This window comes from Rattus norvegicus, chromosome 17, assembly GCF_036323735.1.
Source record: "Rattus norvegicus strain BN/NHsdMcwi chromosome 17, GRCr8, whole genome shotgun sequence".
In the NCBI taxonomy this organism is placed as follows: Eukaryota; Metazoa; Chordata; class Mammalia; order Rodentia; family Muridae; genus Rattus; species Rattus norvegicus.
The window spans coordinates 86,705,363-86,849,541 of NC_086035.1; the positions used below are offsets into that span (position 1 = coordinate 86,705,363).

The 144,179-nt window shown below is 44.0% G+C and overlaps 2 protein-coding genes, 1 long non-coding RNA gene and 1 pseudogene across 18 annotated transcripts; 2 read left to right on the forward strand and 2 right to left on the reverse strand.

Moving 5' to 3' along the window:
- Positions 1 to 10,553: 10,553 nt before the first annotated feature.
- Positions 10,554 to 41,646, reverse strand: LOC100361451 (hypothetical). 10 transcript variants are annotated; one of them, XR_010059289.1, is made up of 9 exons: positions 41,312 to 41,646; positions 40,218 to 40,397; positions 37,105 to 37,201; positions 27,068 to 27,308; positions 16,823 to 25,353; positions 12,474 to 12,585; positions 12,341 to 12,389; positions 11,001 to 11,107; positions 10,554 to 10,706 (listed from the first exon to the last, which is right to left on the reverse strand). It is a non-coding gene; the product is annotated as a hypothetical LOC100361451 (long non-coding RNA). The 10 variants fall into 10 exon arrangements; XR_010059285.1 differs by lacking the exon at positions 12,474 to 12,585 and adding an exon at positions 16,576 to 16,674; XR_010059284.1 differs by lacking the exons at positions 12,341 to 12,389; positions 12,474 to 12,585 and adding an exon at positions 16,576 to 16,674.
- Armc3 (armadillo repeat containing 3) lies at positions 17,074 to 120,537 on the forward strand. Of its 7 annotated transcripts, none has more exons than XM_017600429.3 (19): positions 17,074 to 17,240; positions 38,358 to 38,406; positions 46,624 to 46,741; positions 49,952 to 50,077; positions 55,804 to 55,872; positions 56,324 to 56,499; positions 60,127 to 60,321; positions 63,587 to 63,770; positions 77,429 to 77,581; positions 78,036 to 78,141; positions 95,911 to 96,160; positions 98,761 to 98,897; positions 102,548 to 102,716; positions 105,351 to 105,448; positions 106,198 to 106,299; positions 106,736 to 106,843; positions 110,569 to 110,763; positions 113,773 to 113,935; positions 120,210 to 120,537. In XM_017600429.3, exons 2-19 carry the CDS (start codon positions 38,359 to 38,361, stop codon positions 120,417 to 120,419), a joined length of 2,607 nt encoding a protein of 868 aa, XP_017455918.1. In that variant the 5' UTR covers positions 17,074 to 17,240; position 38,358; the 3' UTR covers positions 120,420 to 120,537. The 7 variants fall into 7 exon arrangements, with proteins under 7 accessions (XP_017455918.1, XP_017455917.1, XP_017455919.1 ...); XM_017600428.3 differs by lacking the exon at positions 17,074 to 17,240 and adding an exon at positions 35,637 to 35,745; NM_001287020.1 differs by lacking the exon at positions 17,074 to 17,240 and adding an exon at positions 35,705 to 35,745 and having other exon boundaries at positions 106,748 to 106,843.
- LOC103694139 (heterogeneous nuclear ribonucleoprotein A3 pseudogene) lies at positions 28,320 to 29,659 on the forward strand (annotated as a pseudogene).
- Pimregl1 (PICALM interacting mitotic regulator like 1) lies at positions 68,733 to 69,731 on the reverse strand. The gene has a single exon (XM_063276966.1). It carries the CDS (start codon positions 69,464 to 69,466, stop codon positions 68,777 to 68,779), a length of 690 nt encoding a protein of 229 aa, XP_063133036.1. The 5' UTR covers positions 69,467 to 69,731; the 3' UTR covers positions 68,733 to 68,776.
- Positions 120,538 to 144,179: the final 23,642 nt, after the last annotated feature.

Below are 144,179 nucleotides of genomic sequence, written 5' to 3' on the forward strand. Positions count from 1 at the left end.
AAATTCAGTTCCAACACCCCCAGCAGCCTGCACCAGGCTGTGCACCGGTGGCCAAATCTACACGGCTCCTCCATTAGCTCACATTCTTCATCCTAGTCATTGTAGCCCAGTTAAGCTCCTCTCATGCCACAAGTCTTAGTGTGCATTAACCCATCTGCCTAGATGGCTCATCTAGGGAAACATCTCTTATTCCCAGATCTAGCAGGAACCAGCATGGGTGTCATTATTCAAATATCTCCTCTGGTTGGTAGGAGTTGTGGGAACAAGGGCTTCCCAGATGGTGCGTTGTGTGAAATATTTGAAGCTGACAGGCCTTAGAAGTCTGCAAGCAAGGGCAAGGGTCCTCAGATAATTTATCCTCATCACTTCAGTAGAGACTATAACTGCTCTCCGTCCAAGCAGAGTAAATAATCTAGGAAGGTCACCATCTCCATCTCCGTTTGCCCTGTCTCCTGTTTCAGAGGGAGAGGAAGTGTTGCTACACAGACAGGCCAGGAGGACACTGAACTGGCAAGTCTTGGAGCACAGCCTTTCATTCAATCATGTATTTATATATGGTGACTTGAAGCAGGATTTGGGTGATAGAGGTAGATGGAGAAAGGAAAGGGAAGCTCCTTCTTGTTCCCAGGAGTCTAAGAGGGGAATAGCTAGAAGGCACAAATGGGTTCTAAATAGGACTAGTAGGAGAGAGGGGAGGACCCAGCCCATAAGACACCCAAGCCAGGCTCTGTGGACATCACTCCACACTTACAAACTCTGTGAGCCTGAAGGAATAATACATACGGTCACTTTTCCTCTCCTCTGCCTTTCTCTAATATCTTCCTAAGCTTTATGACGTTTTGTTTATGCCAGGGAATAAACTCAGAAATCCCCTAGACAGTACCCCATGACATACTATCTTTTTGACAGCTGAGAAAAGGAATCATATCCTTCTAGCTCAATAGTATATGAGTGGGTATGAAATAGATACCCAGTAAATGAAAGTTTTGCTGAAGAATGAATAAATAAATGTCAACGTGGGAAAAACCAGCCAGTCATCCCAGAAGAACTGGAAGAGACCCCTAAACAAAGATGTAAGGAAAAACGGGGATTCAGGCACCAACCCAGGCTTAGGAAATCTTGAGATTAGAGACACAGATATCCAAAATGCCACCTCTGTTTAATACCTCTGACACTAAAGGCAAAGTTTTGTTGGTTTGGTTGTTGGTTTTGAAGGGGAGGGCCTCTAGGGCTACTGTCACTTTAGATAAGCTACAAATGTAAGGCACTCCACAAACTCTTTTAGAGTTGTTCATTTGCTGGGGGACAAATAGTGAACTTATAAAGGCACGGTAATTATGGTTACAGGTTTATTGTAGCAACAGACACAGACCAGAACCAGTTAATGAAAAAAGCCCATAACATCAGGGAGTGGGAGGATCTTACAAACGGAGATCCACGGGACATGGATCCTTAGGGACATGCCATCTTACCTGCCTCATGTTCATGTGTGTGTCTGTGTTCACACAAACACATACATAATACACACACACTCATACACATACATAAACACATACTCCACAGCCATGCACACACACACATGTATGTGCATACCATGGATGCTTATTTATTTATTATTTATTATTTATTTATTTACTTATTTATGTTCTATCAGCACGCTTATTTATTTGTTGGTGTGTTTGTCTTGCTTTCTGTGAACCTCGTGCTATAATTTCCTACCAAGAGTGTAAAAGGCATAGGGGGGGCGAGAGCCCATATTACCGATCATAAAAACAGAAGACAGTGCCACAACGTGAGTTTCATTCTGCCAAAGAACACAGTAGTCATCCTACTGTTCCTGAAGCTTTGCAGTTCCCAAAGTGTTAGGTGCTCCAACCCTTTGATCAAGCCATAGTACTAAAAACGTATAAATAATTCAAAACTGAGTGGCAATTAACAGAGCCAAAAAAGATTATTCAACTGGTTTTATTTAAGAATTAAATTATCCCAGAATTCATTTTTTTCCTAGCACAGCAGAGGCATGATTTACATAAAAATTGGTATGCTAATTAAGATTAATCTTGGAACTCTGCTGTGACAACGCTCTTCGTGATATTTTCTGAATTTGAAAGTTCACAATTAGATAGTATATTTTCCCCCTGATTTTCCTCCTTAAAAAAAAAATCAAACAATATGGGATGAAAAATTAAGGTGAAGACATTTGTCTCGTCAAAAGAGTGCTGTTTTCTAGTTAAACATAATGTCTCTCCATCACGGTGGTTTGGCTCTTGGTCTCCTCTGGTCAGTCCACGTGTTGTGAGGTTGGTTCTGACAGTGGTCATGCTATGAGACCCTTCCAGCTAGGGCTTAGCTGGAAGTCCTGAGATCACTGAATTCCTGACCCAGGAAAGGATTAAGACATTTTCCCTGGCAAGTTGTATTGGTTACTTTTCTATGCTGTGATAAGACACCGTGACCACAGCAAATGCTTAGAGAAGAAAGCATTTAATTGCATTTAGGTTTTCGGAGTCTTAGAGTCCATGATAGCAGAGCGAAGGTGTGGGGGCAGGAACAGGTGAGAATTAACCATAAGTAAGATGCAGGGAACACACAGGGAGTATTGTGAGTTTCTTGAAATCCCGGTGACCCACCTCCAACAAAGATCCACCTCTAATCCTTCCCAAACAGTTCTAGCAACTGAGGACCATACTCAAACACGTAGGTGCTTTTCATTCAAACTGCTATACATGCCCTTCATCATGCCCAACACAGTTGTCAAAGGAGCAAACTGCCCCCACTTTTCTCTGGACTTCTTGGTTTAGGTATGGTCGCTGTCTTGCTTGTGTTATGACTGCCTGTGCCACAGGGCTTTCACAGGGCCTGTTCTGTACTGCTCAGATTCCAAACCTCCAAAATCACGAGCCTATTAAACCTGTCTGTTACGTGAGTAGGGACCAGTGAAGCAGATAAGATGCTAAGAGCGTTTACTATTGATCCTGATGACCCAGGCTTAATCCCCACAACTACACAGTGGAAGCAGAGAGCTCCCTCCTGAGAGCTGTCTTCCGACCTACAGGCTAGTTTCCCTACATCTGTCCCACGTGGTTCATGTTTGCTCTGATGAACCAATTGCTTTTCTCCTTCTGGTTCCTTTACAATTTTTTTCCCTTGGCTTTTGGTTTAACAACAGTGCATCTTGGTAATTTTGTTCCTTATTTCCAATACTTATTGATTTGTTAAAATGTCTAATTCTACAGACTTGTAGTCTTCATGAGATTTAGCATATTTGAAGCTGTTTTCTCTTCAAATATGGTCCCATTCTCCCTGTCCCCTGGGAACTCCAGTTGCATGTGTAGGTGCCCCATGGAATATCTAAGTGGTCAACCATGACCATCCACTCTCTGTCAGCCATCTTTCTCTATTTCCTGTGCCTTACATTCACTGATCTTTTCTTCAACAAAATCAAAGCGGCTATTAATTCCACCTGACTTTTTTATGTCAGATGTATTATTTTAGCCAGAAGAATTCATCTGCAGTTTTCCTTCTTCCCTCATTGGTCTAATGCATCCTTGAAATTTTTCCTTGAGATGTTTTAACAGCAGTTTTTACAGTCCCTTTCTGCTAACTTCATTACCACTGTCATTTGAGCCCCGTTTTAGATTGACAGGCTCTTCTCTTCACCTACATTATGCACTTTCTAGCACATCTAGCAGCTATCCATTGGGTAATGGCTGCTATCAACATTATGGTGTTGGTCGTGCAGAGGTTAATGGAATTTCTGTCTTGGCCTCTGAAAGTTTGGTAGTTGGATCTGCGGCAATACAGGGACAATAGACAAATAGAAAAAAAAGGAAGAGTTCCTCTATACAACAGGACAGGGCAGGAAATGACTATACAATGATTCAACCATGTTTAGAAGCTTCTAGATCGATCCTTTCTAGAGAAAAATTGGAAGTGTAGGTGTAATTATTTTTAATGGAAAGAGTAAATGATTGAGGGGAGGGGTGCGTGAATGGGCCTATAGAGAAGATGGTAGCCTAGGACAGAGTTCATTTGGTTTCTGGCTGTGGTGTTAATTGTAGTCATCTTTCCTGTGAGCTAGATGGTCCTGTTTAATGAGATAGTGGTGGGGGTGCTCCCCCTCCCTCCCTCCTCCCTCCCTCCCTCCCTTTCCCCCTCCCTCCCTCCTCTCTCCCTCCCTCCCTTCCTCCCTCCCTCCCTCCTCCCTCCCTCCCTCCCTTTCTCCTTCCTCCTTCCTCCTTCCTTCCTTCCTTCCTTCCAACCTTTGTTTCCTTTTTTCATGCATGCTCAGTAAGTGCTCTAGCCCTGAGGTTTACCTCCCGTCTTTGAGGTATTATCCATCCCTTACACCCTAAGTCCTAAAATGTAACTGAATTTTTCCTAAACCTTCTGGATTTGGTTATGACTAACAGGCAAGGTTTTTGTGGACTAGCATGACCTGTCTGATGCTTCTTTCCAAGCTTTAGGAAGGGAGGTCTCTAGCTGCCCCTGATCCGTGCTACTTTACCATTGTCATTAACCTGGGGGCTTTGGTGATCTCTGCTGAGTGTTGCAGTGTTTTAATATGGTCCTTCTATACTAGTTAGCTTTACAAAACAAAGACAAAAGCAAACATCTCCCAGCCCTGTATGAGGATTGGTGATTTCTTTGTTCATAGAGCCCATATGTAGCTCTGCACACATTCAGCATACGGTCAAAAACTTGACAGAGCAGCCACGGCTCAAATGTCCCTTCAGAATCTCACATGGGCAGCTGATCTCCTACACACTACATTTGGAGTTGGGGTTTTGCAGGTAATGAAGATTGGGTAAGATCATTAGTGTGAGGTCTCCCATGATAAGATTCACCACGTTATCATAGGATGAAAGATCTAAGCTGCCTCATGCTTGCTCTGTCTCTTCGAGGAAGCCCTCTGTCACACTGTGGTGCCCACCTGATGCTGGGGCAGTGGCTGGCACCTTGTTTTTGGACTTCTTAGACTCTAGAACTGGGAGCTAAATCAACTGTATTCATTATAAATGACTATTTCTGATATTCTGTAATAGCCGTGGAAAATGGACTAATATAAGACTCCCATGCAATCTGTTGGGCTTGGGGGTGCTAGCTCCCTGAAGTTCATATTTCCTTCATCCTCTGACCTCCAGGGCCTACTTCCATTGCCATTTCCAAACTCCAGCTCCTGTTTCCTGAGCTCTGCTGGATCCCTTGGGTCTTACACAGTGTGGATTCTGCACAGAATCGGCGGTGGCTATCAGTTTCATCTTACTTATTGTATTTCATTTCTCTCCGATATCACAGTCCTTACTGTTTCTCCAATGCTTAAACCCTCCAGTTTCTAATATTGTCCAGTCTTCCGCTTATTCATGGCTCTGTCAGTTCCGGGTATTTGATCATAGCTGAAAGAAGTCTATGTTTCTCTAGGTCACGTTGTTGAGTCATCTGTATGGAAAATGAACAACATGAGGTCTTGGATGCATGAGCCATTTTAAGACATTATGAATTATTATGAACTAGATTTTCCCGCTACTGCTCAACAAAATGCATACATAAATACACACCATCCGAAGACCAACTCCATGGCTCAAAGTGAAAATGTATACCTACTGTCCTGCTGCAAGTTGATCTCAGCAATTCAAGCATTGCTTTAATTCAGGTCAGTTGTTCTCTGGTCACAAGGGGCAGCTACATGTGATCCAGATGTGCCCGACATGAGGGTATACGAGTACTTACTTCCCTCTGGTAACTAATTGTCTGTTAGGGGAAATTTTACTGACAAGCAAACAGAAACACTACAGCTGGTTGGGTGTTGAATTGTGTTCCCTTGAAATACATGACCGAGTTCTTACTTCTGGTGCCAACAGAGGTGATTGTGCTTGGAAATAGAGTTTTTTAAAGAGGTAATAAAGTTAAAGCCATGCGAAATTAGGATGAGACCTAATCCAATGGCTGATACCTCGGTAAGGAGAGGACATTATGAACATGAATAATGTGAAGAACTCTATAGGAAGCAGAGACAGTGGGGCAGAGAATGGGGTGATTCCTCCATAGGCAGGGGATGCCACAGTCTGTCAGCAACCACTGGATGTTAACAGAGAAAGGACTTTCTCCAGAACCTTCAAGAGGGCAGGATGCTCCAAGTGAGTTTAAGCTTCAAGCTCTCAGGACTGTGAGAGGTCTCCTGTGTCTGGGCAGCGCTCTGTTCATCTTGTTACAAAATGAATGTGCAGTGACAGTGACAGCAGAGGAGCACAGTGAAGAAGGAACTCTGGGGAGCTCGTGGAGCTTCTCCAGACTGCGGAGCACCCATTGAGACTGAGGGGAGGATCCACTCTCCAGACACCAATCTAGGAACTTCCTGCCACTCTGGAAAAGCCAGAGAGGGAGGGGCAGCAGCAAAGGATTTGAAGAAATAAAGCCAAAATTTTTTCCAAATTTGACAAAAGGGTTTTGCATATTTGGTTTTGAAAACACTAAGATGTGTTCCTCATGCGCACCAAGCCCACTGCAATTCTGGGTGACCTCTGGAACAGCTGCTATGTGGGTGACAGGTCAGCAGGATCTGCTTCAGTTTGGAAGCCAGTGTCCTCCCCACCCCTGCCTTCATAATGGCCTCATACAATACACTTATCGTCGTCACTCCAGCTCTGTCTTAATGGCAGACACAGCCCTGATTCTATTGGTCTGCTGGCTCCCCTGCTGGTTCTTACTCTTTCCCCTTTTTCATTTTATAGCGCTCCTTTCATAAAAAATTAACCTTAATTATTTCATTAGCACATATTTATTCCTATAAAAAATAAATGCATTTCATTATGACCTTGTCACAAGTCTGGATCTTTGAACATTCCCATTGCCGTCCTCCTGTCCCCATGCCCTCTTGCTGTCTCCTTCTTATTTTCAAACAGTCCTCCGTGGACTCTCATGCTTTATTTTGAGAAGTCAGATTCCATGTATGAGAGAAAACAATCAGTATTTGTCTTTCTGCCTCTAACTCACTTTGCTTTCTGCGATGAGCGCCAAGTGCATACACTTCCCTATAAGAATATAATTTTATTCTTTATAACAGAATAAAGATCCAATGAGTATATTTACTGATTTTGAAATTCACTATTTTTTTTGGTAGATACCTAGGCCAATTCCATAACTTGGCTCATGATAAATATTTTTATATTCTTAATTTTATCTACTCAACTGCATCCTGGAGGGTCGAACTTGTGACTTTCGCTCACATCACAAAAAGAATTTAAAAATCAAAGTGAAACCTTTGAGAAATCTGTCATTTGAATTGAGAATATATTTTAATGGAAACCAGTCTTGGTGAAAGCCGGTGTTCATACAGTGTGGTTTGATGGCTTGATGCAGGTGAAGACAGGCATAAGATCAGGCAAGGCCTGTGATTGGGCAGTGAAAAAGAAAGGTGGGGACAGAGTTTTTGTAAGGCAGGAGAGAAAGAAAGAAGAACCACCAAAATGGAGAAGGATGACCCAGATCTGTGTGGCCTTAAAGAGCCACAGGTAGTTATGAATATTTCATAAGGGATGGATTTTTATAGGACAATTTGTCTTAGCGAGGTGGGCAGTTTTTATCAATATTAATTGGTTCAGAGTTTGTGTGGACATTTTGTGGGGTGAGACTTTACTGATATAAATCTGATTGATAAATTACCAGCTTATTGAGTTTTGATTTTAACAGGTTACGGGGAGTTGTGACTATAATCACAGCGGACTGATGCTGGGACTGTGAACAGAGTTCACAGCAGAGAGTTGCAAGGGGGAGGCTGCTGCTGGGGCCAGAGAGTAGACGGTGACAGCGTGGGATGAAAGTTGTAAACTTAGCGAAACAGGTCAAAATGATTTGCTGATTAAGATGAAAATACCCCACAGATGCCCTGTTGCCCACTGGTGCCGGCAATAGCATGGATTTATTATATATATCTTTATTTATTTACCATAACAATACAGTACAATGATAGGTATAATTTTATAAGTTGCACGAACTAAACCATACTCACAGGAGGAATTCAATGCTCATGGTTTTCAGATCAATGCTCCCCAGAACTCTGTGATGCAGGTTGGCACAGCTAAGAGTGCTGGCCCTGCTCTGTGTTAGGCTGAAGCTCAACTGCAACTTCATGAAACTGAGAGCCACATAGTACCCGTTTTCCATTGACGTTCTTCACTTTTATCTACTGCACGTTGTTTGCTTTTATTTTTATTGTTTTTTTGTTTGTAATGATTTTCAAATATTATGTAATATATTCCACATACCATGACCTGAAATTTCCCTTTTGTCATAAATCAATAATCACCCTTTCATATATATATATATATATCTTATACTTTGCTCATTTTCATTCCCAAGTACCCCTTCATTCCTTTTCCCAGTGGTCTCCCTCCTCTTAAGATAGTTCTCCTCCTCCTCCTCTTTCTCTTCCTCCTCTTTCTCCTCCTCCTCTTTCTCCTCCTCCTCCTCTCCCTGCCTTTCCTCCTCCTCCTCTTTCTCCTCCTCCTCTCCCTGCCTTTCCTCCTCCTCCTCTTCCTCTTCCTCCTCCTCCTCCTCCTCCCCCTCCTCCTCCTCCTCCTCCTCCTCCTCCTCCTCCTCCTTCTCCTCCTCCTTCTCCTCCTCTTCCTCCTCTCACATATGATGGAAATGCCATTGAATCTGTAAATTGCTTTGGGTAATATGGCCATTTTCACAATACTAATTCTGTTAATCCATGAACACATGGGTGGTCTTTCTATCTTTCAGTGTCTTCAATTTATTCTTCATGATATTACAGTTTTTATGGTGACAGTCTTTTACCTCCTAGGTAAGGTTTGCTCCTAGGTTTATTTTTAAAGCTCTTATAAATGGGCATATTTTCCTAATTTCTTTCTCTACATATTCCCCATTGGTTTGTAGAAAAGTCATTGGGTTTTATATGTTGACTCTGTATCTTGCAACTTTGCCGAGAGTGTATGTCTATACAATTCTATCAACCAGGACAATATCCAGACCACAGAAGACTCATCTTTATTGTGGCATATAATGCTCTGAGTGCTTGTCCTATTTCTAAAACTTGATTAAATGACCCCAGTGACACACTTCCTCCAGCAAGGCTGCACCATCTATGTCTACCCAAACAATGCCCCCAATTGAGGACTGAGTATTCAAATGACTGAGACTATGGGGGTGCATTTCTCATTCAAACCACTACATCATCTCCAATTCTAATAACCCAAGGTCAGTCACTCTTCTTCTCCCCATTTGAAGATGATCTTATCTAGCCTAAGAGGAGCCTATGCTGAGCTTGAATTTTTCATAGCCTCTAGTTCTTTCTTCATGCCTAGTCTGCCCCCTTAGTATTTTTGCACTGTGCCCTGGGGTTCAGTTAAACCCTGGGCCTGAATCATTAGCAACCAAGGCTATCGTCTCCATGATAATAGTGCTCAAATTTTTAGGGGCGATGAATACGCCACCTCCTCTACATTTGCATTCCCTCCTTTTCTGAAGGGCGAGTAAATAGCAAGACAGTCTGGACAGCACTCCAATGCTCTCTGCTTGATAAATATTTACTTCTACAGGAAAAAAAATTCCTATCTGGCAATTTCCCACTAACTAACCAGCGGTTTTGAGACATAGATTTTTGCCTGAATTGGGTTTCCCAGAACAGTAAATGTCTCACATCCAAAACGGCTCAGAAGTGAAGCTGGTACCTTGCAAGCAAGTCCAAGGATTATATTGAATGTGATTTTAAAATAGAAGTAATGACTTTAATATCTGTTCTCCTTCTTCATCTACCAAAACAATTCTGTTTTTTAAATGATATACTCAGTTTATTAAACAAGCAAATTTAATCCTTGTCCTCACACAAGAACTATGACTGCAGCCTTCATTAAAACAACAATATAAGCAGAAACAAAGAGAGTTCCTGTTCAAAATATAGACAACAGAAACACAATGTAGAAATCTTCAAATGAAAGCTGCAGGCTCCCAGCAAAGAAAGCAGCAGGTTATCTGAGTTTATGGACAAAGATGTTTGTGGATAAAGAGAAAGGATTGGGGATATGATATGGTGTTTTTATTGCTTTTCTCTCTGTGGTCTTGAGTTACTTCCTTTTTAAAGTTTCAGTAATACCAGTATTCTGGAATAGATGAAGAGGCCAGTAACCCATATTTCTTAAATTACATCCAATAAGCCGGGAAAACTAATAGGGACTTGAAATTCTTGCTCAGGAAAAATTTTAGTTGCTGTGTTCTCAGCACTGTGTGCCCACTCCACAGAGAGCCACTTGTTTGTCTCTGGGTTCTTTACATACCCTGGGAATGGATAGCCTGTACTTTGATATGGATCAACAGGTTTATTCTCCACCTTCGTTCCTACCAGCGATGGTAATAATCCAAGAGCTACTAGAGTTTCTTTTTACTCAGCCACTTAAACTTTTATGTCAATGGATTCTTATTTGCCAACCAGAAATACTCACATTGGTTATTTTTCTTACGTTCGTATAAAATCTTCAAACACAAAAACCAAAGAGCTCGTCTGTTGTTTTCGAGGTATAGGAATGCCTACGCAATTAAAATATCAATGTTTTATTGAACTTGAATTTTAGGTTTTCAAGTGACTTTGTGATACAGCACAGCAGGGCTCCACCACAGAGTTTCAGCCATCAAACAGTTTTCCAATAGTCGTGGTCTTGACAAGTTGACACTCAGGCCTAAATAGCAAGCTAAGAGAAGGAGTTATTGAGCCCTTCATCTACTGTGTACCCTGTGTCCTGGTACAGCCCCACTATCTCACACCCATCATGGGTCTAATGATTCTGGTCTGGACTGCCCAGGTACAAAGGCTCCTTCCTTAAACAGGCACAGTGTACAGCTTCTGTCTACAGCCAGTCCAATGTGCAGTGACAAACTAAAGGAAGCCTTTCCTAACAAGAGGTCCTTCCTGTTGTTTACCCAGCAGTATAGGTCCCACGTCTCAGGCAGAGAGGAGGTGGGCAGAGAAATCATTGTCCTCTTACACAGAATGAGATGTCATCTTCAAGAAGAGTTGACTCAGACACGTTATTGCCCGTTTTCCTTTTAAACTTCAGCAACCCCAGTAAACGATAAGCCCACAGCGCAAATCCTAGAAGCCAAATGTAAAGTCAAAAGAACGTAAAGTTCAGCTTAAGCACCGAGTGATTGGTCCTTGTGGACTTGGTCTACCAAGTTAAGCTGACCATAAAGACTTGGAGTCAAGTCCACAATGAACATCATTTACTTTGAAGTTCTACCATTCAGGCTTCGAATAGTCTTTTTGCTGGGATGCCTGCCTCTCTTGTGGTGAGGTCTTATTTTATCCCATGGATGCTTATTTAGTACCATGACCCTTTTGAATAGCCAACAAGGCTTCCCACTGTTTCAGGACCTGCACACAGTGTTACTCTCTAGAGACTTTAATTTTTTTTTCTTCCCTGGTACAAGACAAATGAGCTGAAATTGTGCCAAGATTTCACTTCAACCATAGCACGAGATAAAGAGGATTTACAAGCAAAGAACTCTCTTGAATGGCTGCCAAGAAAGCAGATAACTTTTAAATAACACAATGTGGTAGCAGAAAATGCCTGTGGCAAAACTACTGCTGAGGGCTGAAATGTGGAATGTGTTGGCAAACTGTGTGCTTAAGCTCTGGAAAGAAGGAAAGGCCACTCCGGAGCCTCTGGGTTTCCTCACACTAAACTGGACAGTACAGAAAGCACAAGTCCTCTATTTTTATTATTGATCTTTGACCAATTTCAACTGATGTACAGCAATTAACTGGATGGACTTTAGTTCGGTATGTGCAAAGGAACTTATTCTGATTGAATTACCTAAAGTATCAATGTGTTCCTTTACTCGAATCAGATTTAGATATACCAATAGAATAGATAGAAAATTTCCTTCTTTACTGAAGATTAATTCTGATTTTAAGTTTTCTAAGAAATATAGCAGAGTGGGTACAGTAAACATAACACTTAGTTTTCACAGTCTTGGAGTGCAAGAATGTGCAAGATCAGACTTTTTGACAATCTGGGGTCTTGTCATCGCACCCAGTGACTTGAAAGGGATTTAGTGGAGTCGATGGGTGTCTTGGTGTAAAACAATGCTTAAAATGTTTTTTACATTACATATTTATAAATAGAGAATGAAAAACTAGCATCTCCTGTACGAGAATCTCTTTTTATAGTAAAAGGAGTGAGATAATATATTCAAAGGCCTGAGAAATGAAATATTAGTAAAGAATATTATATCAATAATTCTATTTCTGAATAATGGAGGAAAACATAAAGACTTTCTCAGACAACCAGGAGTGGAAAGAATTTACCATTATTAGACTAACCTTAGCTAAAACATGATGAAAGTTGTCTCCAAACAGATAGAAGAGGATGCTGGTTAGCAATATGGAGGCATAAAAAGTTACTGGTGAGATTAGGCACATTCTCAACACCTCCTCCCCCCCAGTATGTAGATACCTTCTCATCCTCTGGGAAATGCACTTAATTTCCTAGTACTAAGGTTTAATATGGAGACCGGTAAAAGCATATATAGCTACAATGATAAACATGTTATGAAGGTCTTTAAGTCCTGGAAGAATATAAACATGAGGGAAGGGGATTAGAACTGTCTTTGATACAATCAAAATTGCTGTTGGATTCAAATAGCATGGATCAGGTATTTTATATAGGTCTCAGAGTAACAACAAGAAAGGAATCCAGTGACACTGTGGCCGAAAACACAAATCCTGAAGGGAAAAAGACAGGCGGCAAGAGAGGAACAAAGGACCTACAAAACAATTGGACAACAATTAGTAAAATAGCCTTAGACCCTCTTAACACTATCAACAATTGCATGGAACCATTTACAGATGAGACTCTGAAGTTGAAAAGCATCCCAGGTAAGCAGTGTAGCATTACCTCATGGAGCAGAAACAGAACAAAGACCCAGGTGAGCAAAGGAAAGAAAAGACCAGAACAGAGACAGAGAAAATGAATTCAGATAGAGCAGAAAAGATGTTTGAAACTGAATGATAGTGTTAAACATCTGTTTACTATCCTCTCTGTGTGAGTGTTCTTTGCATATGTTTGTGCATCACATACACTCAGTGTCCATGAGGCCAAAAGAGAATGTCGGTTCTGCTGGCCCTCGAGTCACAGACAGTTGTCAGCTGTCATGTGGGTGCTGGGGATGGAACCTGGGACATTGTTCCGGCTCCCAAAGATGACTGGGAATGCTGGGACATTGTTCCAGCTCCCAAAGATGACTTTTTAAATGATCAATACACACACACACACACACACACACACACACACACACACGCGCACACACACACACACACACACACACACACACTTTGCTAGACTAAGGAGAGAGAAGAGGAAATGTTGCAATTAATAACAGTAAAACATGCACCATAAGGAGCCACCATGAGTAATTATATGGCAATAGATGGATACCCTAGAAGAAATGGTTAAACTCATGAACGTATACAACCACGCGAGACATTAAATCATTCCTTCAAGTTTCCCATAAAAACAAAGGACTAGATGGCATGGCAGTTGAAATCTATCAAAAGAAATCTAAAGAAAATTAATACTGATTTTCAAACTCTCCCAAGAATTTAAGTGCAGAGAAAACATCTAAAGTCATTTGGAAAAGGGCAGCACTACTCAAATACCAAAGCCAGACAACAAAGAGAAAAATGGGTACGAATCACTGGTGAATATAGTCACAAAACTTCTCAGCGAAATATGGGCGGCTCCCAAACTACCATTCTCTGACTTCAGATGTTGCAATTTAGAGATAGCGCGAAAGAAAAGCACATTTAGAAGAAGCTGAATTGTGGGGTGTGAATCCCAGTTTTCTTGGGTTGGTGACGTGTTTCAATGTGCTGTCATAATATTAGACAGTTGACAGCTCACGGTGGTTGTTTGTCACTGCTGTAATCACACAGATTAAAAAGAAAATACCCCAGTGTTCTACAGTGTGCTGTGTGGCTAAGCTCAGCCCTCAGTAGTTATGCATGCATAGCTTTTAATCATTCACAGTTTGCAATGGGCTAGTTAGGGTATACACCCATGCTACATCAGTGAGAATTTAGGATGGTAAATCCTACTAAGTGGTACATTAAAAAGACATTTATTATGACCAACTGGACCTTATTTATGGTATGTAAGAATCATTCAATATGGGGCTAGAGAGATGGATCAGCAGTGTAGAGCACTTGTTCTTACAGAAGATCTGGCTTTGGCACCTACAACACACCTAGCAACCATCCATAACTCTAGGCCCAGGGGATCCAATGTCTCCTTTGACCTCCTAGGTAGCCTGTGGTGGAGCATAAATACTCACATATATTAAATAAAGATCTAAAAACATTGATATATAAAAAGAGATTAATTTGATTATATTATACAACAGAAGTTATACTATATGGCTGTCTATATAAAATTATTTCATAATAAACAATGCCCTTTAGTAATAAAAACTGTCAACGAGCTAATCATAAAAGAAACATTCTTAAACACAATAAAGATACAACAAGCCCTCAGCTAATGTGACACTCTGTGGTGGAAATGGGAATCTTTCTCTTCAAGATCTAGAGTAAGATAGGCTCACACTTACTATTTCAGTTCAACATAAACCATAAATCTTAGCTACTAAGCTAAGCAACTAAGCAGGAGAAAGAAATAAAGCACATCCAAATAGGGAAGGAATAAATTATCTCTATTGATATGATCTTAGATTCAGGAAGAAACCTCTAAAGTTTTACACACACACACACACACACGCTGAAATAACAACAATAACAGAAAAAAGTCTCTTAGAACCAATAAACACAACACATACAGTACAGTTATAGATTATAAAGCCAGCATACAGAAATGAATAGCCATCTTTTATATTAATAATTCTATAACCAGATGATCCTACTTATAATAGCATCAAAAATCAATAGAATACTTAAAAGAAAATTAAGCTAATGGTGATGAGTTGGTTTGAATAGGAAGGCGTCATAGACTCGTTTGTTTAAATGCTTGGCCACAGGGAGTAGTACTATTAAGAGGTGTGGCCTTAATGGAGGAGGTGTGGTCTTGTTAGAGGAATTACATCACTGTGGAGGCGGGGCTTTGAGGTCAGATATACTCAAGGTACACCAGTGCGGCAGAAGGTCCTCCTCTGCTGCCTGTGGATCAAGAACGTAGAACTCTCAGCTCCTTCTCCAGCACCACGTTTGCCTGCACGCTGCCGTGCTTCTGCCATGATTATAATGGACTAAGCTTCTGAAAGCCAGCCCTTGTTAGGTGTTGTCCTTTATAAGAGTTGCCGAGGTCATGATGTCTTTTCTTCACAGCAATGAAACCCCAACTAAGATAGGTGTGCAAACTATGTATACTAGACACTACAGAAAAAAACAAAACAAAACAAAATAAAACAACAACGAAACCAAAACAAAACCCTATTGAAAGAGATGGAATGATACCCTATGCTTGTGGACTGGAAAGAGCAATTTGCTAGCGTCTATGTTTATCCAAACCAATCTACAGATTCAATCCAACTCAATTCATATTCATTTTCCAATGGAACTGAAAAGACTCACATCGTAAATTTTGTGTTGAACCTTGAATATATGTAGTAATCTTAACAAAGAAGAAAGGAAGGAAGAATACAGGGACGTAAGAAGGAAAGGACAAAGCCGGAGGTATCACGGTAGCAGATTTTAAAATTTCTTATGAAGCTATAATCATCAAAATAGCTTGTTTCTGCCATAGAAACCAGAATGGTAAATCGACCACTGAAAGGGATGGGAAGTCTAGATATGAATCACATCTGTACCAATAGATTAAAAGTTATTAAAAAAACCCAGAATATCCATTTGCAGAAGAAAAAAATGATAAGGACCTTTATCTGATCCCTTATATAAGAATCGGTTTAAGTTCACTTGAAGACTTGAGTGTAAGACTTAAAAAATTTTAAACTACAAGAAAAAAATACAAGGAGGAAACCCTCCATGACATGGATCTGACAGTGATTACCAGAATATTGTTTTTCTTTTTAACAAAGTCTCAATCATTCGATTTCTCCCAATGAAGACTTGGGGGTCAGATGCTGGAATGAAGGCCTGCTTGATCAGAGAGGCAGAGAAAGCACCCAGCTGACCTTCCTCCTAGGCCAACATCACAAACCGATGGATGGCCCTATCTCAAAAAAAACTCCTTCGAACTGAATGTCCCTCCCTTCTACTTCCTGTGTTTCTCTTTATCCGTCTTCCTGACTCCCTCTTATTTTCTATGTTTTTTTCCTTATTCATCCCATGTTCACTTCCTGTCAACTGCTTGCTTGCTTTGCCTCTTGACCTACGTTTGACTTTATTTAATCCTGTTTACAATATTCAAGCAGAAAGCTCTTAGATTAAAGGTGTGCGCTAAGGCTGACCCACACCACAACTAAAACCAGATTTTTCCAGTAAATAACACAATCTCAGGGGTCACAGAGTGATTAAATATCCTGTAACAGAATGTGACCCTTGAAACAAGAAGAAATTAATATGGACAAATTGCACCAAGCTGAAAATACCTGCAGAGTAAGACATCATTGATAGAGTGCGAAGGCAGCCAGAACAGGAGACAATGTCCCAAAGCCAGGTAGGAAGTAACATCCAGAACCAACGCAGAACTCAAGAAAACAAACACCATTAAAAAAGCAGTCAGAGGACCTGAGTAGATGGTTCTCAAAGGCTGTCATACAAATGACACATGAAAAAATGACCAACATTTTTAACAGAGAAACATAATTTAGGACCACAATAACGTATCACCCTTACCTATGAAGATGGCTATGGGCAAAATAATGAAAGAAGGCTGGTATGGTTACACACAGCTATCATCCTAATACTTGGGAGGCTAAAGCAGGAAGGGATAGTTCAAGGCCAGCCTGGACTACAAAGAGAGCCCTGTGTCAAACAACCAAGATAATGATGAGAAACATGTCGGTGAAGAAATGCAGAAAGAACACCTGTGTTCTACTGATGATGTCACAAATGATTTCAGCTGTTCTTGAAAATAAGGCAGAGGTTCCTTGGGAAAGGAAAAATGCAATCGCCATGTTGTACATTAGTTCTACTTCTGTGTACATATCCAGAGGAATTGAAAACTGTATGTTGCAGATATTCCCACACTCCCACGCTCATTGTGATCTTAAGAACTCATCAGGGTGTGGAATGAGAATCGGAAAGGAATAAGGTAAGTGCGATGACATAGTACTCAACATTTAAGAAGCATTGGTTTCTCTCATCTGAGACAGCATGGATGGACCTAAGTGTTATGAAGCTAAAATCGACTAGATAAAGACCAACAGCATGCAACTTCACGTGCGTGGAGTACAGTGCTAGAACTCACAGAATTATATGGGGGAAGAGTGGCTACCATAGTCTGGGGAGGAGTGTGGACGTGGAGAGGAAGGACGAGGGAACAATTGAGCTCAGGTGACCTACTGCCAACAGAGTGACTAATGTTTCAGAATAAGCGAAAGGTTCATTGTCAATGTTTTTCCTACCAAGACACAAAAAGTACCTGTAATGGACCATATGTTATTGAGCCCGACTAGATTATACCACAACGCACACAGAAATCCAAGCATCACATTGTACCTCACGATACGCATGGTTATTGTTTATCCTGTAAAAATAGAAATGTAACAAAAATTAAACACAGAGAGACCGGGAAGATGGCTTAGCAGGCAGTGAAGTCACCATGCAAATGGTAGAACATAGATAGTTCTCCAGCTCCCACAGAAATGTTAATGGGCATGGGACCCTCCCACTAACTCTGGCCTAAGGGACCGCAAAAAGGGATTCCTCAGAGAACACTGACTAACTAGACGACCTGTCTAGGTGAGTTATTGGCTCCATTGAGACTATGCCTCAGTGAGTAAGGTAGAGTGTGATCGGAGAAGAAACCCGATAACCCCAGGCCTCTGCCCGCACCTACACACACACACACACACACACACACACACACACACACACACACACACATCCGCACAGGTGCACATACCACACACATGTACAAAAGGGAAAGCGTTAATACAGAGATATCAAATTCTGAGTTTAGGGAATGTTTTTTCAATAGAATAGCTTCCTAGTCTAAGCGAGGAAGTTTGCTCTAGCACGCACAGGCTCATGCGCACGCTCAGGCACGCACACAGACTCCTGATTTACAGTTCAAAATTTCTACATGTGGATTTTGCTCAAAACCTTTCATATTCTTGATATTTACTTTGATTAGAAAGAGAGACAACCAGTGGAAGGTTCTGTTTGTCTTTGATGAATTAAAATTGTTTATTTTATTTTTTTTGTCCTGTGAGATAACTTGATCTCTAATCTTGTTAAAATTGTGTCTCGCAAATCTTTTTTTTTTTTTAAACAAAATCACGATTTTGTTTTACTTATGTAGCATTGAAGTGTTTTATGGTGACAGATGGCTTCTGAATCCTTCAGAATATTTTCATATTAAGTATTGAGAAAATGTTAACAAAAGTCTTCTTCCTGTATAGCTACAATTCCACTGCCTTTTCCAATTCCCAATAAAATGTTTTTTTTTTTCAATTTAGCTAACATCCATAATTATTTTCTTTGAGTCTGTTAATGTTGGGTCCCTTTCTTGGATTTCTTGCTATCTTTCCAACCATGGAGCATATCTAAGCATACTTAACAATTTAATGCCAACGGCTAGCCTTACAAATACATGCTTTAATTCCCCTCCTTGGCTGTGAGGAGGATTGGTCCTGGGGCCTCACAGATGCTGGGTAGTCACTCTAGCATTGAGTAATAAGTATTTCCAGTCCTCGCCTTATGAGTATTTATTTTGAGAACAAGATCTCACTGAGTTGCCTGGGCTGGCTTTGAACTCACTCTGTAGCCCAGGAAATTATGAACCTTCTGTCTCACCGACCTCGGCTTACTCAAATCCACGCCTTTCACTCAGAAACTGCAGTGGTCACTCTCTATAAAATCCTATTTTTATGGTCTTAATTATTTGAATACATCTGTACTGGTTAGAGTCACTCTTCTGATAGTATTTAATGTATAGATCCACAAAAATGGTTCATATTCTTATTTTTATGTTCTTAAGCTATTTGGTTTCTTTTGATGGTAGGGCTTTTGGAATAATATTTTTGGCATAAAGCCTTTAATGTACAAGGAAAGCATCAACAGGCTTATCTATCCTACCTGTTTTGATTTGTTCATGTTATACTTTTCATATTTTGTCTCAGGGACTTTGTTTTGGTAACTCTTTGTTTAAAAAAAGTAAAAATAAATAAAAGTCCCACCTCCTCTACTTTTCATTTTTATATAACTACCTTGTTTTGGGGCTTTGGGGGACATGAATGGTCATGTGTGTGTAGTACATGTTTGTGTAGGTAGATACACATGCACATGTGCAGAGGCCAGAGGTGAATCTCAGGTGTCATTCCTCAGGAGGTCTCTGTTTGTCTTTGAGACAGGTCTGTCAGTGGTACCTGGGTCTCACTTCTCTGGTTATGTTAGCTGCTCAGTGAGCCCCAAGAATCTACCCGGTTCACCCTCCCCGACTAGGGATCTGGCTTTTTCCATGGATGATGGGACCTGAGCTTGGGTTTTCAGGCTTGAGAATTAAGCACCTCATGGACAGAGCCATTTCTCCAGTCACACAAACCTTCTAGAATAGTGGCTGTCATGCTTCTTAATGCTGTGACCCTTTAATATAGTTCCTCATGTACTGACACCCCCAAACATAAAATTATCTTCATTGCTACTTCATAACTATAATTTTGCTGCTGTTATGAATTGTGTGGTAAATATGTGTTCTGTGGCCACTGTGAAAGGGGTCATACCCCATCTCCCTTCTGTCTTTACCTCCATCTGCATCCCTGGTGGATCAGCATGGCCCGTCCCCCAATCCACAGCCTTGTCTGTCTCTCAGGAGGACTGCTCTAATTAGGGAATCTAGGTGAGACCCACATACAATCCCCATGCTGGAACCCCATAGAGCCTAGGAAATGTGGGCTCTGTCCCACCCTGTTGGAGCCCCATTTCCCTTCCAGTTTGCACCTCCACCTGCACTCTTGACAGTTTGGCCTGCCTACCCCTCCTTCAGCTCTACCTGTCTCCCAGGAAGCCTGATCCAATTTGGGGCACTCCAACCAGCTAATACCGGAGTCATCCAGATGGTGAAAGGCAAGCACAAGAACATAATCAGCAGAAACCAGTGCGATATGGCACCATCAGAATCCAGTTCTCCTATTAGAGCAAGCCCTGGATATCCTAACACGTCTGAAGAGAAAGATTCTGACCTTAAATCCCATTTCATGATGATGATGATAGAGGTCTTTAAACAGGATATAAATAATTTCCTTAAAGAAATACAGGAAAACACAGTCAGACAGGTAGAACCCCTTAAAGAGGAAACAAATAAACCCCTGAAAGGAATACAGGAAAATAAAATCAAACAGGTAAAGGAAATGAACAAAGCAGTCCAAGACCTAAAAATGAAAATAGAAGCAATAAAAAAAATCATAAATGGAGACAACCCTGGAGATGGAAACCCTAGGAAAGAGAACAGGAACTACAGCTCAAAACACACATTTAACTCCACACAATAGTAGTGGGAGACTTCAATACCCCACTCTCACCAATGGACAGGTCATTGAAACAGAAACTAAACAGAGACACAGTGAAACTAACAGAAGTTATGAGCAAAATGGGTTTAACAGATATCTACAGAACACTTCACCTTAAAACAAGAGAATATACTTTTTTCTCAACACCTCATGGTACTTTCTCCAAAACTGAATATATAGTCAGACACAAAACAAGCCTCACCAGGTATAAGAAGATTGAATAACCCTTTGCATTCTATCAGATCACCACGGACTAAGGCAGGGCTTCAACAATAGAAACAACAGAAAGCCCACATGCTCATGGAAACTGAACAACTTTCTACCCAATAATAACTTGTCAGGGAAGAAATAAAGAAAGAAATTAAAGGATTTCTAGAATTCAATGAAAATGAAGGCTCAATATACCCAAACTGATGGGACACAATGGAAGCAGTGCTAAGAGGAAAATTCATAGCACTAAGTGCACTGATAAAGAAACTGGAGCTATCTTATACCAGCAACTTAACAGCACACCTGAGAGCTCTAGAACAAAAAGAAGCAAACTCAACCAAGAGAAGGCAGGAAATGGTCAAACTCAGGGCTGATATCAACGAATTAGAAACAAAAAGAACTATACAAAGAATCAGCAAAACTAAGAGCTGGATCTTTGAGAACATCAACAAGATAGATAAACCCTTAGCAAAACTAACTAAAAGGTCCAGAGATAGCATCCACATTATCAAAATCAGAATTGAAAAGTGATATATAACAATAGGAACTGAGGAAATTAAAAAATCATCAGGTCTTACTTCAAAAGCCTACACCCAACAAAACTGGAAAATCTAAGCAAAATTTTTGAGACTGATACCACGTACAAAAGTTAAATCAAGAACAGGTAAACTATCTAAACACTCCACAACTCCTAAAGAAATAGAAGCTATCATTAAAAAAAGTTTCACAAACAAACAGACAAACAAACAAACAAACAAACAAAAAAAGCCCAGAGCAAGATGGCTTTAGTGGAGAATTCTACTGGACTTTCAAAGAAAAGAAGAGTTAATACCAATATTCCTCAAACTATTCCACATTATCAAAACAGAAGGAATACTACCTAATTCATTATATGAGGACACACTTACCCTGACACCTAAACCATACAGTGACCTAGCAAAGAAAGAGAACTTCAGACTAATTTCCCTTATAAACATCAAAAAAAAAATATTCAATTGTTGCAAACTGAATCCAAGAACACATAAAAAACATCATTCACCACAATTAAGTTGGCTTCATCCCAGGGACACGGGGGGTGGTTCAGTATGCAAAAATTCACCAAAGTAATCCACTAGATAAAGAAACTCAAGAAAAAATTCACATAATTATCTCACTAGATGCTAAAAAAGCCTTTGACAAAATACAATATCCTTCATTTTAAAAGTCTTGGAGAGATCAGGAGTTCAAGGCCCAAACCTAAACACAGTAAAAGTAATATACAGTAAATCAATAGCCAATATCAAATTAAATGGAGAGAAACTTGAAGCAATCCCACTAAAATCAGGGACAAGACAAGGCTGCCCACTCTCTCCCTATCTATTCAATACAGTATTTGAAGTTTTAGCTAGAGCAATAAGACAACAAAAGGAAATCCAGAGGGGTGTATGAATTGGAAAGGAAGAAGTTAAGACATCATTACCTGTGGATAATATGATAGTATACTTAAGTAACCCCAAAAATTCTACCAGAGAATTCCTACAGTTGATAAACTACTTCAGCAAAGTGGCTGTATATAAAATTAACTAAAACAAACCAATTCCCTCCTTTATACAAATGATAAATGGGCTGAGAAAGAAAATAAGGAAACAACACCCTTCAGAATAGACATAAATAATATAAAATGTCTTAGTGCAATTCCAACCAAGCAAGTGAAAGAACTGTATGACAAAAATTTCAAGTCCCCAAAGAAAGAATTCAAAGAGTACCTCAGAAGATGGAAAGATCTCCATGCTCATGGATTGGTAGGATTAATCTAGTGAAAATGGCCATCTTTCTTAAAGCAATCTACAGGTTTAATGCAATTCCCACTAGAATTCCAACACAGATTTTTACAGACCTTTAAAGAGCAATTCTCAACTTCATATAGAAAACAAGAACCAGGATAGCCAAAACAATTCTGAACAAAAGAACTTCTGGAGGAATCATCATCCCTGGCCTCAAGCTGTACTACAGAGCAGTTGTGATAACAAAACCACATGATACTGATACAGAAACAGACAAGTTGATCAATGGAATAGAATAAAAAACACAGAAATCAACCCACACACTACAGACACTTGATTTTTGACAAAAAACTGAAACCATATAGTGGGAAAAAGGAATCATCTTCAACAAATGGTGCTGGTCTAACTGGATGTCTACATGTAGAAGATGCAAATAGATCCATATGTATTACTCTGCACAAAGCTCAAGTCCAAGTGGATCAAGGACTTCAACATAAAACCAGATATGCTGAATCTAATAGAAGAGAAAGTGGGAAATAGTCTTGAACACATGGGCACAGGAGAAAATTTCCTGAGCAGAACACCAATGGCTCAGGCTCTAAGATCAACAATTGATAAATAGGATCTCTTGAAACTGAAAAGCTTCTGTAAGGTAAAGGACACTGACTATAGGACAAAATGGCAGCCCACAGATTGGGAAAAGATCTTCATTAACCCTACATCTGAAAGAGGGCTAATATCCAAAATATACAAAGAACTCAAGAAGATTGACACCAAAAACCCCAAATAAACCAATTAAAAATAGCTACAGAGCTAAACAGAGAATTCTCAACAGAGGGATCTTGAATGGCCAAGAAACAAAGAAATGTTCAACATCTTTAGTCATCAGGGAAATGCAAATCAAAGCAACCCTGAGATTCCGCTTTACACCAATGAGAATGGCTAAGATCAAAAACTCAAGTGACAGCACATGACATGGAGACAGGAAAGCACTCCTCCATTGCTGGTAGGATTGCAAACTTGTCCATTCACTCTGGAAATCAACCTTGTGGTTTCTCAGAAAACTAGAAATAGTTTTACCTGAAGACCCATATACACTGTTCCTGGGCATATGTGCTCCACTATGCTTATAGCACTATTACTAAAAGCTGGAAACTAGAAGCAACCCAGATATATCACGACTGAAGAATGTTTCGTTTACACAATGGAATACTATTTAGCTATTAAAAACAAGGACCTCATGAAATTTGCAGGCAAATGGATGGAACTAAAAATATCAGACTGAGTGAGGTAACCCAGACCCCAAAGGACATGTATGGTATGTACTCACTGATAAGTGTATATTAGCCAAAAAGTATACACTACCCATGTTATACCCTACAGTCCCGATGAAGTTTTAAACAAGAGGGGAGGCCTAAGGAAGGATGCTTAATTCCCACTTAGAAGGAAGAACAAAATAGTCATGGAACACAGAGGGAGGGAGGGGTCTGGATTGGAGGGGGAGGGGGAATAGGGGTACAGGATCAAGTATGGGGAGAAACAGGAGAGGCGCCCAGAGGGCCAGGATAATGAATGTTGCCAGAGGAGGGGAATGGGAAGAATCTCTAGGGAGTCCCAGAGGCCTGGGATGTGGGAGACTCCCAGGACTCAATGTGGTTGACCTTAGCCAAAATGCCCAACAGTGGGTATATGGAGCTTGAAGAGACCACCTCCAGAAGTCAGACAGGACCTCTAGTGGAGGGATGGGGACACCAACCCACTGACAAAACTCCACCACAAATTGCTCCTGTCTAAAAGAAATGCAGGGACAAAAATAGAACAGAGATGGAGGGAATGGCTGACCAGTAGCACTTTCAACTCGGGATCCATCCTATGGGTGGACTCCAATCCCTGACACTATTGCTGATGCCACGTTGTGCTTGCAGATAGGAACCTAGCATGGCTGTCCTTTGAGAGGATTTCTGAAGCAGCTGACTGTGACAGATGCAGATACTCACAGCAAGCACTGGAAGGAGGTCAGGGACTCCTATGGAAGAGTTAGGGCAAGGACTGGAACTGAAGGGGATGGCAATCCCAAAGGAAGACTAACAGTGTCAACTAATATGGGAGCTCCCAGAGACTGAGCCACTAACCAAAGAGCACACATGGGCTGGTCGGAGGCTCCTGGCACACATGTAGCAGAGGACTGCCTTATGGCCTCAGTGGGAGAGGACGTGCCTCATCCTGTGGAGACTTGATGCCCTTGAGTAGGGGGATGCCTGGGGGGGACCAGGAAGGAGGCAGCACTTGGGATGTAAATAAATAAAATAATTAATTAATAAAAATAATTAATGCAAAAATAACAAGGGTCACAACCCACAGGTTGAGAACCACTACTCTAGATACTTTCGTTCTGACAATTTCCCTGCTATAAATGTTTCTGCTAACAGTGCTATTCATAAGTGCTCTCTTTTCTATGCCTTTTCCTTGAATTTTCAAGTATGGCTAATTTTGCACACAGGTTGTTAAATTGAGTGTTCCAACAATTATTCACAGAGCTGGCTTTGAGCTATGAATTTGAGCTTAATTTAGTACTAGTTAAACCGATTTCTCAAAATAGTCGTGTACTGAGCTTGCTTGAAGAGATTCGAGTCTTTTTTTTCTTTCAACCTCATCAGGATATGTGTTCAATGAAGTGGAGACAGCCTCATGTGCTCGCACATGGTTCTGATTCATAACTTCTCTGTGATTAAAAAAAAAAAGATTGGTCAGACTGAGGGGAGGAGCATGAAGGAAGAGGGGGTTTGTATTACTGCATTATTCCATAACAGTGGCATCAGCTCCCCGGTTCCTCAGACTCCCTGGTTGACCAGGTCTATGTTGTTTTCAGTCAGCCCTGAAAAGTGCTAGAAGCAGAGAACCTATTCCCACAGCCTTTAAATTAGCACTGCAGGTCTCTGTGTTCCCTCTGGCTAACATGGGGCTGTGTTCCAAGCTGGAATTTCAAACAATTCCTTACTCGATTTTTGACCTTGGAAGTTCAAAGGTGTAGTAAGTCTGGGCTCTCTGTCCAGTCTAGCTGGATTTAGCAAGGCTCTGTTTGCTTCAAAGCAGTGGTTCTAAGTCATCATATGTCTCTAGCCCTTTGGTACTGTTCTTCATGTTATGGTGGACCCGAACCAGAACATTATTTCGTTGCTACTTCATAACTGTAATTTTGGTATTGTTATGAGTCATAATCTAAATGTCTGATATGTAGGATATCTGATTATGCAACTCTCTAAGGGGGTAGTGTGATTGCTTTCCTTCTAGTCTAAGGGAAAGAAATATCTGTTGGAGACAATTTTGACAGACTCAGGGGCTACCACCCAAACACAGTGCAGTGAATAAAGACAGTACAAAGGTACGGGGTGGGGGACAGGGCAAGCTACCTTGAATTGTGGCTGGTATAGAAAACAACAGGCTTGCTTTGAGTTTTAAATCTCTCTCAGTGGCCAGAAAGTAGGAAGTTTTTCAGAGTGTCACACCAATACCATCCTGCCTCTTGAATCTACATCTGAGTTTCTGGCTTACGATGTTCAAGAACACAGCAGAGGCAGCAGTCACAGTAAGCCTTGAGTCTAGATTGTAACTCCTAGTTACCTTCTGTCAACTTTCGCCAACCTACACGGATCTGTCTTTGAGACCTGGGATTTGGGGACCTTAAAGAATGGGGAGGAGTACAGTCTAAGGCTGTAGACAACTTTACTTTAGCTTTTGTGTGCTTTAATATACAAATGAAATAAACAAACAAACAAAAAAGCAGTGATCCAAGTAAGGTTATTTGAGTACAGAAAACCATGTAACTAAAAGTCAGTAGGCAGGCACATAGTAAATATTGACAGAACAGCCCTTTCCCGCAGCTTTCTCAGGACAGAGCAATTTTAACACAGTTGCCTGGCACATGCTATAGATTATACCTGGGAAAGCATGAAAACCAGGCAGGAGGCCATGTCCAGGCTCAGGTACACTGAAGACTCAGTGCATCCTTTCAGATATGGGATCTATATGTTCAGACTGGGTTCTATAGCTATGTTCCGACATCTGACAGGAATAAGCATGTCTTATAAGTGAAATGTAAGTGTCTAACAGAGGAGTCATGAAATCACATCCAAGAACAACCCAGGGAAGACAACCCACTTGCGGCAAAAGCCCTCTGCCTTTCCCCTGGAGCCTCTCTCACAGTTCCTCAGGGCATTGCTCACCATGCATTATTCTTTTGACCATGCTCTGACAGTCTCTCCATTATCGAGTTTGGACTCCTTGGATTGGAGTGTGAGGACAGAAAGTATATAGAAAACATGCATGCTGTAAAACGTGAATCCTATCCGGAAGACACAGTACCTAACTTAAAGGGGCTCCCCTTGGCTGACAGGACAATTAAAGGTAAAGATGAATAGGGAGTGCAATAGACTTACCTCTGTGTAACATGTTAGGAGCCCGTGTGTTCATACTGACATTTAAACACGGCCGGAAAGCATTCGTTATCTTCGGAGGTCCAAAGACAACAACTTGTTTTGGAAAAAAAAAAAAAACCAACCAAAAACAATACTCTGTATTATTTCTCATCTGAGGCAGACTCCACTGTGTGTTTGAGGTATATTCCATAGTACTTCCTGTTTGAGGTGTACTTCACAGGGGTACTTCTTAGACTCGTAGCTAACAAATTCAAGAGAGAAAAGGGAGAGGGAAGAACAAAGGATACAAGTAGATGAATAGCTCCATATTGGAGCAGAGGAAGTAAGACATTTTCAGATTAAAAACATTCTAGTAAATTCACACACGAATCACTAGAACTAAAGGAGAGATGTTAACAAGATGTCACATCTTATAAAGGCTCATTTATTTTCCTATTTTTTTTGTAATTGCATTGAAAAGTCCTGAGAACATTTGACGGTAGCAATACAGGTATGAGGCCTGTCCATTCAGAGCCATTAATGCTCGAATGGAGAGAGAGAGACCGTGTTTGTGAGCTGGAGAACTCAGCATCATTAAGTTACTAGGTCTTTCCTGAATTTATCTATGAACTTCTTGCATTCCTAATCAATATCCCAGCAGGGTTCTTATAGAAATTGACAAGCTACTTTCAAAATGTGTAGGAAATGTAAAAGGACGTGGGGTGGCAAAAAGCCACTTGAAAAGGCTTGAGTGACTTACCGGAAAGCTAAAACAATGAAGACACCATAGTTATTACCGAGTGCTTAGAAATATCGACCAAAAATAGAAGAAAGCCCAGAAACAGACCTGCTCACAAAGAATGGTTCTCAACAATTTATTGTTGAGAAAGATGCCACCGTAATTGAATACATAAAGGAGAAAATTTTCTTCAAGCGTCCCTGGTAGAGTTGGACATTCATATGCTGACTGTGATGCTTAAATTACCCACAACGTCTACCAACATTACCAGGGCATGGACCTAAATGTAAACTAAAACTATGAGCCTTATGAACAAAATTAAAACAAACCCAACAGCAGCAGCAGCAGCAGCAACAGCAGCAACAACAACAGCAGCAGCAGCAGCAAGAACAACAGCAGCAACAACAACAACAACAGCAGCAGCAGCAACAACAGCAGCAGCAGCAGCAACAACAACAGCAGCAGCAACAACAACAACAGCAGCAATCATGGCAAGGAGGGCTCGAGAGATGGCTCAGTGGTTAGGAGCACTTGTTCATCTTGAGGAAGACCTGGGTTCAGTTCCCAGCATCTGCCTGGTGACTCCACGGTAACTCCCGTTCTAGGAAATCCAGTGCTCTCTTCTGGCCTCTGCAGGTTCTGCAATGGATGTGGTGCACAGACGTGCCAGCAACCATCCTACACATAGAATATGAATAATGTCCTTTTCTTGACATTGAATTGGAAGAGGCAAGTCCAGTCTCAAAATGGAGGCCTACGATCCAAAGGAACCAGAGCAGCTGAGGAGGCTGTTTATTGGTGGTCTGAGCTTTGAAACCATTGAGGATAGCTTAAGAGAAGGTTTTGAGAAATGGGCACACTTGCAGACTGTGTGGTAATGAGAGATCCTCAAAGAAAACGTCCCTGAGGCTTTGGTTTTGTGACCTACTCTTGTGTGGAAGAGGTGGATGCTGCAATGTGTGCTCGGCCACACAAGGTTGATGGACGTGTGGTGGAACCAAAGAGAGCTGTTTCTAGAGAGGATTCTGTAAAGCCTGGGGCCCATTTAACGGTGAAGATTTTTGTTGGTGGTATTAAAGAGGATGCAGAAGAATATAATCTGAGAGACTACTTTGAAAAATATGGCAAGATTGAAACCATAGAAGTTATGGAAGATAGGCAGAGTGGGAAAAAGAGAGGATTTGCTTTTGTAACTTTTGATGATCATGACACAGTTGATAAAATTGTTGTTCAGAAATTACCACACTATTAATGGGCATAACTGTGAAGTGAGAAAGGCCCTTTCTAAACAAGAGATGCAGTCTGCTGGATCACAGAGTGGTCATGGAGGTGGATCTGGCAATTTTATGGGACATGGAGGAAACTTTGGTGGAAGAGGAGGCTATGGTTGTGGAGATGGTGGCAGCAGAGACAGTTATGGAGGCAGCGATGGTGGATATCATGGACGTGGAGGAGGCGATGGTGGCAGCTATGGTGGTGGTCCTGGTTACAGTAGTAGAAGAGGAAACCAAGGTGGTGGATTTAATGGTGAAGGAGGAGGATTGATGGTTACAATGAAGGAGGAAATTTTGGTGGAGATAACTACAGTTGGGGCGGGAACCATACTGACTTTGGCTATTACAGTGGACAGCAGCAATCAAATTGTTGACCCACGAAAGGGGCAGCTTTGGTGGAAGAAGCCCAGGCAGTCCCTGTGGTGGCGGCTATGGATCTGGAGGTGGCAGTGGTGGGTATGATAGCAGAAAGTTTTAAAATAAAACAGAGACAAACAGCTACAGTTCTTAGCAGGAGAGAGAGAGGAGTCATCAGGAAAGCTGCAGGTTACTTTGAGACAGTCATCCTGAACGCATTAGCGGAACTGTAAAAATCTGCCACAGAAGGAACGATGAACCATAGTCAGAAAAGTCGCTGCGGCTTAAACAGGAAGCCCCTCTTGTTCAGGATGTTCACAACCACAGTTTGCAAACAGTGCAGATATTGATTAATGCAATGCAGGGGTCAGTCAGATGCACATTCCTGAGGTCTTAGCTGTTGTAGCTTTTCCCTTTTCGTTTCCTTCTCATTAAGTCAGACACATTGCCCTATACATTGTGGCAGTGATACTAGAAATGAAACATTAAGGAATTTTTAACTTTTCAAAAAGAGATACTTTTCTTTAAGTAACAAAGAAACCTTTTGTTTTAGAGTAACCTAAAATGTATGAAGAAAAGTCTAAACTTTAAAGCTTCTGGCCTTTGAGAGACGCATGTAAGAGGTGGAGGTAGAAGGCTGGAGAGATGGTTCTGTGGTTAGAGCTCTTCCAGACGCCCCAGGTTGAATTCTACCATTTACAGGACAGCTTGTAGCTGGCCGTAACTCCAGCTCCAGAGGATCTGGCGCTCTCTTCTGGCCATGTCAGGTATTGCACACACATGGTACATAGACACATAAGCAGACAAAACACCTACGCACATAATAAAATTTTAAATTTATAAACGAAATGAGGATGGACCATATATTGGTGGGAGATAGTTCTAAATTGCATTTCTGATAGATTACTGATATATAGAACAATTCTTACAGTTTAATAAGACAACACAGGAGATCATCATCACTCTGCAAGAGACAAATATAAATTAAAAACCCATAGAAGAGGGCCAGCAAGAGGGCTCAACAGGTAAAGGAGCTTGCTGCACAAGCCTGGAGACCTGAGTTCAGTCCCCAGAACCCGCGCGGGAGAGGAGAGGACTGACTCCCACATGCTGTCCTTTGACCTCCACAGAAACACCATAGCACATATTCCATCGCCTCGTAAAATGAAGAAAAAAACTAAACAAAGCCTAGAAGAGACACCACGTTTACCCTCTGGAATGGACAACCGTTGGAAGGACTGACAACATCAAGTCCTGCAGAGCCCACCGGCCTATTTACCGTTATGTGGGAGGTGTGGAAAGTAATCAGCTCACCAACTGTGTGCTTCAAATAGACATGACCCTATCCCCCCAAAAAAACTGAACACAAGACATACTGAGTCAAGAAAAGGTCCATGAAAAGTCAAAACAGACATTCAAATTATTTCACAAAAATAACACTGTAGTAGTGCGGGCCATGCCTACGAAAGCCAAACAAACCTCACTTTAAGTCTGCTTTGCCATCTACCGGATGAACGACTTTATGCTGACTATTTATCCCAGACCTCATAAGACCAGGGTGGGGCTTAGATGACATCATACGACTCATGCTACGCAGCTCGTACCTCTGTGACTCAAGATAAGTGTTTGCCAAATGTCTGTTTAGAAATGGCCTAGGTGAGAGAGCACGCGTGCTTGTGCATAGACAAACATACACCCACACGCGCACATGTGCTCGCACAGCTAACGTTACAGGAGAACACTGGAACTAGTACGTGTGTAAGGTAAAGAGCAATGGTGTAAGTGAGAAATGCTTGGAAGAGCCGGACACGATTTCTGGAGGAAATCATGGCAACAGATATGAAAAACGAGCAATGATTTTTGGGCCAATTAAGGGAGCGAAGGGAAGAAGATGTCACCGTGTGCTTGGGAATGACGAGTAGTTCGCTATTTCTTGGAGCGAAGAGAACCTAATACAGAAGGGAGGAGCCAGTCCGAATGCCAGCCATGTTGCAGCCCGTCCTGCGGTGGAGCAAGAGGGACCGGGCAAAGACAAAGAAAGGCTCATTAGTCTCACATCTTACAGGGGTGACTTTAATCATCCTGGAAAAGGGCAGCTAAAGGGAGAGCGAGGTCACAGGACTCAGATATATCGAGAGGCTTGTAGAGCAACCCAGGGAAAGGACGGTGGTACTGTGAACGCGGGCCACGGGAGAGACAAGGTAAATCTGCGAAACCTAGAATCTGAGAACTGAGCACGAAGGAGAATGAGTGTCAGGCTTCACTTAGGAGCAGAGTTAGGAGGGCGCAAGCGCCCCTAGAGAAGTGGTTCTCAACCTTCCTCATACCGCAATGCTTCAATACAGCTCGCTTCTCATGCTATGCTCAACCTGACCGTAAGAATATTTTTGTTGCCACGTAATAACTGTAATTTTGCTACTGTTTATGAATTGCAATATAAATATCTGACATGTGGACTACCCCTGTGAAAGTGTCATTCGGCCCCACAAAGGGGTTATGACTGTAGGTCACTGCCCTTGTCAAGAGGAACATGTCTGTACTAGGAAAACCATGCCTTTAGGTGAACCACGCTGATGCTTAAGGTGTGTGTGAATATTAGGTGGAACTATCCAACGAGGGCAAGGTCATCTGAACCTGAGTCCATTATCAGAGTTAGATGGGAGCTATGGAAAGAGATAGCAATTGAAGTCACAGACAGAGGCAAGATCGCCCCAGAAAAGCATAGTGTGAGAGAAAGCCAGGAACCTATTACTTAAAAAAAAAAAAGCAACATTTATGGGGGGTATAGAAAAAACCTTCAGTATTGGTTCTGGCTAGGAGAAGGACCGAGGGACAGCACAGGGAGCAGGAGCTGCTGAGACTGTCATGTGCACAGCGGTATCAGGAAAGACAGAGACCAGGGAACGTCCTACAGATCTAGGCAGTGCTAGTGCATGGTGCCAGGGTGACATGCTATTGGAGGGTCTCGTAGACCTTTTGGAGGCAGACATTAGTGGAACCACAGCCAACTTCAGCCTGGCTTTCGGCTCCTAACTTGTGAAGTGAGTGTCCTTTTCTTCATGTATGCCTCCATGATGTATTTACTGTCCCTGGCCATAGGACGGCATCTCCAAAACCATGAGTCAAGATAAATCTGCCTTATTAAAGTTTAGAGAGAGGGGGAGAAGCCGTGGCAGGACAAGATGGCAGGTGATGTTAAGATTCTGCTCTGTGTATTTACAGAGTTGTATTTTACAGAGTGTGCCTACTTGGAATCCTGGTCTCAAGGACTTTCAGCTGGGTCCAGTCAGGACACATCCTGCTACAGCATTTGCTTCATTCTTCCTACCCCCTACCCCTAAGGATATCTCAACGCCCATGTACAGCTTGAAGAAGTTATGGAGGAGTCGTCACTCCAATTCCCTGGAGTTTGGGGGGCTGAAAGTGGTTATTCTAAAATTGTTTTTATGAGGTACTTAAAATTGGTTGTAATTTAACAGGGAGGAATTAGCTAGATTGAGTTGTACAGTCATAATCTCATTTGGTAACTAAGCTTAAATCATATCTTTATTTAGGTATAGAATTTATTTGTTAAAAGAGTTTAAAAGTACAGGGTTTAGAGCCAGTTCTTCTATTGATGTCATCACAAACTTCTGAGTTGATTACACATGTGAGTTAAGATTCAAATAGCAAACATATTGCTGACGTTGTGAGGGTGCTTTCAAGATATTATTAGGCTATAAAGACAACAGTACAAATTGTCTTATATAGGTAGATGGTTTTCAAAAACGTCAGAAATCCACAAAATTTGAGATTTAAAGTTATTTATCTTTTGTTGAGACATATCTGCTCCTAACAGTTCCCCTTTGGTGGATTTAATGAAGAATGTGAACATCTCTACATCCAGGTGAGGCAATCCTTTGTGTCTAGGCAGCCACTACACAAAACTGCCTGTTTCATTTGCAGACTAATACTGTCCAGAAAAGGACAAATTATGCAGAAGAGTTGGCTGACAAACCCTGCCAAGACAGAGTGATCAGCCCTTCAAAATCTGCATTTCAAGAGTCTGTCAGTTGATTTTGGGCCAGAAGACTGAAGACTTGAGCTCACATGTTGCTAACAGAGGACTGTGCTAGTGGAGATTTGTCTCTACCACCTCTCAGTTCTGGAAGCCGTGTTAGGTTTCCTTTGTGTATAGATATTTGTTCATTCCCAGATTTCTGACGGGGTTGAAGACGTTAAATAGCCTATCAGGCTGTTTAACTCTAAATATACATATTTTATTGGATAGTTATCAGGTAGTATACAAGCTAGCCAAGATATAATACAGATTTTAAGCCTTTCTTAAGCTGGAATGGAAAGTTCTGTTTAACTGATATAGTGATGGACTGGGTGTTGAGTATATCATATGCTTTATAAATTGTAAAATGGTAATTGTACTCAATATATAAGTGAAAAGGCTTTTTAACTGGACAAAAAGGGTGAAATGTTGTGGTTTGCCCTGAAGTTATCTGTATTTTGATGCTAATTCCCCAAGGACAGCTGCCTAGTCACATACTCAGGACTCAGGTGACTTCACCAGAACCACTTCTCCATTGAATTTGTAAAGTACAGGTGAGGGGCAGGTACAGGATAGAAGGTGGCCTGTCATTGGAGGAGAAGGAAGGATGGGCTGGAGAGAAGTTTGAAGGAAGAGGAGGAGACTAGGGGAAAGACAGGAGGGGGGGGGGGGGAGAAGCCATGGCAGGACAAGATGGCAGATGATGTTAAGATTCTGCTCTGTGTATTTACAGGTTGTTATTAATGTTCTCAAGGGATGGATGGTACCGGGCTTTGTATGTTTAAGTGGGCAATTATATCCTACCAATTGGGTCAAAAAAAAAGTTTATTGCCTCAGGTATTTTGCTATAGTAATGGAAAACTGGGCAATGGCGATATGACGATGAAGGAAGCTTTCCAATTTTTATTAGTTGTTCGCTCCCTCTTTCCTTCCCTCCCTCCTTCCGTGTGTGTGTGTGTGTGTGTGTGTGTGTGTGTGTGTGTGATGTGTGTACCACAGCATATATATGGAGGTCAGATACAAACTTTATGAAGTTGGTCCCTTTCCTCCATATTTATTTAGATTCCAAGGAACAAACGCAGGTCTCCAGGCTTGCAAAGCAAACCTCTGCCTGTTGGGCCATTTTGCCAGACCATAAGGGGAATTTTGGGTTTGTTTTTATTTCTTGTGAGACATAGGAGAAATCATATTTATAGACATATAGGGGACTGGAAGAAAGAAAGATAATGAATTATACTAGTTAAGGTATTAGTCAAAGTTTGAGCAAAATATAGAAATCATGTGAGATATTTGACCAAAAATACTTTAACAGAGATATTTGTTAAATATGAAAAGAATCTTCCTGTTAGGCGATTAAACTGGCCGGAAGAGAGTCAGAAATAGCAAAAGTCGCAACTGTGAGATGCATCTACCCCTCTGAGGGCCAAGAACAAGGAGAGCAGCGGGGAGACGGAGTCCGCAGAGTGTAAGGGGTGGGGAGATGGACTCCTAAAGGCAGCTAAAGAATCCTTTCTGGTGACTGCACCAGCCCAGGTCGGTAAGTAGAAAAGAAGAAGAGTCGACCCGGCAAATGAGGAGTGCTTAGGAGAGTATTTCTGAGAAAGAAAATGAGGAAATGGAATGAGAAGCTAGAGGAATAAGTATGGGGCAACTGAGGGTGGGGGGCAGCAGAGATCGGAAATAAGGCTGCGGGGATGGGACCAAACAGGCAACCAGTTTGGGGACAATGTCTTTTCCTAAGAAAGCAGTAGACAGTGGAGAAATGGAGGGTCAAAACCAGAACAATGATTTCCGGGGGCTAGGGAGCCGGGGCTGGGGTTGGGGCGCAGTACATCTATGGTGTGAAGGAAAAACTGGGAGAGAAAACTAGAGTCATTAGCGGAGAAGGTCTGGAATGTAGTGGTAGTAAGGACAAGAGAAAGAACTAGTAAGGGAAGGAGCCAATTAACCGATGGCCTCTTTGCAGTCTGTGGCTAGGGGACAGAGGGCGAGAGAGCAAACAGGGTCGTCTTTATTTGGGTCATTGGAAAGAATATCTGAAGATGAGAACTGGAGGGAGAGGAGGAGATTTTGAGCCTTGTTAGGCTTGCGGTGGCACGGTTATGGCTCCCGCAGGATTGATCGTCTTGGAGCTGGACAAAGGGAGCCTTGGAACTAAGAACCAATTCGGGGCAGAGCACGCAGGCGCAGCCCAGCGTCGCCTAGCAACAAGCATCAACACTGATCCTCAGAGGCCAGTGCAGTTTGTCACGTGTAAGGAGCCACTGCTTAGGGACTTGACTCCGCGCAGGTAAGGGGCAGGCACAGCTGCACACCTGCCCCCAGGGTTGGAGAGGCCAAGGACTAGAGGACAGGGCAAACTGCACGGGTGGGAACCGCTGGGACAAAGGGACAGTGCACCCAACGAACTGTCCCAGACAGCACTCGCAGTTACAAGCGCACTTAACGGGGCAAACCTGGAGCTCTAAGAGGGACTCGAGGGGCTAAGATCCTGTCACTTAACCTTAAGCGACTCTTGAAGTAGGACCCTACCCACTTCAGCCCTCCTCTGAAGCTTTAGGTCTGCTTAAAGCCAGCCTCTGTCTTAGTGAACATCTGAAGCGCAGAGACTGAGGGAGCGGCAGGAGAGAATGGGGAAACAAATCACAAATAGGGCGGTGATGTGGCCATGAAAAGTGTGAATTTAAGCCAAATCCATTGACATAATCAGTATAATGATCCTGATAGTTCTTCACCACGCTGTCTTCCAGCTGTTTAAGAAATGGGAGGTGGGTGAATTACACACACACACACACACACACACACACACACTACCAACACCACCAACACACACACACACACACACACACACACACTACTACCACCACCACACCACACACACACAATATATATATATATACAAATATATATATATATATATATATATTTGTATCTCCAAAGATGTTCGTTGCAGCCTTAAGTCCAGACAATTGAAAATGGAGGCTAGATGAGTAATAGATTTGAAAGCATTATTTAAATGATATGCTAGCCCACTGGAGACACTGGGAGGATAGAATGGAGATGCAAGTGCTTTGAACTTGCCCTTCCTTTCTTAGGAAAATGGTCTCATGTAAGGAAATTGACAATAGGCAATAGAATTCAGTCAAGATGTCAAAGCAAAATCAAGAACAAACCAAACAAAAACAATAGCAAAAGACCCCCCCCACTTGGGGTAAAATTCCTTTTGTTCGTTGTGTTATTCTTTATTTTCTAAATTCTCTACAGTGAAATGCCTAGTTTTTAGGGGGGAAAAAGTGTCTATGACAAATTGCTCCCACGTATTCCCGAGGTTGACCTCTGGACCCATGAACAGCCGTCCTATACCCAATATAGTGATAAAATCCAGCCACCTCTAACCTCAGGGCAATACTCAGGGCCCCTTCCAGGACTGCAAAGCCTCGGGTCTTTATCCTCTGGGCCCTTCATTATTCTACTGGTCAAAGCGTTATCTGGAATGGAAGATACTAGTCTGAGGGCAACTGACACAGCCTCGCACAGTTCTGTGTGGGCGTAACTGGTCTCCTGAATGTTCTTCAGGAGGAGTTGCTATAAGTCAGTTGCTGGTCTAGCTCAGAGTAGCTTATGAACTTATTTTGACCTATGAACTTACCCCCGTGCCTGTGATAGCGTCTCCTTGTTCTGGAATAGTTTCTGCGTGTCTGTGAATGAAACAGGCTCAAAACCAGGCACCTGTGTACTTTTCAAGCCTGCATGAATATTTGAGAAAAAAAAATGTTGGCGCTAATATATAAAAAGAAAATTGAAAATCGGTATTTTAATATTTTACTGATATTACATTTCCACACATTTTAAGGTAGTTTTCTCATTTTGTAAGATGTATCCAAACTACTAGTTGCCCAGTGATTTCAAAAGCAATCCTGATGAAAACTTGGAAACGAGGGAGATGGCTCAGTGGTTAAGAACATTTGCTATTCTTGCAGAGGACTGTGTTTGGTTCCCATCACCCACGTTCAGGCTCACAAGTCTATAACTTCAGTTTCAGGGGGTCTAACACCCTCTTCTGGCCTCCTCAGACACCCGGAATGCACATAGTGCACATATATGAAAGAAAAACACCCATACACATAAAATTTATGCAAAATTACATTTAATGGAGGCTATGTTTTTTTTTAATATTTTGGTGTACCGGATAAGGCATGAGGTAGCCTGGTATAGAATAAGCCTGCTGAGTTCCTCACTGACCTTATCATTCAAAGGCTTGAAGTCAGTTGCATGGAATCGATATCTTCCAAAAGCCTTTGAGTTACTGTGATCATGGGGTCTTTTACTGTGTAAACACATTCCACCCAGTGTCTGTAAAGCCAGGTGCTGCTTCTGACTTCTGACAAGCAGTTTGAACTATTCCTGACACTGAAGGGCCCTATCCTGGGACATTGTCCATCCAAAGGTTTCTCGTGGGACTCTGATAACTTCCTCTTCTTTTCACCAAAGCATTACTCATGGGAAAATAGAGTTAACGCTTTAATACTGAATTCACATCATGGGCTGGATACTGGCAAGTGTGCAACACAGTTGCATAAAACAAACAACCAACCACACAAGTTGTAAGTCAGCGTCCTGTGATTTTTCTCCTTTAATCAGAAGTTAGGTCACAAATATAATCTCTCTAACACCAGTGTTCAACAATCCTGCCAATAAGTTCCTTGAAAATCGAAGCTTCCAAATGGGACGTACATAAGACAGTTCACACCTATGCTATAATTCCTACACCAATTGCATACTTTAGTTGGTAAAATATGAAGAAGAAATGATGCTCCTCCCAAGAACACGGTTAACTGAGATCATGGAAGATGTACCAATTTATGATGTACAAATCTTATTTTTTGCATCTTTTTTTTCTAGGATGGGTAAAAAAATAAAGAAGGAAGTTGAACCTCCCCCGAAGGATGTGGTAAGTTTCTGGTGCAAATATCAGCAACAATTTAACCACCAGTTTTAAAAATAAATTGTTCCAACAGTTTGGCATGTCCCATGGTATACATGAATACATGGTGGCAGACGTCCAAAGTCTGACTAACGTTATTAGTCAGAGAAACCTAACAGTAGATAAACAAACATTTACACCATTGTCATTACATAATTAGCACAATTAGACAGCGATTATCAGCTCTTCTAGTGTGTAGATAGCGTGTTTACAGTCTGGTTACTGGATACATAGTTTCATTGTGTTCTTTTAAATACTGCAAGTTTCTATTCTCTGGCCTCTAGTTGATATGAATCATCCAAGGGAATTTTCAAAAATAGTAAGTCATGCTACATCTCCCACAAATCGTGTATGGTGTTTGCTGATAGTTTTGGACATGAGATGGCTTGCATTGTATTTTCCAGCTGGAAAGTAGTCTGGGGTCACCAACTCCTTCTCTTTCAAATACTAATAAGCATAAACAGAGCCTCTTACAGAATGCCCTTTTCTCCTAAATGCGTGGTTTATCAGTTGACTTGAATAAATACTCAAAGACTGTGTTTCAGGGGAAAACGATTGTTGATGAATTTGACTTTGGAGTCTTATTTCAAAACACACGTCTGGTGAGTTTGTCATCGAACAGAATGCATATGGAAACGAGGGGTTTCCAAGTTTGCAGAAAACGGAAAGTGTGCAGAAAGTTACCCTCCGGATCAGAGTGTTACAGTCAAGGTCAGAAGCTTTGTCTCAGTACGGTTCCTCATGGACTGTGTGAATCACTTTGACCAAGTTGACAAATTTAGCCAAACTATTTCAGTTTTCTTTATCTTTAAAAAGGAAATAGCACCCTCCAACTCATTTGGAATATTACTAAGCCAAAATAAATTACATGAAGTTCTCAGTGTTTGACATATAATTCAGCAAATAATATGTTAGTGCCGGGGCTTTCCTCTCCACCATCCCCCATACACACAGGTGACTACTAAGGTATTTGATACTTTATGATACAGTTATGGCAAAAGCTATAGAAGTTTTTGTCTGCCTTAATCCAGGAAACCTTTGCAGAGGCAGTCAGTGTGCGTTTGTGACAGTTCCCTCATTTTTCTCATTCAGGCTGTTTCCTCTGGACATACTTCTAGCATGTGTCAGATCCTCTTAACTCGTTAAATCATAAGGTTCTTCTTACCCCCATATATCACTGCTGGTGCCTTTAAGGGAATTGAGGAACACAGTACTTAGTAACAGACATAATCAAAATTAGAATCAAAGGACTAGCAATCAAGAGAGCTATCTGTTTGGCACACTTCCTACAATGTTAATAAAGGGTCTGTCTAATAAGTGTCCTACAAGGTTACAAGGCCTGCCTGACACTGTGCTCTGTGCTCCAAGTGTTGTAGATACATGGAGGACTTAAGAAAGGCAGCCCGAGGGCTCTAAAATCAAATGCATGTAGGTCTTCCTGTCTTAGTTCACACTAAGCTTAGAGTCCACTGAAGACACCTAACACAGTCACCAATGGTCCTCATCTCTTACCGTTCCCCCAGGGATTTCATGTCAATAAAACTATCCCCAGCCCTCCTCCTTAAAAGGTTTATCTTGTTTATGTGTGTGAGTTTCTGCATCATGCACATGCAGGAACTTGTAAGGACACCACAGCATGTTGGACTCCCTGCACTACAGGCAGTTGAGAGCTACCTGATGTGATTGCTGGGAACTGAGCTCAGCTCCTCTACCACAGAAATAAGGACTCTCCGTGTAGCACTGAGCCATCTTTCCAGCCCCTCCAATCCTTGTCTTACCTGATAACTTCTAGAACTTCAAAAGGTTTATCGCAATTCAAGTATCCTAACTTTGGGCTAATTTTACGGTCTACCTCTTCAAAGCCTGTAAAACGTTTGTTAGGGGGCCAGTGAGATAGCTCAACAGGTAAAGATGCTTGCCTCCAACTCTCAGGGTCATGGTTGATACAAAGAATCACACTGTGAAAGGAGAGAACAGATATTTACTGACTCCTGCAAATCACCCTCTAACCTACATATATACACATTGTGTCATGAACCCCCGAAACATACAATAATCAAATGCAATAAAAATCCTTTTAAAGTTTGTTCTATAAATTGCAAGCAATAACCAAGTATCAAAGAGAGACAGATACAAAGAGAGATCAAACAGAGTCAAACTTCTCTCAGTTTACTAATGGTAATTTGCTTGGCGTATATTCCTTAGAAACAGCCAGCAAGGACTTTTTTTCCTTCACCGTTGATCTATTAATTAAAGTTGGTTAATAGAGGCAGCAGGAGTATTGATATGGTTAAAATAGAATCTCCCCATTTTCCTAACTTCTCCTTGGTATGGGATATATTGATATATGCAGACATAGTCTGTAGATCTACATTCTTTTCTCATGAAGGAGACAGCATCGGAGAAAGTTGTCTTGAATGACCAATCCAACTGTCTTCTTCCTCAAATGTGGCTAAATGGCTGATTGTGGTACTTTAAGGAAATGCTGAGTCCCTGTGAAATGATTGGGTGAATGAATACCTAACAGGAAGTGCCCTCTAAGTATAAAGCAGATAAGCCTGACGGAGACTATAGGCTGTGAAACCACATTGCCTGGGTTTGAATTCCCACTGCAGCACCCACTTATGCGCATTTGTGCATTGGGTACATCCCAGACATCAATGCGGCACTGGGAGGATGTGATTACCCACCTCGGGGCAATTCCCATTCTCAACAATGAGCATTAGACAGCTTCAGGTGCCTAGAACAGCACCGAGTGCAAGGCTGCACTCCAAGTACGCCCAGAGCCACATGTGAATCAGGAATCTGGTGGATTCCTAAGACGTCAGCCCTCCAGAGCCTGAGGGAAGCGACTCATTACTTTAAGGCTAACCTGCGCTCCACAGTGAGACCCTAAAGCCAAGGAAGCAAGCTTGGCGGCGCGCGCCGTGTAGGAAAGGCAGAAGCAGGAACATTACAGTCTCTGAGGTTCTGACAGACGGTGGTTTCTCGTGGTCGTGTTTCCTTCACAGAGATTGGAGACTGTCTCTGTAAGCCTCTGGTCTCTCAGCAGACTGGTCTTTCAAAGTAGATCTCAGCCAGGATGCTTCTCCTTGCTTTGGTTCTGTCTGCAGTCTTGGCGCACCGTTCATTTTGCACAGAGCGTGACATTGTGATTTCACAACAAGCTTGCCGCTGACTGACGTCCTCGTGGGGAAGCAGATGGGCCGCGTGATTACAACTCGGCGTTATTTATTTAGTAGTGTGGCATTCTGTTACAGTCACCGCTTTATTCTCAGCACCTTTTTAAATAAAAATTGCTATAATGCTGTAGGCCCTGCAGGAGAAACAAATGCCCCGCCAAGTGCCTCTGCTGTCTGCCAAACACTGGCGTGTCTACAGCAGAACCGCTCTTGCCAGTGTAGCTCTCACGACTCCATCTCCCTTTATGCTTCCCATAATCTATACTGCCTGGTTCCTAATGATGACTGGAAGGCACAGTCTCATATCAGAATGCTGACTAAACCTCCAGGAGAGAGTAAATCGTGTTTATTTATCACTCTGGTTCCAGCCGATCTTCATGTAATCTACCTCTTCGAAGACCGAAGTTACAGTAACGTTCTCACAAGTCAGTCACGCCTTTACAAGACGAGCTTTAAAATACTCAATTACTAATTTAGATTTAGTGCCGTGCAGTCTGACTTAGCTACTTCAGCAACCGAAGGAGAAGGATTGCTTGAGTTTGGGAGTTCAAGGCCAATCTGGACAACACTGTGGAATCTACTATTCAAAAAAAAAAAGTGGGGGGGGGGAACTGGAGAGATGACAGATGACTAAGTATTCGATGGCTCACAAGCATGAGGACCTGAGTTCAGAGTCTCAGAACCCACATAAGTGTTGGACATGGCAACTCTCATATATAACTCCAGTACTGGGTTGGAGGCAGACACTGGAGGAGGGGGAGACAGGTAGATCAATGGCTGGCCAGTCTAGTCCAACAGGTGAACTTCAGGCATAAGAAGAGACCTACTTCAAAAAAATAAGAGAGGGGAAAAAAGAGGAAACAAAGGTAGAAATGATCAATAATGATTAGTGAAAGACATTTAATGTCAACCCTTGGACCCACGCTAATGAATACATACCTCCAAGATAGAAGGGGGAGGAGGAAGGGGAGGAGGAGGGGAAGGGGGAGAGGAGAAGGGGGAGGGGAAGGGAGGAAGAGGGAAGAAAAAGAGAGAAGAGGAAGACTTGTACTAGGAAATTAAAGCTCTGAAGTAGGGGTTAAGTTCGTTCTACGTGTAGAATGGTAGGAAGAATTAAGCAGCTGGAATGTTATGATGGAAACTTCTTGAAGTCTCAGGATGTCTAAAGCTGTGATTCTCAGACAATGATAGGCAGTAAGGCAGCCTTGGAAAGGTGGGACAGATACTCAGGACCCCTTTTCCTGCGGTTTCAGTAGCAGAATGCACCTCCTGAAGCCAGTTGAGGGATTAGGTTTCCTTATTTCAGAAGACAGGGCCCAGATAAGTCACCTTAACTCCGCAGACTGAACTCAGGAGGCCCCCAAAACACGGAGTCCCATAGCTTTGACGTTATTAAGGAGAGAAGTGAAATAAAATGATCAAGAAATGGTGGATGGCAGGTGGTGTGGTGGTCACTGTGGTAGCCTTAGAAGTGGTTATCTGAGGGTTGAGCTTGGATATATGCAGCCAGTAGAAAAGAGGGGGAAGGTAACATTTCATCATGGCGTTGCTACAAAAGAGAAGGAAGCACAGAGGGTGACCAGGATCCAGAGAAAGCCTGGCTTTTGTTTCAAAAGAAGAGAGATTTGGTTGCAAGCTTCTCACTGGCAGCTATAGCTCAGAGAAAGGCCAATGGCAGAGAAGTCTAGTTAGTGGTCCCTGGAGACTACGTCCTCAGCTGTCTGGGTGGAATCCTATACCACAGACAGCATAGGCCAACTATGAAAAAGCTATGGATGGATTGGCTTTTCAAGCCCACACAAGTTTGGGAGTCATGATTGTGATAAGAGAGTTTTATTGAATTTCTGGGACAATATTAGGTAGAACTTCCAGAAGTGTGTGCCTTTCTACTATGTCTAGCTTTTCCCTGTGGTAAAGGTGCTACTGGATTTGTCTTAGCAAGGTTTAGAACAGGGTTTGAAGTTGACAAAGTTGATTCAGATGGGGGATAAGCACTTGACAGAGCAAAATCCAATATTCTTTAAGGCCCTCCATCCCAATAACCAAGGAAAAAAAATCTATGCAATCAACTATACAGTTTTCATGATGTTAATGTAGTCAATAAAACTAATTAAAGATGCAAAATATAAAAGAGGTATATGTGACTCATATCAGGAAAAAAATCAATAAGCCATTAGAGGAAATAAAATAGGAAGCTAAAAAAAATCAGTTACCAAAAAAAGGAGGGAAAAGAACAGACTAGGGAGAATAGAGATAGATAGCAAGATGGTCAATAAATCTCAACCATATCAATAATTGTACTAGATTTATTAATAGAGAAGGTCAAATCTAAAGAAAAGACTCAAGAAACCTTTAAGGATAACACAGGTAAAGAGTAAAGACAGACATACGTATCATGCAAACAGTAATTGTAAGAAAGAGCCTAGGCACTGAACAAATGTAGTTATAGGACAAACACTTATCAAGGGAGAACATGGAGATTTCATAATTATAAAAAAATTCATTTTTAAAGAGAATGGTGTTCAATGCTATTCACTTAACACAAAATTTTACAAATATGAAGAAATGAGGTTATTCCATTGCATAAAGAGAAAATACATAAACATAATAATTTTACCAAAAATCAATAGCCTCAGAAGCATTGCAGAGACGAATTAAGAAAAGCCCAACAAAGCAGATACACTGTGCTGCATACAGTAGAACTACTTTGGGAAAACATGGCATTTTCTTGTGATGTTAAACACACACTTGCCATCAAGTCATAAGTTTGTGTGTTCGTGTGTGTGTGTGTGTGTGTGTGTGTGTGTGTGTGTGTCCTGATGACTGACTATGTGCTGTTCATGCATTTGGCAGCCAGAAGGCAACACCAGGTGTTTTCCCAATCACCCTTCACCTTTATCTTTTGAGATGGGTCTGTCACTGAGCCTGTAGGGCATTGATTTGGCAAGAAGTCCCCAGGGGTCCTCCTGTGTCTGCCTACCCAGACCTGGTCATTACACTCTGTCACTTCTGTACTAATATTTTTTTACATGGGTGTTCAGATCCAGAAGCTCTGGACCAAGGTTGAGACACTATTGTCCTATAAAAAAGGTAAAAGTGCATGCCACCAAGCACCCAGGACCCACAAGACAGAAGAAGAAAGCCCACTCCTGTGAGTTGTCCTTTGACCTCCCATGTATGTGCATGTGTACCTGCGCACATGTGCATGTACGTGCACACCCATGTGAGTGTGCACATATACAGACAATTAAGAATATGATATTTGATATTTTTAAAAAATTCAACAGACTTTTCTCCTCTCTGGGATTTTTTTCTTTTTAATTCCAGCTACATCCTTCTAGGCGATTGACTACATCTGTCGTCCATCTTCCTCTCTCTTTTCTAGCCTTCCAGTTTCACACAGTGATGCCATCCTCTATTCCCAACTGTAACGAGATGTACTATAGGGAATGTCAACCCAAAGAACCAGATAACTCCCGGATATCCATTTGCCTTTATCATGAACAAGAACTCCTTCCTTCACTTGTCTCTGGAAATGAAAGGGAACAGTGATGTGTTTGCTCCTGCCCTCAGAAAGCCCTGGTGCTGTGAGTTTGGTCTATCTTGTTTTAGCTACAAAAAAAAAAAAAAAAAAAATTTCCCAGACTCAGCATGATGCAGGCCTCAGAGTCCTACACATTTCCACCACGCTATGCCACTATTGTCCTTTTCTGGAACCTACTCAAGGCTGTAGTTGTTATATACACTTTTCTGTTCTCTCATCTTTGTTCTCGTTTTGCATACGTAATTCTGACTGTCCCATAAGAGCCCAATCATTGGAATGGAGATATTCACTGTTGGGACAGAGCACCAGATGTGCCCAAATTCTTGTGCGTTGACTTAGAATGACAATAATATATTTATTTTAGTGAGCATCCGGGATGTGCTAGATACTGGGTTAAGAGCTGTGACTTGTAATATCACACAACCCACTCCGTCGCCGGTGGGCACCAGCCAGTGGTCCTGGTCTGTTCCCAACCTGGCACATATTCCCTCTTGCCAAAGCCTGTCCCACCAAAGCTGGCTCTGTCTCTCCAGAGCTCCAAAATTACTCTCAGCTGAATCACCCCGAGATGGAAAACACCAGACAATCTTAGTTTAGAACCAACAGATAACAATCACTGGGCTTGGAATCTAGAATCCTAAATTCACCAACTGTTCTATGTTAGAAATCTGGTGGCGGATCTCGGTGAATTCTGCCACCTGAGCTAACCACCCTACATCATGTCTGCCTTGCTCCCTGTCCAAAAAGACCTTCCTTTCTCCTGGCTCCCCTCTTCTTCTCCCAGACCTGGAAGGCCTGCCTCCTTCTCCCCCAGTGATTGGCTTCCTGTCTTTATTAGTTAATCAATGAGGGGGAAAATTCTGCTACAAAGTGCTTCACCATTACCCCGGCTCGACCATTTCAGATCTGTACTCTTCGCTAGACACAGAACAAGAAATTGGCCTTCTGGAGGCTTCCACAACTTGTCTGAGACAAATTGAGAAACTGGATCTGTAAATAAAAACCTTTGTTCCCCTTCCACTCTTTTCTAAGAATCAGAGGGCTGTCAGTGCTGAACGTTGTTCCTCTGTCCGTGGATTTTAAGACTTTTTCTTCAGATTTACCTCATGTGTATAGGTGTTTTACCTACATGTCCGTCTGCACCACAAACACGCAGCGCCCCCAGAGGCCAGAAGAAAACATCAGATGCCCTGAAAACTGGAGTTAAAGACGCTGTAAGCCACTATGAGGGCGCTGGAAACTGAGCCCAGGTCCTCTGGAAGAGCAGCCAGGCCATTAACCACTGAGCCATCTCTCCATCCCCGGTGATTTCTTTTTCAAATAGGAACTTTGCAGTGCACCTACTGGGCAGCGACCACATCCTTTTGCAAGATTGTGGCCTCCTTAAAATGTAAGCCAGTGTTCATTTTGATGTGGCATTTAGGAGAACCTGATGACTTTCCTGTTTTTATATTTCAGTTTGACCCACTCACAATTGAAAGCAAAAAGGCGGCCACTGTGGTGCTGATGCTCAAATCTCCGGAGGAAGACATCTTAGCCAAAGCCTGTGAGGCCATCTATAAGTTTGCTTTGAAAGGTTTGTTCGTTTGTTTTTTGCCATTTTCCTTTCTACCTCATTTCTACATAGTATCCCATGTACAGTATATATACAGTTTCTACATGCTACCATGTATAGAGTATATATACAGTTTCTACATAGTACCATATATAGAGTATATATACAGTTTCTACATAGTACCACATATAGTATATATACAGTTTCCACATAGTACCACATAGAGTATATACAGTTTCCACATAGTACCATATACACAGTATATATACAGTTTCTACATAGTACCATATACACAGTATATATACAGTTTCTACATAGTACCATATACACAGTATATATACAGTTTCTACATGCTACCACATGTATAGTATATATACAGTTTCTACATGCTACCACATATATAGTATATATGCCAGATGATCATTCATCCAATCCACTGATAAGAATAAATGCCGCAGAAGCAAAAGGAGCGGTTAGATGAGCTTACATTGGATCATAACCCAGAGTATTAAACAAACAGGGCACAATGTTGATATAAAAGTTAAACTGGAGGCCTCCCCACCCCTACCTCCCTGCCCCCTTCCCCGCAGGGCACTCTCACCCCCCAGTATTCTCCACTTTGTTCTATCGGCCTCCACGCCCCTCCCCTCACAGCCCCCATTGGCCCAGGTTCATTGGCCTCTCAGTTTCCTTGGCTTCACCACCTATGTTTGTGCTAATTTTGTAACTTCATCTCCCTTTACAGCCGAATAAAATTCCATTCAAATAAAATTTAAATGGTCAGCAGGGAGAGATTGTTGTGTTCAATTAAAAAGTCAAACCCAAACTGTATGCTGCCTTCAAGAAAGATCCTTAGCTTACGGTGCGGATAAAAACAAAAAACAAACAAACAAACAAACAAACAAAAAAAGTAAAAAGATATCTCACAAAAGGACCAGTCACTATAAACACGGAGTGATTATATTATATAAGAAAAATAAACAGTCAAAGGAGCCAGAGGTCATTCCATTATGATAAAGAGGTCAAATAATTTAAAGGCTGCAGAAAATCTCCCATAACCATGGACCGAACAGAGGCCGCTCCAAATGCATAAAGCTGGTATTTGGAGGAAAGATAAGCATTCGCAGCTGTCCCCCAGAGAGAGGACTCAGGAGCTTCCTCTCAATAAATGAAAGAATAGACTCTAAGTCTGAAAGTATGGAAGATTTGACCATCAATATAATAAATTTAATCTGTACTGACAGACTAAGTCTGGAGTGAACATTCTTTCTCAGGACTAACTTACAGAATGCTCACCTCCGTAAACTGCACTCTGGGGCACAAAACAACACTAAACAAATCTCAGGGGATTCTAAACTATTCAAAGTGCATCTCCATACCTCGGGGGAATTACTTAGAAGTCAATAATAGCAACTATTCTCGCACGCACGCAGCACCTCCTATGCAGCTCGTGAGTGTAAGAAAACAGGGATAAAAGTAGAAATTAACCTGTAAAACTTTGAGGAATGCTGTAAAATGAGCGTTTAGATAAAAATCTATCTCACCATGTTAGAAAGCAAGGTTTAGGTCAGGGTGGCTAAAATGCTGACCCAATTCGGATACCAAGGCTCATGTAAAAGCCACATGACTGACCTCTATCCATGAACATATTCTCTAATGCAAAACACACACACACACACACACGTGCACACACACACAGACACACACGCCCATACACACACACAGATACACACACACACACACAGACACACACGCACACACGCACATGCGTGCACACACGTAATTTTTTAAAAGTTTCAAACCAGTAGATTCAGCCTCCTTTTTAAGAAAGGGCAATGGTAAAGAAAAATCAAACCCAACGTCAGTAGTAAACATACCAATATCAGAAAAAGAAATGAAGGGAACAGAAAACAATTATAAAGAGCTAGCGGAAGCCATGAGCTGGTAAAGAGAAAGCAGCCTCCCTTCAGCTCTGTTTGCCTCTTGAGCGTGAGTATGGAATTTGTAAAGGAAGCACCAGCAAGTTAAATCCCACAACTGAGTTTCATGCCAAGACCCCGTGATTTGTTTAACTTTGAAGAATTAGTCTAGGAATCCTACCCTATGAGATAGGCAGAAATGACATCAAAAATATCGACCCGAGACCTTCAGAAACTGTAAATATATGTCATAGCCTGGCTAGGAGAAATCAGATTACAGGCATAAAAGCTGCTAATCAGCCGTCCTTGAGGTGAGATGATCTCTAGGAGAGCACAACACAGTCGGAGATCTTGATTGCTGAAAGGAGTGGGCAGGAGGCCCATCAGGAGAGATGTGGTGGGCAAACAGGCCAGAATATGTGGTTGGTGACTTTGAGGGTGGAAGATGCCCACAAGCCACGGACTGCTGAGAAGACACAGGACAGACAGAAGTACAGTTCAGTGGGTTAGCATTTGCTTAACTTTCCTGGGTTCCGTTCTCACCCCACCTCCAAGACAGGCCAAGGAGAGGAAGTGTTTCCCCTCACAGAACTCTCAGAAGAAACATAGATCCCCTTGCCATCTGCTTTGCTTTTACCTGTGGACGTCTATTTCAGACTTCTGCTGTTTCTACCCCAAGATAAAAACCTCACTGTTTTCAGACACAGACTTTGTGGAGTCAAAGTACCGTATAAGAAACTAATACATCATTCTTTAAAATGGACAGACGCATGATCTAGGGGCTAGAGAGATGGCTCAGCAGTCAAGAGCACTTGTTGCAGTTACAGAGGACCTCGGTTCACTTCCCAGCACACACATCTGGTCATTTATCACTGACTCTAACTCTAATTCCAAGGTTTGTGCCCTCTTATGTGCACACACACACACACACACACACACACACACACACACACAGAGTGCACAGACATATATGCAGCAAAACACCTATGCACATAAAATAAATTTTTTTTAAAAGTACGAATTTTACAGACAGAGAAACATAAGGGTTTCTGGGATGTCGTGACCTATTAGGACACCTTCCTGAGCTGGCCTATTGTGATTTCAGAGCTGAGGATGGGCCTGTGAACATCAGGGGAAGAGAGAGGAGTGGATACACGGGGTGCTGGAGACTGCAGGCTTTTTCTGAGGGAAAATGAAGAGGGTAAAGGGCAAACAAGAGAGCAGAGAAGCAGAGGTCAACCCCCCAACCCCGTCCTGGGGGAGGGGAGCTGGAAGGCATTCATGCAAGGTCTTGTTTTACCTGTGGTGCTAGGTGAGGAGAATAAAGCAACTCTCCTTGAACTTGGAGCTGTGGAACCTTTGACCAAACTGCTCACCCACGAAGACAAAATTGTAAGAAGAAACGCCATGATGATCTTTGGTATTCTGGCTTCTAACAGTGAGTAAAAATGTTTCGAAACAAGCAGCCTACTTCTTTCCAGTTTAAGTTTAAGGGATCTGCCTAAATTTTATTTAAGCTTACTTTAATATCAGCAAAAAGTGGCGTGTGCAGCGTAACTAATGATTTCATATTTTTAAAAAAATGTGTTTGCTGAATGTGTGTGTATCCGCATGTGAGTGCGAGTGCCCGTGAAGGCTAGGAGAGGGCGCTGGAGCTCCCGGAGCTGGAATTACAGGTGCTTGCATAGGCCCCTATACACATCAGTTAAGGCTTCATATCCATTTCCTAGTGGATGAAACCCACAGCAATGTTTTGAGAAACCGTCTTTTTATAACTGGCTCTATTAAAAAAATAGTTGTATTTACTCTTGAATCAGACCTATTATTTGATTCTAATATTTTTATATATTTAGAAGTGTGGCATTATAGTATTAGCTAAAGTGATCTTCTGGCTTTAGAACTGCAGTGTGGCGTAGCCACGTGAGCAGCGACAGTCCTGACTGTGAACAGGATGCATATGTTCAGGCATAAGTCACTCCTCTGTTTCAGGGTAGCTTTTGAATCACAAACTTTGTAACTTAGGAAAAAGCTTTGAAAATATTTTGAGCCAACCACTTTTCAACTGCAAAAAGCGTCAACGATACTCTTAAGGGAGAATGAATTGTGGAACCAGGGTAGCCAGACATACACCTGAGTCTCCCAGCTACAGAATGTGGCTGATTTCACCCCTTCGTCCGTTGCCATGGCCTCTCCAGGTACAGCATGCATTTTTCTCTTCCTGTCCCTAACCAGCAGTTTTTCTGTTATGCACAGATATTTAGATTTTTCAATGACATTTTTTGTTTTGTTTTTTATTTCTCATACTTGTTCATTCATCTATCATCCAACATATAAGGTTTCTTGAGAGATTCTCCAAACTGTTGGGGAAAATTCTTAGCTCAGGAAATATAAGTCACATTTATGGGTTTCTAGTGGGGATGGCTCAGTAGTTGAGTGCATGCAGCTCTGCAGAGGACCGGATTTGGTTTCTGGCACCCACACTAGGTGGTTCATAATGCCTTATGACTCTAGAAGAAGGAAGATCTATGGACTTGGTCCTCTCTTGTACATGGACACATAGACAGACAGACAAACAGACATACACACAATTAGAAAAAAATAAGAAATTTTAAACAAATACTTTCACTTGTGTGTGTTAGGAGAGGGGTTCTCTGGGACCTCCCTATAGGCGGGATTTGATAAGTGCTCCGAGGACACAGGATACCAATTTGATCAGTGAGGAGAGTGCTGCTGCCTTCAGGGCTCCAGTGGGGACCTGGATCTCTGCTCTAATTAATGATTAAGAATGACAGACAGATCCCGAATACATATTGGGTGTGATGACTTACGATGGTATAATGATCCCATGGATTAGATGATTTAAAAAGCCATTATTTGAATTAATTGCTTTGTTATTTGATGATGTGGCCAACACACGGCATTCCTGGCAGCTGGGCCAAGTCTCCTTTTCTTGGAAGAATCTGCATTTTCACGGCTATGACTCCACTTCCTACACGTGTCCTAGAACACTTGGATAGAGGTGAACAAGCAGCCCCTGGACCCTAAGGAGTCGCCTCCAGGCTAATCTGTAAAGGATCACACCTCCACATTGCCCAGTCACAGCATCTTCTGCATGTTCCTTAGAAACGAGAGCCTTCCTGCAGCTTTCACACTCAGGGAGCAACTGTGCTCACAGTGGATGAATTATGTTCCACCAGAATTCTGGCTGCAGGAACTTCCTGTGAGAGACAGAGTTCCTCTTCACAACCTCCTTCCCAGCCCTCCTTTTTCTGTTTCTCCTCCTCCTTCCCCTCCCCATTTCCCTTCCTCTTTTCCTTCTTTCCCTTTCCTGCCTTTTTTTTCCCTTCTTCCTTTTCCACTTCCTCCTCCTCCCCCATCCTCCTCTTCTGGAAGTTACTGAGCTGTGTGCCAAACTAAGGTGATTCAAATCGACACTGAAATTGCTTTACTGAACCTTCTTTTTCAGCCCAAACGCAGCTGTCACCCCTTCTTTGTCTTGCCAGTATATGTTTAATTCGTTGAGAGCACAGCAGATGCAGTGATCGTCATCAGCTCCAGAGCGTTCACCAGAAAGCCCACGTCAGGTGTCAGGCAACCTCAGAAACCTTCAGCACCGTGGGTCACTCAGAGCCACCCCAGATAGATGGCGCTGTAAACAGGTGGAAGGTCAAGAATGAATTAGGTGGTAAAACCAGCATATAGTGGTTGATAAAGTAGTCAAGCCTGACAGAGTGATGCCCACTTGTAATGTCAGTACAGGGGAGGCAGAGGCAGAAACATTGCAGTGAGTTTGGCCTGGCCACCGTAATGGATTCTAGCCCAACTGGGACTGCAAAGTGGGGCGCTGTCCAAAATGTTAATGCAATCAAAACAGATCTGATGAGGTTAGAACAGGTATTAAAGTCGCTGACAGATATGCCTCAACCAGAAAACGTAAGTGCCGTCCCCCTGCGCCCCTGCTTGGTCAGACATGGTTCACCCTGCCCCAGCAAGGTTAGAACTCCCATGCAGTTGCCGTAGTGGAGAAAAATGCACAGTTGAAAGAGGAGGAACAGAGACTGATACAGCCTCCTGAGCAGCTTGCCTGCTAGTTTTTGCTGATTTAACTGCAAGGGAAAAAAAAGAGAGAGAGAGTAAACACTTTTTGAACAATCCAGTGTCAAAGCAGAATAATAAATCCATCAACTAAGTCACCCGTTCACAGCGCTGAAGTGAACTAGAAGCATCCGTCAAGCAGGGGGCAGTGGGTCAGCAGTGGGAGGGACCTGCTGAGCGGTTCCTGCACAGCTCTGGTCACTTGCTCTGTATCTCTCGGCATGAGACTACCCGGTGAAGACCGATAGCTTGGTTGGACAAACTAAGGTTTGGCATCAACCTAAGGCCACAAGGAATATGCAGCTACGGGCTTTTCGTGTGACTGCCAACCACACAGAGAGAAAGCAACTGGAGAGTGTGCAGGCGCCAACAGGGCTCATCTACCACCAGGGACACCCCGAGGAGTTCTGAAGTGTGCGAATGCACAAGGATGATTTATATATATATATATGGGGAAAATGCTTGGATATCTAAAAATACCAGAAATCATAAATAGGTTTTTTTACAGCACAGAGAACTAAGGAACTTTTGGTACAGTTGTCCCAAAAACTGTTCTGAAGCATACAGACTGGCACCAGAACACTTGCCAAAGACGCATGGAATTTGGTTTCCCAAACCTTGCAGTGGTCTAAGTTCCTGCCGAGGCTGTTACCTGTCAATCAGTGGAGAAAATGCATTGTTAGAACCTGCTGTTGGCCCATAAATGACATCTTCTGCTGTATCGATCATAGCTGGGGCCCAGAAAACTGACTGAGTCTATGATGGGCTGAAGAAATGACAGACGTGGTGGTTTGAATAAAAATGCCACCTATACGCCTATAGAGAGTGGCACTTAAGGAGGTGTGGCTTGTTAAAGTAGGTGTGGTCTTACTGGAGGAAGTGTGTCACTGGGGGCTTGGAGGTCTCAGATGCTTAAGCCAGGCCTAGTGGCTGACTGTCTCTTCCTGATGCCTTCGGAACCAAATACAGAACTCTCACCCTCCTCTCTAATCCCATCTGCTTGCATGCCATCATGCTTCCTGCCATGATGATAATGCACTAAACTGTACGACAGGCCCAGTGAAATGTTTTCCTTTAAAAGAGGCACCGTGGTCATGGTGTCTCTTCACAGCAATAGAGTCCTAAGTAAGACACACATACATATAGAAAGGCTGGGATCAGGCAAGCTGTACTTCCTGCGGTGGAGGGCAGCAAATACTCCCAAGGAGTCCAGAACCTCTGTGGGTTTATTAAGTACAGCGCAGGGAGTAGGGGCAAGCCAGTTTCACAGGAGGTCTTTGTAGGGAAGCATTCGCTAGGAAGCTGCAGCCAATGCTTTCTGTAAATGCTGTCAACATTCACACATGGATGAGAGGAAGGCTTTGGCCAGTTTCCTGAGCCTGACCCAGAGGAGATTTTGTTAAGTCCCATAAGGCATTGGGGATCTTATCAATAACACACAATCATTCAGGATTTCCTCTGCTTCCCATTGCCTAGTACCTCAGGACACCGCACTTGCCTGGCCACCGACAAAGGTTACTGTCCATTTGCTGGACCTCCAGCCACTTGCAACAGAAACAGAGAAACCAGAAGTTTTGACACATTGAAGAAAAGCCACACCTCCAAATTCCGCAGGAAAAGATGCTCAGCTATTAGGAAGGATGAATTCCCCCACGCTTCAGTGACTGTTCCTCCAGTTCTAGCAGGGCTAATCTCTCCTTGCCGATGAAGGAACCAGACAGAGAAACTGCAAAACTGAAAAACAGAAACATCTTTCTTTTTCCACAAAAAGCTGGAGTTAAGTCAGCAAGAAGCAGGGAGATATCTGGCTAGCCTTAGCTTAACAGAGACCATACAGACATGAACTTCGAATGCCAATATGTTTCTAAGTACTTCTGACATCTCCTATAAACGGAATGTAAGCAATCAGAATATATCAGTTAAAATACATTAACATAATTGTTTGCATTCTGTACAAGCTAATGAAAATTAAACGCATAAACAATCTCAAAATGGAGGGGCTAAGCGGCCACTGGTGCCCATCTCTGTCTGTTACCCCCACAGCGTAGGCTACGCCTCTAGACAAACTGAGAAAGAGCCAGGGGACCAGGACACCTGTGGTAAAATACGATCTCACAGACAGGACAGCGAAGTGGCTCTGATGGAATCTCCACAATATGGCTTCCTAAACAAGACCTTGCAGAATGACAACAGTTAATGTGCCAGTGTGGACGGGGGAAATCACAGAGCTCCATCCTTAGATGGAGAGCCAAGGAGAGAGGATGAATCAGTTTTCTCCAGGGACAAGCTTGATAGTTATGCAATTCCAAGTAGTCAGCTCTAAACATGTGTGTACATGTGAGTGATGGTAAATTGTACACACAGACACACACACATAGATAGACACACACACACACACACAGACACAGCCACACACAGACACAGCCACACACAGACATAGAGACACACAGACACACACACACAGACACAGAGAGACACAGACACAGACACACAGACACACAGACACACAGACACACAGACACACACCCACACAGACACACACAGACACACAGACACACAGACACAGACACACACACACACAGACACAGACACACAGACACAGACACACACACACATACACACACACAGACACACAGACACAGACACAGACACATACACACACACACACACACATACACACACGGAGAGAGAGTGGGGATATGAGAGGAGTTGGAGAGAGAGAAAGGAAGGAAATGATGTAACATAGCACTCAGACATCAGATTTTCAAAACAATTTATATAATAATCAAGTGTAGCACATTGTAAGTCAGCCTGACTGGTGTGTTCTAGGCGTAGCTGGCACTTCTGCTGGTACCATGTTTAGTGTTCATGGAGAGGCCGAGGCTGGATGGTGTCCAAGCCGTGTAAGCCAACGAGAGTATGAAACCTGCCACCTCTTTATTGCGCGTTTAAACCTCAACATTTTTATCCATGAAGTTAGGTAGAAACATCTGTCTCCTAAGGAAATGCTTTAAAGGCATCACCATTATTACTTTAATAAACATCCATATTTTGTCTCTTCCTTTGCAGGTGATGTTAAAAAGCTACTGAGAGAGTTAGAAGTTATGAGTTCTGTGATTGCTCAGCTCTCCCCAGAAGGTAACTTTGCATCCTACGTTTATTTCCAAAATGAAACTGATTTCTTTTTACATTTTACTAAACTACACATCGGAAAGAACTTAAGAGCCATTAGCTGTGAATTGTCCTTATAATCTTACAGACCATAGCTCAGTTTGCACTTTTCCAGAAAGTGGGGTGTGAACAAGACTTTTGAACTTTGTTTTTCAACCCCCCCTTCTCTGCCTGTGTGAGCGTGCGCACACACGCACGTGTGTACGTTACTAAAATTGAGTTCAGAGATTCGCTTATGTTCAGAGAGCGCTTTCTCACTGCGCTGTATCCCACTGCACTGGAGCACGAGAACATCCTGCCCTTCCTGACAAATGGTTAGGGTCACAAGTGCATGTCACATTACACCCTTCAAAGCTGACCGTAACGTGGACCTCCTGCAAACAGCTAACTGGTTGTCTCCTTTACCTGTGACGTACAGAGGAAGTGGTCATCCATGAGTTTGCTAGTCTTTGTCTCGCGAACATGTCCGTGGAGTACACGGGGAAAGTACAGATATTTGAGCACGGCGGACTGGAGCCACTTATCAGACTGCTGAGCAGCCCAGACCCGGATGTGAAGAAGAATTCTATCGAATGCATCTACAACTTGGTACAGGTAAGGCGAACTTCTAAACCATGCTTTGATGTCACTACAACTTGGTGCTAAAGGCTGAATGCAGGAGGCTCTGAGATTTAGCCTCGACATCGTTAAGACACAATGTTTGGGCAAAAGCCAACTGTAAGGGATGGGGCTGGAGAGACGGATCTGAGGTCAAGAGCCCTGGCTTCTCTTCCAGTGGAACCAGGACCAGTTCCCAGCACCTTCATGAAGTAACCTCAGAAGCCCATTATGGAATTTACCTTCCCCTTTAAAGAGGAAGAGATTTTTAAGACTCACCAGTTGCGGCATGGTTGTTCTCAACACATTTAGTATTAGTCACTCAGAAAAAAAAAAAAAAGAAACTTCAAGTAGATGTCTTTTAATTTTCCCATTTTATAAGTAATTGTCTGCCACAGGAAAAGAAACATATTTCAGTTTGAAAAGAACAGAATGGCTTGAAAATTAAGGTGGGATTCGTCTGAATCCACTGAGCTTATTTTGAAATGGGATATGTACAATTCTTGTCAAATCTGGGAAGGAACAACACACACACACACACACACACACACACACACACACACACACACACACACAGAGAGAAAGAACATAGCTCTCACCTCAAAGGAAATGAGGAAGCATATTCCAAAACCAAACCTGAGTAACCTTGGCTTGAAAAGTAGGGAGCCCCGTATCCCCAGGTGGAAGCAGGTTCATGAGGTTTCCTAGGAAGCAGACTAAGGAAAATCTCAAACCAAAGCATGCTTAAAACACGCTGGTGGGTCAGCCATAGATGCAGTTACAGCAGGATAGGGGAAATCTCCCCTATGGATCGCAGAGGGTAACTGGGGCAGTCTTTGGGTTGGCAGGAACCTACATTATGCTAGAGTAATAGACTCCAAAATACTTTTATCTATTAGCCTGTTAGTTCTGACACAGGGGTGAGCAAGGTTCGACTGTTCAAGGGGCCTCAACCAACATAAGGTAAGGTAGTCAGGCTGTGGGCCTATAGTGTTCCAACCTCTCACATCACTGATGCCATAACACCAGAAGTTCTCATTCTCGGAAACAAGCCACCGAGGCAGTCCTGAAGGACTCAGAGAATTGGGCAGCCAATGGCCGAAGTCTCAGACCATTCACTGCTGAAACTCTAACACCTGAGTCTGCTCAGTGCAATTCATTATTCCCAGCAGCAAAGTGCCCTCTCCTCGGGATGCGTTCCTGTATAGTAGAGAGCAGCTCCTGTCCTCCCTCCTGCACCCCCATGCCGTTGCCTGTGTCCTGTCCTTACCCACAACAGGTCAGTTTAGAGCAGTGGTTCTCAACCTTCCTAATGCTGTGACCCACAATCGTAAAATTATGTCCACTGTTCCTTCATAACTTCAATTTTGCTACCGTTATGAATCATAAAGTAGATATCTGATATGCAATATGAAAGGGTTTCTTTATCCACAGAACAGAAGGTCACAACCCACAGGCGAGACTTACCAGCCATCCCTGCTGGTTTTTTTTTTTTTTCTGCTCAGGCTTCATAACAGCAGCTAGATTTGCCTGGTAAACTTTGGGTCAGCATTAGAGGAAGGGGAGATGACTGGTTGAGGGACAGTTTCTAGGCAGCGAGATGGAAAGAGGCTCAGAAAACATTCTCAGCCCCGGTGAATCCTGGCAACATGGCGTCCTCAGGCTCCTGAAACAGGCATCCTCGGAGGATGTCCAACCGCTTTCTGGTTTCTGCCATCCCTGATCCCCTAGCCTCTCCCTCACTATCCCAGCTTACTCTTCTATTGCCGTGATAAAATACCCTCACAAAAGCAATTTAAGGGAGAAAGTGTTGTTTCTGGCTCATAATTCTAGAGTATGTATTCCACCGCGGCAGGGAATTAAACAGCAGGCGCTTGTAGCTTCTGGTCACATCACATCCATAGTCAGGAAGCAGAGAGCAATGAATTCCCATGCTCAGCTAACATCCTCCATTTCGTATTGTCCAAGACCCACCATGGAGGGAGCGGTCCTGCGGACAACTCAGATGTGTGTTCTCACATCAGTTAATGCAATCGAGATAATCCCAAAGCTAACCTCAGCCCGGAGAACCTCTTGCAGATGTGCTCACAGGCTTGTCTGTTGGGTGGCTTTTTGTACTGTCTGTAGTTGTCCACTAACATCTGTCCAACTCACTCAGTGAACTTAAGACTTTCTATCCATGGATTTGTGGTTTTAATCTCATGATGCCTTGTGTTGTATTCTTCTACTTTTTCTTTCAAGTGGAGACAGGAGCATTCCCTTGCAGTTCTTCATATCAGAAGCACTGGGGACTAAGGAGATATTAGGGCCACTGGAGCTAAGTGCCACAAGGTCAGTGGCTCAAAACAAGTCACTTCTGGGTCTAGAGGCTCAAAATTTCCATGTTGTTATGACTTATCCTCCAGACTCTGGGCAGAGGCGTTCTCCATTACCAGCTTTCTCTGGTAGTCAGCACTCTAGACTCTGTTGTCTCTATCCTCATGAGGACACATCTTCTACCTCATGAGGACACCGTTAAAGGACCCACTGTACTCCAGGATGCTCCATTCTGCCAAATCATATCTGCAGTGACTCTCTTTACAAATCTGGTCCCATTCTGAGCCCCCGGGGGAAACGATTCCACTCTTTGTAAAGGTTGTCTGTAACTTCTATGCCTGAAGGACACTGAACATTTAGCTTGGGAAGAGGAAGGAAGAAAGGCTAAGGTAAATGTGGAGGCTTCCCCATTGTGTGTGTGTGTGTGTGTGTGTGTATGTGTGTATGTGTGAATTGTATGTGTGTTATACATACATGTTTAGGCGGGTACATGTGAATGCGGAGGCCAGAGATCAAAGTCCAGTCTTTAATTACTCTCCACCTTATCTTTTGGGGATTCTCACTAACCAGAGACTCTGACTGGCCACTAAGTTCCAGGAATCCACCTACTGTGTCTCCCTTGAGCTAGAATACAGGCGTGCTGCAACCCTGGCTTCTTTACGTGGCTCTGGATGTCCAGACGCATCTTCTCAGGCACAAGCGGCAAACACTCAACTGACTGAGCCACGTCCCCCTCTCCCTTTTCACCCTTAGAGCTATTTTAATTGCGTCTGAGGTTTTAAAAATCACGATGTAGTAGTAGTCAGAGTTTGGGGGGTTTTCTCCACTGCTCCATCCTTTGCCCCATGACTGCTACCAGGACTGGTTCATCACATGTAACTGCTTCTCCGAGATCATGTGTGTCTTAATCAAGGTCATGCGTTTGAGAAAACCCCACTATAAATTTGCATACACATGAACGCTACAGCTAGTTCACAAACAACCCCCAGAACATAAAGAATCCATGCCACTATTTATCAGGTACTGTTTGAAACAGTGTATCAGTGTGGAAGGAATTGTATTATGGATACATTTTAACCTAAGTCTGCCCATAGAAGTTTGCAGCAACGTAAACCCCACAGGTCATAGATGAGTTCCTGTTGATAATGTCTGCATAAATAAATCTTGTGTTGCTTTCTCTTGTCTTGCCGTTATTTTGGAATCTGGAAACAAAGCTGGGGAAGTTACAATGTAATAATAGTTGCTCTCCACTCTGGGGGCTGCGTTCAGTTGTAGGAATGACTGGTGCTCATTTGTGTTTCTTGGCAGGATTTTCAGTGTCGGACTACACTTCAAGAGCTAAATGCCATCCCTCCGATATTAGAGCTGTTGAAGTCAGAGTACCCCATTATCCAGCTGCTGGCTCTCAAAACCCTGGGTGTCATCACGTGTGATAAGGAGGCTCGGACGACACTGAAGGACAATCAAGGGCTGGACCACCTCACTAAGATCCTGGAGACCAAGGTACTCACTCTCAGTGTTCTGAGGCGTCTTCCTGCCTGGATGCTTTCAGTTTTAGTAAGCAGAGGTTACAGGAGCAAACCATTAATTGTGGTGTAAAGTCTATCAGGTCATTAAAGCAGGCTAGTTGCAGAGGCCATCTAGAACTAATAGGAAATAAGCCTTCTGGCTTCGAAGGTTTAAGATTTTTTTCTGAAACACCTAGAATCAGTCTTTTGATCGCTCTGCTCATCATGATTGTCTGAGATGAGGCAAGCAGAATGATCTACCTTCTAAATACACCGAGAAACATTGGAGGTGAAGCTGGACAGTTCCCATGGGGTTCGCAAGGAATGCCTCTCCCACTGAAGAGTCTGTGTGTGTCTCACATCTCCCGGTTACAAACACCAATCTAGCAGGTTGCTGCGGACCATGCAGCTGCATAGACTTGTCTCAGATCTATGCTGGAAGAGTCTCAGTCTTAATTCCAGAGCCAAATACTGGTATGCAGATTTCAGATCCACTGCCTCTACTCCAATACATTCTATAAGCAAACTACGCTGGGCTCCTTTCAGAAAATAAAGTGAGGCAGTCTAGGAGGTTAAAGGCTCCTTGAACACTAGTTTAATATTAAGCTTCAGGTTAACCAGTCGTTAGATTTCCTCCTAAAAAATTACAGACCTCAGAGCTTAAAATGAGAAAATAAAGCACAATTTCAAAAGGAGTCCTGCACAAGCCTGTGCCCCTGCCATGCCCTTCTGTGTCTGATTCTGTGGCATCCCATTACCATGTGTACCAGCTCTGTGTGGAGATTTCACAATTGTGGCATAGCACTATAACAGCACCACAGGCTACATACATTATTAGAACTATATGGTAGAAAGCTAACAGTACTATTGTTTTGTCCTATCAATTTGTCCTGTTATTTCAAATGGAAGATGTAAATCAGGGCGGTTACTCTGTTCTGTGAACCACAGGTATAAAGGGATTAACTGCAGAATAAATGTAGCTTTGTCTGATTTTGTCACACTCCTGTCTCCTGTCTTCTTGGGATTAAAAAAAAAAGCCCAGAAAGATCTACTCGGTCATATGTGTGTGTGGTAGGCACAAGTATTTTATGTATGTGATTTTATTACCTTCTCATTTCTTCAAAGTAGGATAAACTATAAAATAACAATAATTACATCATTATACATGATAGCTATATAATACATAATGTATCTATATGTTAGATAATACGTACATTTGTATATATTCTGTACAATGTACATCATAAAATCATCTCATCTATATTTATATCATTGTATATATAAATATATATTATATATATCACATGCAATTATTACCTAGTTAATCTCATTTAGCAGATGTGGAAAAATTGAATCTGAGAGATAAAATATACATCTGTAGTCACAGAAAATGCAAATATAGCAGAAAGTGAAAATTTTCAGAACTGATATGGATATTTTATTTGGAAAAAATTAAATTATACTAAATTACGTAGAATGAAATATAAAAACCCCTCTCCCATCCTGGGGCACCAGGCTCAAAGGGTCATTCATTATGTATCCTATGTGCTGAAACTCCTCACCGAAGAGATGGCTCAGTGGTTAAGAGCACTGGTTGCTCTTCCAGAGGTCCTGAGTTCAATTCCCAGCAACTGCATGGTGGCTCACAACCATCTGTAGTGGGATCTGATGCCCTCTTCTGGTGTGTCTGTAGACAGAGACAGTGTACTCACATATATAAAATAAATAAGTCTTTAAAAAAAGGTGACAAAAACTAACAGACTTGAAAACAGACTTCAAAGACAGAAAGCCTAAAGACAACACTCAAAAAACTGTTAAGTAGATTTCTGAAGGTTGCAGAATAAGTCAGCTCATTACAAATTATGTTTCCTTATGCTAGTAATGAGCACTTAAAAAGCAATAGAAATATAACTCAAGTTACAATATTTTCTGTGTGCATGTATGTTTACTGGTTTTGTGTGTCTGTGTGCATATGGTGGTGTCAATGGGCACATGTATGTGGAGATCAGTGTGTCTTCCTCAATTGCTTCCCCCTTTATTACCTGAGACGGTGTGTCTCACTGAATGTGGAGCTGACAAATTCAGCTAGACTGGCAGGCCAGCAAGCCCCAGGCATCCTCCTGTCTCAGCATCCCCAGCGCTGGGATCACACACGCATGTGTGCTCAGGTCCACAGACTAGCTGGAGAGTACCTCACCGACTGAGTGAGTGCCCTAGACTCCTACAGTATGTTCTTAATGCATGAACTGCGAGAAATTAAATTGTCAAACCTTGTGTAAAATCTATTATTGGAAGAAGCACAAAACAGCATTAAGGAAGACTCGCATGGAGAGCTACAGCAAGCCATGGGTTATGTAATGATTTTTAATACGACAGTTTTAACCAGTCTATGATTTGTTGACTTGGTTGTAGTTAGGCATGGAACCAATTCATTGTTTTCCACTTTTCTAGGCTGCTGCTTTGATTTGGTCCCCTCCTCTTATTTGTCCTTTCTGTCTTCCAAGATTTTAGAGATTATATTCACCTTCAGCTTCTGTCCTACTCCGAAAACTACATTCTCAAACTGGAGGTTATAGCTCAGGGGTAGAGAGTGTGTGCATGGACAAGACCCTGGCTTCATGTTGTGTAGTGTCTCCCAAGACTATACATTTTCCTGGGTGTTGATATTTGTATTTAATGGAAGATGATATAAGCACTCTCAATTCACTGTACTTACTGGCTGTTTTCTTCATTATTTTATCCATAAAACATTTTGAAATAAGAGAAACGAGAAAAGATGAGGCAAGTGGCATGGGATGCGTCGTGATAAGGACTTCTGCTTCCTTGGGCTCTGTCAACACAAAATTAAGCACACTATGTTCTGATTCTCTAGCATGACTGTGTTTGTTTGAGTGTGAAATGCGCCCCACCCCCATAGCCTCACGTGTTTAATACTTGGTCCCCCGATGGTGTAGCTGTTTGGGAAAGTCATGGAAGCTTTAGGAGTGGAACCTCGAGGGAGGAAGTACATCACTGGGGGTGGGCTTTGAGGGCCTAGAGTCTTGCTCCACTTCCTGTCCTCACACTGACTCCTGACCACCCCTGCAATGTGAGTGGCCAGCCTTTTATGTTCCGGGCCATGATGGGCTGTGTCCCCTTGGAAACTGAATCTGGAGTAAAGCCTTTCTCCTTTAAGTTGCCTTGGTCAAGTCTTTTGTCACAGCAGCCTGTGAAGCAACTGAAAGGATACTTTTCAAGCTGTGCTTGTTCTCTATGACTAGGAACTGAACGACCTGCATGTAGAAGCACTCGCAGTGATAGCCAACTGTCTGGAGGATATGGACACAATGGTGTTGATGCAGCAGTCAGGGAGCCTCAAAAAAGTCCTGTCCTTCGCAGAGAACTCCACAATTCCTGACATCCAGAAGAACGCGGCCAAAGCTATCACCAAGGCAGCTTATGACCGTATGTATTGCCTTAACACAATCTGGGCACGCACCTTCCCTTTGCATTCTTGATGTTGACCGGCATTCATAAACACTAGAGCATCTTCCTGCTTTAAAGATACCTCTCAGAGAACAACAGGACCCAAACAGCTCACTGCCAAGTTAAAGTACAGGTGCGTTGTCGGGGGCACCGCTTAACTGTAATCCCATTTTCAAAAAGCAATTCATTATGAATTTAAGCTCTCAGCTTTTATTTCACCCCAAATCAGAATACCACAGGATGCACATGGCGTTTGCGACTCGTGAGAGAGCGTTGTTTTGAGAGGTCACTCTCAGAATGACATCCGAGGACTGTCAAGTGTCAGCTGGCATTTAGCAGTGCCACGTGATACAGGCACAGAAGACAATATGCTTGTTCCTTGTGCATAATCCAGTTTTCATTTCCGCGATAAGCTGTGTTATAAGTTGGCAAAGCAAGAGAGGTTGATTACATTCCAATCACTGAAGATGCAATAATAACTTTAATATATGGGGGGGTGTGTTGTGTTAATAAAATACAGGGACTTATTTTTCTCCTTCTGCATCACTACTCTTAGAAATGTGATGGCAGCTTTGCGTGTTTCTATGACTTACATTCCAAACATATATACTCACATCCGAATATACGTCTGTGTATCTGTTGTAAAGAACATTTTTTTTCAGCCAATACTGGATTTCCCAAAGACTCAGCTTTAATGCAGCAAACACAAGCTCGCTGTGTAGCATAGAGTTAGCATAGTGGGGCGTCATGACTTATCAACACTGTCAACACCAAATCTAAAGGCAGGCTGTAAAATGCGGAATTCTTTAATATCAAAAATGTATGCGAGGGGGGCACAGTAAAGAAACTGCCGAAACAGCCCCTCCTTAATGGGAAAAACTTTTATTGAGAATAAGAGAGAGAACACCCAGAGGCGTCTGGAAGAGTCCAGAGCAGAGAGAAAGGAGGGCATAGCAGACATGGCCAGGGCTATCTGAGAGAGGCAAGAGAACAGGAGAGAACAGCAGAGATGCCGGACAAAGAGAAAGCAAGAGTGCTTGCTCTAGGGGTAGCCATTGGACCTGACAACGATCAGTCACGTGACAGAGAATGGGTGGGACTCTGGGCAGAGAGTCTGAAGGACTAGGCTCAGGACTAGTTTTAATGCTGTGGCCTCAGTGACCTGCTTCCTTGGCTGTGAGGGAACAGCAGTTCCTACAGACCTGTCCATTCGTCCAACCATTTGTGATTTTCTTTCCATAAACTGAGACAGGCAAGCAGGCCGGCACTCACAAAGACGTGTCAACCATGCTGGTGGAAAGACAGGAACTACTCAGGAAGACGGCCACTCCATGAAAACTCAGGTAGAGAAGTGTTAGGCTCCAATAAGTACTTACAACCCAGATGTGGCATGAATCGTGGAAAATTCCTGGGTAAAGAATGATCTGGGCAGGATGTTCACTGAAAGGAAAGGTGTGTGAAGGCTAAGGGATTACAGAAAGTTCCAGACCTGGAAATCTGCAGAATGCCTGGTGAATGGAATGCAACAGAACATTGAGCATGTTGGTTGAGGCTAGAGAAGCAGTGAGGAATTTAAGCCATGGTTGCTGGCATTTAGTCTAGGCTCCACCCCACAGTTACCTGGCAACAGCCAGGTATGCCTGACTCACCATAAAAGGGGCTGCTTGTCCCTCCTCACTCTCTTGCTCTCCTGCTCTGTTCTCTTGCTCCTTATCCCCTTTCCCCATTCCCCTCCCCTGTCTCTCTCCACACTCTCATGGCCAGCCTCCTCTACTCCTCTACTCCTCTTTCTCTCTCTCTCTCTCTCTCTCTCTCTCTCTCTCTCTCTCTCTTTCTCTCTCTCTGTATCTACTACCTCAACTCCCCTCTGCATACCCTGAATAAACTCTATTCTATACTATCCCATCCTGTGGCTGGTCACTCATGGGGAAGGGATGCTTCAGCACGGGCCCACAGAGGCAACCCCTTCCCCCACACCTGACTACACATCCACCAAGCATATTCCTTCTCTCTTTATTTTTATAAAACAAAATAATGTTTAACATCAAGGAAGAGGTACTGAATAGAGAGTGAAGAGGGAACATTGTGCTTTTCACTCTGTAAAGATGAGCACGCTTGCTATAAGTTTAAAAGGGTGGAAACATGTATTGCCCAACACAGAGGACCAAGAGGAAGTTGCTATGGTGATCTAGCTTACCTGGAAGGATTTGGGGGTGTAGCTGAGAGGTGTAATGCTGACTTAGCATGCATGTGGGCCAGCAATATACACGCACGCACACACACACACACATGCATGCACACAAATAGACACACACACGCATGCATGCCTGAATACACACATATGGAGGCACACATATGCATGCACACATACACACAGAGACAGACACACATAGACACACAGAGATACACATGGATGCATGCTTGCACTCATACATACACAGACACAGATACACACACACACACACACACACACACACACACGCACACACACAGAGGTCCACAGGTATTCATCCAGAAAGTAAACTGACAAAAAGATGTTTTCTCATATCTAACAGCTGTGACATTGACCCCACAGGAGTAAAGACTAGAATAGTGTTACTGGACTAGGTCTGGGAGAGGGAAGTAGAGAGGGAAGGGTTAACAGGGACAGCCCTTCTCATGTTCTCCAGCCAGTGGGATAAAATGCTCGACAATAATCATTTCAAAGCAGCCTCTAGAGATCGCTTTGAGTGTTGTGAACTCAAACAATGATAGATATCTGAGGGGATGGGTTCCAGTTAACCTGACTCCTTTACTACACGTTGGATACATGTACTAAAACAGACCCCACGGGACTCAGTGTGCAATCATTATGTAATTACCGTATGCCAATTAAAAGCAAAATATACATCAAAGATCACGTTCCACCCTCCCACATTGACAAATATGTATGCATAAAATCAAATCATTAAAAGTCTTAGGGTTTGCTGGGGGACCAGTAAGTAGCATGGCTATGGTACAAGAACGAGGGCCCGCGTTTGGATACCTAACACACACAGGTTACCTACACCTGCAGTCTCAGCACAGAAAGTCAGAGATCATGGGACTTGCTAGCCAGCCAGTCTAGCCAAACTGGTGAGCTCCAGTTCAGTGAGAGACCCAGTCTCAAAAATAACTTGGAGAGCAATAAAGAAAGATATCCACTGTTGACTTCTGGCTTCCATAAGTATAGGGCACATGTACTTCCCTGTATATGCACACACCACACACACACACACACACACACACACACACACACACACATGCACGCATATGCACACACATGCACACACACACCACACACATACACCACACACACCACACACATACACACATGCACACACACATGCACACACATGCCCACATGCATATACACACATACATGCACACACACAACACACACATGCACACATGCATGCACACACACATGCACACACATGCCCACATGCATATACACACATACATGCACACACACAACACACAAACATACACACATATACATACACCACACAAATGCATACTTATATTAAGTCATAAATGATTTTAACATGATTTGAAGTTGTTGGTTCTAGAGAGTAAACAGGCAGGCATACATACATATACACAGTCAGACAGACAGACACATGCATGTAAACACACACACACACACACACACACACACACACACACACCCTGATACATGGTGTCATGGCACAGATGCGGTGAGAATTAACCCAAGGCACTCTGCAAGTAGAAGCACCAGCCTGCCTGCCTTGGCCTGCAGAGAGGCTCTGTAAGCACTTGTGGAAACACGGGCTTAGGTGGGCAGGAGGTGGCACCCAGGATGAGGCCAGTATAGCAGGATAAAATTCACCATTGTAACCATTGCTCACACAGCTCAGTGGTGGGAAATGTGTTCGACATCTTCTGCCCTTCCCATCTGCAGAGCACCACCCAGAGTGACACAGAAGGCCACTCCACTCATTGTCTCTACCAACTACCTTTCTATGTGTCCTTACAGAGCTGGCTGCTGTGGTCTCTCTGTGCTGTGTTTGTTCCCTTGTGACTGTGTCGCACCCAGCATGCTGCCCTCGTAATGCCCCTTCATGTAATAGCATGTGTCAAGACTTCCTTGTTCTTATGGCTGAATAACACTCCTTTGTTTATACCACACTTTGATTCCCCGTGTAGCCACTGACAGACAGTTGAGTTGCCTTTTCCCTTTTAGCTACTAAGAATACAGCTGCCATTGAGGGCATATAAGCAAATGTTTCTGTGACTTTCTGCTTTCTTTTCTTTCTCTTTTTTTCCTCCCAAAAGTGAGCTTTTATTATGAAAAAAACAATGTGATCTACAAAACTGACACACTGATATTTTTTAGTGGAATGACATAGCAGATGTCTTAAATAATTTACCAAGAGAAGAAACTGCTTTGGAACAGCGTTCCCTACCGTGCCCCCTAAGGAGCTTATAAGTAGGTTCCAAGAGTTGAGACTGGCACACTCTGCAAAGATCTCTCTTCCTGTGGAGTTGTGGTGGTGGGGAGCAGAAAGTGGGTCCTCCAGAATCTCTGCCCTGGGAATACAGGGGGAGGGTTCGTGGGATGGCTCCTGCGGGATCTTGACCCTAGTTTCAAGACTCAGAACTATCTAGCATCGTCTGGTACCTTCCTAATATGGACGGACAACTGTGAGGCTGGAGAGCTGGGAGAGGGTGCCTAAGTCCAGGAGTCCCCTGGGGGAACATGGGCGGTTCCCATCACTTCTTCAAGGGCTCCCTAAGTCACTCTCAGGCTGTGGCCAGTGGTTACCAGTGGGCCCAGATATGGCTGAAGTAAAAGGGTTCTGGACCCCATATTAGTCAAGTCTTTGTTAGCAATGGCCTGGGGATGCTGAGAAACCCAGTGCTGCTCATGGGTTGGGTAGCGTGGACATCCCGGTGGTTTGGTGATTGGACAGAGCTGGCTTCCTGTAGGATGCTTGCTGTCCTCATTCACGGATAAGGGAGATGATCATGTCACTGCTCTCTTCAGCCTTGATGGCTTTGTCCAGCTTTTGAGACAGCTGAAGATGCTGGATTCCAGCTCCCATAGGCTCTAGGTCGCTGTCAGACTCACTGGGAGAGTAGAGAGGATCTGTGGAGGAACAGGGGCTCCGGAGGGCAGCCTCTCTCCTTAGCCGCTGACGGCGATGGGCATGTGGACCCATCTGGCCAGAGAGGCGAGGATGTCCTCGCTCTCTAGCATCCCGGTTGGCTCTGCATAGCTGAGTGTTCTTCTGACTCAGACTGGGTGATGGCGATCCTCTGTCTTTCTGGGCTCCTCGATTCCTCCTCACTCTCACCTGGGTCTCCATCAACCACTTGGTGTCACTTTGACAGGACTCCTGGATCCTCTGGGACATGGCACCCAAGGCGCTTTTGGCTGAGCGAGCTGCAGCCTGAAGACCTTGCTGCTCTGGCTCTGGGGTTTCCAGGCGTTTCCAGGAGGGGCCATTACCGCGGTTCATGCTGACCGATCTCAGTGGCAGCCTCCTATGGAACTGTCTGCACATGGATCCCAAGGGACCGGTCTCCAGATGACCTCCAGCAGACCGGGTCACCTCCTTCTCTAGCTGTTCCTCCTTTAGGAGTGATCGTCTGCGCACGGAGGTCCTCATGCCCTGCCACTGAGACGCCATGTGCTTGGTCCAGTTTCCTCTGCCCGATAGATCCTCCCTGCTTAATACCAGGACCCGAAAATCGACCTCTGCTTTCCTTTCTTGTGGCGTGTACTAGCCCCACATGCTAATTCTACTTTAATGTTTGAGGAACTCCGTGTTCTTCTCTCTAACAACTGCACTGTTTTGTCACCCCCAGGGACAGGGTTCAGGGTCCCAGTCTCTCCACGTGGTGGCCCACGTCTGCTACTTTGTTTGGTGATGATAACTGTCCTGCTAGGTCCACGACGACGACATCTCATCGTTGTTTTTCTTTGTATTTCCCTAGTTACAGTAATTAGCAATGTTAGCTAACTTCTTCACCTGCTTACTAATCACATGTAAATCATTATAAGAGAAACGTCTGTCTCATGTCTACAAATGGGTGCGAGCACATGTGTGTGGAGGCCGTGGAACAGCCTTGGGTATCCCTCGGCAGGCACTGTGCGCCTTCAGCTGTGGTTGTTAGGCAAGATCTCTCTCTGGCCTGGAACCTGTCGAGAAGCCTAGGCTGACCGAGTAGCTGGTTCTGTGCGTCCCTCTTCCCGTGCTGGGGCTACAGACATGAGTCAACTCTGCTCGGTTTATTTTTAACATGCGTTCTGAGGATCGAACCCAGGTCCCTGTGCTTAGCACTTTACCCAGTGAATTCTCTTCTGGGACCCCCCTTTTTTTTTTCAGAGCTGGGGACCGAACCCAGGGCCTTGCGCTTCCTAGGCAAGCGCTCTACCACTGAGCTAAATCCCCAACCCCCTGGGACCCATTTTTTACACTCTATTTTGAAACAAGGTCCCACTAAGTGACCAGACTGAACTTGAACTCACCCTGTAGGCCAATCAGGCCTTAAACTTTCAGTCGTCCTCCTCAGCCTCCCAAGTGGGTGGGGTTTCCGGCCCAGCTTTCCTTTGACATTGAATGGTAGGGGTTCTTCATGTATCCTGGATACCACCCCCTTGTCTGTGATTAGCTGGTACTTTCTCCTGCTTTTCCCTTGCCTTTTACTGTCGGTTGCGGTTTCAATGTTTTCATTTTTGTACCACCACATCAATCTCTTTTCAGACTCACGGCTAAGAGGTTTTTACCAAGTCCACTGAAAGGAAGGCTTTCCTCTATTCGAGAATTTAACGCCGTTAGCACTTGCCCTTTGGCTCCTGATATGCTTTCAGCCAAATTTTGCAATTCATTTGAGGACTTTTCCAAGTTCTCACTTCTGCACGCATATAGCCAGTTTTCCTGGTACCATTCCTTGGAGCCCACCACGCCCCCTCTATGACAACTTAATTCAGGCGCAGTCTTTGAGCTCCGTGTAGCACTTAATGTTTTCTGATTCTGCTTCCTTATGTCAGTTCTAAAATAGCTTCACTTCAGCCTCGAGTCGTGTCTCTTCAGTCTTAATTTTAGGATCTAATGACTAAATCTGTATTGACTCCATCTCTGCTTTGTCACTGTTTCGTTGCCTGAACCGGGACTTTCCTTCTGCTCAGACTCTCCCACCATGCCACATCTCGGGTCATCCCGCGATCATTCTCCTACCTCTTCAGGACTCTCCCGTGACTGTAAGACCCCTCCTCCCTGGATGCGTGTAAATTGGTATTATGAAGATGATTTTTAAAGGGTACTGACCCTTTCTATAATACAAAGATAGTCAGGTTTGGGTGATTTTAAATTTCTGTCTGAGGAAGCAATCGTTTGGTCAGACTCTTACCCACATGGACTCACGGATCTTACCCCGAGACAGTGAACTACAGTGATCCAGGCCCCTTTCCAAGTAGAGACAAAAGTTCAGAATCTTTCCTCCTAAATTGTAATTCTTTTATTTGTAGGGTTTTAAAAATTAATTATTTTGGTTTACAGTTTTTAAAATGCGAGTTTTATTAGCATGGCATTTCCTAGAATGTAGTGAGTGCGTACACGTGGTCTAGCAAACCCTAACAAGGCTATCTTGCTTATGAATGAGCAAGCATTTACTGCATGCCTACTGCATGAGATGCAAAAGTATTTTTTTTAATTAGAAAAAATATAATAAATTTTAAAAGTTACTCGAATACATTTCTGTTCCACCCCACCTCCCCTCGCACCATGCAGTAAACTTCTATTCCACTGCACTCCGTGTCTCTGCTCTGCTTAATCTTTACTTCCGCCGGAATACTTACTACTTCCTGTCTTTAAAGCATCTCTAGAGCAGCTTCCGCTGTTCCGGTGGCCATGGCAGAGCTGCAGTGTCGCTGTGGACTGCACACTGCTCTGCCCCAGCCTGGGTGTAACTAGCAGACGAGGCTCTCACAGAACCATGTTTCTCACCGCTCATGTCGGTGGAAGCCTTTGGCCCACGTTTGGATGTTAGCAGGGCATTCTTGTACTGTGATATCACACCGCCTGACTTCTGCTGCCACTGCAGACAGGTGGGGTTGATAGGAGGGGACACGTACGGTCAGCTGCAATAATATATATATATATATATATATATATATATATATATATTACCAAAAATAACTTACAGAAGTTTTTTCTCTTGCTCCTATGGCCCTTCCTTCTCCTTAGCTCTGACAGACCGGCTAAGTTTTCAGCAACTCCACATCCTCAGCTCTCTCCATTGCGAAACCCACGAGTCCAAAGCAGCCGTGTAGAATTTGACATCAACATGCTAGGCGGCTCCTTTAGACAAATATCTCCCTTCTGTCTGAGCTCTAACTCAGGGGCTGCCCGCTGCTGCCTGTCACCTCCTCCTCACACTTGCCTTCCTCTCCATTTCTAGAACTCGTCTCTCATTTTGCTCTTCTCCCAACTGTCAAACCAAAAGCCTTCACATCTCATCCGTCGTCTCCGTGCTGAGCTTGTCTTCCGACCTCATGGCTTGTTCTTTCTAAAATCTTCCAGAGAAATCTCAGTTGTGACTAACGTCTGCACCACTTCCTTCTCTGCTTTCGGGTCTTAAGTCTGTTTCTAATTCCGACATGCCTTCTGAATCTCTGCCTGTTGCTTTTGATGGCTTATAAGCACGTGCCACTACTGTGCCCAAACTGAAGCTTTAGGAGAGTCTTGACTTTGAGAATCCGATCAAAGTACCACCCTTGCCAACATCACACATGGCCATTATGCTGCATGGAATCTCAGAGACATAGTGGGTTGTCTGAAGCCATTTTTGTCTCCCAGATTATAGTGTCCAAATGAGGAAAGCACGGGTGAGCAGGATCAGGTTGACACACCTTCACTCAGTGTCCGTTCTTCATCCGATGGAGTCACACACCCTTTGTTTAGATTAGAACTTCCCCTGTGTGCATTTTGTGCTGTGTTCTGCAGGACAAGATTTGTGCGACGCTGTGATTTTGTATCTATTTCTTCTTGTTTTGGTCCTTAATCTTTGGACTTGTGGACATCTTATTTTGACTTACTGCTATCCGTGTTCATCAAATGGTTAAATTCAGAGGGAAAATCAAAATGTCTATTTCTATTGCTATTTCAAGTCGATGAAATAACTGGTTTTTCTTTCTGGACCTGTATGATTGTGTGTATGTGCACACACACATGTGTGTACCCATATGTGTGTGTTCCTCTGTGTGTATCTGTGTGTGCATACATATGTGCATGTACATGTGTATATGTGCATGTCTATATGCCTATGTGTATGTATGTGTGCATGTGTGCATGTGTGCACATGTGCATGAGTATTTATATGCATGTCTGAATACCCATGTGTATGTGTGTGCCCACATGCCTCTGTACATATATGTATGCATATTTGCACATGTTTCTGCACATATGTGTGACAGCACATGTGTGTCACAGAGCATCATGGCAGTAAAAGTGCAGATGTTAGACTTGCCTTCTCCCTCTCCTGCTGTCTGCTGCCGCAAACAGCAGGCTGTCTGTCCTGTGAGCCTGTAAGGATTCTCTCACCTTCTTTGACCATCTCCTCCTGGGCTGCAGGGACCTGCGTGACAGCGTGTGGCCTTTCTGTGTGTCTGGACACTGCACTTAGGTTTTCAGGCTTGCCTGACAAGTCCTTTACCCCCTGAGCCTCCTTCCTCACCCTGAGACTTTTTACAAACGTGCTTCAAGCTGGTAGAGCCTGATCTGCTTTATCGGTGTTCTTTGTTTCCTGCATGCAACCTTTGTAGATTGCTATCATGGTACATTTAGAAAACCTGTGCATGAAGTCAACCTCCACTGCCCATCAGAAAGCCCCTTTCTGGGCGGGTGGGGTTTCTCTCTATGCTGACATCACTCACTAGGGTATGCCTGTGTACAGTTACATCAACAGTTACCTTTCTGGTTTCAAGTCTTCCAGTCTTAGCATATGTATGTGCTGCCGGAGCGAGCACACTGGTTTCAACTCTTAAATTTGTTTTTCTTTTTTTAAAAAAATTGAAGCTCGGGGTTGGGGATTTAGCTCAGTGGTAGAGCGCTTGCCTAGCAAGCACCAGGCCCTGAGTTCGGTCCCCAGCTCTGAAAAAAAGAAAAAAGAAAAAAAAAATTGAAGCTCACCCATCTGTCTGTCTGTCCTTCTATCTTTCTAGACCAAACCAGTCTCAGAAATGTGCCAGGCTGATGTTCCAAAACTGGGCAATTCTCTCATATATATGTGTGTGTGTGTGTGTGTGTGTGTGTGTGTGTGTGTGTGTATGTATATATATGAGTATGTGTATATGTATATATACATATATACATGTTTAAATATAATTGTGTGTGTGTTTGTGTATGTATGTGTATATATACATATACATATACACATATATAAATATACGTGTGTGCACACTTATGCATTTATAATTGCACGTATCTGGCTGATCAGGTAACTTTACTTCGTCCTTTATGACACATTCTCTCTGAGTTGATTCTGCCTTCTGATGACTATGCCTCAAGAAAGGATTGATTTCACAAACACCCACAGTTTCTATTTTAACAAATCCTTAAGGGTGGACCTACTTCTGATGGGAGCCATGCGCTGTTACAAGTCACCCCGCTTCGAACTTCTTGCTTTAGCCACACTTGTTGACAGAACTGTTTAATTGAGCAGAAGTGGGTCAGGGCCAATCTTCCTCCCTGCTGAGTCATTCCCTTCTTGTCTACCTGTCATGACCCCAAATCACCTCACCTCACCTGTCTGACTGTTGACCACTCTCTTTCCACACCATACCTACAATCAGGTCTGTTTTTCATATCAATTTGTAGACAGTCTTGATGTCCGTCCACCAGATTCATTAGACATTATATTAATTACACTGGCGAAACCTGAAATTTAGCAAGGATTAACAAGTTATCTTCTAATATTTCTGTGTTGAAAGTGAATAATTAGGTAAAAGTTTAGTTTTTCTTCCCCAATTAGAAAGTGCCATAAGTTTGGACAGAAGCTAGTCTTCCTTCCATTAGTAAGAACGATGCTGCTATCAGTAATAATTTATAATGTGGCTTTCCTTTCCATCTTTCCAGTAATATTTTAGACGAGTGTGTGTGTGTGTGTGTGTGTGTGTGTGTGTGTGTGTGTGTTTTCATTGTCTGTCAAGAGCAGCTGAGACATGTAAACACACGGCCTGGGTTGAAGTTGTGCCTTGCATTCCCCACTGTGGGAAGGAAGCAGGGTCAGCATGAGTTTGACCTGGCCCCAGTGGACGGTGGGAAGGTGTTAATGACCTAGTTGCTGAGAGTTTTATGAGCTGGTGTTAACTACTCAGCAGGGACAAGGTGGCACAATGGCCAGTTCAGAGACCAGGCAAGGACAAGTGTCCCAGCTTTTGCTTTCAGCTCTGAGGCCCCTGCCTTCTTTATGTAGCACACTGGGTGCCATTTTCAAAGGGCACTGCTCTATTAGTAATGTAACCTCTGGCCGTCTTTATTATCTGCATAATTAAAGCACAAACACTTCCTGGCATAGCACTTCGGTGAAAGTACTTGGTTAATATGTTAATTCATCTTTTAAATCTATTATAGCCACACTGCAGTCAGTACTTTTGAGGTTTGGTGAACACAGCTGGATTTCGAGACCATTCCCAGCAGGGCTGAGACACTAATTGCTCGCAACATTTATTTAAATTACTTTGTAAAAATCTAGTTGCCCTCAGTATTTACTTAAACCATTTTTTAAATCTTTCCAGTCTTTACATATATATGTATATATATATTTTAATGTAACAATCATGTGCTCAAAAGTTGATCTTTTCACATTAATTGCTACTGTATCTTGTCAGATATTCCCAATAGAATCCATGCTGAGTGATCTGCTTACGATTTGATTCAGAGGCATCAGGGATAGCTTAATGATACAACCACACCAATCAATCTTTCTTTTTTCCCTCCTTTTTTCTTCCCTTCTTTCTTCCTTCCTCCTCCTCCTTCTTTTGTCATTGCCTCTGTAAAAGCCCCCAGCATTTTTTAAATTAATAAAAACTTCATAGCTTTGAAAATACCATAGAGGTCATTTCAATATGATATTAACTGCAGCTTTTTTTTTAATGACACACCTGTTCTGACCAGCTGAAGTCCGGCCAAGAAAGGAGCACAGGAGTGACAGGCTCCCAGGACGAGGCTCCTGATTGGTTACCTAGCTTGAGTCATTCAAAGCCAGACGTCTTGGTTGGGACGCATCTGGGCATGGGTGAGCCCAGGCCAGAAAGTCTTTGCAAACGTAACTGAACCCTGCCTTATGAAGAGAATCTGGGGGAATCACTGTTAGAGGGAGTGAGAAGGCAGATCTTAACTTACCAATGGAGACCCCATTAGTGTTTGTTTCTGAAGGTATTTCTGGGAAAAATAACTCAATTAAAGTATGTCTAAGTAATTAATTAGTCCCACATGCAGACTGTAACACAAGGTGCTGTGAGTGTTTGGGGGCAGCAGAAGAGCCCTTCCATATGTTAATGTCCTCAGACCGCAGAGCCAGTCTAGTACGCTGGCCACGGAAACTGACCTTGTCAAGATTACGCCTTTCGGGCTTCACAAAGATAATGACTGGAGAATCAGATCTGCAGCCAAAATGTTTAAAAGAACCAAAAGTAACTTAGAAAGGAATTATTTTTCAGCTGTTTCTTCCCTCAGCAGCCACTGAAGCCATTGACTTCAGATTTGAACACTGAGGTTTTCAGACTCCTTAAATAGTAGAAGATTTAGAATGAAACAGAATGAAAAATTTAAAATGAACAGAATGCAAAAATAACCTTAATATTCTAATGTAATGTTCTGCTTTGACACAAGGTATTTCCTTCAGTATAGTATGAGATTGGTATTTATTTAAAAAAAAAAGACAAAACAAAACAACCTAGGGCAAGATAAAAATGTCTAAAGGACAGAGACAAAAATACTGGTTTGAAATTTAATATTTTATAAGGGAGCAAATACCATGATGTGGATATAGACTCATGTTTCCAGAAAGCAAAATGATTCTAACATTATCTTACACTATGTCTACGGTAATTAAAGTGGTTTCTGTAGCCTTATCTGCTTGAGCACGTCCAATCAATTGAGGAAAAGACACTTGAAGGTTTTAATGGAAGCTGAGAAGAGTCTGACGGTACTTCAGCACTCGTTTCTCCTTCTTCCTCCCCTCCGCTGTTCTCCATCCTCCAATCTGCACATCGTAGGCACGTCTTAATATTGTGCTTTATATTTAAAATAACAGAAGGTACTGGAGCTTTTGTGCTTAGTGAGGAGAGAGCCCGTGTGAGCACGGAGAGCCGAATCAGCTCAAGACACGTCTTACGTGCTTACGATGTTTGAATGTGTGATCTTACCACACAGGGCTTCCCACCACATCTAATACACAGCCCATGTCCCAATGAGGGATAAACGTGACACCCATCATCCTTTTTGTGTCTCGGCTGTGGTCTGAAGGTTAACTAGGTACACATTTTGGTTAGTTTAGACATTGAAGTTAGCTTGTATTTCTCTCAGGTAGTAAATATGCTTTTACCAGACAACTTCTGATTTATTTTTCCTTTCTGTTTATGAAAGCTGAAAATAGAAAAGTTTTTCACGAACAAGAGGTTGAAAAATGCCTGGTGACCCTCCTGGGATCTGACAGTGATGGGACCAAGATTGCGGCTTCCCAAGCTATTTCAGCCATGTGTGAGAACTTGAGCTGTAAAGAATTTTTCAACACCCAAGGTAAGCAAAACAGAGATCGCCATTTTCTGAAGCCTTTTGGGTTGCCGCGCTCAGGCCTTGTGGATGCTGCGCTCAGGCTGTGTGGATGCTGGGCTCAGGTTGTGTGGATGCTGCGCCCAGGCTGTGTGGATGCTGCGCTCAGGCTGTGTAGATGGGGCGCCCAGGCTGTGTGGATGCTGTGCTCAGGCCTTGTGGATGCTGCGCTCAGGCTGTGTGAATGGTGCTCTCAGGCTGTGTGGATGTGGCGCTCAGGTTGTGTGGATGCTGCGCCCAGGCTGTGTGGATGCTGTGCTCAGGCTGGGTGGATGCTGCGCTCAGGCTGTGTGAATGTTGCTCTCAGGCTGTGTGGATGTGGCGCTCAGGCTGTGTGAATGCTGCGCTCAGGTTGTGTGGATGCAGCGCTCAGGCTGTGTGGATAGGCGTGGAGTAACAGCTCACACTGGTTTCTCTGCAGGGATTCCACAGATAGTTCAGTTGCTCAAAAGTGACAATGAGGAGGTGAGGGAAGCCGCTGCACTGGCCCTGGCAAACCTGACTACCAGCAGCCCGGCAAATGCCAAGTAAGTACACTAACCTCACTGGGTCCCGCTCGCTCTGATGGTGACATTTGGCATTTAAAATTATTCCATATTTTCTTAGGTAATCTGACTTTTGTGATTCTTTTGGGTCTCTTATGAAAGTAGTTATCTGATTGCTTGTCCCCCAGCCCCCAAAAAATTGACTATTGAATTTTATTGGGAAACTGTGCAAACCCTTATACCAAGATGGCAAGTGTGTGTGTGTGTGTGTGTGTGTGTGTGTGTGTGTGTGTGTATGCACGCGCATGTTTGTATGCCCATATGTACCGATAAATACAGAGTCCAGGCATCATGATCTGTCGTTGTCCACTTTTACTCAATTTTTACAATTCAATTCTATTCTTTTCAATTTTTTTTTTTTACTATTTTATGCGTATTGGTGTTTTGTGTGCTTGTATGTCTATGCACCATGCGAGAACCTGGTGCCCACAGAGGCCAGGACAGGGTGTTGGATACCCTAGAAATGAAATTACGGACACTTATGAGCAGCCGTGTAGGTGTTGGAAATCAAGCCCGGATCCCCTGGAAGAACAGCTGGTCCTCTAACCACTAAACTATGTTTCAAGCTCCTGTTCCCAGTACTGAACCCAAAGTTCTCTAATTCAGCAAATCCAGCAAGCTCATGCGTTCTAGGGGTCCCCCTGGCTCCTGCTCCCCAGTCCTAGAATTATGGGCATGTGTGGCCATACCTGGCACTTTGCATGGGTGCGGGATCCAAGCTCTGGGCCTCACTCTTGTGCAAACAAGCACTACCAACTGAACCATCTCCCTTCCCCCTTCAACTCTCAGAACGTCCATTTGCTATATGAGTGAAGGTAAGCGGGGCTGGAAATATTCTTGATAACATTAATTAAAACAATTGATAAGTTGTAACGAGTTTAAAGATCCGTTTAGAAAGGATGTAAGTGTTAGAGAAATGGGAATGTTTTAAAACTCAACTGAAGTCAGTGAACATGAAGAAAGGCTGGGGCTGGGGATTTCTCCTGATTAGGAACAGTGCTGAAATGTGTTCTGTAATCATTTTTAAAAATACTTATCGAAGTAGTCCATCACTAATGAGACCAGGACTCTGCACGCTTAGCTAACTTTCCAGGGTGCACGCATGTGCAAATAGCCGAGCTGGAGACTGAATGCAGGTCTGTCAGACTCCAAAGGGCAAGCTCCTTCCTCCACAGAAGGTAGCACAGCCTCGCTAGACAGGAATTTCCTGAACTTGGCTTTTGTAAGATAAGCCTTGGCCCTCCATGCATCTTACTCTGTATGCAAACTAAATTAACTTCTTATCTTCCTTTGCATGTGTACATGTGTGTATGTGTGTGTCCTCTTCGTCTGCTCCCACACAAACATTTTATGAGGCCTCAGGGGAATGACTAAAATCTAGCAATGCCCCTCGAAAACCTAACAGCTGAAGCATCAAAACAAAGGGTGCTCCTGTCAGAAGTCATGGGTCATCATTGCATCTAGGGAAGCAAGCGCTGACTTTTAGAGTACTTCAGACACAGGAAGCAGTGCGTGAAAACAGCAGCCATACCATTGCGAAACGTCTTATCATTGCTATTCAAACCTCCCTGTTGTCCACGTCGATTTACATACTTTTCACACGCCTGCAGAGTGGACAGGCATCTTGATAAATTAGCTCTGTATAAACCTGAAGGAGATAGGAGGGAGCTAGTCCTCTAAGTGGCTGCCTTCAGATATGCTCCAGAAACTATTTCTTTTACAGATTTTTGTGGGCTTTGTAGTTTCCATTTGAGAAATATAGAGTCAGGGCTAAAGAATGTCTCCTCTCTTTATACAACCCACTTTATCTGTGTGACTTGGTATGAGGCGAGATTCTCCTCACCTACTACGGGTGACCCCCATCCCTTCAGCCTTTTTCCATTTGTGTTTGATAAGGGGTTTCCTGGTGTTCTCTTTACTGGTGTTCTCTGATTTTTTTTTTTGAGCTAAAAATTACTTTTTGAAAAACAAATATTTAATACATTAGATTTATTTATTTTATCGTTGTATGTGTACGAGTGTTTCACCTGCAGGTATGTGTGTATAACCACATCTGTGACTGATGCCTTCGAAGGCAAAACGGGGCTTTGAATCCCCTGAGACTGGAGCTACTCATGGTTGTGAGCCTCTGTGTGGGTGCTGGGAGGCAAACCCCAGTCTCCTGCCAGAGTAACAAAGTGCTCTTAACTGCTGAGCCAACGCTCCAGCCCCACAATAAATATTTTTTAGAGTGAGTCAGAGTTAGTATATTTGTGTCTGATGCTGAAAACTGGAGTGAAAAAGGATCCCATAGTTCACCAAAGACAGGAAGACCGCCAGGCCAACATGGGGCTCATTCTAGAATGTTGTCACTTAATGTAGCAATTATAAAGTCAAATCCAACAGAAACGACAGCAAATGTGATTGGTCGGTGTTGAGAAAATATTTTCTCTTTGGACTGTTTCAGCATCAGTTAGCATAAACCTGGCTCTTCTGAGGTTCATAGAATCCATTTTGGAAGCAGGCACCCTCACTAACACTCTCCCAGCAAGAGCCACCGCACGGCTGGCGTGTCTGATTTGTTTTTCTAGTTGTTTCTGTGTGGAGGAAGCAGGCAAAGCCAGAGCTGGGTCCATGTGCATCTGAGAGCTGTTTGAACACCTACTCATTTCTAATGGTAACAACGCGTAGGTACTGTGCATGTCTCGAGGTTGCTTGTCTCCTATATTCACATCTGGACATTCCTAAAATGAATTTCTATTTTTTAAAAAATAATAAGTTTTTACTTATTCTTGAATTTTTTCATAGAATACATACAATTTAGCTTGATCATATCTGCCTCCTCTCTCTCTAATCCCTTCCAAGGCAGCATCCGCATTCATATCCTTCCCTACTTCAACTATCTATCTATCTATCTATCTATCTATCTATCTATCTATCCATCCATCATCTATGTATGTATCTGTCTATCTATCTACCCATCCATCCATCATCTATGTATGTATCTGTCTATCTCTCTACTGTGAGCCCTCAGGTACAGCAGCAGAGGACAGACTTTCCTATCCCTCTTTCCTATCCCCCCCCACTCTTCCATTTTTTTTTTTATTATGTATACAGCACCAGATCCCGTTACAGATGGTTGTGAGCCACCATGTGGTTGCTGGGATTTGAACTCAGGACCTCTGGAAGAGCAGTCAGTGTTCTTAACCACTGAGCCATCTCTCCAGCCCTGCTCTTACATTCTTTATGCGCCCTCTTATGAAATGTTTCTTGAGTCCTGGGTGAAGGGGAAGACGGAGTGGGGAGGCATAGGTATCTCCTCCAGGGCTGAGCACTCACAGCTGTTCTCACAGTGGGGACATTTTCTGGAATTAGAAGCTTATTTTGTAACCTGAGTAGTGTTTGGGCAATCAACTCAACTAAACCAAGTTAAAAAGAGAAAGAAAAGAAGAGAAAAATGGAGGAGGAGGAGGAGGATGGGGAAGAAGAAGAAGAAGAAGAAGAAGAAGAAGAAGAAGAAGAAGAAGAAGAGGAAGAGGAAGAGGAAGAGGAAGAAGAAGAGAGGAGGAGGAGGAAGAGGAAGAAGGAGAAGAAGAAGAAGAGGAAGAAGAGGAAGAAGAGGAAGAGGAAGAAGAAGAGAGGAGGAGGAGGAGGAAGAGGAAGAAGGAGAAGAAGAAGAAGAGGAAGAAGAGGAAGAGGAAGAAGAGGAAGAGGAAGAGGAAGAAGAAGAAGACACTGTCACCATACTTCGAGGTTACTTTTTTTTTTTTTTTTTTTTTGCAAAAGGGACAAATGCTTTTTCATTCCAATTTTTATGACCTAAAAATGAAATCGTATAGCCCTTCCACGAGCCAGTTTCTCATCTAGTACATCTGCTCTGGGGCCACCATGCATCCTGCTTCTCACTCAGAACATACTCACTGTAACGATAACGTGCGGACGGGAGGTTTCCTCAGCAGCATAGCAAATACCCAGTCCATCCAGCCCCTTCCGTGTCAGGTTTTCCAGGTTTAAAGTCATTTGATCACATCTCCATCTTTCCTGTGAATGTGGCTTTTCTTCACAGAGGAACACTTGAAACAGTTTGTAATGAGTTTGAATGAAAGGATTCTAAATCCCTTCGTTCCACCCTTCTGCGTGCTTGCCCTGCCCCTGAGGCTGTGGTGTGGTGGGGAGATGGGATAGGGAGTCGGGGGTGAAGGTCAGAGCCAGGGTTGAACCTGTGTCTGCAGAGTTCTCAGTAGTGCTTTTCTGAGGAAACTTCAGGGAGCATGGGGCCTCTCTGCCGCCATGAATGCAGACTGTGGAGGGACAGTCCCCTGGAGTTCCAAGGATCCTCTGGACCTTTTATTGGCAGGTTGTACTCATTTACCTTCACTTCCGGCTGGCTGACTCCTTAGCTTTCCTTGCCAAAATTCCCTCGAAATCCCTGCCTTTCGGTGACTCAGAAGCCCTGGTGCCAGGCAACTAGCCATGTCCAATTTTATATGAAAGCCACAAGATAGGGGATGCTTCCCAAGTACATGTTCCAGTCTCTCAGAGGCCATTTCTAGCCAGCCTGCCAAGTTCTCTCAATGAGACTGTAGCTTACTCCATTAACAGACAAATTAGCATTGCTGGAGAAAAACATCCAAGAGTAAAACAGGCTATAGAATATGTTCTAGAGGTCCTTTCCAATTCCAGAAGTATCTTGCCCAAGGCGTTTTGAACTGACAATCCTCTTGCCTAGAATGTTTTTCGAGAAATCCAAGCCACTTGGGAAAGCATCACTACTGTGTTGAAATCTGCCCTAGCTTACACGGCTGGGTTTCCCCCTCCTGCCCTGGTCCAGCCCTCGCGCGTTCTCTTGCCGCTTTCCATCTTGTGGTTGGTTGATCGCTGTTTATATCCTCTCTCACTACCACCAGAACAGTGGAGGAGGCCATCTTTTTACTGATTCATTCCCACATTCTAAGCGTCTAGAACAGCTCTGTTCCGCAGATAGTTGGGGGTGGAGGTGGAAGAAGGGACGAGAGGTTTAAAAAAAAGAACCCAAAGTGGAAAGATGCGAAGTTTAGTGTGATGCCGGTGGGATTGCAGGAGAGGCGAAGCGGGAAGCTTCCGCCAACAGACTGCTGGAGGACCCGAGGATGAGAAAACCCACGGAGAGCTATGTCCCTCACTAATGGGTGGCAAGTTCCAGTCAAAGGGCACATCTACAGCAAATCCTACAAAGACCCCAAGTTTGTATTTGCCACGGGTAGCTGGACACTCAAGAAGCCATCTGCCGCCTCCATTGGGCTTGGGTCAAGTAGCCCAAGGAATCCTGACCAATGCTAGTCCTCCAAACTTGGAGTCGCAGGCGCTCCTAATGAAGATGAAGCAGCCAAGTGGAAGAAATGGCTCCAGAGGCTTCATGGGGGAAAACAGAAGGGGCACTGAGCCAGCCCCGGGTCCTTATTAGAAAATAACAGAAGGGCTGGGGCTGGGGATTTAGCTCAGTGGTAGAGCGCTTACCTAGGAAGCGCAAGGCCCTGGGTTCGGTCCCCAGCTCCGAAAAAAAAGAACCAAAAAAAAAAAAAAAAAAAAAAAAAAGAAAATAACAGAAGGGGCACTGAGCCAGCCCCGGGTCCTTATTAGAAAATAACAGAAGGGGCACTGAGCCAGCCCCGGGTCCTTTAACAGAGGAGTCCAGGGCTTCTATAACCAGAATCTGTGGAAATACAAGATGTCATCTTGGAAATGGACATGACCAAGACAAATAGGAGACCTGTTGTGAGATTGGAGTGTGGGTGGGTGTATAGTTAAAAACCGAGAGAGAGAGAGAGAGAGAGAGAGAGAGAGAGAGAGAGAGAGTTCTAAGACAATGTTCGAACTCCGTCTTCTTTGTTTAAAAAGATTAAATGCAGCACTAATGAATGGGAGTTTGCAAGGAGGTGACTTTTGTTTTATGTACAAATTTCAAGAAATTTACTAGTTAGTAGTGTTTCATGTTCATATTCAAATGTAACAGATGATAAAGAAATCATGATAATTTTTTAAAACCACCCTTTTTTGACAAAACTATTAGCACATTAAAAGGGAAAAGGTTATGACCCATTTATACTGAAAAGAAAATATTACTAGGTTATTGACCAATAATAAATTTAAATAAAATTAACCTCCTCTTTCTGTATGGTCACCCTATAACACACACACACACACACACACACACACACACACACACACACACACACATCTGGAGGAGGAGGAATGAGAATGTAGTACCATATAAAGACAAAAACCAAAGCAGGTGCTTTCTTTTGCAGGTCGCATAATTCACTCCTATACAATTTTGTTACCTTAAGACACACAAACAACTTATATTCATTTACACAAGCTCTCCATTTTACTGTTTGGTAAAATGACCACAGTATCTTCTTGATCCAAATGAGTTACTAACCAGAGGTCAATACGGGAAGAGAGAAATGCCTTTCCTAAAATACCAATGGATTTTGTCAAGCTGAAATAAACGTTCACGTAAACATGCCTACCAGTGGCCATTTCTTCAAACAGGAAGTGACTAACGATGGTTTGTCTGTACAATTTGGATCACAGACGCACAGAAGTTAACAGTGGTTTCCCTCTAGAAGCCTTTCATTCCCACTTTTGGCTTTTATTTTTTTTTATTTATTTTTTTTTTTTGTAGAATAAAGGTTAATGAATAAGAAACAATGAACAGGAATCAAAGTGCTTATCTGAATGACAGACAAGAATTGCCAGGGTCTTTTGTTAGAAATGAAAGGAGAAAGAAATTGTTTCGAATGGGCCATAAAGTAGGAGACAGTGAAGACAAGTCTGTCTGGAGGTGAAAATGGGATGAATCAGTAAAAACCAGAGTGAACAGGTAGCCCTTGGCTAGTTTGGGGCAGCTCTCCTTCCTTGGTTTGCTGGGAATCTACTTGACAGTTCTCTCTGTGTAATGCCTTTTGGAAATGAGAAGCTATTTAATTTTTGGATGCAGGAAATATCTCCAGTTGAATTTCATGTTTTATTTACCCTGTACTTTTCTGCCCAATTAATCATTTCAAACTCTTAAATAATTTATACAAGTGCGGAGCAAGTGATTTGTGCTTGACATCCTTCTGAGTAGCTGATCCTACATGTAATGAGGATATTTTAAACAATTTATAACATCACTGCCATCTGTTGGATCTGACCAGAATTAGATCCCACGTTGTCCCAAGAATGGAAAGAATTCAATATCCTTCTGATAACTGATAATTTACACATTGATAAACCATGGCAAGATTTGGAAATGAGTATAAATGTTGACTGGGCATTTTTAAAGAGATCTCTTTCAAAGATCCAATTTTAGTAAATATTTGAAGACACTAACTATAATCATTTTAATACTTACAAGAAAATAGAAACTTGTAATTGAGGCCAAACTCTTCACAGTCAGGGGTGTTCAACCATACAGACCCTGACTCTCCATAGCCATCCTACCTTAGCTCCACGAAGATAGTTTTAAAGGCCCTAGAATTTTAAAGACGCCCCCTCTCCCCATTCTCCTGTGGAATTGGCAGTTTGTTTGTATAGCTTCTCAATCGCCCACAAAAGCAGTCACCCAAGAAAGTTCTGAAGTGTAACATACATACTGGCCACTTAAAAATACACTGATTAATTGTTGGGCTACTTAAGCCTTTGAAATAGCAGAGAGAAGTCTCTAGGGACTTTTCTACTTTTGTGTGACCTCTGGGCAGGATGCTGATTAAAGGACTCTGTGCAGAGGCAGAGAGCCTCACATGGATGTGACTGGGTGCTTTGCTAACTTTCGACTATCCCTGTGCTGATCATTTTGTATTATTGATATTAAAATTTCCCTTGACTAGTATAGAAACAAAGAAAAATTCTCACCCATTAAATAAAGCTGAAGGAAGACAGGTAGTATCACTTTAATGTCTACAAAATCTATTTGTTGATTTTCATATCTAATAATATGTGGAGAAAAAATTTAAATACATCCCCAGGATAGATTTTTATAGACTATTGCAAAAGTCAGTATCTCATATGGCATTGCCTCAAGAAAAGCCGGGACTCAAGTGACCACCAGGTCCCGTCCCATCATAGTCAGGAATGGTCGGAGCTGAAGTGAGTATTATCTCTGCTTAGTGCAGAAAGTGTGTGTGTGTGTGTGTGTGTGTGTGTGTGTGTGTGTGTTCATGCTTTGAAAAATCACCATCCAAACAAATAAAACTGGGCGTGGGGTTGGTAACATAACATGCCGTGTTTATTTATTTTACCATTTCTTCGAATACCTTTTAACCTGTAGATTATCCGTAGAGTCGCCATATTTTCTTGTAAAATGATGACTGTAACAGTGAGTGATGACCAGTTATTTTGAAGACAAGAATACAACAAAACACATCTGTTAAAAGTGGCCAAATGCCAGTTCTGCCCTTCTCCCTCGTCGTCTCCTGCAGGGAGACGCAACCACAACCCTCGAGATGGCTGCAGTTTGTTTACTATCGTCCTTTAAGGACAAATTACCACTCTGTCTGGACCCACTTCTCCCCAGCACCCAGATTCACTTAGGATAAGTAATCTCAGGGCTCAAAACCCTTAAAGAAACATTGGACTGAGAAATGACCTACGAAAGACGCAAACTCAGCACCTAGGCTTGATGCGTGGGTCGGACCTAAAGCCTAAGCCGCGCAGTTATTGTCTTTGTCGCGTAGGGTTTTTCTGAAGAAATAGGTTTTCTGAGCGATTTCCCTTCACCCACAGCGTCAGGAACCGCGTCTTCATACTGCCCCCTAGTGGCGGCTCAGGAGGGAGTTGGGGGAGGGGCAAAAACGAACAGAGCGCCGTGTGTTTTAATGAAACACACACTAATTTAATTTGAAACACTCTGGTGAGCCTAAAATAATATTTTTGGAACATTATTAAAAGATTGTGATCTGGAAAGCATTTCATTGTGATAGTATTCTACGGCTAAACACACGGTTAGAGGATATTTGTGTCTGTCTTTGTCTCTTTCCGAGGTGCAGTCATTTCAAAATGTTTTGACGCCTCTTTTTTTTTTTTCTTTCTAATTTCTCCATCAGTGGCTGAATATTTGCCTCGCTGTGTTATCACAGGGACAAACGCAGCACGTTTGAGCAATAGAAGAGATCATTTAATTTTTGTTTAAATTCGTTGTAAAATTTTAGAAGCTTGGCAGACTCCCAATACAAGTGAGAGGCAACATAAAATTGAGCCGCTTTAGGAGGGCTGGTTTTGTTTGAAGGATGGTCCTTTTTTAAAAATTTAGGATAATATTTCAAAGAGCTTGGTTCTGTAAAAGTCCTTTGAGAGCCTCTGAGATTGGACAGTGGGTAATGAATGACCCTTGTCCCTAAGCCTGACGTCTTGCATTTGATTCTCAGGCCCTACCCCACAGTGGAAAGAAAGACCGACCCTCAAGGGTTGCCCTCTGACCTGCACACACAAGCCACGGCGCACACGAACGTTTGCCATGAGCAAGCAAATAAATAAAGTAATGAAAGTCCTTTGTGTTTCAGTGACAAATGGGAGGAGCCCTCATGGCATCCTCCGGATCATTCCTTCGTCCCTTCCGTCCAAGTTCACCAAACGGCTGTGCGTTTGATCCCCCCCATAGTGCCTCTATTCCTGTCTGCACAGAACAGTCTTGTCCTCAGTTTGCTTTTATTGGGCTGGGGTGCAGGGTGGGGGGGAGTCATACTGAAGTCAAAAAGCACCCGGAATGAAAACCCGAGTTTTCAATAAAACTGCCTGATTCCCCATCCCTACTCGGTGCCGGCTGATGCTTGCCAGACCTCGACAAACACTTTGAATTTGATTAGCTACCAGTTTTCCGAGGCTCAGGGAATCTCATAAAATGTTCAATTAGAAAATTATCCGTGCTGCCTTTATTACCTACAGAGTGGAGCTGATATTTGCATAACATTTTAAAGTTGCTGGTACTGTCTGGTTTCCGGCATTACTGATTTCCACAGGAAATTATCAAACAGATTGGATATCCTCAGACTATTTCTCTTTTAATTTGAAGCCTATTTAAACCTGTAAGTTAGTTTGTATCCACCTTGACTTTTCATATTATTAATCATTCTCTCCATTTTCCTTCACTTGGGAATTGGCCCTTATTGCCCATTAATTGCAGTTACATGGCAAGGCTCGGGGCGATCTCCGAAGAAGCTGCCTTCGCTCTAACCCTGCAGGTTTATTTCAGCTGTCTGGCTGGAAGGTGGTCTGAAAGGGATGACTCTACCCACACATACAAATGGCGAAATCCGGTCATATTTCCCTGTGGTAGGTTCTGCTACTGTTGGTAGCTGGCAGTCATGGCAAGCATTAAGTACTAAGTACCTCAGTAGAGTGTATCTTCAGATCCGACAGAAGTCTTACGCGTGAAGGAATGTCCCTGTCACTGTCCTGTGCCTGCATTCCCTTTACACATAAGCAAGTAGAGGCGTGTTACTTCTCCAGGTTACCAGAGGTTGGCAGGACACTGAGGCGCTCTGAGACAATAGCCTGTCCTTCATTACTTCTCTCTACCCTTGCAGCTCACCCCACACCCCGCTTATCAGTTGTGCGGCCAGTGGGAGGCTCTTGCTCTCTGGACAGAAGTTAATCGGTCTTTAATCCCAGACTCCTCTCTTGTTTTTTCTTTCCTCTGATCTTCTTGGCCTCTCACTCCATAAACAACAACAAAGTGAAACAAACAGATTTTAGGGGAAGGCAGACTCTGAAAACACTGGAATGTTTAAAACAAAGACCTCTGGGCATGACCGTGTGGCTGTGATCCCAGCACCTGGGAGGCAGAGACAGAGGAATCAGGAGTGTAAGGTCATCTCTGACTTCATAGTGAGTAGAAGGCCTATCTAGGCTATGGGAAATCAGGCTTCAAGCAAGCAAACAGACAAAACAAAATAAATGGGGTGGATTAAAGGTCACACAGTGAGGATTTTAATCCTGTGACAGCGGTCAACACCTTCATGAACACTTCCCTAGCGTCCGAATCGCGTCTTTAACAACTAGGAAATAGCAGGATTGCAACCAGCACCTCTGAGCTGCTCAGTACGGCAGGTCCTGGCCCTTCCAATAGTCTCTTCTCTCCAGAAAGGACACCCATAGGGGCTCCGAGGGCTTCCCCTATTATGACGTTTTGTTATTTATCTATGAATTCATCTTCAAGCTCAGGACCTGTTGGTAATCTTGTCACTACTTTCCCACAGTTCTTTCTGTGTCAATGCTGTGTAAGGTGTTGCTCCAGCTGTAGAGAGGCAGTGTGTGTGTGTTGGGGGGCGGGTAGGGACAAGGGCCCTGGGGACCTGCATTCCTCCAGCCTGAGTGTGAGAGTGTATTTTAGTTTTGAGACAGGGTATGGCCAGTAGCCCAGGCTATCCCAATCCTCCTGTGTCGGCCTCTCCAGTGCTAAAACTACAAGTGAGCATCCCTCAGTCATCTCAAAAGACAATTTTCAAAAGGGACAGATATGTACGTGAAACCAAATATCACAGGGTCGTAAAGAGGAGTGTGACTGACTCTAGGGTCTTAAGAGGGGCCCAGGGACCTGCATGGAACCAAGAGGGACAGCTCAGTGCTGGGGATTTAGATTTTTTTCAGAGCACTACAGCATTCAGTGCCCTTATTAACAATGTAAAATTATATCTTTAATTATTGTGGAATTCGATTCTGTGTCATTTATAGATATTACAGACCGATTCCTAGGCTACCCAGGAGCATTTGCTAACTGCAAAATCATTTGTCCTGGGCAACCAAACACGTTGAGCATCATCCCTATTTTATTAGAAGACAAGTGAACCGTGTGGAATGAAGGGAGCCGTTCTCTCCCCTTGGCAGGTAGTTCATTACTACCCATTAATTACCCGCGGCGGAGCAGTCTGGCTTTTGAAACGGAGGGAGGCAGACAGGGAAGGAAGTGAAGAATTCTGATCAAACAGATAGGTCAATAAAGACTCCTTGGCACTCTGCATAAGAAAATTACATTTGATTCCCACGGACTTTGATTGACTGCCTTCAAATTTGTAACAAAAACACTCATGCTGTCAGCGGAAGTGCTGGGCCAGCATGCTTGAGCCTCTGGTTGCAGAGTCCTTCTGCAGAAACCGTGTCAGAGACAGGAAGGAAAGAACACTTGGGAAATCATCCTGATCCAAACCATTCGTTTTCACATATCTCCAAGTATTTGATCCTGTCTTTGTTTTTCTGCAAAGGACAAAACACAGTCGTGTCTTTCAGCTAATTTTTACTTTATAATAATGACCTTGCTACCTCAGGATCTTTCACTTTAAGGATATGTCTACAATTCAAAAGAAATCTTCCCGGCCAGTATTGTCATCCCTGGTGTACAGCCACCGCGCCAGCATTCCGAAGCTGAGGGCTATTGCCAGGCGATCCCTGCTTTCAACTCTGGAACCGACCTCTTTAGCAAACTCATCCCACTTCTTGTCTTCAGGGTTTCAAGCCTCACCTTTAACAGCTGAGCCCCCTCTGCAACCCAACACAGTGCTTTTTGGGCAGAAACAGGAAAGGGGGAGTGCGGACCCCTGCGCTCTGCAGTCCGGCTCTGGCTCTGGTAACCAGGAGAAGCCGCATCACCTGCTTGTCAGGGCCTGCCCCGGTGCTTCACCCGTGCAGGTCTCCTGTCAGCTGGCACAGCCACAGGTGCCATCCTGAACCGTACTGAGCGCGCCTGTCTCGACCACCGCAGCCTGGCTGTGCCAATATGTCTTCCTCGGTGTGACAAAACTCAGAGACATATGAAATGTCACGCTGGTGGGAATGGTTGTAGTCGCTGTAAACAAACAAGGTTCTCATTGCCAACATCACCATCTGTTCTGCCGGCTTCCACACGTTACCCTGTATGTGGGCTCTGTTAAACAGATTTCCAGAGTGCCCAAGGTCACCCTTGATTCATGTAACCAGTCATTACAGAGCTGTTGAACACGGCTCTTAAACCTGCGGAAGGATCCAAATCCAGGACCGAATGCCGTGGCCTGGTGGCACATTCAGAATCACGGTTTGCAAAGACAGCGACTCCCCTCGTGTGAGAAACGAGCAGATTCCTAAGACGCCCTTTCTTTAAGGTGCAAAATTTCATCACTCAACTTCGTCCAAAAGTTCTCTCAATATAACAACAACGTTGCCGGAGGAGTGGGACGGGCTGGACTTAAGGTCAGCTTAGGCAAAGAACACCCAGTTCTTCGTCTCCCTCGCCATCCTTTCTCAAACCTCCCACAATTCCACTCACTACCATGAGTTAATCCAAGGCAGTAAAATATTCTGGCCTCCTTTAAGCTGGAGATAAGAACCAAATAAAAGGCAAACCTTGGCTCTAAGAAGCGTGTAGCAGGCGGGAGGCTCATGAGGGGGGAGCGATTGACCAGGGGGTCACACTGGACAGCAAAGACGGAGCACGGAGGCTTAAACAGCCAATGAATGGCATGGAGTTCCTCCGGAGGAAACACAGGAGGGGTGGGGAACGGTGATCAGGGCAAAGGGCACATCAGTGCAAACACACGAATGTAAAATAGCACCGTATGCCATCAGTCGATGCTATACGGATGACTGGATTTTTCTTTAGTGAACTTTGGTATCCATTTTGGTTTTTGTTGTAGTTTTGTTTTGGGGGCTTGTTTTGTTGTTAGTTTGAAGGCCTCGGGAACGACAGTGAAAACTGCTGAATCCATGACAAGTGCAAAACAGTCACATTTTGTTATGTTTGACTGCCGAGGTCTGCACCAAAACATTGTTTCTGAACCATGGCAGTTATGAATATTTTACAGAGATTTAAGTTCAGGTTTAAAAAAAAAAAAGAACTGAGTTTGGGGATCCAGAGTTCCTTTCTTGAGGAAAAGCCATTTGTGCCAAACTGTGGAAGCGAATTATCCAGGGGACGGAGGTGGGAGCAGGAAGAGCTTGTATATACGTCCTGAGGTGGGACACACGGAGGGGGAGGGTGGAGGGGGAAGGCAGGAGCAGGCAGGCCGGACTTGGGAAGCTGTGTGGGTAATCTGGGCATTAACCTGACAGGAATCTGTGAGAGTTTGGAGTAAGCAGTATGATTATAATTTTAAAATACTGTGTTAACTGTAGCATGGGACATATTAGGACTTACTGGTTGATGTTCCAGGCTCCACAATGGGCTTATATTCCCTCAGATCTATTTAGAACAGAAATTAAGTCAGAATGTAGTCAATACCCCCAACCTCCCCAACATCATAGCCTCCTGACGCAGCACACTGTATGGTGCCTGGGAGAGGACAGGTGGAAGGAGGGAGGGAAGAGGGCCGGGAATGAGAAGGAATGGATTACGGCAAATACCAATATATCGACAACCCGAGAAAAGGTTCGAATTGAAAACCTTTAGCGCGGTTTCTATCGAACATCTGTCACTTTTCAAAAATCCTTACTCGAACTAAAAGTCAAGGGTGGCGTGCATGTGTGGGCCCTCTGCACTGGTGTTCACCCACAGGAGAAGGGATTTGGGTGGAGCTCGGAGAGATGAGAACAAAGGGGGCGGGTAGCGTAGTGGTTAGGTAGCCTACAGCCTCAGCCTGCTAGACTTCACCTCTGTTCGTCACACACACAGATGTTCTCACCCAGCTCCATATTTGTGGTTGAGCTCATTTTAAAAATTTTGCACTTTAAACTCATTTGAGTAAACTCCAACTGGATGGTGATGAATGCTGGTAAATATCAGAAAATATTTTCTAACTATTGTGGTGACATATGGCCCTACAATTCTGGGTTTTGTAATACAGCAGTCCGACTTCTGTCTCATTTGTCTGGGTAACACTGTGCTGTGAAGGAAACTGAAACATGTTTTTTTTAAAAATGCGACAGCCTTCAGATTCCGGATGTCCCCGTTAGAGACTGGAAGAAGTGCAAGGGAATATCGTGGGTTTGGAAGAAACAAAATGAAGGCAAACATTGTTTTACTGTAAAAATTTTGTATTATATACCTATCTCTATAATTAGCTTGTTTTTAGGCAAAAAGAGTTGTGACGACACCCCCTTTGCCACAAGCTCATTTTAGTAATTGTTTTTAGAATTATTATGCAGAACGCAAACTCGAGGCAGAGGGTGGAGGTCCAGTGCATGCTTTTCTTCCTGGAGCTCAAAGCTCGGTTTATCTCTGGGAGGCTTTTCAGCTCAGTAAACACTGTCTTCCTCTGTGTCCCAGAAATCTGGGTCTTTTAAACAGCCAGACTTTTATGCACTTCTTTTATTGTCTTCATAAAAAGCAAAGAAAAAAAAAAAAAGCAGAAGGTAGCGACCGACAAACCAAGGCAAAGCACATTTCCCAGAAAATTCTATCACTGAACAGAAGAGCCCAGAGCTCAGGTCTTACTTAGGGGAGTCCCTAGTCTTGGTGGGGCACTATTCTTAGTTCCATCATCTTTGTCCTCCCCCTCCCATCCCCCTCCCCTCTCCTCCTGAAATACAGGCTGGGTCTTTTTTTTTTTTAAACTATTTTTATTTTATGTGTGGTTTACCTGCATGTGTGTCTGTGTACCACTTGAATACCCAGTTCCCAGGGAGATGAGCAGAGGACACTTGACCTCCTAGAACTGAAGTTACAGGTGGTTTTGAGCTAATCAAGGCAGGTCCTTTGCAAGAGCGATCATCATCCTAACTAGGTAGCAGCCATCCCTCCAAAGCCCTATTGCTTTCTTTCTTCTCCTCATGAGAAATGAAAAAAAAAAAGTAAGGTGTGCTTTTCTTAATTTTCAAAAAAAAATAAAAAAGAATTCCCACGTATTGACAAAGAAGTTGAGCATCTTGCTTCTGGTAGTTAAGGATTTGAAGCATTTGACATGAGGGTCTGGGTTGGGAAAAATAACTCAAAAGAAGAGTCTTGAAAAGATTCCAGTATGTGTTGACTAGAAGAATACATTGGTCTTGAACTTCCAGGAGTTGGTAAGTAGCTGTGAGGTAAAGTGTGGACAAAGGCCCGGTTTCTGACTTTGGCATGTGCATGTGCACTCATGTGCACATGCACACACACACACACACACACACACACACACACACACACACACACACACACGGGGGCAGGGGAGACACACACGTAGATGCTACAGAAATTCTTTTAAACTTCAGTATCTGAACTATAAAATGACATAAACAAAACATGGAGAAGTTCTTGATAAGGCTTGAAGCTCTAAGACCAACTGACCACCATATCAACTGCAGCCCAAGAGCCAGAGGAAGCCTGGGAGTGAAACTGGCTATCACCTTCACCACAGAAGCAGCAAGTGTGCTGGAAGGGCTAACCTAATAAAGCACGGTGCAGGCAGGCAGGCAGGCAGGCCTGGGGGTGGAACCTGCTGGCCCATCATCAAAGCAGAGCCGCCTTCTTGTTCCTTCTGAGCTGGTTTGTGTGGACATCACAGCCTACTCTCCCCCAGGACCAGATTTCCTATCCAGATTTCAGTTGTAATCTTCTCTGGGATGGATGGATGGATGGATGGATGGATGGATGGATGGATGGATGGATGGATGGATGGATCGACAGGACGATTGTCATGACTTTTGTTTTGAAGGACACTGGTCCTCCCTCACAGTAAACAGATTCAGGTGATGCTATCGAGTTAAAGGCATTGGGACGCCAGGGACTACACCAGACAGCATTACCCCTCCCCCCTTTCTGGTTTTATGACACAATCCTAGGTGATAAAGAGTCCATGCCATATAAATTTGAGATGTTCAAACTCGAGACGTTCAAGTTATTAGAGTGTCAATAATCTTTGCTGTCTTGATGACTTGTACTAACACGGTAACTAAGATAAATGGTAGATGTTGTTATTGTTGGCATGGTTGTTGTGTTGCTGGGGATTGAGCCTAGAGCCATGCCTGTGATAGGTAAGCGTGTGCTATGTTAGCATTCTACTGCCGGCCACATCTCCAGGCCCCTTCATGCTTTTTGCTTTTTCTTTTGAGACTGTCTTACCAAGTAGCCCAGGCTAAACTTGAGCTCACTCTGTAGTCAGGAAAGGTCTTGAACTCCTTGCTCTCCCCGTTGCTGAGACGATAGCTCCGGTAGGTCTGGCCCCTGTAGGTCCTTTGGAGCCAGTGTGCTCCGTATATCTTATTACACAGGGTTATATTTTCAGGCACTTAACAGTACAGCCCCTTGCATGAAATGCCTCCCATCTTTAACCGTCGTAATAAGCCTGTCTTGGCCAAAATGCATGCATGACTGACTTCCTTGTCGAGTACAACTCTCTCAGGAAGCCAGGGCAGCAGAAACCTGAAGCAGCCAGTCGTATCACGCCCACAGTCAAGGGGAGACAGCTATGAAATTATACATGAACACGAGTGCTCAGCTGGCTTTCTCCACTCACATAATTCAGAATCCCATGCCTAGGGAATGGTGCCACCCACAGTGGTCAGGTTTTCCCATATCAGTGACTAGAATCAACATAATTCCCCCAAAACACTCAATCAAATCTAGACAATGCTTAACTTAGACTCCTCTCTGGTGACTCTAGATTGTTGACAATTAAAATCATCTTCACTGAGGATAGTAACTGACCAAACACCCAGCACTTAGAGTACTAAAACGTTTTGGTTTATTTTTCTATAACCCAAAAGGATTGCATAATTTCACTCATTTATCCCAGACTGCACTTAGATCAGTAGCATTTCCTTCTGGGCTCATTGCATGACAAACCACCCTGTTTCTAAGTGGGTTGCAAACTCCTCTGATACTGCCTTGAAATTGAGAGAATGGCATTCCTTTCTCTCTGTTGTTCACAGTGCTGCTGCAGAAGCAGATGCCATTGACCCGCTGATAAACATCCTGTCGAGCAAGCGGGATGGAGCCGTTGCCAATGCTGCCACGGTGCTGACCAACATGGCCATACAGGAGCCTCTGCGAGCTATCATCCAGAACCACGAAATAATGCGCGCACTGCTGGGCCCGCTGCACTCCACCAACACTGTGGTGCAGAGCACCGCGGCGCTCACTGTGGCTGCCACTGCCTGCGACGTGGAGTCCCGCAACGAGGTGAGGCTGAACTGGTTCAGAGTTATGCCATCTGCTCAGACCACTATCCAATCTTCGCAACTGTCTTCATTTCTGTTGACACGTCTCTTTTCTAGTGAGGCATCCAGCTAGCCACTGGGTATTTATCTACCACTACCCGTGCGGGGCACTGAGCTGGGTGTTGGTACCTTGTTGCCAAGCGACAGTGCGGTGGTCAAGCTATCCCGCGCTTGCAGAGGACCTGGGTCTGCCTAGTCCGGGACGCTACAGGAGACTGTTTTCTGCCTTCCTGTCCATACTGACTCTCCAGCGCGACCCTGCTCACACCATTGCACTCTACGTCCATGTGAATGTCCGCTCTTTCCTTACCTCCTCCATTTCTCTGAATGCAAAGGGCACCTTGCTTGTTATCTACCTGGTAAATAGTTCTTCCCACCCAAAGCCGCCTTTACCCACCTCATCTTGCGGCACATTCTCCAACCCCCCAGCTTAGCTGGAGCCCTCTTTGTGCTTCTGTTACTCGCCAGGTCTCTCCCTGTCTTCCTATTCCACATCTCAGGGTTCAAGAAGGAAAAATTATAAACGCCTCCAAACTTTTGGGAAAGGAACAGAATTTTCTGCCCTTTGTCCTTGTTGCTACTGTATGCCTGGTACATACTGTTCACTTGTGAATTATTTTCTACAGGGTCTCACTGCAGAAGCCAGTCTGGCCTCTGGCCTGGGGCTCACCATCCTCCTCCCTCTGAGAGCTGGTATTGCAGATGGGGGCCTCCATACCTGACTTTCATAATGCCCGTTTAACGTTAGCTGTTAAATGAATGAGAAAATGAATGGACGGAGGAATTAATAAGTTAGCTCTCTGCCAATAGAACACAGGGTGTTAGACTTCTATCTTGGTGATACCCAGAAATAAATGTGGTCAGAAATTTCGTCCTAAGCATGCCATGTCTCAAACGAACCAGTGCCCCTGTGTTTGCCTTGAAAATGTTTGAAAGTGAATCATTGTCCACATGGCCTTGACTTTGAACATTGCCCTTGGCACTATTTCTGGAACGTTCTTTTTATTCTCCAGACATAGAGAATGTAACATTGCTTCTCAAGCACAAGACCAACAAGCAAACTTTCAGATGGTTGCTTTGTTGTTGGAGGTCCATCCCCAGAAATGTTGAATGACGTAACTGACATAGCTCCATCCAGCTCCTTTCTTGTTCTCTTCTCCTTGTCTGTTCCCTAAGGAATCGACTTTTATTTGGTGAAGATAACAAGGCCAAGCCCTTTCCTGCAGGACTCTTCAAGCATGGCTTTGGCTCTGCTGCTGACCTGGGCCGTGCTGTGCTGTGAGGAGTGTTTGTCAGCTCAGAGGAACAGTGAGCTGTAGTCCCAGTGTGCACATGCAAGCATGGTGTGTGTGTGTGTGTGTGTGTGTGTGTGTGTGTGTGTGTATTTGTGTGTATGCCTGTGTGTAGTATGTGTGTATGTTTTGTGCATATGTGTATGTTGTGTGTGTTGTATGTGTACATTGTATGTGTATGTTTTGTGTGTGTATGTTTTGTGCATATGTGTATGTTGTATGTGTGTTGTATGTGTACATTGTATGTGTATGTTTTATGTGTGTATGTTGTGTGTGTGTATGTTGTGTGTGTATGTTGTGTGTGTGTATGTTTTGTGTGTGTGTTGTGTGTGTGTATGTTGTGTATGTATGTGTGTGTTGTGTATGTTGTGGGTATGTGTATGTTGTGTGTGTATGTTTTGTGTGTGTATGTTGTATGTGTATATGTTGTGTATGGTGTGTGTGCATGTTGTGTGTATATATGTTGTGTGTGTATGTGTGTTGTGTGTCACTTCCATTGGCCATGGCAGCTTCTCGACTAGAGACATCTGCATTCTTTGGCTTACGTCCCTTCCTCGCCTTCAAGATGGTCACAGCAGCAGCACATCCATCCCATTGTGCCCTCTGTTTCCGGCATCCTGGCTTCTTTTGTTACAATCTTTGTGAGGACACTGGGACTGCTTAGAGTATAGCACCGTCCCCTAGTGACAACGACTTCACTTTTATCACCTGTGTAAAGTCACTTTCAGCAGTAGGGGACACATTTATGTCTGTCATGACCAAGTGAAGCGTCAGTGTTCAGGTGCAGGCTGATTGAGCAGTTTCCCCCTTACTGCAGGGCGTGGGCTCCCAGCGGTGTCCCAGGGGAATTCTGAAGACATCTGCATTGACTTTCCTGGGTTTCTTAGCCCAGAATGAAAAGCTGGATTCTTACGAAGACTGGCAGACTTCCCTCTGAATTTAACAACTCTAAATTGGCTCATTCTAAAAAAGTTGAACCCTTTGTATATTCAATGAGATTTTTCTAATGTATGAATGCTGATTTTTTTTTCTATTTCCCATGCCCTGCTGAGGATGGAACCCAGGGTTCCAGGCATGGCAGGCAGCTCACCACCCATGAACCATATCAACAGGGCCACCCTGGGGTTTTGCAGTTAGGTCTTGCTCTGCACCACAGGCTGGACTTGAACTTGGAGCCTCCTGCCCCAGCGACTGAACACTGAGATTACAGATATGGGCTGCCACTCCTGTGGCTGTACTCTGAACGTGTCAGTTTTGGTTTCTGTTGCAGTTGAAGAACTGCGGCGGCCTGGAGCCCCTGATTGAGCTCCTGCACTCCAAGAACGACGAGGTCCGAAGGCACGCCAGCTGGGCTATAATGGTCTGTGCCGGTGACGAGCTGATGGCCGTTGAGCTATGCAGGCTCGGGTGAGTGCATGCGCCTTTCGTGTAGCTCAAAACCAGAGGAGAGCAACAGACCGATTAGGTGCAAGGAGCGCCCAGTAGAGCCTGCACTGTCAATGAGCCTCACACTCAGGGAGGGCCACCCTCGGGACAGAGCATCTTTCCCTACTCTGTCCACCCAAGGCGTGCACCTTGAGTCATCCACACTCCGTGTTCCCAAGTTCCTTTTCCATCTTGATAAATGGTTCTCTTCCACCTTTGCCAAGCACAGCTCAAGCCTAAAGAAGCCTGGCTGGGTCAAATCTACCATCTTTTGTCACCCTCCGCCAGACCTTCACCTGATATCCGCAGTTAGATAGCATCCTCCTCCCAGTTCCCGCTCCCCACAAGCTGTAGGTGAACTCAGTTCTTGTTAGCATAGTAGCAAATGGAGTTTGAGAGTCTCCACTCATCCCCGAGCAGTTTTTCTTATTATATAATCTTTTTGCACTAAATGAACAATGATAGAAAAGCCAGGGGCAGACCAACTCACTGCAGAATTCTGCCGACTCTGCAGTGTAACGGGGAATAAGTGAACTGAAACCTAGGTCATCCCGCCATGACGATTGCCTGAGAAAAGGCATCTGAGAGGTTCAACATCCCTCCATGATAAAAGCCCTGAAGAAATTAGGGCAAAAAAAGGATCACACCTCAACAGAATTAAGGATACATGCCGCAAACCTTCAGCCAACATTTCTAAGTAGAGAAAAACTCAAATCATCATCTCTGAGATCAGGAATAAGACACAGACAGCTATGGTGACTGCTCAGATTCAACAGTGCACAAAGTCTTAGCTGGAGAAACCAGAGAGAAACGGATGAATAGGAGGAGCCAAATTGTCCCCTCTTGCAGAAAGCTTAATCTTCAACTCAAAAGATCCTAAATGTTTCACAGAAAAACTGTCACTCTCAGAATGACAAGCACTCTCACAAACCAGTAGGATCCAAAACCAACGTCTAGAAATCAGTAGTTTTCCTGTGTGCCAATACTAAACTTGCTAAGAAAAAAATGGAAGAGAAATGAATTCCATTTAAAATAACTTTTTAAAAAAAAACCTAGGGATAAATGTAACCTGTGACATAAAAGACCTCTAACATGAAAACTTTAAGACACTATAGAGCAAAGCTGAAGAAGACACTAGAGGTGGAGAGACAAGCTACACAGACACCCCTGAACCGGCGTGATCAATCATGGAGAAACATCAGGACTTCAAAAGTAATCCTCAGACTGAACACGGGACCCATCAAGATTCCAATAACATACTTCATGGAACTAGAAAAGACAATCCTGAGGTTCACGTTGAAAGCTCGAGAAACCCAAGAGAGGCAAAGCGGTATCAGTCAGAGAGAACTGAAGGAATCTGAATAGTTGGTCTAAAATTACACTAACGAGCCACGGTCACAAACCTAGATGGCACCAAAACATAGAGAGCCTAGATGGCACCAAAACATACATACAGAACAACGGAGTGCAATAGAGGTTCCAGATATTAACCCACACAGCCCCAGTCCTATGATTTTTGACAAAGATGCCAAAAATACACACGGTAGAAAAGACAGCATATTTGACTAATGACACATGGCTATGCACATGTAGAAAATGAATAGATTCACATCTCTTACAGTGCAGAAAGATCTATTCAACCTTGAAACTGATAGAATAATATAGGCTCAGAGAAGGAATGCCTTTCTGAAAGGCATTCCAAGGGCATAGGGAATAATCCCAAGAATTCACAAGTGAGGTGGCGTTTCTCAAATTATGCACAGCAGGAAGTGGTCCCCAGCATGAGCAGACAGTCATCACAAGAGAGCAATATGTTCACTCGTTGCGTAACAGACTCTAAGGGACAAATAACTGGAATATATAAAAAATCTTCAGAGATCAGAAGAACCACCCAGTCAATAAACATGAAGTGAGCATCCCCACAAGAAGAAATACAAATGACTCTCGGGTATCTGGAAAGCTATCCATCATCCTTAGCCATCGGGAAAGCCAAATTTAAATTATTCCGATATTCCATTTTACCCAACCACAACAGTTGGCATCAAGAAAACGAGTGACAGGGACATTGTTGAAGGTGCAGGGAGTGATGGGCCCTTCCACGTAGCTAGAGAGAATGTAGACCGTATCCAAGGGACTGAGCACACCACAGAGACCATGCAAATACACACCCGACCCAGCCTAGATGTCCACTGACAAACAGGTAAAGAAAACGTGGTAATACTCAACGTGGGACTTTATCCAATCCTTAATAAAACAGCAGTCATGACATCTGAAGAAAAGTGGAACTGGAGATCACTGGGTGAAATTCAGATCTAGACTCGGAAAGGCACGTGTGGGCTATGTAGAGTGTAGATGGGAACCAGCAATAGAGGAGCAGGGAGGGTGAGGAAGGCCAATGAGCATACAAAGTGGAGTACAGCACAATAACACAATGCATAAAAATACAATGTCAACGTATCAGAATAGAGCCCGTTCCCTGTTTGTTTGTTTATTTGTTTATTTGTTTTTGGTTTGGTTTGGTTTGGTTTTTAGGGTCCACTCTGTATAGCCCTGACTGTCCTGGAACTCACTCCATAGACCAGGCTGGCCTCAAACCTCTGCCTTCTGAGTATTAGGATTAAAGACATGAGCAGTCACTGTCTGGGCCCCATTACTCTGTATGCCAACCCAACATTTAAAGAAATGACAAAACACAAACGAGATTTTTCCTTTAGCACACCCATTTGTCGGTTTTCTGTTGCTGTAGCAATGCCTGAGAAAAAAATCTTACAAAAGAGAAAGGTTTATTTGGGCTCCGGATTTCAGATATTTTAGTTCGTGGTTTCTTGGCCTTGTCGCGTTTGGACCTGGATGAGGCATCACATCACTGTGGGAACACGGACCCAAGTAGAGCTCCTGTCCTCTTGCCTCCATCCTTCCTGCTAGACCCCACCCTTCCCTCCTGCTAGACCCCACCCCTCCCTCCTGCTAGACCCCATCTCCCTCCTGCTAGACCCCCATCTCCCTCCTGCTAGACCCCACCCCTCCCTCCTGCTAGACCCCACCCTTCCCTCCTGCTAGACCCCACCTCTCCCTCCTGCTAGACCCCACCTCTCCCTGCTGCTAGACCCCACCTCCCTCCTGCTAGACCCCACCTCCTTCCTGCTAGACCCCACCCCTCCCTCCTCCTAGACCCCACCTCTCCCTCCTGCTAGACCCCACCCCTCCTCCTGCTAGACCCCACCTCCCTCCTGCTAGACCCCACCTCCCTCCTGCTAGACCCCACCTCCCTCCTGCTAGACCCCACCTCCCTCCTGCTAGACCCCACCTCCAGTGTTTCCACCACCTCCCAAAAGTACCTCAGGCCAATGACCAAGCTTTTAACACACAGACATTTATCCAGACCATGTCCCAGCAACTGTTTAAATATGAGTTATTGCGTGGCATTTATGTTCTCAGAAAGTGCTGATTTGTCTTCATAATTCTGTCAGTTTCACCTCATTTAAAAAGGCAGAGGAGGCTCTCGGCTTTCCATCTCAATTCTTCGCTCAGGAGCTTAGGGATATAAATGGGAACTCAATGTCCGTTGGCTTGGAGAAAGCAAACAACACAGGCTTTACTTTATTTTATTTTATTTTTAATTTTATCAACAGGGCCCTAGATATCCTTGAAGAAATTAATCGATCATTAAGTCGGAAAAATAAATTTAGCGAGGCAGCCTATAACAAATTACTCAACAACAATCTTTCTCTGAAATATAGCCAGACTGGCTACTTGTCATCAAGCAACATAATTAGCGATGGATTCTATGATTACGGTCGGGTAAGTGGTAACATTTATTTGTGTTTTACTATGATTTCCCCTTTAATCACACATGATGCCATTACATTACTATTTTATAAGCACCAAACATACTCTATATTTTTTGCAGATAGAAATGTGAAAGTCAGCACTTTAGCCTGAACTACTTCTGGCTATAAGATTTTGGCGCCCTCATACACTTTTAACTAGATTCTATTTTACTTGCTGTTTAAGTCGGCTTGTTAATCTCAGTCTCAGTAACATCCCACAACACACACGAACCACCGAAAAACTGCTCCTCTTATTCAACGGTGAGTAATTTTGAAAGAACTACAGTAACAGCAGATGATTCAGGAGAACTAAGGACAAGAGCAGGAACCCCAACAGAAAACACTGACACACAGAGAAACGCTGGCTTGAGTCTTTGAAACATTCAATAAGACAATATTCTATACAAAGGAGAATTCTGATTCGTTCATTCTGTAAGTAGTATGCTTCTGATGTCACAGGCTTTAACTACAACACAACTGAATGAAAAGGATACAAGATGTCTGCTCCCTTGGGAGGAGTGCTCCCTTGGGAGAAGTGCTCCCATTTGAAGAGTGCTCCCTGGGTAGGAGTGCTCCCTGGGTAGGAGTGCTCCCATGGAGGAGTGCTCCCTTGGGAGAAGTGCTCCCATTTGAAGAGTGCTCCCTTGAGAGGAGTGCTCCCATTTGAAGAGTGCTCCCTGGGTAGGAGTGCTCCCTGGGTAGGAGTGCTCCCATGGAGTAGTGCTGTCATTGGAGGAGAGGGAAGATAAAAAACAACAGCAATGTGCTAGAGCTGAATAGTGAGCAAGGGAGATCAGAGCAGAATCAGGATGAGGGCATCGACAAAACTAGGAGGTAACAGGACTGAGGGCTGTCGTTCTCAAGTGTTGTATAGCATCTGCACAAAAACGTAGAGAGAGTGGGGAAAGCTGGCTTTGGGGGACTATTTGGGAAAGAAATCTCTGGGCAGAGGAACAAGAGTAAATGTGCTTGGCATGTTTAGGGAGTATCAGGACAGGGCAGCATGGAAGCTAAGCTGATAAAAATGGAAGAAAACAAGATGGCGTTACCCTTACTTCATATGGACAAAGGAGCCCAGGTCATCTGATTCCTGAAGACTACTACGCGTTCTCAATCTGAAACGAGAAACGCATGTTGGGATCCGTCTTTGTTTTGGAGGACTGCTTTGCATTATTTTGAAAAGAACCCAAAAAGTATCTTAAATAGTAATGAAATCTGTTACTCGATCACAAGGAGACTAAGAAATTGATTTATTTCTGCCCTTTCTTTCAGGCTGACAAAATTATCCTCAACCCCCTTCTGTGCCTCTCCACTGTCAACTTTATAGCCTCTTTTTCTTGATTATTTTTGTTACATAAAAATATATCTATTTGTATGCATAGATGGACAGATGGATGATGAATGGATGGATGGATGAACGGATGGACAGATGGATGATGGATGGATGGACAGATGGATGGATGGATAGACAGATGAATGGATGATGGATGGATGGATGACAGATAGGCACATGGACAGAGGGGAGGGAGTAAGAAGGGAGGGAGACAGGGAGAGGGAGGGGGGAGAGAGAAAGGGGAAGAGAGGAGGAGAGAGGAAGGGAGAGAGAGGGGGACAGAGGGGAAGAGAGGGGGAGAGAGGGAGAGAAAGAAGGAAAGAGAGGGAGAGAGAGGGAGAGGGAGAGAACCATCCTACCTTGGAAACCAATGAGGGGGCTCATCCCTGGGAATAAGCTAATTCCCCTTCTCCCAGCAGTGATCAGTTCCCTGCAGTTGGTTCTCTAGAAGTGGGACCCTATGAAATTTTCTCCCCTGTCTGTTAGCATGTCCATGAGTATCTTACCTGCATGTGTGTGTATGCACCATATATATGCCTGGGACATGGGAAAGACAGAAGGGAGCATCTCCTGGAACAAGAGTAAGACAGTTGTAAAATGACACACGGGTTCCCAGAACTGAACCCAGGTCAAGAGAAACAAGTCTTCTTAACGGTTAGGCCGTCTTTCCAGCCGCAACTTCTCTTTAGGTTAGCCCACAACACTGTGAGATCAGTTTCAGCCCACAGATATTTTGACAGGCAAAGCCCTCCCTGGAGTGTATAGTTAGATTTTTGGATACAAACTCTTCCAGTGACAATAGCTGTGATATGGAGGAGCTGAGGGCAGGCCAGCAAAGAATGTGGGTATAAGGGAGTGTCTGCAAGCTCTGGCTTCCATATTTAATTGTGTATAGAAATTATCTATCAGTCTATCTGTCTGTCTGTCTGTCTACATATGTATCTATCTTGTATGTATGTATGTATGTATGTATGTATGTATGTATGTATGTATGTATCTCTATCTTCTAGCCAGCCACCTATCTATCTATCTATCTATCTATCTATCTATCTATCTATCTATCCATGAATCTATGTATACATGTATGTATGATATATGTAATGTGTCTGTCTACCTACCTACTATCTTGTCTGTCTCTATTATTTATCTACAGTATGTGTGCACATGAATGAGTTAGAGCCTTCAAACTGTCTAGAACTCCTCCTATTAGCACTGATGTTTAAACTCCAACACATGCAGAGAATCAGCTTTTGTGCTTACAATATCTTACAGATAAATCCTGGCACCAAGCTTTTGCCACTGAAGGAACTGTGCTTACAGGAGCTGAATGATCAACGTGCTATTCTCCTAGTCAACAATAAATCTGATATGTGAGTCCTTGGGGGAAGGGCGCTGCAGGGAGGGATGTATGCCGATTTTGTCTGTCGACTTGCAAGTAGAAAAAGCTGCCAGTATGGGGACGTCCAGGCTGAATCTGACACTGTGAAAATAAGAGCTGATCCATAAACTCAGCCTGACATAGAACATCTCATACTTTCCTTGGAAAACAACCAAAGAATGTAAAGTGTATGAAATATTGAGAAATCTCCAGAAATGAGTACCCATCATTTTTCTTTAGAATAAATAAATGGTAACTCTGAAAATTAAAGTAACATTAAAATAAATGCAGGGTCTCACTATGTAGTTCTGGCTGGCCTGGAACTTACTGTGTAGTCTAGGTTGGCCTTGAAGTCATAGATAGCCACCTGCCTCTGCCTCTAAAGGTGTGCATCATCATGCTGGCTTCCAAAGTTTTGGTTTTATAAAGTGGATCACTCGTGGCACAGATGGCCTTAAACTCCTCTTGTAGTTGAGGCTGACCTTGAATTTCCGCATCCATCACTGAGTGCACACCACCAGTCATGATTTATGTGGTGACCAGGATCAAAACGAGGGCTTTGCCCTCTGCCAGCTGAGCCGCAACTCAATGGTTAATATCCATTTCAGGCTTGGGTAGTTTTGTCTTAACTTCTTGTTACTCTTCTGCAAGTACGACTTTTCCAAGAAGTTTGCTTTTCCAGGACAAAGTTAGCATTGACAAATTTCAGCTGTACCTAACTTCAAACGTATAATGTTTTAGCTCCCCACCTCCGTCTATGGAGGATAAATCGTCGGACGTTGGCTATGGACGAAGCATTTCTTCTTCATCTTCCTTAAGAAGGGCAAGCAAGGAGAAGGCCAAGTAAGGACACATTCTATCAATACTCAACCAACCTGCCTAGGTGGTTGAAAATTTGGTGTGCGGGGTGTGTGTGTGTGTGTGTGTGTGTGTGTGTGTGTTGTTGTTGTTGTTGTTGTTGTTGTTGTTGTTTTTAGAGTTTTAGATTTTGGTAAATCAATTCCTTTTCTTTTTATGGGGATTTAGCTGCATAAGTGTTTCATAAGCTGATGCGGCCGGCACAGATCTCTGGGGAAATGAGATGTGGAGGAGCTGTGGTGGAGGTTGAGTTTCTCAAAACTGTGGCTAGAGTAGCCCTGACAGCAGTGGAGATTGAACCCAATCATGATGGAAGAGAAAGGGCCTTCTAATGATGCTTACCTTTAAAATGTCACCTGTCGGCACTGTTAGTGTGACTAGAATAAACTGTGTTTTTTCAAATGACAAAAAAGAAAAATAGTTTTCGTTTTAGTGCTGGATTTGGATCTCCCACAGAAGAAAAATCAGAGCCGGCATCAGGACGAAACACGGTCCTTAGTAGAGGTGCCACCAAAGAGAAAGGGGCAAGGTAGGAAACTTGTCATTTTCTTCTCCCAGTTGCAACCGAGACAACTTGTAATTATGCAGCAAGGGCACGGAAAGGGAGCTACTGCTTTCCTTTGTCCTGTACTGGGCAAGGAACCGTGGGTCGCCATGATGGGCAAGAGCTCGCACTGAGACACAGCCTAGCACCTAAAAGTGTCCTAGTTAGCAGCCATCCCTCCAGCACTGCATAGCTTGGTGCCATAAAGTTTGCCCAGCAAGCATCGTTACCTGGGCTGGAGCCCCAGCACTACCATGAAAGAAGTTTGACTTTTGAAACCTACGCGTTGAAGAACGAGGCAAAAACCGTGAGTCGTAACTTAAGTATTTGTTTCTGTTCTGTGCTGTCTTTGAAGAATTTACCCAGAGTTTCTACTGTCTCTGGATAAATCGGGTTACCCTGGTAACTACTACCATCCAGTACTGCAATGGCTTTCATTCCAAAAGGACAACAGAGGCAGCAGTTGCCTCAACTACTGGTGTCTGGCACCAGACCTGTGATGGGGGATAGGAGGGAGGGAGGGAGGGGCTTAGCTTCTTAAAGCAGGCTCTGCACCTGTGTCCCTTCCTGGTGATACCCTCTCCATCCTTTTCCTGGCTGTGTCCCCTACCCTCAGGACAGAAGCAACTCAAAGTGGGAGAAAGAGACAGCTCTTGTGGCTGGAACAGTTGTGGTGCGCCTCGTGCTCCTATTCTAAAATCCTATCTGGCTTCATGGGCAAAGTGCTTGCTTGCCTAGCATGCACAAAGACCTGGGTTCGATCCCCAGCAGAACATAAACACAGCCTGGTGGTTCACACTTGCAATCCCGGCACTCAGGAGGTGGAAGCAGGGGGATCGGAAGTTCGAACTTATCCTAGGCTTCATAGAGAGTTGGAGGCCAGCCTGGACTGCCTGTCTGAAAAAAAAGTTGGGGGTGGTGGTAGGGAGAAAAAAAAATGATTTGTGCTTACTAATAGCAATTGAAGGAATCTTTGATTTTTCTTTCAAAATAGTCAAAAGAAAAGTAGACTTCAGTTGATTTGTACCTCTTCTGTGGTAAGTAATGGGTAAAGATAAATAATTCACACCCCCCAGTTTGCTTCATTGAAACATAAGCCCAGTACTTGAGAATTACTTAACATAGGTGCTGCTTTGCGCCTGCCTGGTCCCGAGTTAGCCCCATACTCTTGGCTTGTTTGAATCTGTCATGTAGTGATTGATTGATTAGTGAATTGTTTCGGTAAGATCTACTGCTTAATCTTAATGTGGTGAGAGTCCAGTCTCCTGAACACAGGACAAAAAGATTTGCATCCGAGCATACAAGGAAGGAAGTGGCACGTTCAGCGAAAGCAACAGTTCCCTTACCTTAAAACTAATGTTCTTTTTACATGTCCCAGTGACTAGGTGACAAAGTCAGCTAGAAAACTCGAAGTGTACAACTAAGCTCAGACAGAAAGGAGCAACAGAAGCACTTAGGACCCTGCCGCCCAACGCTACAATTGGTCTTGAGACTTGTCACTTCAGGGCCAGAACCTGGGGAGCAGACCTATGGCCGAGCTGAGGGGCACCGGGCAGCCCACACTATGCTGCTCTCACCTACTTGGGCCCCTCAGACTTGTCTTTTCATTAATTCTGAAATGCCCTCTCCCAACCCCACCCAAGCATATTTCTACAGACTTTTTGATGTGACCCCCACATGGGTATTCATTCACCAAAGACTTTGTCTGCCATTTTACTTCAGTTGGCCCTTGACGACTGTTGAGAGGAAGAATTACTAAAGCCGAGAATACAAAGAGTTTTGTATTTGGAGTATGGGTCAGTTGTGAAGACTGAAGGCTGAGCCTTGCCCGAGACTCTTGGATCCTTTAAGTTTCTTTGAATTCCTTGCAAAGAGGCTGTTGAGACAATCAAGGGAGAAAGTCCTCTTCCTCTCAGAGGATATGTTAGTTGGTTTTCTGTCAGCTCCAGTCTTCTGGGAAGGCAGAACCTTAATTGAGAAAATGGCCTCAAGCAGATCAGCCTGTCAGCAAGTCTGAAGGGCATTTTTTTTTTAAATTAGTGATTGATGTTGAAGGACTCTGCCCACAGTTAGTAGTACCATCCCTGGGTAGGCAGTCCTGAGGTGTATAAGAAAGCAGACTGAGCAAGCCCTGAGGAGCAAGCCCCACATACCTACATGGCTTACACTTCAGTTCCTGCCTCAAGTTCCACCTCTGACTTCCTCCCTTTGTGACGGAGTGTCACCTGAGAGATGTCAGCTAACAGAAATCCTTTCCTCCCCAGTCAAACATTGCTTCTGATTATGACGTTTATTAACGGCACTGCACAGGGCAGAGTCGTTTGCTCTTCAGTCAGCCCCTCTGTCCCTCTCGACTAGTGCCATCCCGAGGAGGACCAGTGACAGAGAAGACATTATCTATTACCTGGAAATGCTGAAAGCGATTATAGCATATGGGGCTGGGCGTGGGGCAACGGTTTAGGACAAGCTGTTTGTGGAGAGAGTGCTGAGCAGAAAATGTGTTCAAGGGATCCAGCAGCCTAGTGTTACCCAATGGGAGTGTGGGAAGAGCGAGCTTTCCCACCTACCGTGCTAGGGATAATTGGTGAAAAAGTGAATACTAACTCATGCAGTTGTAAGCAGAGTGCCCAGCACAATTACAGCTTTTAATTAGCCGGGCGGTGGTGGTTCATGCCTTTAATCCCAGCATTTAGGAGGCAGGGGCAGGGGCAGGGGCAGGGACAGGGGCAGGCAGATTTCTGAGTTCAGGGCTTGCTTGGTGTAAATAGTGAGTTCTGGGACAGCCTGGGCTACACGGGGGGGGGGCGGTGGTGGTGGTGGAAATGAAACAAGCAACAAAGTTTTAAGTTGACAGGACACAAAAGTGCTTTCCCTTTAAAATGCTACAGAAGTTTAAAGAGGGAATTTGTGTAACCATTGACACCACAGTCAGAATAGAACGAGTTGGGCCATCCCAGAGCCCTGCTCTGATACTGCAGCTCGCTCTTTTTCCTGGATGCAGGGACTTGGTGGTGGCTTTCTGTTATTTTTGCCTTCTCAGGGTCTTACTATGTAGCCCTAGTTAGCTTAGAACTCACTTGTAGACCAGGCTGGCCTTGAATCCACAGTAATCTGCCTATCTTTGCCTCCTGAGTGCTGGCATTAAAAGCATGGACTACCAGGTCCAGCCAAGAATGACTTTCATCGGCTCATTGGTGTGTTACATCTGATAGTGACGTTTTCCAGCCAGCATAATGCCTTTGAGATGCTTCCAAATTGTTCTGTGAATTAGTAGAGTATTCCTTTTTATTCTTAACCAGTATTTTATTGTATAGTCTTACCACTATACACCTCTCTTTAAATTTAAATTAACTTTTAATATAGTTACAAAATAATGAGCTTTGTCATGAAATTTGCATGCATACATACACACATACACACACATACATACATATACACACATACATGCATATACATACACACATACATACATATACACACATACATACACACATACACACATACACACACATACATACATAATACACATACACACACACACACACACACACACACACACACACACACACACACTGTATTCTGTTCTAATTTCCCTCCCCAATTACCCTCTCCTTATTCCCCTGATACTTCTCAGATTAATTCAGAGCACAGTTAGTATTTGGTCGTTCCATTGATAGGATATGGGATTTTGTTATTGTTTAATCTCAAAGGAAAGGGAAAGGGAAAAAAGAAGAGGAGAAAGTGAAAGAGGAAGAAGAGGTCCTGGCAGTGCCCAAGCTCACGGAAAGCCCTGAGAAAGAGTGGTACCCTCCTCCTGACCCTGAGTTCTGTTTGTATGTCCTGGAGGTGATCAAGACAATACTGCCTATCGTCAACATTAAGGAACAGATTGAGGTTCTTGCCAAGTGAGTCTCTCCCCCTCTCAGGCTCTCTTTCTGTTTATCTATGCTAATTTCTGAATTTTGAAAAGTCCCAGTAGCTTTAAAGCTACTTCAAAATAAAACCAACAAAATGAACCGGGATGGTTTACAGCGCCTGTGCTCTGAGCCCGCAGCCGAAGCACGATGAATTACAGTCCCTTTTCCTTTCAGCTGAGGTGCATTTCTGTGTAGTCGGAGTTGAAGCTGCTCAGAGACAAATGTCTGTCTTTTGCTTTTGCTTTTTTTTTTTTTTCTAGGCATCTTTGGTATGCTCTTAGAGAGGTCGTAAGTGAATCTATGTGTAAAAATTAAATTGTTCCTTAGGTGTATGAGGTACTCATTTAAAGGCGGACTCCCCTGCTGGTTTTTGTTTTGTTTTGTTAATACAAATTTGCTTTTCTGACGGGTGCCTGCTAGTCATGTTGCTATTTCTCTGGAGTGGGCTGTGAGCATTCTGAGAGCTTGCTGCTGGGCTGAGCAGAGCCCTGTGTAATCCTCCGAAGTCGCCCTCCTCATTCGTGTTTGGGCTCCTTCCATTAAAGAGGCAGTGGTCCTGAGTGGGTCTCTGAAGGCTGCCAGGGAGCAGGACTGAGAATAGGGGATGGGCTCCATGATTGGCACCGCCCAGCAGGCGAGCTGCTGGCCTCAGCACCAGTAGGCGGGAGTCAAGTAGCAGTCCTCAAACCCGGAAGTGACAACTGCGAGCCTCACCTTTGCCAGATCCCTGATTTCTGTCAGTCAGGACAGGGGGAGATCCAGGGCTGTTGGCTCTAGAAGGATTTCCTGCGTCCTTGAGGCTTGATGTCTCGGGTAGAACCGAGTCTTGTAAACATTTGTCCAGTACTTCCTCACACTGTGGTGTTGCAGAGGCTCCACTCACCACTTCCAAATCACCATTATTTTCACATTTGAACTGATGCTCAGGAGTGAAACAATGGCGGGGGTCTTTCCCACCGCGTGGGTGGGCTGTCACTGCTGATGGATCGACAGCTCTGCTCCATCTCCCTTCCTCATTGCTTGTTTCGGTTTTGCTTAGCTTTGGGATTGTCCTTTGTTTTGGTTTAGTTGCACTGTTTTGTTTTCTTCTTGCGTGTGTCTTTTACATTTATTTATTCACTTTACAACCCAGTATCAGCCCTTCCTCCCCTCCCAGTACTCCCTCACCCCCCACCCCCCATTCCACTTTCCTTTTTGAGAAGGGGAAGCCCCGCTCTGGGTGTCACACCCCTTCCCTGACATCAAGTGCTGTGGGGCTGGGCGTATCCTCTCCTCCCACTGAGGTCAGGCAAGAGGGTCCTTGTAGGGACCCGGTAGCCACAGGCAGGCAGGCAGGCAACAGGCTCACTTACGGCCCCTGCTCCAGTTGTTGGGAAACCTGCATAAAGACCAAGCTGCTCCTCTGCTACACATGCGCAGGGAACCTAGGTCCAGCCCGGACTTGCCCTTTAGCTGGTGGTTCAGTGTCTGGGCGTTCCCAATGGTCCAGGTTGGTTGACTCTGTTGGTCTTCCTGTGGAGTTCCTGTCCTCTTCAGATCCCTCAATCCTTCTCCCAACTCTCCCATAAGACTCCTGAGCTCCATCTAATGTTCCGGTGTGAGTCTCTGCTTCTCTTTCCATTGTCTGCTGGGTGGAGCCTCTCAGAGGACAGTTATGCTAGGCTCCTGTTGGCAAACAGAACAGTATCTTCAATAGTGTCAGGGATTGGTCCTTGCCCGTGGGATGGGTTTCAATTTGGGGTAGTCATTGGTTGGTCATTCCCTCAGTCTCTGTTAGTCTTTGTCCCTGCACATCTTATAGGCAGGACACAGTTTGGGTCGAAGGTTTTGAGGGTGGGTTCCCGTCCTTCTCCTTCCAGTGGGAGTCCTGCCTGGCTACAGGAAGTGGCCACTTCAAGACCCATATCCCCCACTGCTAGGAGTCTCAGCTAGAGTCGCTCACATAGATCCTCTGGGGCCTCTTCCTATCCCAGGGCTTTGGCAGGTCAGAGAGATTGTTCATCCCACCCCCACCCCCACCCCCACCAATGATCTTCCTTCTCTCTCCCCTATTCTCCCTACATGTGAACCTCCCTCCCCCTCCCCGTGCCCCAGTCTTAGGTTTTTTAAGGCATTATTCTAAATAGTACAGCCAAAGATCAAGCTTTCCATTCTCCCCCTCCCCCCGCCCCCGCATATGTTCTTAGTTACAGAGGGATTTTAGAGATGTGTATTGACGTTATCATAGGAGATCAGACTTTTGGTGGTGGTGGTGGGGACCCAAAACAAACTCTCCCAATAATCTATCTCCCACACACCTGCTACCCCCACAATGCATTTTTCTTCCTCCTCTTTCACTCTTCTTTGATGTCAGTGTTACATAATGTCATAATGTTCTTAATTCAAAAGATAAATTCTAAATGAAAAAAGTCATGAAATTTACACTGGGCTACACCGGTGTGCTATACACTGGTGTCATTCGAGTCTTGAGAAGGCAGAGGCAGGAGGAGCCTCACAAGGAGGCCAGCCTTGGCCACATGGGGAGACTTTGTCTCAAAAGAATAGGCCTTTTTTCCTGCCATTTGAAAATGTCCATGAATCTAATGGGCATTAAGTTCCTTGAAAGAAGAAAGCTCACCAGTTGGTAAATTCCTCCACTCTCAGACTAAAACTCTTCCCCCACTGTTCAAGAGTAAGATAAAAATTTAAAAGTACATTCACATTCAGTGTGGTAGTCTCCTGGCCTGTGTTCTGCCCACTGCAATCTTAGTTCATTTTCTTCATTGTGTTGAATGAAACCACCAGAATTTCAGTTTATTTATGTACTTGTGATGGTCTCAGTACAGTAAGCATGCTGATTTTTTTCCTGCAGGTATATCTACTTTTTTTAAGAAAAACAAAAACAAAAACAAAAAACAGGGGAAATGTTTTTACATGTGCAATTATATATGTAATCATACAGAAAACATCCAAAGTAAGTGATTAAAACTGTTTTTCATCTCAATGTAATGAGCACAGGTTTGTGGCAGATAAAATGGGCGGTAAGATTGCAAAAGAGAAGCTAGCTGATTTCAGCTGGGAACTTCACATAAGTGAGTTGAAATTTCAACTGAAATCCAATGTCATACCAATTGGATACATCAAGAAGGGGATCTTTTATCACCGAGCACTGCTTTTCAAGGTATTTAAGACATTTCTGTCTCATTTGTCATTAGGTTAAAGGGTTTTGTTTTTATCTTATCAGGATGAATCAGTCACTAACATTTAACCTTTGCATTTATACTTACTTAATTTGAAATATTCGTGATTATGTGCACACACACACACACACACACACACACACACACACACACACACACGCACCTGCATATACATTTATTTCATCAGGCTGCTACAAGTACAGTTACTCACCTTCATCATCTACCTCCTGTCCTCCTGGGATTCTTGCAGGGTTTGGAGGTTAGTGATAGGTCTGTGATAGACTCTGCAGTTAAGAGGTGCCTAAGTCTCTGAGGTGTATCAGAAGGGCTCAGAGAGACGTGACACACGGCCAATCTGTTAAAGGTTACACAAGGTTCTATCAGCTGTCAGGTGTGGTGGGACTCACACACTGGTTCCTGAGAGGCTGAGGTGGGAAGATTTTCTAGATGGAGGCTACCATAGGCTGCACAGCAAGACTCTGACTTTTAAAAACAAGTCTCAGGGCCAGGATGGTGGCTCAGCAGGTAAGGACACTTCCCAATCAAAGTAGATGACCTGAGGTTGTTCCTCAGGATCCACATAGAGGGGAAGGTGCGTGTGTACATGCAAACACACACACAGAGGTAAACACACAAGAGATAGACACACAAACACACACAGAAGGGAGAAACACACAAACAGAGAGATAAAAATGAAAACACACACACAGAAAACACACAGAGAGAGATAAACATGCAAACACACACAGAGAGAAACAAAACACTCAGAGAGACACAAAAACACAGAGACACACAAACACACACAGAAGGAAGAAACACACAAACACAGAGAGATAAACATGCAAACACACAGAGAGAAACATACAGATAAATACACACAGAAAGATAAACATACAGACACATACTGAGATAAATATATATAAAGAGAAACACACAAACACACACAGAGAAACACGCACAGAGAGATAAATATATAAAAATTTTTCAGTAGGTAGAAAAAAGCAACTTTCTAAACAATATAAACATCTACACTTAAAATGACATTGGATGAGAAGCATTTGTCTATTTGAGGAATACAGAGGACATCATCTAAAGAGAAAGCAGGGGAGGGAGGGGAGAGGAAGGGAAATAGAGAATGGTATATTTGAAGACCTGATAAGAAGCATCAGATAACCTGCCCTTGGCCCTAAAGTTAGAGTAAATGCTAAAAAAAATTGTCAGGAGTGTGTGTGTGTGTGTGTGTGTGTGTGTGTGTGTGTGTGTGTGTGTGTGATTTTGAAAGACCATTCATGTTGTTATAGACAGGGAAATGAATTAGAACAGACACACACCTAGAGACAGGGTGACACATTAGAAGGTGGCCAGACAACAAGTCCAAGAGGGGCATTCTAAGGAGTGTTGCTCCGTGTGGAAGGAGGAGAAAGCTTGAAAGACTCAGATGTGACAACCAAAAGGACTTGGTAGTTGCCTGTATGTAGTTGGGAGAATGCCTGGGAAGAGAAGAATGATCCACAGGCCCTGGGCTGGACAAGCAGAAAAGACAGCACCATTCACCAATGCACAGGGAAAATGGGAAGCTTGAGAGCATGATCTTTTATCCACTGTGTAGGAACTTAGAAAGCAATTCCCGAACGTACAGACCGAAAAATCACATTTCTTCCATCTCCCAAGTACTTATAAACTTCTGTATCAATGGCTTTTCTCCTTTCTGGGACAACCACCTGGCAAGAAGCAATTTAAGGGAAAAAGCTTTTGTTCAGGCTACCAAGGACATGGGGACGTACAGCCGCCACAGCTGGTAACACTGCACCCACAGTCAGGGAGCAAAGGAAGAGACATTGGTGTGAAACTTTTTCCTTCTTTTCTCCCTTTTATGTAGCCTGGGGCACCCCAACACTCCTCCCTCCCCCAGCCCATGGGATGCTGCTGCCCACATTCAGAATGGCTCTTCTCTCCTCCCTCTCCTGTTATTAGAGATACCCTGAGGCATGTCCACGAGGTGATTCTAAAACCAGCCAAGCTGACAATGAACTGTTAGCAGTCATTCTATCCCTTACCAATTTAACAACTCAGCTCATCATTTTCAGTGAAAATATTCCATGTCTCATCCTGAAAGTCTCATGGGCATCTTGTAATGCAAACTGCACTCAGTTATCTGTAAGACACTCTTCCCCGCCCCACCCCCGCCCCCGCTCCACAGATCTTAACATCTCTATCATTGGACAAAAGCCCAAAGCATATTCTAAGAGTCAAAGCAATCCCTTAACTATGGTTCCCGTAGAAACGTTTTTTTCAAGTTACATAATTCTAACATATGATGTCACAGAACAAACATTGTCATCACAAATGGGAGGAACAGAAGCATAGTAAGAAGAGGCTACATCAAAGTAGGACCACAACTCAAGGGAGAGCTGGGGACAATGGCTCTCAGCACTTGGGAGGCAAAGGCAGGCAGGTCTCCGAATCCAAGAGCAGTCTGGTCTACAGAGTGACTGCCAGGACTACACAGAGAAGCCTTGCCTTTAAAAACAAACAGGGAAGAGAGCAATTCCTATACCACCATGTCCAGCACGCTGAGCTTGTGGTAGAATCAACTGGGCTCCTGAAGACCAGCCCCTAAAGCTCTCCTCCTATAGCACATGGCGGACAACTCTCTTGGACAAGGTGTGTTCTGTACCTGCAACTTTCCTTAGCTGATTTCTCATAGTCTTAACATCTCAGACATACTGGAGTCTCCACTGTAGCTTATCTTCACGGCTTCCCACATGGTATCTCACAAGGATTCTTCCCTCAGTTAAACCTGTCTAGAAATGCCCCCAGATATAGGCCCAGGGTGAGCCACAAGTATTCAAATATCATTAGCCATTGCCTTAGGATTACTATTGATGTGAAATGGTTTATCCACATTGTATTCCATCACTGAAGGAAGTGAGGACAGGAACTCAAAGTGGGTCAGGAACCTGAAGGCAGGAGCTGATGCAGAGGCCATAGAGGAGTGCTGCTTACTGGCTTGCTCCTCATGGCTTACTCAGACTTTTCTTAATAGCACCCAGGACCACACAGCCTGTGGCTGGCCCCACCTACAATGGGCTGGGCCCTCCCCCATCAATCACTATTTAACAAATGCCCTGCAACCTGTGACAGCCTGAGCTTATGGGAAGCATTTCTCAGTTGAAGCTCCCTCCTCTCTGAGGACTGTATACCTTGTGTTAAGTTGTCATATAAGGTGCCAGCATGACCTCATAATCCCATCCCTCTATTAGCATCTCACTTCAGTTTTATATCAGTCCTATTCATCATCCAAATGCCTTTTTATATAACAAAGGCTGGTGTTTGGCAAGGGTTCTAAGCAGCAAATATTTCTCACAGTTCTAGAGGCTGTGAAATGCAAGGTAAATGTGACAAAAAAAAAAATTCGCATGTGGGTAGAGACTTCTTCCTGGTTTGCAGTCATCATTACTGAGGCATCTTCACAGGGCAGAAGAGCTCATCTCTTCCTGTTTGTTTGAGACATAGCCCTGTCTGTCCCAGAACTCGCTCTGTAGACCAGGCTGGCCTTAAACTCACAGAGATCTATCTGCCTGCCTCTGCCTCCCAGAGTGCAGGGATTGAAGGTATTCGCCACCCACAAGCCAGGCCAATCTACCTGTTTTTCTAATTCCTGGGGAGGGAGGTCTCACCCGCAAGTGTTCCTCTAAGCCTAGTCATACCCCCACCCCCCAATCTCACCTCCAAATACATTATTAGAGCTAATCTTAACACAGGTTTGGGAGGGCACACGGATCTTCAGTCCCTTTACTTGGCATCCTACCACTGCCATGCTGAGCACAGCGCTCTTGGAATCTCTCACTCTTTATCCTCTCCACACATCATCTTTTGCCCATTTTCTTCCAGACCGATGGCCCTTGACTGGCTTTACTCCCTGGCCTTTGGCAGCCAACAAGTCACTCACTCATAACCTAACCTCAGCTTTACCTCCCGCACCCCAGTTCCAGAGTAACGACTCGGAGGCTTATTACTTATTAACAATGCTTAACAATGGATTTTGCTAGGCTTGTTTCCCAGCTACCTCGTAACTTATTTAACCCATTTAAACTTATTCGATGTCTGCCACATGGCTGGTTATCCTTCCTCAGTTCAGGTGACAAATCTCCTGCCTCTGACTATCCCCCAGAGTTCCAATCTCTCTACCGGAACTCCCACCTTCTACTTCCTGTCTGTCGCTAATAGGCCATCAACTTTTAATTGACAGGTGATGCTGCCACACAGTACACAAGAGATTATCCCTACACTCATTTACTTGTTTCCCTTCCTGCCCTCTCCTCCATAGTTCACAGCTGCCTTGACAACCAACCAGGAACGTTTGTCAATCCTGTCCACCCTGATGCACAGGGGCAGAATGCGACAGGGCTGTCTACATAGGTGGAGGTGTGTGTCAATCCATCTCCAACCTATCACAGGCATTTTCCTAATGCTGTCCAGCAGCTAAGCCCCACTCCTGCCCCCGTTCCCTCTGAGTGGGGGACTTTTGTGTATTCCACATTACAAGGTAAATAGCTGTTTAGACACAGGCTTATTCACCCATCCACCAACGCACAGAATTGTCTACGGCTGCACACTGGAGGCAGATGTCTGAATCCCATTTTAGGTCATAATCTTACTTCAGTTTTCCTCTAGCAAATAGGGGACAGTTAACTATTGTAGTGATTTAAAGTGCTTCAATAGGGAAAAAGACATACTACTAAATTCTACTACACACACTTTGTATCTTTGAGGGAGACAGATTTTGATACTTTTTGTTCTGCTGTCCCTGCCATCTGGGCTATCTTCAGCTACTGAACAAACAGTATCAGAATCAAAACCTAAGAGTCCTGAGAATGACCACCAAGACTTTATCATTTTGGCATGTCCTGAACTATGCAGTTTGGGATGGTCATTGCATAGTAACAAATATACTCAATTAAAACATGCATAAACCCACTATTACAACTCAGCTGTCTTCCCTGGTGCTACTTACACTCACACAACTGTCAAGGTCCCATGCTTCTCCCCAACTCACAGAGGAAGAAAAGGGCTAGCAAAGCCCTTGGCTTGTGCTCACACTGGTTGGTGAGCATCCTGGCCGAGTTGAAGTCTGAACCTGGGCAGTCTAAACAAGCTCTTTTATTCATTGTGGCATCACAGGAAAGTTTCTAATTTTAAAGATACTTAACAAAGGGACTGGAGGGTGGCAAACCTGGCTCTGGCAGGCCTTGCCCTTCTCCCCCATTCTCTCTGCCTGGCTAAAGAAACGTTAGATTACATTCCTGAAGCCAGCCCCCAAGGTCCGCTCTCTTATTTGGCCACTTCCTCCTCCTGAGACTGACTACCAAGGTCCAGCTATCAAAGGACTAAAGTCCAGCAATCAAAAGCCCCCTTCGACTCACCTAATTAACATGCCCAATTAATCACCTCATCCTAAGGCAGAGTTTTCCCTCTACCTTTATAAACCGCTGTTTGTCTATGGGCCACATCTGTCTCTCTATCCAGAGGCAGTCCTTTGTCCCACGGACAAATCCTCCATCCCCTTTGTCCTGTTCTCTCCTGCTTCTTGTCTTCTCTTTCCTGTCTGTCTCTTATTCCTTGCCCTCTGTCCCTCTGGGTCAATAATTTTTTGTGTTGAGAACTTGGTCTCATGGCTTCGGAGTTGTACCACATTCTCTTTCACTTAAACAAACAAAACAACAAAACGATAACAATAACAACAACCCCTCAAAATCGAGGAAATCAGACGGAGGAACCAGGTGCAGTGAGGTAGCAACTGAAGCCAGAGAGCTAGCTGCAGTTTGTGGTCTCCTGCCCCATGGTTCTGTCTACATAACACAGCAGACTGGCTGGAAATAGGACTTGCTTCAACCTCACAGTGGCCTACTATGGCCAAAGAGCACCCTGGGAAATGGACAGATTGATAGATACATGGGTCGAAGGCCTGGGATAGCTCCCCTCCAACCACCCGCTCGATCTTAGGGTGGTTGTTAGTTGATGTATTCTACTACATTTAACTTTTTGCAAAGTGTCCTTTCCCAGGGCACTCCGGCACACACTGAGTCTACGGATGGTAAGCCCTCAGAGACAGCCATGTATGGCTCCTACCTCACTATTCTTCACTTTTTTAGCTTTCAGTCAAACATGCCCGTGTTTAACTCTCCCACTAAGGATCGCTCTCCATTTGCTTGCCAATGGTCCTGAACCCCTGGTGTCTTATTCCTCCCTCAGGCACTGGCTGATAAAATCGGGGTTGGCTGCAGCCTGGTGCGTGGTGAGTACAGCCGAGGGTGGAACGAGGTGAAGCTGGTGAACGAGGCTCGGAAGGGCATTATCGGGAACCTTCCCCCACCAGACGAGTACATCGTGGACCTCATGTTCCACCCGGGGACCCTGCTGAAGCTACGCAGCAAAGAGGCCGACCTCTACCGCTTTCTGTAGTCGTCAGAGGAACACAAAAGCACCCAAACCAGAGATTGTCCTCCTGTGTTCTTTAAGGGGGCTTTAGCCGTTTAGATAACTTCAAATAAAAGTATTAGAAATGGTTCTTGTGTAGAAATAAGATGTGGATGTGATGTGATGTGATTATGCGGCGCTCTGGGTTCAGGCTGTAGAGTTCCGGGTCTATGGGGTCTCCCATGCTCTCCATCCCCACTGAAGGTTATTATGGGTAAAACCAACTCAGCCCTCTTGGAGCTTAGGAATCTTCCACGGAGGTGCGCAGCCACTGCTTCCTGTAATGGAATGGGCTTCTCACTGTCCCGCTTTGGTATTCAGAATACTTGGTTTAAATAAACTCAGTCTAATTGAGTCTCGGCCATCTCATCTAGACTTAAGATTTAAGAGACTCAAGTATTTCAAAATACTTTCTAACTTAATTATTCATCTTTATTCGTTTATTTTTAACACCGATTAGGGACTGAGACGATTATGGTTTGAGTAAGAATGGTCCCTATAGGCTCATATACTCGGCAGGTTGGCCATGAGGGAGTGAGGCTACTTGACAAGGATTAGGAGGTGTGGCCTTGACAGAGGAAGTATGCACTGGGCATGGGCTTCAGGATTTCAAAGTCTCTCTGTTCCTGCTGCCTCTGCATGCTGATGTAGAACTCTCAGCTCTTTCTCCATCACTGTGCCTGCGTGTTGCCATGCTTCCCGCCCTGATGATAACAGACAACACCTCTGGGCTGTAAGCTAGCCCCAATGTTTTCCTCTATAGAAGTCGCCATGGTCATGACACCAAGGCAATGACTCAGTGGGGAAACTGTTTGCCACACGAACATGAAGACCAGAGTTCACATCGCCGGTCCACACCTAAAATGCTACCACACCGCTCCTGGGCATGGCGCTTCAGATTAATGTCTGAACTCTACACCTAATTTAATTTAATACTGGGTCACACAAAATTATTTTTCACTAACATAACTTGAAAATTGCATAATCCTGATGAAGAAACGGTTACATAGAAACAAACAGAGCAGATCCTTGGTGAGAACTTGTGTTTCTCGTCAAAGGGGAAAGATAAATAGCCATTTCAAATGGTAAAGCAGATGAGAGTTATTGATACAATAACTCATGAAGTAAATATTTTCTAGTCCATCTTTAAAGTCTGAACTTATCTGCACAATCATTTTCCTAGTGTGTTTTACAAGGAGATTGATTTTTTTTTAAAAGGACTATGGCTAAAACTTTTTCAAAAACCAGTCTGTGGGGATGAGAACATGGTTCATTAAGTGAGAGCTCTGCAAGCTTGAGCAGAGAAGTTTGAATCTTTAACACTCAGGTGAGAAGCCGGGAGCCTAGAGACAGTAAATGCTTAGAACCACGGGCCAGCCCTACCCAAAACAGCTGCTGGCCTCTGGCAGTAAGAAACCCTGTCTCAAAGCACTAGGGAGACTCCAACCATCCTGTTCTGTCCTCTGAATGGACACACATGGGCATATATTGCACCTACACACGTAGACATACAACACAGCATGCATCTGAACACACAAATCTGTCGTTTTAAAGCATATAATTCTTTACCTCAGAATAAGCTGCTTTATTTTCTCCCAGTGGCATGGTAGATTATATTTATCATGCAATTTAATGAATTAGAGTGTGGATTATAGGGCACAAGCCCATCTCAGCATTTTTCAAGCCTGTTTTGATCCGGCAAATGCTTAAGATGGATTACAAAGATTTATAAAGTGTAACAAGATGAAAATAAATGACAAACAGGAGAGGAGAGAGAGAGAGAGAGAGAGAACAGCCAGGAGTGAGCTGAGCATGCAGAATGTGTCCACAAAGAAGGTAAATGAAGTTCTGACTCCACTCCAGACAGCAGCTGAGGAGGCAACGCTGTCTGCTAAGTGATTAGACCAGGTCCCCCAGCTAACAGCACAGAGAACCTTCTTAGAAGGAACAGAGACCGGAATGTCTCCTCCTGGAGCTTCACTGAGATAATCAAGTGTAAGGGGAAGAAACCAGTGCATTATATTCTGAAAAATAATTTCCTGGGCCAACGGCCAGCCATCAGTGGGTATGACAATCTAGCTGCAGGGGGAGCTGTCATGGAGGCCCAGGTACACGCATGCTCTTAATTCAAGCTCTGGTACACACGTGTTCTTAACTGCAAGCGCTGGTGCTCACCGGGACACTTTTCAGTTGCTTCGTTTCTTGCCTCTTTAGACAGCTTCACACAACGTCCCTCTCAGGTTCTAGGTAGTTCTCGAACAGTTTAGTAGTTTGTATTCTACCCATTTCCAGGCAGGGCTTTGAAGTTCAAGAACCACGTAGTTGAATAGCCACCCAATCACATAAAATAATTTGCAAAGGCAACAAAGGTTATGGCGTGCGTACAAACGAACTTCAGAGGAAACGAGGGAGACCGCGTGACAAGACTGAACGTGCTTCTGGCTGATGGACTCTGCAACTGCCCTTCCCATGCCAGCACGTGCGTGAGTGGTATTATTTCCATTGGAATCCCAGGACACCCTTTCTGAAGTTGGCAACAGAATACGTCTTGACGGATGCTCAAAATCCCACCCTACTTTGAAATAGAACAACACAGAGGGATTCGCTTTCTATCTCCGACCACATATCAACATGTGTCAAAAAGCAGCCAGAAGTCAACCAACTAGTGTGGCACAAGCATAAAAAGAAGAGTTAAGACCCCAGATGAAGACCTCTGTGTGGCAGTTGAGATTTATTATTGCAAAGGTGGTTTGTCCAAGAGGAATGTGGCAGCCTATTTAGAAAGTGGTACTGTAGTGTTAGCATGAGAGACCTTTGCTGTGTGTGACAGGAGAAGCAAGGAGCCGCTGAAGAACATAGATAAGTTTTGCTACACAAAGTAAATAATAAACGTAAATAAATAAAATTCACTGTGAATAAGATTGCACACAAGGAGGCAAAAATGTGGCAAGTGTAATGGACAAAAGTGTTGATGTCCTTAATAAGCAAAAGTCTTCCATAAATCATTAAGGAAAAATAAACAGCCCATTTGGAAAACAGACACGAACAAGTGCTTTTTATTTTTTTAAACCATGGCGACAAGTAATTGCCCAATCTCAATAACTTAAGTTAAATATTTTTAGTGAGAGTGCATGTCAAACACAAATCAATAAGGGTTTTCTGCACAGTTGTGCAAGGCCCCAGGCTGACAGATGCCTGCTGTAGTATAGATATGGCTTGACTCCCAAGTAACCATGTGCTGGAGGCTTGTCCTCTGATTTACTGGTGCTCAGAAGTGGTGGGCTCTTGCAGACATGGGGCCTGAACAGGGTTGACTGGGTTGGGCAATCAGAAAGGGATTGATACTAATGCAGCAAGTGGAGACTCCTAGGCGGCCACCCTCACCGAGACTGTATTGCTGAGGAAGAAGAGTTGTCTCCCACTTTCCCTCACACTCATGCGTCTGCCACGGGACACTACCCACTCATCCTAGTGCCCTCTCTTAGACTTACCAGCCACCAAACACGTGAGAAGCATGAATCCTTCCAACACTCAACATGAGGCATTCTCCAACGTAAACATTGCCGGGGCCCCATCTGTTTCCAATGAATGGGCTGATTCAAAGCCTCCCGTTGCGCAGCTGTGTCTCCCAGGACACGAGGCTCTCTCTCCATCGCTTCAATGGGAGGGGAAGGTTTTGCAGAATCACGGCTTGGATGCAGCCTGTGGCTCAGTTCAACCTACACACCTGGATGAGATCACTGGGATTAAGAGATTTTACTCAAACATACTTTATTTCTTGATCTTCTCTCTATGGGACTTCTGGTTAGTGGCTAACAGACCCCAGTGTTAGCAATGATAAGACTGGGGGATGCTGGGACACTTTATGGAGTTCAAAACATTCTGTTAAAATTCGTACGGAGCTAGAAATACCCTTGGGAGTGGAGGGCCAGGCAGTTAAAGACTGGAACCCCAGTGCTACTTGGCAGTCTGTCAGACTCCAAGGCCAACTTGGACAACGGAGTGAGATCTTGTCTGAGAACTAGGGGGAAATGGGGGCTGGAAAGATGGCTTCATGGTTGAGAGCACTTTCTGCTCTTGCAGAGGACCTGAGTTCACTTCCAAGTGCCCACAAGGCAGTTCCCGTCCCTCTGTAACTTCAGCTGTACGGTATCTGAGATGGTCTTCTGGTCTCTGAGGTCACGGAGTGCAAATGGTACACTATATATGCATACAGGCAAAACACTCGTACACATAAAATAAAAATGCATATATCTTAAAAGAAATAACAGGGGAAGAGGAAGGGGCAAAGGAGGAGGGAAGGAAAGAAGGAAGGAAGGGACAATTAATCAGAACCTGCTGCACAGGCTTCCCGTCCCTGAGCCGATGACACAGGAAGCTCGGAGCTGAGACTGCTTTCTAGGAACTCGCCGGTTTCAGGTGTGTATTTTCCTTGGCAAGGAAGGACGTGTTGTCGTCCATGAGAAACGCTTTTGTCTTGGCACAGAGTGCTACAGGAAGTCAAATGGATGCCGACCTTTCCTTTTTATTGAGGCTCGACCCTTAAAAACCATCACCCGCTTCTCAGCATGTCACCACGTAGTAATCTTTGCACAGCCAGCCATCTGGAGATGAGCCCTGGGGTTTGGGAGACAATGCATTCAGGGCCACGCAGAGAAAGCGCAGTCTACACACTGACTGATTTTTTTTTTTAACTTCAGTGGGAACTTGACCATGGACTTTGTGAACACAGTTGCTGGCTTTGGTAGATTTGTACAGCAGTGGGGTTATGTCTAGTCACTTAGCTAGAGATCTGCTGTCTTGGGTTCATTTGTTTCTTTGAGGAATTGATTGTTTTATTTTAGAGCCCAGGCTGGCCTCAAATTCACATTCCCACTTCCTCTATCTCTTGAGTATGTAGAGACTATGACACTAGGCTCAGGGTTTACTTAAAAGTACAGCTCTTCATTTAAAACGTCTTGAGTGCTGGGTGGATCACTGGCAAAACCTTTCACCCTTCCCAAGCCAGAGCTGCAATGGTTTGTCACTGTATGGGCTTCCCTTTAGAGGGCAGCCACCAAAGTGTCAGGTGTGATCCCTTAATAAAGCAAATCCAAGGGAAGCTCCCAGGGGCCAGCACAGTTCAGAGCGATGGGTCCCACTGAAAGACACCATGAATCATGCTTTTAGCAAACCCCATTGGAGGGAGTGAGAATGTTCTGTGCTAGTGACTGCTTATGAATCAAATGAGCCCGTCCTATAGAGGTGTGGTACTGCTAGCCCGTGATGCCATCAGAGCCAGAACAGGACTTTCACTCTTTTCCTCCTCCCTTTCCCGAGCTGTGTGATCCTGGGAAGATTGCTTAGCCACCCTGTCCCTGCTTTGGCTTCTGAAAAATAATAAATATGAGAATTATATCAAAATTACAAATGCCAAACTTTACATACTGGTCACTAACATGCCAGGGTCTATTAGTCCATGTAGTTTAAACACCTTTGCTGTAGTTCACGGTTAGCACAGGATAAAACCGATGCACACGGATGTTATATAACTGAGCCGGGATTTCACAGTAACACGCAAGGCTCTAGACCTGGACCTCATCCGGCTCCAGAGGTGACACTCAGAACCCGTGTGCGTCATTATGCTGCTGACACAACAGAGCACGGAAATACCATGAGGTGGATCCCAGGTGTGCAAAACACACACGGAGATGGGTGTGCGGGTGCTTGGTTGCATGCGTGCACACACGCTTCTGCACTTGCATTCGTGTATGTGTGTGTTCAGCGTGTTTAAGGACATTTGCCATGTTCTGTGTGTTTCTTTTCCTTTCGACTCCTGTACGGGTCCAGATAGTTGGGGAGTTAGGATGTCGGGCACAGTACAATCAACCACAATGAAAACCAGCAGATATGGGCCACACTGGCTTGAGTCAGCCCTCACGTTAGACAGTGAGCACTTGAGGTGGTGAGCATGGAAAGGCCGATTTACCCAGTGGCACTGCAGCTAAGCCTCAGGGAGACACTTCCTGGCTCCTCCTCCCCACCTTGGCTTCTCTGAGTTGTAAGATGGACCCACTCAATGCTAACCCGGTGACTATGCCTGGAGACCCCTGCCCTTTCACTAAGAGTGAGGACATTAGGGAGTTTCCGTGTCTACCGTCCTGCCAGATACCGAGGGGTGTATTTGTAGAACTGGCGAGAGAGCCACAGTTCACAGCTGCTGGTAAATCACCAGGAACTCACAGGAGACTGAGGCAGCAGGCACAGGGCCTGCACACGTCCAAGCCAGATGGAGTCCTAGAGTTGAAAGGAGAAGCGGGCACACACTCTCATCCCTGACCCAGAAGCTGTCTGCAGTGGATAACCACTTGCAAATGAAAATTTAGTTTCCTCAAAGCACATCTCACTGGGGAAACAAAGCACTCTCCTGGAAGGTTGCATACAGCGGTCGACGGCCAACAGAAACAAACCCAGCAGCATGCTTAGGGGTTGTCTTACAACATCGTGTAAGAGCTTCTCTTTAAATTTATACTATTCCCTTATTCTTTATTTTTATTACATATATTTCATTTTTCACTTTTTAACTTTTATTATATGTATCTCTCTTCCTCCTCCTCCTCCTCCTACTTCTGCTTCCTCCTCTTCTTTCCCCTCCTCTTCTTCCTTCTCTTTCTCTTCTTCCTCCTTCCCTCTTTCCCTACAGGTCCTTTGAATATACGTTATGGCTTCCAGTGACCTCTGACTACCCTAGCCTGCCGTCAGCCCGAATTCTGTCAGTCTGCAGGCTACAGCTCCCATCTCAGGGCGGCGTCTACCAACATTCCATCAGCTGCCCCCAAACAGCTCTTTAACTACACCTTGCCTTGCTGCACCCTGAGTCTGGTGTTGCTGGTCTATTTCCTGGCTGCACACCCTAAGCAGTAGCAACACGTCCCACAGCTCCTGAATAAAGTCTTCCTGACTGTACTCCAGATGAGTAGTCCCCCAGCATAAACCAATTCCAACAGTGGTGCTGAGGACATCGGGGTTCGTGCTGGGTTAATGTTTAGGGTTCATGTTTTCAGGACGTTGGAGAACTTTGGTAACTGAGTATGAATGGGTAGTTGGCCTCTGTGTAATTTATACTGTGGCCTCCATCTTGCTGTTCTTGGTGAACAGCAGCAAGCATTTGGCGACTGTTAGTTATCACACTTTGTCCTTCCCCCGGTGAGGCCGGATATGTTTTGATTCTGGTCCATGACCCTGGGTGGCAATCCTGAATTCACAGTAGTTGTGATTAACCTGTGTGAGGCCTGTAGGCTTTGAGATCTCAGCTTTAACTTTTAAAATTTACTTTAAGATTTTGGAAGCTCCCAGTATGAGAAGGCTGAGGCTGGAAGATTGCAAGTTCAAAGCCAGCCTGGGCCATATAGTAGACCTCATCAAAAAAGAGGAAAAGAAAAGAAAAGAAAAATTAAAAGGAGAGTGAAAAAGAAGAAAAAGGGGAGAGGGGAAGAAAGGTTGGAGCTGAAGGCTGGGGGTATAGTTCAGTGGTATGGTGTATACTTAGCGTGCTCAAGGCCTTGGGTTAAATCTTTAGCTAAAGAAGAAAGAACAGGAGTGAGAGAGGAAGGGAAAGAGGGCAGATGAAGAGAAGGGAGGGAGAAAGGGAAGGAGAGAGAAGAAGGAGTATTTCAAATTGTTATAGGTTTACGATTAGTACTGGGCAGACGGAGTCTTAGTTTGAATGGCTCGCCCTGCACACCCACCTTTTGAAAATACTATTTTGGAGCTTAAGGGAACTTGGGCTTGTGTTAAGCTGCCAGCAGTGCGTGAGACTCCGAGGTGTCTAAGCAAGGACCGAGCTTCCTGATCCCTAGTAGGTGTCAGCCCAGGGGCCAGAGGGCAGTCTCGGGTCACAGCACTGGGGTAGGTGTGCAGCAGGGCCAGGGGAGGGGCAGTCTCAGGTCACAGCACTGGGGTAGGTGTGCAGCCCAGGGGCCAGGGGAGGGGCAGTCTCAGGTCACAGCACTGGGGTAGGTGTGCAGCCCAGGGGCCAGGGGAGGGGAAGTCTCAGGTCACAGCACTGGGGTAGGTGTGCAGCCCAGGGCCCAGGGGGGCAGCCTCAGGTCAGAGACAAGTTGGTCAACCTTCTGTCGCCCTGATAAAAACCATGGAGAAGACCGACTCTTAAGGAAGAAGTACATTGTATTTGAACTTACCATTTATGGTTCTTTTAACATTAAAAGCACTGGGTTTTATTTATTTACTTGGATAAATGCTTAGAGACTTGCGCGCATCATACATGAATGATAACAACTATGGTAATGATGAGATTTTACCTGAACATACAATAAATGCTCAACTAACTGAAAGATTGGAAAGCACCTTCTTTATTTACTCACTTTACATCCCAGAACACTTTTTATTCATTTATTTTATGTATGTGAGTATTGTAGCTGTCTTCATAAAGGGGGCATCAGATCCCATTACAGATGGTCGTGAGCCACCATGTGGTTGCTGGGAGTTGAACTCAGGACCTCTGGAAGAGCAGTCAGAGCTCTTAACTGCTGAGCCATCTCTCCAGCCCCATGTCCTGTGGGGTCTTAATCTGTAGTTGGCTTCTCCTATTGATGTGGGCCTGTGGTAGGTAGAGTGACATGGAAAGCAGCTCTGTTTATGTCTTAGAAGTAAAAAGAGAAAAGATGTGCTCCTCATGTCCAGTATCCAATTCAAAGGCAGTGCACACTCGTGCACGCTCACGTGTACATAAACACACACACACACACACACACGCACACACACACACACACACACACACACACACACACACCACACAGATTGAGAAAGAGAGAATGAGAGAGGGGGGACAGAGGCAGAAAGAGAGGGAGGGAGAGAGGGAGGGTGGGAAGGCAAGGGGGGAGGGGGAGAGAAAGCAAGCTACCTGCCTTTCACTAGCTCCTGCTGCCCAAGGTTTTATTGGTGGCACCACAGGCTGGAGACCAAGCCTTTCACAAATAGGCCTTTGGGGCAATTTCAGGTCTACTGTACGACACAGCCCAGAGGTACGGCCCCCAGCCACACAGCCAGCCAGACTGGTTATTCTGAGAAAGCCCCCACTTGTTTTACATGAGAACAGCTGGTGCTCTGGATGGAATCAAGCCCTCAGAATCACACTAATCACTCTGAACGCAGCTGAGCACAGAGCGCTCTCTCTCTCTCTCTCTCTCTCTCTCTCTCAGCTTATGTACCCCGAACACAGATCGAGCGATAGACCAATTAGTTTATTTATATTTCCTTTCTCTGAAGACACAGAGCCAATGTCTATCTTTCCTTTTGATTCCAGTCTTTTCCTGGCAGAAAAACTCCGAAGAGTCCAGGCAAGTGTATTTATATCGGAATTATCGAACCACTCGTCGGCCATTGATAGTCATCGTCTGAGCAGATGATTTTCTAGCTGTGTGACTTCATGCATTTAGCTATCCAGAAAATGGTTTTTTGTTAAGCCTCATTTTATTAATATAGATGAGAGAGAGAGACAGAGAGAGACAGAGAGACAGAGACAGAGAGACAGAGACAGAGGCAGAGGCAGAGAAACAGAGAGATAAGGAGCCTTAGACTTGTAGACACCTGGTCTGCTTCCCTCCAGAGCAGGACGGGATGGAAAAGTTAGCCATTCAAAGACATGAGGTGGTTTGCGTCCTGTTGTCATTATTTTGCCTGGTCAAATAAAGTAAAAGTAATATAAAATTCGAGAGCTATTAGTTCAGTTTAGTATAAACTTAGCATATGTAGAAGGACCTGGGCTTAATCCTAGCCACTCTCCTCTTGTATCAGCCACCCCTCCAAAAAATGGAAAGATGTCAAAAGCACCAGAAACAGACCAGAGAGCTCTACTCCGAAGGGACCATCTGTGGTCTGTGACCTGTGATATTTAGCAGGGTTTTTTGTTTGTTTATTGGTGTCTGTCACTCTGGTGCTCTCTCTCTCTCTCTCTCCCTCCCCCTCTCCACACACAACCTAACCCGACCTTGAACTCATCACGATTCTCCTGACTCAGTTTCCCAGTTGAGCTAGGATTATGGGTATGTTCCTCCACATCCAGTAGCAATTTTTTTTTTAATGATTGATGATGAGTTTCTTTCCAGATTATTCATTTGACCATTAAAAAATTAATGCCCTACTTAATAGGCATACTTTTTTCCAGCGCTCAGGGTACAGAGAGCTGATTAGGAAGGGTATTTTGATAGGGGACTGGGATCCATGACTCCTCCCGCCCTGGAGGGGCCGTACACAGCAAACTCTCCCTGGCGCATGTTTACCATTGCCCCATCTTTCAAAGAAAGATGAACAGTGAGAGGTGCAGTTTGCTTTGGAGCACTCTCCTCCTGGGCTGGAGGCAGCCAGTCCTTTCTCTAATGCCCTGACTTTGTGGGATAGCAGCCATGACTGGTGACAAGCTGGGTGATATGTAGTGTATTAATGAGCAATTGCCCAGCACCAAATGGTTCCATAAATCACTGCGGAAGGCAAGTGCACAGTCATAGGGACGGTCTAAGGAGATGTGGGCTGTGGGAGCAGAGGTGGCTCTTCTGCACAGTCTTCCTTCCTGGGCAGCAGATACCCGACTCCCACAGTGCTAAAGCCAATGCACCACCTATAAAAGGCAGGGGATGGCTGGTAGATTTAGGGGGACCAACAGGGAGGTCCAGACCAAAGAAGGCTGCACACCTGGTACCCAACAGCATCCCTCTATCTCCCGGTCTCCTGTAGGATGACGAGCTTCAAATCCATGGAGGCTCTAAGGTTCTAAAAGTAACGATGCCTCATTGTAGAGAACTTTAGACTGTAGACAAATGTGAAGACGTAACCACTAATAATCACCAAGGTCCCCGTAGAGGGTTTGGGGTGGGGGACAAAAGCTCTGAAATCCATGGAAACAGGGCCTGAAAGATTATGCATCCTTCAGTACCCTGAGTAAATTCAATCCCAGGAGATAAGAACCAGCCGTCCTTTCAAATGTCACAGGTACAAGAGCAGTATAATCAGTATCTCCGAGAGATAGGGCACAGAACAAGGCTTTTGTCCAGTATTCCCAGAGTCTTGCCTTAATCAGAGAAAAGAAATTCCGAGATGAAGCCCAAGAAGCTGGGAGAAGGAGTTTTCATAGGGTAAACACACACACACACACACACACACACACACACACACACACTTAAGAGGCAGTGCCAGCATCTCAAGAGAGGACCATGGCAGGGACTTAAGTAACTAGTCTCAAAGCCAGTGAAGCCAGAGGCAGAGCTCCACCCTACCCACTGTTGCAGCCTGAAGGAGTCTTCTCTGGGACCCTTGGCTATGGCAGAGAAAATAATTTCAAGGTAAGTCAACATTAAGCAGTATCAGACTTCATTAAGTGATTTGAATGTGAACTTATGAATGTGGTTAACAGAAAAAGAAATGCTGGGGAAAGGAGAGTACAGCCCCAGGGATGGGGTGATGAGAGAGAGAGAGAGAGAGAGAGAGAGAGAGAGAGAGAGAGAGAGATCCCAAATTCCTTAGTTCCAAGGAAAAGTCTGGGAACTTTTGTTAGGTAAATGAGACCATTGGGTGGACCCTGAGGTTTGTCTGAATGGATTACAAGTGAGAGGCAAAACCACAGGCCAAAAGAGTACACAGGGGAGCTAAGATGGTCATAATGTTAGTGAAGTTTTTGTTATTTATGAGATTGCAGAAGATTCCAGGTTTACATATGGGGAAGGAAGATGGTTGTATGTGCTTAGGTGTGTCCAGAACTCATTGCTACTGTTTTAACATTCTTACCTGAACTATCTCTGTATAAAGGGAGTGCTGTCTTTGTGTAGACAAACTTCTTAGCAAATCTTGTTGATTATGTCAAAGTGCTTGACTCTCAGCTAGCAAGAAATGTCACCCAGAGACCATGGCAGGCTACTTTCCCTTTGCATATTCCCTTAAATTGCTTGTCTTTCCATCCTGCCTCAATCTCCCTCTTCGAGACTTTGATCTGCTAATCTTAAAGGCTGGTTCTGAGTGAAGATTTATTTTCTGTTACCAGCAAACCTTAGCGAAGGGTAGGGTCAGTAGGAGTTAAGGTGGGGACTTCCAGGAGAGGACTATGGTTTACTGGGTTAAGTTTGTTGTACATGTGTATGTGTTTGTGTATATGTGTATGTGTCATGGAGCCACACGCATAATTAGAACTGCCAATCCTGTGTGTTTAATGATCTTAGATGCCATAGCTATGAAGCAAGGGACAAGTGGTGGTCATTTGGGTCAGCCAGGGTTGACCCAAGCCACCCAGGGAAGGGCTAAGTGGGGTCTCTCTGAGATGCTGCTGTGATACAGTTCTGTGGTGGCATCATTCCTCAGTCACCATACGGCCTCTTGCTTTCCCATCATAAGTAGCCTCTCTCATCACCCGAGTAAGTAAATTCTTCAGTAAAAGAGGAACAAATGCCTTATCTTCTCATGATGAGGGCTTTGTGCTTCGAAATAACCAGTAACAAAGTAACATGCACACACACACACACACACACACACACACACACGCGCGCGCGCGCGCGCGCGCGCATGCCCTCACAGACTCACACAAACACACAGCTTTCACCTTGAGGGGGAATAAACAATGGTTTACTCCGGAGCCAAATACAAGTGACCAGGCCTGCTCAATACAGACTTAGGTTACTTCAAACCCTGTGGTCCAATGAGGTAACAATTTCACCAAGTTCTTATATACAGAACAGAGAAGGTTCGACCAGGACATTCTCCAGATCTGCTGGGGAGAACATCAGGCAGGCAGATGAGAGCACAGCAGGGAGACCTCTACCATGAGCCTCTGATGACACCTTTACCTTTACAGTTGGGTAGAAGCTGATGACCGATCCTTACACTCAAAGGATTTTCCTAACAATCACTGGATGTTTGTTCACACAGGTAGGCAATCAATGCCTATTCCAGGGCCATGACAGAACACCTGACTCTGGACCTGAGCCACTCTGACCTCCTCATAACCACTGAAATCCCATCAGCCAGTCGGCCTTTGTAGACTGTAGACACAGTGTCCTTCCGTTCACACCAGTGGAGTAGTGGCCGTATTCTTCTAATATTCCTCAATACAGCTAAGCGTTTTGTTCCTGGAAGCTACTCTTCTTTCTTTAAAACCACATTTTAGGTACATGCAAAACTGTAATGTTCAATGGAAGTCAGTGTTCTTTGAGGCACCCCATTCTCAAACCACCTAAGGGTACATTTTCACCCACTGTGCTAAGGGTCTCACTCCATGCTCCTTCCTTACCACTTGCTGCTGGGAGTGGGGGCAAGGGGGGAGGGGGAGAGAGAGAGAGAGAGAGAGAGAGAGAGAGAGAATATTTGCTCTGTGTTCATAGTCACACAGGCATGCCTAAGTGAAAAACACACCTTCTAACACACTCAATTCCTCAGCAGGACCGATGAAAGCTCCTGTAAGTGCTTGCATTGAGATGCACATTTGCGTGCTAATTACCCAGAAAACTCCAGTGCACTGAGTGCTAGGGACGTGAGTGCTGAACTCGGAGAGCTTTACTGCCTGAGAGAGGGAACCGGACCTGCAGATGGCTTCAGTGTGAGCAACTGGGGTGGGATCTATTTTTAAAGTCATTTTACAGATCCACTTGTGCTAAATTAGTCACGTTAAATTAACCAGATAACTTGCTGTGGGGTTTGTCGTAACTGGATTTCTTTATCAAAAGTAATGCTTCTCGGGGTTTTGTGGGGTTAAGGGAGGGTTCTGTGTCATTTACAGCTTAGGAAGGCCGATTTACTCAGGTGTAGAGTTCTGTGACTATGAAAGTATCTTTCTTTCCCATGGCTAAGTCCGGGGGAGTCCTCTGTAACAAAGGACAGATTATCAAAAGAAAGGCACACACATTTATTAAGATTAAGTTTTGTGCAGCATGAGACCATTCATAGAGATTTAAAAAAAAATAAAATAAAAAGAATCCAGAGACAGAGAGAAACTCATGTCCTTATCCTAGGCAGAATGAAAACATGGAGAGCTACGGGGATCAAGTAAAGGTGGCAGGAACAGCTTCGTGTCTACGGTCTGGGGGACTCCACAAGGCCTACCCACGCTCTTTCTCACATCCCATCAGCCAGACCCATTCCGTTTTGAAAAGCTCCTCCATTTTGGGTGATCTTTGGCTGTCTCTGAAACTACAGCCATCTGGGGTGAACTAATGTCATTTGTATTTCTAGATTCTTGCCCTCCCCACCCTCCGCTGATTAGAGACAGCCTGACTGCAAGCACACACTACTGATGTGGCAAAGACCCTCCGCCATTTCTCCAAACCTGTAAGTGACCTCCATTCTGCCATGCGGATGTAGTCTCCTCTAAAGGTCTCCTTTGAGACTCTCCCATTCTGCAGTCTGAGGCACTGATAACTTTCCTGATAAATCGTCTCTCACCCAAAAGGACAGAACAACTGAGTATTAACATCCACCCCACCCCCACCTTGAACCTCAATCCTGAGACCTTCAGAGAAGAAGCACAAGAGTATGGCTTATTTGAAAATTACTTTTGTAAAACTCATGGACTCCTCTTCTTGTCCAACTAAACACAGATGAGAGCCTGGTCGTCCTTTCCTTCTGCATGTCTTTTCTCTTTCGGATCAGACTCCCGTTTGACTCTGCAAAGGCATTGTCGTAGTTTCTCATCTCTTGTGGGGGTAACATACTCTGACAAAGCATTTCATGGGCAAAAGGGGTGCCACTCTAACCCACTGTTTAAGGTCTGGTTCATCATGACCCTGAAGTCATGCTGGCCAGAGCTTGAAGCACTTGGTCCTGCCGTGCCCATAGGGAAAACTGAGAATGATGGATGTGTTACCACTCTTCCTTCTTTCTCCGTTCGTACAGTTAGAGATCCTCTGTGCAAGCAATAACTTGCCCACAGCTAGGATGGGTCTTCCCTCATCGATTAGCCCAATCAAGAAAGTCCTCCACAGGCATGCCCAGAGGCCTCTCCCTGGTGATTCTGTCAAATTGACAGTTAACACTAAGCATGGTGGTCACTCACCGATCATCTGTCAAACCTCGCCCATCCCCACCCCAGGGCTGAAACCACAGAGATCGTCAAGCAGATGCTTGCAACCTTGTTTTGACAGTGGGGCAGGTTCAGGGGGATTGGCTCCTTACACAAGGTAACTAAAAACAGGAGAGAAGCTTCGGCGTCTCTGTTTTTATCTGTGTCTGTACTCTATACCGAAAACACAGAGGTAAATAACGCAAGGGTCCATGATTTGCCGAGAATGATACCCCAGGCTCAATCAGTACCCAACAGCAAAGAGTGTTAATTCAGCAGAGAACCTGCAGGCAGGCGTCCACCATCCTTCAGAATGGTGTGGATGTTTCCCTTGACTGGTCGGCTCCGTCTCCAAGGGTTTGGGTGCCTTTGTGATTGGTTAAGGCTCTGGGGATTTCAGGGACTTTTGCTGATTAACTATACTATAGTTATATAGTATAGTTTTGACTATAGTCTCAAACTAGGTGGTGGGGCAACTTCGACAGCTCCTGATTGGCTGCCCATGAGGGGTGGGGGTTTTTTGTTTGTTTGTTTGTTTGTTTTTTCTTTCTGGAATTGACTTGTTTTGGACTTTTCTAGTTCTGGGAGACAGAAACTTAGGCCTCATCTCTGAAACTGCCAGTTTGCAACCTGTCAAGAAGTCAGTCTGGCTCTGACTAACTCTGTCCTCTCCATAAATCTTGTTAACCCTGTTTCTCCTGGCTCATTTTGAATTACAAGACAGATACTACCTTCCCATGAAGAGAATTATCTATGAGGGTGAGGCTAGCCCCCTCAACAATTAGCAGGTTGATAATTAATGACTTAATGAGCCACCTTATGTAACAGATCACCTTCAGTAGCACCAGGAAAGACGGGAAAGACGGTGAGTAATGGTTGGGGGATCCACATCTTGACTAGATTTGTCCTCTTTCTAATGAAACAGAACCGAATAATATTCTTTCCCTGTTGTTACCATGTTTTTGATTGGTGTACTGCCAGGTGAGCTGAGCCTGCAGAACTCTCAGAATCTACTCTCAGAGACTCTCAGAACCTACTCTTTTGCCTTAGAAACTTTGGGAAGCGGTCCATTCACCTGCTAAGCCATATGAAGTGGGGAAGTCGCCCAGAGGCTCCTGGGATGGGGGGGGGGGCAGAAGATACCCAGAGGCCCAAGGCCACGACACAGGACAACGACAGGATATCAGAGAGGAGTTCCGGTGAGAATTAAGTACTGTTAGTATAGCAGAAGCCAGAGGCCTCGAACCAGAACAGTGACTCATTGCAATGAACATTTGCAAGTAAAGGCGTGTGGACAAAAGGGTAACTGTGTGACACACACACACACACACACACACACACACACACACACACACATACACTCTATGTTTTGTTTTGTTTTGATTTTATTTTGGGAGGGAGGTTTCAAGGGTGGTGGGCAGATACAAAGGGATCAGGAGATGAGTAAGGTTGGTGTGAATGATGTGAAATTCACAAAGAATCATAAAAGTTAAAAAATCAAACCAAACCAACCAACCAAACAAACAAACAAACCCCGCTCTGGACAGCTTTATTGAGCCGTTATGTGGATACGAAGATTGCTATGTAGGCCAGGCTGGTCTGGGGCCCGAGTGCTAGGATTCGTGGTTTTATACGGGTTCTTGGCCCTCACACTTGTAGGACCGTTGCCTTATCCACTGAGCCATTGCTCAAATCACTGGCTTTATATTCAAAGCAATTAGACTTTCTAGGATGCCGGTTTACTTTAGTTATGTTTTCAAAGGGGTTAATTTTAAAAGAGAGGAGTTGAGTGATTCATGTTTCCTGTTAGCTTTGTCGAGCTTTTAACAGGATCTGGCTCATTTAAATTTCTGTTTAGGTTGAAATCTTTTAGCAACCATTATATAACTCTGGGCAAACATGGCTGTCCCATATATGAGGTATACTTAACAGACCAAGTAAGTCTACTCATGGTCATTGATGCTACTTTTGAATATATATAAAAGATGTTTCAAAGTGCAATATATATTTTTTTTAAGAGACAGGCTATCACAACACTAATAGCCTGGTCTCTCCTACAACTTTCTGTGTAGAGTAGGCTTGTCTTAAACTCACAGAGATCTTTCTGCCTCTGCTTCCCTGGCTCATGAGTTAAAGTAAACACCACTTACCTGGGAATCTAAGCAATTTTTAAAAATTATGTTTATCTTGAAACAGGGTCTCCTATAGCCTAGGCTAGCCTACAACTCACTATGTAGCCAAGGATAACCTTAAACTTCTGATCTTTCTACTTCTACTTGCCGAATGAGGGGTTACAAGCATGTGCCACCAAAACCAGTAAGGACAAAATTTAGTGTTCCAATGTAAAATAAGAACTTAACTACAAGTAGGCCAATGTCCTAAGAAAGTCTGAATGCTTCGAACAAATCTTATGGTCAATCACAGCAGAGAATCCCTGCAACCCCAGCACTCAGACAACACTTGCATGGGGATTGATGCAGGTTTGAGGCTAGCCTGATCTAAAAGCAGCAAGCCTTTCTTTAAAGTATCGTTCCGCTCTTAGTGACATCTGCAAAAAGGAATTGACTCAACAGACCAGATCTTGTTTTATTAAGATAATTGCTTGTATTTTCTGCTGCTGTTGTCAGGCTTTTGATTACTAAGGAAACCGAGTTCTGCCAAAGTCCTGGCTTATTTACGTTCCTGCTTCTGTCAAGCTGTTAGATGGGGGCACTTGATGCACGCTGTGACTTTAAGGTGATTCTATGGCCTTCAAACCCTTCCCGCCTGTAACTGCGCATGCACAGAGATGTGTGTCCAAACATTTGAACATTGTGAAAACATTTATAGAGTTAAAGACACATGTGTTTAATACATATAAAGTGACCAACAAGTGTTCTGTTTCATATAATAGGTATTGATTCTGGACTTGTAACACAAAACAGCTAATAAAAAATTTTAAACATCTCTTCTATTATATCCTTGATACGATTCACTAAACTTGCCATCTAGGCAAACCTCCTGTTAAACCTGTTCTAAATTTATTTATCTCAAACAAACAAGCACTTTGGTTTTGTATATACGAAACACATAGAAACATTAGAAAAACGAGTCGATTTGAGGACATTATCCCAAAATTTGTTAGAAGTCTAAACTTTTATTTTTGCCATTGAAGTCAACATGTGTTTATCTAGATAAACACTTTAAAATTTGCTTTAAAAGTAGAAACCTCAGCTGGGGAGTTGACTAGTGTAAAAGTACCTGCTACACAGACACGGGGGCCTGAGTTCAAATCCCCATGACACACGTGAAAAGCTGGGCACAGCTATGCAAGTCCCTGCAATCACAATGGTGGTGAGAGGGAAGGGGTGGGAGCGGGAGGGTTTCTCAGGCTTGCTGGCTTCCAGCCTTACTACACACACACACACACACACACACACACACACACACACACACACACACACACACACACGATGCAAGTTCTCTGAGAGGATGGAGCTTTTCTTTACTCTTATTGAGTTTAATTCTGGGTACTAAGACCCTGGGCAATCACTCGTCACCAACGTCACCCCCAAGCCACTGGATTCTGAATTTCTTGTCTTATATCCAAGACGGATATGGATGCATGGACAAAAAGTGAGGCAAGTGAACACTGATTTTATTTAGAGAAAATAGGGAAAATCCCCAGGAGTAGGAGAGGATGCAGGGGAGGAATATGATCATGGTCCTCTGCCTGGTGGGTTTTACGTATATGGATGGCGACCAATGTTTGGAGCATCTCATGAACGGAGTTTGTGAGGAGACCACACAATCTATGCAACCTTTCTTGGCCCAACAAGATAGCTACTCATTTATTCATGGGGAGGGATCACATTTACTGTGATTAACTCATGACTTCCTATGCACCTTGTCCTTATTGCTTGAGGGCAGCCATTTCCCATCTTAGAAACAGAATCTAAATTAATATCTATGTAAAAGACTTCTAAGTAGCTGTGTGTTCACTTTTCCGGTGTCTTTGTATGTTCAGTGTATCTATGTTCCTCAAGTGCATAAGCCTTCTACAATACAAAGCTTAGCAGAACATTTTGCCAACCTGGTATCCTCTATCTGAAATGGTTAGTGGTGTTTTCCCTTCCCGGGTTTGTGATCCTGTGTTCCTATTTATGTCATGGCTGCCATCTTTAAGCAAAACCGTCACACGTGCCCTAGACCTCACCCCGGGCGGTGGCTCTTTGATGAACAGAAGGTATTGGGTATAGATCAGCTAATGAGTACATTTGTGAACAAGGTCTAACTTTTCTAACTGTGTTTATATCATTTATTTTGTTTGTATGTATTGGACTACTTTAGAGTATGAACCACCTTGTGGGACCAGAGCTGAGATAGTGTTGCATCAATGACCATACCTTGACTAGAACTTCACAGTTAGGTACACCTCAGTGTTGTGGTCTGAATGAGAATGGCCTCCATTGTGTTATGTATTTGAAGGATTGGTAGGCAGTTGGGGGAACTGTTTGGGAAGAGTTAGGAGGTGTGTGACCTTGTTAAAGGAGGTGTGTCACTAGGGTGGACTTTAAGCCCACACCATTTTCAGTTAGTTCTCCCTCTTTCCCTCCCTCCCTCCCTCCCTCCTCCTCCTCCTCCTCCTCTTCCTCTTCCTCCTCCTCTCAGCTACTGTTCCACTGCCATGCCTACCTGCCTGCCTGCCATGGTCCCCACCATGATGACCCTGGGCTCTAACTCTGTAGAACTGTGAGCCCCCAAGCAAACACTTTCTTCTATAAGTTGCCTTGGTCACGATGCTTTGTCCTGGCAATAGAAAAGTAACTCTCTCTATTTAAATTTCATGTAACTGCCCTGAAGATAGAATTGATGGATGTCACTGGGACTTTTTATTGGTTCCTTTCTCCACTACTTGTCTGTTTAATTGGCATCCTGGGGCCAGGTGGCTGAGCCTACCCAGCCCATTGGAGCTGAGACCTTTGCTGTAAAGCGCAGGTGTCAGTGTAATAATTTGAGCTAGTGTGATTTGCATCTCATCATCACAAACATCAAGATTCCTAGGCTGCACCAGAGAACCACTTGATCACAGCTCCATGGGTTCACTTAGTGGCTAAAAATACACTGCTTCCAGATGAATTTCTAACCAAAATAAATTCTTCCCTCCCTGAATCAAATGGTGTCACATCTGTTCAGCAAGGTCAACCTGTGAGTACAATTTGAAAATGGGAATATGAAAGCCCATGTTCACGTATACATACTAATTACTAAAGCCCTTTCGTTTTCTGAAATTTCTCACTCTGTATCGTGAGTACGTAAACATCCCCCTTGAAGGATATTGTGCTTCCTATGTTTTTGTTCTTTTTCTGTTTTGCTTCTGAAAGAGCTTAAAGTATTAATAGAGATGGTTTGCAGTGAAAACATTCCTTCCTGGACCATTGGATGGCTGGTGGTGTTTTGGAGTCTGAATTTGAGCCAACCTCTCTTCTATTCTGAATTTTCCATGTTCCTCACAGAATAGTGATGTCCAATGCTGCCCCACCCAGGCCCCAGGGATACAGGGGGCATGTGTGGGATGAGGGGGATGGCAGACTTGAGCTCCCCAGCAGTAGGGCCACCACTGTGAGGAAAGGCACATTGAACCTGTTCCAGTATGAGCCTGAAGGGTCCATAAAGGCCCAGGTGTCCATCAGCCCAGGGGCTTTAGGAAATGACTTCATCACAAGCACTCAGACTTCATCAGTGGACAAATCCATGCACAATTTGAGGTTATTACAAGAGATAGAGATTGGTTTGAAGAAAGAAAGTGTAGTGGTTTGAATACAAATGACCCCAGTAGGCTCAGATATTTGAATGCTCGGTTGTTAAGGAGTGGCACTACTTGACAGGATTTAGGAGGTGTTGGAGGGAGTGTGTCATTGGAGGTGGGCTTTGGGAGTTTCAGAAGCCCAAGCCACTCACTCTCTTCTCTTCTCTTCTCTTCTCTTCTCTTCTCTTCTCTTCTCTTCTCTTCTCTTCTCTTCTCTTCTCTTCTCTTCTCTTCTCCTCTCCTCTCCTCTCCTCTCCTCTCCTCTCCTCTCCTCTCCTCTCCTCTCCCCTCCCCTCCCCTTCCCTTCCCTTCCCTTCCCTTCCCTTCTCTTCTCTTCTCTTCTCTTCTCTTTCCCCGCCTCTCTACACCCCCCTCTACCTGCTGCCCGCCAGTCGAGATGTAGAACTCTCAGCTCCCCCAGCGCCATGTCTGACTGCATGCCGCCATGCTTCCCGCCATGATGATAATGGACTAAACCCCTGAAATGTTAGCCAGCCCCAATTAAACGCTTTTCTTTATAAGATTTGCTGCGGCCATGGTGTCTCCGCACACTTTATAAGATTTGCTGCGGCCATGGTGTCTCCGCACACCAATAGAAACCCTAATTACGCAGTAAGACAATGGGAAGTGTGTCTTTGAACTCCTTGCCCCGTCCTGTCTCTCTGCTTTCTATCACCACCCCCCTGCCCCCACCCTCAGACCAAAAGGAATACAGCAAGCAAAGGACATACAGAAATGGTGAGCTGAAAGAAGTCCTTCCTTCCTTGTGTTGGTTTCCTCAGATACTTAGTGACAGCAATGACAACTCTAAGCAATGCAGTTCGCCAAGCCCAGGGAGATTCAGGTATGCATACACCTCTCTTCACGGGTTAGAGAGGAATCGGGAAGGCAGGTTGTTTTTGAAGGCAGTAAGTGATCTCTAGAGGAAGAAATGGACCAACAGAAAATATACTAAGTTGCCATGGGAGAGAGTATTCCTCAAGTCGTGCTACGTTAGAAAAGACTGTTACTCCTGTTGTTAGTTTTCCGGGTACTGGGGGTCAAATCCAGTGCCCAGCATGCTAGGCATCTCTGAACTACATCCCAGCCCCACTAGTTTGAACCCATTTTCTTTAGAAGAGTCGGTGGGCTTGAAGAGAGACAGTACTCGTGGGAAAGTCTGTGAACTTTGGTGACACGCTTTCGTCTTCTTGTGACATGAGTTTTGCACTGCTGAAGGCTGGCTTTGACCTCACGGCATCTTGTGCGCTGGCTATGAACTACACTCTAGGTTGTGCTATGAGTTTAGAGGGTGAAAGTCTGAGAAGGAACTGACGGGAATCTCTTTCCCCTTTGGTTAGCATGTCTTTTAGCAGATGCATGGGAAGGTCAGTGTTAACTGTCCCCTGTGAGATGGGTCTCTGGGCATGCCTATGAGGTATTATCTTGGTTGTGTTAATGAGAAGATATGGCCCCACTATGAGTGGTACCGTTCCCTTGGCCTTGGAGAAAAGAAACTGAGCAGTAGTGGTGCACTCATCCTTCCCTTTCCTGACTGTGGATGTGAGGTGATCAGCTCCTTCAAGCTCCTGCTGCCATGACTTCCCTATGGTGGTGGAGGGTGCCCTTAAACTATGAGGCAGAGTAAACCTGTTCTCCTTTAACTGGCTTTTATAAGAGTGTTTTGTCACAGAGACAGAAAACGAAACTAAAGCACTGAGGGACTCTTCAGGCAAACCGTAAATCTGAATCCTTCGGTCTCTAAGGGTCTTTCACTGAAAATCATCAGGTTACTGGGGTGCCACACTGTGAGGTAAGGCTCAAGTGTTCATTCCTAGATAATTTTATACTTTCCAATCTTGAATCCAGATGGTTGCGTAGGGTCTAGGAAAACTTGTTCTTCAGTCTTCTCTGGAGATAATACCGTGGAACAGAGGCAGAGGCTCCTACACATCCATGAGGCTGAAGCAGTAATGGTGAGAATGGTGTGTGTGATCTATGATTAGAGAGTGATTGTGTGTTTCCTGGGTGTGTGTGCTGAAGAAAAGCAAGGCCAGAATTTTAATGCTTTTCTTATGCAAAACAACAAATCTTTTAGTAATGGAAGGAACATTCTAGAACACAACTTGCTTCTTAATTCTTCAGAAATGGCTGTTGTTTTGTACCCAGTTGGGCCTCGTTTAGTGGCTGGCTCAGATGTGATTTCTGCCTGCATTCTGTAATTCAAGCTTTCTGAATAAGCCTCCCCTGTAAATTCTCCAAACTGGTGATCTGAGAATCCTGCCTCATTAACCAGAGAGGAGTTTGCCTCTCCTTGACAGACACCCCCTCTCCTTATCCATTATTTAATTTACTTTCAAAACAACTATGAATAAACTCACCATCTGATAATTACACTAAAAATTCTCCTAAAAAGGATTATGCTGGCCTGGAAAACAGATTATTCTCCCTCCTGCAGATAATCTACTTAAGGCTTATTTCAAGGCTGTACCAATTGTCCATTGATTCTCCCTCCCTCCCCCAGTTTTTCAGGCTGCACTTCCTCTCTCATTGTGTACAAAGCTGTTAACTATATAGAGCCCTTGAGCAAACGAATGTTTGAGATACAAAGTCTATCACCTCAATTGCATCCGATAAAATTGCAACAAAAAAGTTTGACTTCTGCCATACTGAGAATGGGCCCTAGACTCTTGTACCAGCTCAGTCTCATGAGCTGCACTCTAGCTCAGTAATACAGCGGTGGAATTTGAAGGATTCCTACAGATGCCTGGCTTGCACATCTTACATCACAGGAGAAAACCTGAGGCCCAAAGAAACAAAGGACCCATTGAAACCAATCCCAGCACTCCTGAGGGAGCTAGCTGTCATGTAGGCTAGGAAGGAGGGAAGCAAGATTGCCTCACTTCTCAGCAGAGCAGCAGGCTTCTCGTTGGTGTTGTCTCTA

What these genes read in the sequence shown, in the direction of transcription:
- Armc3 (XM_017600429.3), top strand. Translation starts at nt 38,359, where the DNA reads ATGGGTAAAAAAATAAAGAAGGAAGTTGAACCTCCCCCGAAGGATGTG. An exon ending in AACCTCCCCCGAAGGATGTG is followed by an intron (nt 38,407 to 46,623) that starts GTAAGTTTCTGG and finishes TTTATATTTCAG; the next exon opens with TTTGACCCACTCACAATTGA. An exon ending in TGGTATTCTGGCTTCTAACA is followed by an intron (nt 50,078 to 55,803) that starts GTGAGTAAAAAT and finishes CTTCCTTTGCAG; the next exon opens with GTGATGTTAAAAAGCTACTG.
- Pimregl1 (XM_063276966.1), bottom strand. Translation starts at nt 69,466, where the DNA reads ATGGCGTCTCAGTGGCAGGGCATGAGGACCTCCGTGCGCAGACGATCA.